Source organism: Vicugna pacos, chromosome 14 (assembly GCF_048564905.1).
Source record: "Vicugna pacos chromosome 14, VicPac4, whole genome shotgun sequence".
In the NCBI taxonomy this organism is placed as follows: domain Eukaryota; kingdom Metazoa; phylum Chordata; class Mammalia; order Artiodactyla; family Camelidae; genus Vicugna; species Vicugna pacos.
In genome coordinates, this window is record NC_133000.1 from 1,241,852 (window position 1) to 1,385,330 (window position 143,479).

The 143,479-nt window shown below is 47.2% G+C and overlaps 2 protein-coding genes across 3 annotated transcripts; one reads left to right on the forward strand and one right to left on the reverse strand.

Moving 5' to 3' along the window:
• Positions 1-441: 441 nt before the first annotated feature.
• MICU2 (mitochondrial calcium uptake 2) lies at positions 442-70,223 on the reverse strand. Its single transcript, XM_072975994.1, has 12 exons — positions 69,959-70,223; positions 49,759-49,903; positions 33,027-33,058; positions 32,854-32,929; positions 21,164-21,211; positions 19,829-19,911; positions 11,375-11,440; positions 10,170-10,267; positions 6,794-6,965; positions 2,816-2,924; positions 2,200-2,357; positions 442-721 (listed from the first exon to the last, which is right to left on the reverse strand). Exons 1-12 carry the CDS (start codon positions 70,163-70,165, stop codon positions 617-619), a joined length of 1,299 nt encoding a protein of 432 aa, XP_072832095.1. The 5' UTR covers positions 70,166-70,223; the 3' UTR covers positions 442-616.
• A 35,347-nt stretch (positions 70,224-105,570) lies between these two features.
• FGF9 (fibroblast growth factor 9) lies at positions 105,571-133,217 on the forward strand. Of its 2 annotated transcripts, XM_006216238.4 has the most exons (3): positions 105,571-106,139; positions 114,049-114,152; positions 130,037-133,217. In XM_006216238.4, exons 1-3 carry the CDS (start codon positions 105,863-105,865, stop codon positions 130,280-130,282), a joined length of 627 nt encoding a protein of 208 aa, XP_006216300.1. In that variant the 5' UTR covers positions 105,571-105,862; the 3' UTR covers positions 130,283-133,217. The 2 variants fall into 2 exon arrangements, 1 of the variants encoding a protein (XP_006216300.1); XR_012079814.1 differs by lacking the exons at positions 105,571-106,139; positions 114,049-114,152 and adding an exon at positions 125,334-125,433 and having other exon boundaries at positions 130,037-130,127.
• Positions 133,218-143,479: the final 10,262 nt, after the last annotated feature.

Genomic DNA, 143,479 nt, shown 5'->3' on the forward strand with positions numbered 1-143,479 from the left:
GTCAATGAATGAGAGAATTTCGTTAAAAATAGTTTTGAAACAGCACATGTAAAAATGCAAAACGTACCTCTGTAATTTTTTATCTTTATAGTTGGTTCTGTCTCTAGATAGAATCCTGAAATTTACATATTATTTTTTAAGACAACTAACGCACAGCTCCCTGAAATACAACACACGAGAATTCATGAAATGTAAGGTGCAGATGAGAAAACCTGAAGTGTTTGAAGCAAACGGGTCCTTACAGGACCTCCAGGGCGTGCAGGCTGGGTCCTGGCCTCGTGTGTCAGGGACGTTTCTGGTGGATACTTGTGGACTCTCCCAGAAAACACTCGGTGCTGAGAAATCAGTGAGTACTAGGTGTTCCATCTTATCAAAGTCAAAGTGTTATTTCAACCCCACGCTTCTGACAGAATCCAATTATTTGTCTTCGTAAAAGAACACTTCTTTTTACTAAGCTCTTTAATGAACTCTAAGAAACTACTGAATCAGAAGCAAGGACAAGGCATATTTATATCACAAAGGAAAAGAGTGAGGACTTTAGACCATAAACATCCAGGACTTGGAAAAAATCCCCAATTCTGACTCTCGGAGCAAAGCAATTCCCACGTTATCTTGTCTATAAAGGGCCTCTGCCAGCTTGTTTCCAGACTTCTTTTACTCCTTTGATGCTTTCTTTTTTCACACACTTCCAGTATTCTTGAACACTTAGTTGCTGTGGTACCTGTGAACCAAAAGTAAGAATTAAAAGGTCACTGTCTGCAAAGTTAAGCACGGTTCACATGCACTTTGCTGCTGTGTGTTCCCCCCGTGACTCTGAAGGTACCTGAGGTGGATTACGGGGTAAAGCTGATCACAACACAAGCTGTAAAGTAAGCGTGAAAGGTAAGAAGAGAACGTGAGGTAAGAACACCCTCCGGCTAACTATGGAACGGAGAGTCCTCCCTAAGGAGACGGCAGAGACCCTGGGGGGTCTCTTTCATACATTAGTTTAAAAATGTGATTATTTTATACTGTTTTCCTTTTATAATGTTTTATAACATTTCTGGTGTTTGTGAACTTAGCTATGTGGAGTGAAAACTGCAAGCCTTAAACCCTGATTTCACCTTGGCTAAAATTCAAAAGACACTGTAGGTAACCACACACTTGATGAGAAGTCTGAAGCTGCAGCACTACAACTCAGACAAGTGGGCGCGGCCACGGCCCCGCCGGTTAAGCGGCAAGCACGGGCCAGGCAGCACGTGGCCCCTGCGCTGCGGGCCCGCCGGGCGGGGGCGCAGGCCTACTGCAGGGGCACTCGTGACCCTCTCCTGCCACCGGCGGGCAGCTCTCCTGTTTAACACATTTTTTGAGAAATGGCAAAGAGGCTGCTGAGGACACTAAGTTGTTATCTGGGAAGGTTGGCTGAATTTCCAGAAATGTGATGCCTAACGATGAATAACCGCAAGGCTGTAAAACGCGTTTGCTAGTGGAAAGTGTATTTGTTCATTTTTCGTAAGTGGTGTTTGCTGCAGGAAGATGAACCTGCTCCTCTAGGTTGTAATAAACAACTCTGTTTCATGACCCCTCCACCTTCTTTCTCTGGTTCTCCTTTCCGCCGTCCCGGCTGATCACCTACTTACGCGGCAGATAGTCCTCCTGGACCACCGTCTTCAACCTGCACTCTGCGTCCCTGTGTGTTTCTAGCAGATTCTAATCTAAACAAAATTCTGAGTTTGACTTGTCCCATAGTCACAGACCACCATGCGAGTCTGAGTGAATGATGACACCAGCCAACATTTACTCACATGTGTCAGCCACCAAGTATTATTTCACACTTAATTCTCATAATAACTCTCTGGCAGGTTCCACCACTGTCCTCATTATGCAGACGAGGAATCCGAGGCTCAGAAGAATCAAGCGGCTCTGCCAGACCTGGCAGTTAGTGAGTGACACAGCTGGGGCCCGGACCTAGGTGTCCACGTACGGAGCCCAGAGAAAAATTCTAGGCTATGATTTCTCAACAGTAGTTTCTGGTTAGATTCATACGTTTGAAAAAAAAAGCAAAGAATGGTGGACCCATCTGTGGGAGATATTTCAGTGTTGTAATTAGAGCTTGTAATCTCCTTAGAAAATGATGAGAACCCCACTGAGGACTATACATTTCCTCAAACTCTGTTCACTTAATGACATAAAAGCATGTAATTATTCAAAGTCTGTTACCCATAAGCCTCGATGCATCCTGTTTTTTAACACCCCAAGAAACTCTTCGTGACTGAGACATTCATCACCATCCAAATCGAAGATCTTGAAGACGGTGTCCAAAATATTGTTTGAGAGCTCCTGGCCCGTGGCTACCTTCACAGCTCTCTTAAACTCCGCTACAGAGAGAAAATGCAAAAGCTCATCAATCAAGTAAAATAGTCTAAGTCTAAATTCTCATTATTTGAGAAGCAAAAACATCTATATATTTATTATTTGGGAAGTAAAACCAAAACAAAAATACTCATCAAGAACATGTTCAAATAATAAATTTGGCTGAGAAATGTCATGGAAGTAAACGCAAGATAAGCAGGTTATTCTAATCTCATCGATGTTTTGAACGCAGATATTTAAATATTTCCTTCTGCTTCTCAGCAGAAAAATTAGAAAGTAAAAGCAGGTAAGGTGACTGTTGAAACGTGAGTGCTGCTGCCGAACACGGAGAATCAGCACACTGAACTGACTGACTGGCCGATCACTCGTCTTGCTCGTAAGTGGTCCCTGACTGGTGTAACTACTTAAAGAAGAGAGCGACACTGCCTACAGATGACGACACCGAATGACTCGCACGACTTACTCAGCCGGACAGGGCGATGAGCTAAGCTGAACATCTGCATGGCGATGGCGAAGTCCTCCAGGTGGGTCGCAAAGTGACAGAAGGACTTGAACTCATCCAAGCTAATGCTCTAATGAAATATCAAAGTGACTTTTTATTACAATTTTGTAAATATGATAATCTTAAAGATATAATGTGAGTCCTCTTTTCTATCAAGTCTACGAACTTGTATCTTTCTAAGCATGCCTGTCAGAAATTCTGAGATGCAGAGTAAGAACAGAACTACAGATTTCAGAGCAGAGGAGGGGCCCCAGGGGGGCACCCAGCGGGGCCGCTGAGTCTGGCTGCACGCTGTGCCAGCGGGGCCGCCCGGAGCCAGGAGTGCAGGGTGCCAGGAGGTGGGCCTGTGCTGTGGACTCACCTCCGTCTCCTCAGAGGCCCCATGCTGAAGCCTTGACCACCCCATTCCCCACCCTTCCCCCACCGGCCGTGTGGCTGTATTTGGAGGCGGGGCCTGTGCAGAGGTAGTTGTGGCTAGAAGACGCCCTGGGGTGGGCCCCGATCTGACAGGACAGGTCCTGGTGACAGGAGGAGGAGCCACTGGAGCGCTGTCACCTGCGTGTGCACAGAGAGAAATGGCCGTGTGGGGAGCCAGCTGCTGGCCAGCCGGGCAGACCTCACTGGAAACTAAGCACGCTGGTACCTGGACCTTGGCCTCCAGGCTCCAGAACTGAGAACACACACTTGCTGTTTAAGCCTGGAGCAGCCTGAGGCAGCTACCACGTCCTGCTGGGGGCCGGCTCCTCCTTTCTGCTCAGTTTCACCCAGGGACACAGCCCCGAGTCAGGGTGCCGGGTCCAGGGCTGGCCGGGCCTGCTGGGCTGCAGCGCGGCCTTGCCCTCTGCGTGGGCGGCAGCCCTCCCAGTATCAAGCGTGTTGCCTACGGTCTGCTGAATGGGACGATCAGGACTTAAACCTTGGTCCATCTGATTTGTTTTAAACTGAAGTATATTTAAAACCTATGCACTTAAAAACAAAACAAACAAAATGTTTTTTTAAAAATTTTTTGAAAATCTTTTAGCTAGTTTTCCATTAAAAAAGTAACAGTATAAAAATTCTTATTCTGAAAGTAAATTCTTCCTGGCCTGAAAAAAAGTTTCTCCTTGCAGAGACCTTCAGGACCACGCCCTCTGCACATGTGGTGTCTTATTTAAGTTTCAGTGTTTGTGAGTTTATCAAATTTTATTTTTTACAACTTAACTTTTTGAAGAGTATGTACACATGGTAAATAAAAACCCCAACAACACAACGAATGAAAAATGAGAAGAGCTCTTCCCTCTTTGAGCCCCGCGTCCTTCCGGATCCTTCCAGAAACGTTCTATGCCTATGAAACGCACACCCCCGACCCGCACAGCGGGAGCGTCCTCGCCACACACTTCTACACCCGGCTTCATGCTCACCACACAAACAAGAGTGGCTGTTTCTCAGCATCATGACCTCAAAGCAGCCACTAGGTGGAAAGTTGCTGATTTTTTTGCTTTACTGTTGGTGAGAAGTGGTACGTCGTCAGTGTTGGCCTCCGTATGGTTTTACCCGTAACACAGTTAACCACTTCTCACTTGCATGTTTATCGGTCATTTGTGGACTCCCCTGTGTCCTCCGCCCAGACGTCTGATGGGCGCCAGGGCCCTGCAGCTGGGAGACAGCGCACCACGTGTTCTGCACGTCTTCCAGACCAGGGCTGCCTCCTCTCTGCTCCGGACGGTCCCTCCCAGGACGTCGGCACAGTCAGCAGCCTGGAACGAGACGTGGCTCCCTCAGGGCAGAGGACAGCTTCGCCCGCTGCCGGTCATGGAAGACCCAGGCTCCCTGGCTGTAGCGCAGACCCACCGCGTGGGCCTCGGCGGACGGGGACAAACCTGAGGCCTGTGCTGCCACTGACCCAGGAATGACAGGCTTCTCTGGCTCTGACCCAGCCGATGCCCGTGAGGAGGTGCAGTGGTACACACATCTTGCAAGTACATGAAGTCCAGACGCTGGGTAATTAGCACATTGATTTTTAAGACCCCATTATACATTAAATAGGGTAGAAAGACCCTTCAACTCCTGATTTTTTAATATCTCACTATAAATGAAAGAAATTGGCTTATTAAACGTGAGGCCAGTATTTCCCCTCATTTTGTTAATTTTTCCTTTTTTCTTTGACTTTGAGTAGTTTGTGGGGGATGAGGGAGGCAACAGACTTTTAAATTTTAGGTAGTAATTTAACCACTTCACTGGAGTCTCTGGGTTTTGCTTAGCACGCATGCTAGGACACCGCTCCAGTGTTTGTACGTCCTCAGTGTCGTTCTCCTCCTAACTTTGACCCGCGCAGAATGCACCTGAGGCCTGAGAGGGACAGAGGTCCACGTCCACGTCCCCCTCCGATGGCCAGTGAGCTGTCCCAGTGCCATTTCCTCCTGGTTCTTCTCTCACCCAGCTCATCGCAATCTGAGTTTATACACAGCAAGTTTCCCAGTGTAACTGTATCTCTTTCCGACTTGATAGTCTGTTCAACTGATTTGTTGGTCAGATTCACTGTTGGTAACACTTTGGTTCCAATATTTGGTGACACATCTTACTATCTCAGCATTTTCTTTTTTTAAAGACTTAATTTTTTTAGAGCAGTTTAGGTTCACAGCAAAAGTATGGGGACGGGGCAGGAATTTCCAGGCACCCCTGCCCCTCCGAAGTTTCACAGACTCCAGTGGCTTGTCTGGCCCGCTCCTGAGAACCCCAGAGCACTTGCAGTGAAGCTCTGGTTCCCTCCTGACTCCCGCACGTCCCCTCCTCCACGTAGTCAGGTGTGTCATGCTGTCTGTCTGGCCAGCAGCCACGTGACACGTCCGGGTTCAAACGCTCACTGCTGGACGGTGACATAGTCCTTGCTTTCCTGCGCAGCCTTGGAGGGTGGCGTTTCTTCCAGACGGTGGGGCTCTGAGGGGCAGAGCCTCAGAGTCCGGTCCCCCACGGGCCACAAGGGAAACAGCGTGACTGAGAAGGCGACCTCCCCTCTGTCAGCCACAGGGTTTCAGACCTGATGTGTGAGGGCAGAGAACCTGTGCTGTTCAGACTCATTTAACACTACATTTGCAGACTAACTTAGGGGACAACTGCTGTGTTTGTAATGCTAAGACTTTCCACTCAGTAACGGGAAGTCTCTGTAATTAGGTAAGTTTTCTTTTACATCCATCAAGGCTTTAAAGAGTTTTCTATGTATTTCTTGTTAAATTTATTTCTAATTGTTATATATCTCTACTGAAATGACATTTTTCTTATATTTTATTATCTTTTTTTTCCACTACAGAGATAGCTTTAAAAATTATATAAAAACATACGCCCATTTCAAAAAAAATTTTGGAACAATAAAGTAAAAATCACTTGAAATCTTAGCACTGTACACTAACTGTTATTACAGCTTAGCAGTCATCACTTCCGCAGTACCTGTGTACACACACACGCACACACCTGCACACACATGTGCTGTTACACTTTCTGGCCTGTCGTCTGCACAGCTGCTCCCAAGAGAGCAGCACTGTGACACGCACTGTGCTGAACGCAACTTCTGATGGCTTTTCAGTTTGATTCTCCTGGGTTCTCCTGTAATCACATCACATGCAAAGACAACGGCCGCCGCTCACACTTCTAACTCTTCTATCCTGTGGATCTGCACCGGCCAGGTAAGCTTCCCAGACATGAGAAGGTGGTGGGCGATGGTGCACCCCCCCTGCACTGGGTGCACGGCTGCGGCCACTACACGGGGTCTGTCCTAGGCAGCACTTCCTTCGTAAGAAAACAGTACGTGAAGAACATTCCTCAATTCAATCTTACACTCAAATAACAGAGAGCAGCTTAGTTTTGATTAATCTTAGTTTTGATTAATAATAAAGTTATTTAATTTTATAAATACATTAGCGTTATTTTATCTGCATCATGAGCATAATAAAAAGGGATACCAACCTCTCCTGCTGACAACTTCTCTCGCACATTTTTCCAATAAACGTCTTTATTTTCAGTGTTAGTGAAGAAAAGGAGCCACTCTGCAAAGTCTTCTTTTCTCATGAAACTCAAACCTTTAGAAAATTGCAGGAACTCCATTTCTTGGACCTCGGTTTGTAAGTTTTCCATAAATCTAGACATTAAAATATGAGATGGATGTAAGCAGCTCATGGCTTCATGTGCTGGACCTAGGCTGTGGCCCTGGGGGTGAGTGCTCTGACCCGGCGGCCCGCACCCAACCTGGCTGTGCAAGTTACGCTTGGCAACTTGCACCCTGATAAACTTCAAGACTTAGAAACCTGTAAGATGCTGCTCTGGTACATCCAGAGAAAACAAGACTATACAGAAAATAAATTTTTTTCAAATACAGAAAAAACATCACTAGTCGAGAAACTCAAATTTCAGTTAGAATACTGCTTTTAGAACATTAATGATAACTAATGGCTCCTAACAGTTTCCAGATACCAAAGTTGATCAGTGTAACCAATGGCCTTACATCAAAAGCTTAGATTTACCTAAAAATGCTTATAATCTTTTGGACCGTAACGTATGTCTGTATGACTCAATATTATTTTTTTAAACAAAAACAACATGGTGCTTTGATCAAACTGTCATCTACAGCTTCCTGGGAAAGGTGCAAGTTGAAGGGATATCAGATTAAAATATGCTTCCTTTGAATGAGAACCCAGAAATGCCGTACTTCACTTATTTATAACCTAAATCATGTGAGAAGAATCATTATCTGCATGAGTTTCACTCTGTGGCAGATCCTCCGCTCACTTTCCCACATGTCCAGGGGGCCGCACCACCGGTCATGCCACAACTTAACAGAAACGCACACGGGGGACCAACAGGAGTGTTCTCGTTCAGCTGGAGAAACACTGCTGCTGTTAAAAATTGACTTGCTTTAGATTCTGATCACCGCACAGAAGCTAAAAGCAAGAAGAGGGAGTTTGACTTTAGGCGTCTATCTATGTGGGAGGTAAGAGTCTGTTACCCGCAGCCTTTTCTGAATGTACTGGATACACAGATTTATTTATCAGTGTTGTGTATCTTTCTGGGTCAGAGCAGGATTTCATTTAAAATTTGAAGCATTTCAAGTTTGGACTGATCCACAACAGCTCTGACTGACATGCTTTGTCCTTTGTTTCGCTGTTCCGTGTGCTGCGCTGGCAGTCAGTGCCGCCTTGCAAGGACGTTAAAGGGGGGCTTTGCTTGCAGATGAGGGCACAGTGACTAGAGGAGCAGAAAATACAGAGTAAAGGCATTACTAACTTGTTCCTTTCCTTCTTCTTTGCGCTCCATCTGAGGTTGAAATATTACCAACTTACTTGCTGTTAAACTATACAGCTACTCTCAACTAATTAGACTACTTTTGAGAAATACTACATATGCTTAATGATAATAACCTTGCCTAAGCCTAAAACTACATCTCGTTATGATGTCAGAGTCTGGAACATGCTACTGGACATAAACACTGAACTGAAGAACTTATAGTAGAGCCACCCTCTGGCCCGCCCTGACCCCCTCGGGGACAGAGCAGGGGCACCTGTCACCGGTTCTCGCTCCTTCCTACTGCAGCACGAGTCCCAGCAAAGCCTCCCTGAACTCCTTGTCTGGCCTCATGTCAGTTCCTGCTGACCAAGGAGTCCGAGGACCCAGGTGGGAACGTTTGTCTCCTTCAGTGCCTTTCCTAGAGACTTACAAGCTGTAGCTTATAAAACAATGTCCTTTATCAGAGAAGCTGTAAGAAGGAGGCTGAGACAAAGGATGGAAGAGAAAAGGCAAACAACTCTTTATGAGGAAGGGTTACCATCACACTCCCATAAAAACAAATTAAAAGCTGCAAATAGCATACTGAATGCTTATTGTGGAATTTCGATGATTAATTTGGCCAGTATGATGGTGAAAAAAATTATACAGGGAAACTATTTTTGTTACTTTATGACGTATGCACAATTTTAAAGATATACTATGATCATCACAGTCTAACCCAGTATACCTGTAATTTTAACTTCAGGGGCACTCTGCTCTATTCAAGAGACAAGCTCCTGAAAAACTGCATTTAAAGCAGTCTCTATTAACTGGATCTTTTTTTTTTAGTTGCATGATGGCATGACAGATTTCGCAGGGCCTATTATTTACAGAAAGTCCTATTAAAAAAATTTTAAGTAAGAATTCTAGATGAAACTATTCTGTTTAAGGAAAATTAAAGTTAGAAGCAACTTTAAACAGTCACTAAAGCCCTACGATCTTATCTCCTATGTCTTGGAAACTCTCCCACTTGGAAATCCTTTTTGCCACAACGCTAGCCCATCTCTTGCCTGCAATCCCAGTGGTCCCCTCCCTCACAAAGTCCTCCCTTTACCGCTACCCATCATCCGGAGAGAGTGATGGGCACGTCTGAGCAGGTACCCTCCACGGGTCTCCGTTCAGGGCCTCCCCTCGCAGGGTTAACTGAAGCTGGATCTTCCGGTGAGCGAACCCTCCCCTAGGTGGGCACACCCTTCCCTGGCCCCTCTCCCCCCTCCATGCTTATTTACAGCTCTGGAGGCCCGAGGTCCTTTGCCAGCCACAGGTCCTCACACCTGTGTCTCTTCTCAAGCTGCTCTCTTTCCTCAGGTGGCCTCGCTGCTGCTCATCCGCCTGAGGAGGCAGGAGGGCACCGCATCTCACACCCTGCAAGTGCCAGGCCCATTTCACAGGTAAAGCAGTCAGCTCAGGGTGGGTGAACACGCTGTTGGTGTAACGCTGACAGCCACCCGCGATACATACTAACACATCCACACACACCCTTCCCAGGCTGTGAAGGCACCGCTGAGTAGTCCCAGAGAAACGCCGTGGACCCCTGTGCCGGAGGCCCGGAGGCCCGGAGACCGCACGGCCGAGCGGAGCTGCCCGGCTGAGCCCCCGGGGCCGGGGCCGGGGCAGGGGCAGCCAACCAGCGGCAGCGGCCACCGCGTGCGCCTGCGCAGACCGGAAGGGCGACCCTGCCCCCATCGGGGAACCACCCAGGTGACCCAAAGACTCATGGCAATAGGAAACGGTCACTGTTTGACGTTAAGTTGGGCAGGTTTGCTTTAAATTAAGAACCAACTGTTATAGTACGTTACTAAATATAATTATTATAGTCTATACATGAATATTATTTTTCGTAATAAGTTAATTTTGTTTAGCATAGTAACTTTAATTTACATTTCGCAGGTTTTTCTCTCAGACGAATTCCGTATAATATGTGGCTTTACGCTCTGCAGTTCTGGGGCACGAATGTATTCAGTTGTTTCTTCACCTCTTACCTATAAAATTTCCCTAAATGAATATAAATATTTGCACTTACTTACGAAATTCTTTATAATGCAGTTTTTTTTCCCCTTTTTTCCCAAAGAAACGTAGCTGAAGGGTTGTGTTAATCTCAGGTTCTTTCACTGTTGGTTCCTACAAAAAAAGGGTATAATAATTTTAGGTAATCATAACCAAGGACAAAAATGGACACGGCAGCCTAGAACTCCTAGGACAATACCCACAAAAGATTCTTGTAACAGCAGCAGCAAACAACATTCTATTACTCTGCACAGCACCGTTCTCTACGGACTTCGCTCGAGCAGGAGAAAAACACCGAGGGCTAACACACCGGAATCGCTCCGGGGGGACTTCAGCTATGGGCACAACTGGAGTGGGCCAGAGAGAGAGCTCAGAATAGTGAAACTAGTTATCTCAAAATGTGACCTCCTAGCATTTTCTAATGAAGCAGGACGGAGAGAATCAAAGCAGGAAAGTCTTGGACCTTCTGCTGAATGTTGGAAATTTGAAAAATGCTAGCTTTTCCTAATGATAAAGTTAACAGGTGAGGATTCTATTCAAGGTAATGAGTGATGCAGATCCACAGACCCTTCCTCCTTCCAGTCTCCCAGAAAATAAACAAAAATAGTAACACAGAACCACTAAAAAGATTATCAGCAGCAACTAAACAACAAAAGGGTTTAAACCATATAGTTTGAGGGAGAAACGCTGGATTCAGGTGCTGGTCCAGCCTGCCTCCCAGACACAGCGGCAGGCAGTGTGCCTGTCACCTGACAGAACCCAAGAAAACCTTGAATCTAAGGCAGCTGGGACAAGCCGTGGGGAAAAGCAGGCTACTTGGCAGCGTGTGGAGCTCAGGCAGAGGGGGGCCCCTAGAATCTTCTGGGCACTGTTCAGTGGAGGATAAGCAGGAACCCAGAGGTGGGGTGCACCACGGAGGGCGGGGAGGGCAAGGTCAGGCCCATCAGCGGGGGCGCAGGAAGAGGGGCAGAGTTTGCACATGAAGTCTGTCTGGAGAAACACATGGGAGTTGGTGACGGGAGGAAAATTCTGCCTACATACATCCTTCTGGGAGCCTCTTGAGGTCGGATCACGTGAATGTAGCAATTCTACTCAAATATTTAGAAAAGTCAAGTTACTGATGATTTTCTGGACTATCTGGGAATACTTATTTGAACAAACAGAATAGAGAAGCTACTGTAAATAGCATCTGTTTGGAAACGTTCGGCTTATTGCACATACCTGGCATTCTGTTTCACTAGTTACTGCTGTCTTCAGGTCATCCTGTTTACTTATGATCTTCTGCAGCTAAAAAGAGTGCAAACATGAATTCAGCTGTGTGTCTACCGGAATTCTCAAAACAACCTAAAAAACAGATGCTAAGTTTTTATTACAAAATATATACCAGTAATTTGTTAAATATTAAATTAAATATTAAATTTTTTATTATAACTCCTGATACCAGTTTTTTTCTTAGATCATATAAGAATTAAAGGAGAATGATATACAAGTATTAACATTGTTATTACTATGATTTGGATCACTTTTTCTCCTAAGAAAGCTGGCTTACTTAATGTATATATATACTAAAGGCATCACTATGTAAAAACTTCATGATTATCCTCATTTTTCAAGAGGATTTTTATTCATAATTAATTTTTCTGATTGTTTATGGCCATACGGCAAGTGTATAGCTCTTAAAAAGCTATTCATATCATATAAACAGCCTTCCCTTTTCTCTTTATGCATTTATAAAGCTTCGAGATAATTTATAGGCCTACGTTTCTGCCAGTTAAAAAACTGTCAACGGTACCTCAGGACTGAGCACGCTGAAAACCCACCTACCGTTCAGTGTCATCTGTGCCAGTCCTCACATGGAAAGCAAATTAAAAAAAGGTTTAAAAAAAATTAAATGTAGACAAAATCTCCACCCGTTTTTTTCTAGATGACTTCTTTGTTAATAGTTTGAGAAGGGCTGCCTCAAATGTTGCTGCTTCTGCTACATTTGTTGTAGGCTTAAGGCTCGTCTCTAGCTCTCTAAAGCCCTCAGACTTTTCAACACTCGACCCTCCCCCCCAATTTTAGGGAATAAAGTTAAAAAGCTTTTATTTGTTTTATCCTTTATCTAAGTTGACAATCAGTATACTGCCATGTTCAACACCCAAACATTTCTTACTTTGCTTAAAACTGCTCCTCTTAAAATTTTTATTAGGGATAATTTCAAACACAGCAGAGAGAACCCTGTAATAAACTACCCCCAGCACATGACTCGGGTGCAGCCTTACCCATGTTCCACCACTCGTGGTCCCTAGTCACCCACCCCCGCTCCCGACTCGTCATTAATATTCACAGCTCTTTCGGGAAGACTCGCGTGCATTGCAATACACAAATCTGGGCCGTTCAGTTTTCATTAGTTTAGAGATTCAAATAAATGGCACTAAGTAGTCTGTGTCTGCCATCATCTCCTGTAACTCGGCACAGTGGCTCTGTGATTTATCTGTGTTGTCTGCTATCAGGACACGTTCCCATTTATTGCTGAGCTGGACCCGTTTGAATAAATACACAGCTGTTTATCCATTCATCTGTTGACAGATGTTCGCGTTACTGCCTCCAGTTTTCGCCTACTGTGACTTAAGCTGCCATAAACATTTTCTTTTTCCCCCAGCTTTACTGAGGTATACTTAACACACAAACTTGCACACAGTAATGTACACATCTCGGTGAGTCTGAACCTCTGCACACCCCCTAACACACCACCACCATCAAGGCAGCAGACACAGCTCTCACCTCTGCTGTGGTTTTGGTGACTCAGCATGAGATTCTGCCTCTTGATGCACATTCACGTGCATGACACCGTGTTGCTAAGCGTGTGCACTGTTTGTGCAGCGCAGCTCCCACAAACTTCCCTGTGCAGCCTCTGTTGTCTTTGACATGCTTTAACATTTCTCTTGGGTAAATTCCCAGGAGGGAACAGTTAGGTCTGTTTGACTTTGTAAGAAACTGCCAAACCTTTTTCCAAAGTGAATTCTGGTTCCTTCACAGCCTCACCATGTGGTCTTATCAGTCTTTTAATTTCAGCCATTCTGTTGGAAGAACAGTACTTCTCTGTGGTTTTAACGTGCATTTCCCTGATAACTCACTTTTTCAAGTGCTGTCTCCTATTCACACATTTTCTCTTCTGATGTGTCTGTTGTACTCTTCTATCTAGATTTTAATTTTTTTTAACTACTAAGTTGTATGGATCTACTATATATTCTGGACACAAGTCCTTTGTCAATTACCTGCTTGGAAAATATTTTCTCTTATCCTACAGTTTGCCTATTCATTTTCTTAATATACAGAAGCCATTAATTTTGATTATCATTGTTTTTCCCTTAATGGTCACTGCTTTCAGTGCCCTAAGTAACTGACTTACTGATCCTGAAGATACTCTCTTATATTTTTTCCCAGAAGCTTCATGGTTTTAGTTTTTATGTTTAGACATAAGATACATCTCAAATACACTTCTGTATGTGGTCTGAGGCAAGGGTTATGGCTAGCTTTTTCATGTACATAATATCCTGTCCTTTGTTCTAGTGTTATTTGTTGAAAAGACTTTCCTTTCCTCATTAACTGATTTGGAGGCTTTACTGAGAATTGTGACCACATATGTGTGGACTCTGCTCCCCTCCACTGATCTACCTGTCCATCCTTAGGGCAACGTCACAGTGTCACCATTACTGCAGGTCTGCAGAATCTTAAAGTTAGGTAGTGTCAGAGTATCCAGATTTATTCCTGCTTTTCAGGATTGATCTGGGTGGTTCAGATCCTTTGCTTTTAAATATACTTTTTAAAATCAGCTCATTAATTTCTATTAAAAAAAAAGCCGGCTGGGTATCTGCTTGGGGAAATTGAATCTTTAGACCAATTTGGGAAGCAGTGACATCTTAACACTACCAAATCTTCAATCCATTAACATGGTGTATTTCTCCATTTATTGAGGTTTCCTTGAATTTCTACCAGCAATGTCTGGAGTTTCTGGTGTATGTTTTTTGTTAAATTTATTTCTACTTCTTTTATATCATTTGGCACCGTCTAAAAAGAACTGATTGTAACTTCATTTTCCAAATATCTGCTACCATTATATGGAAACACAATGGATTTTTCTATACTGACCTCCCACCCGGAGACCTTGCTAAACTCACTTACACATCTTTGATTTGGCTGATCTGGTTGTCAGTTCCTTAGTCCTGTTGTCTGTGGTAAAGTCAGATTTACTTCTTCCTTTCTCATCTTTCCCCCCTTTCCCCCCTTGTATTGCTTTTATCTCTAGAATCTCCAGCAAAATGTCAAACAGAAGGGGTAAGAAGACGTCCTTTGCCTGGTTCCTGACCTCAAGGGGAAAGCGGCCAGCACTTCATCTTGTGGCAGGATGTATCTTCAAATTTTCTGTGCGCACCTTTCACCAGACTGCAGTTCCCTCCTATTCCTACCTGCTAACTTTTGTCACAAAAGTGCTTATTTTGTTAAATGCTTTGTGTGCATGAACTGATATGATCGTGTTGGTTTCTCTTTTGTTCTGTTAACACGATGGACTGCACTGACTGAGTTTCAACTATTAAGCGAATTTTGTACTCTGTGGATAAATCTCACTTGGTTGTGATGCGTTATTTTATACAGCGCTTGACGAGCTTTGCTCCATCTGGTTAAGCACTTTCATATCTCTGTTCATGAGGAAAGGTGGTCTATAGTCCACTTTTCCTGTTAGGTCTTTGCCAAATTTTAGCCATCAGGGACGTGCTGGTCTCATCACATGAGGGAACTGTTCCCTTGTCCTGCGTTTTCTGAAAGAGTTTGTGCAAACTGGGCATTTCTGCATCCCTGTGTGCTTGACAGGTTTCACCAGTGAAACCATCTGAGCCTGTACATTTCTTTATGGGAAAGTTTTTGATAACAAATCCAATTCCTTTGATAAAGGGCCATTCAGATTTCTATCCCATCTCTTGTTAGCTTCGATAAGTTTTGTTTCTTAAGGCACCTGTCCGTTCATCTGACTTATCAAATCCCAGGCACACAGGAACCAGTCCCCACAGTGTTCCGCTTCTGTCCCTCCAATGCCTGTAGGATGTGTGGTGAGCGCTCCTCTTCATTGCTAATACTGGGCATTTGGATCTCTTTTGTTGTTGTTTGTTTTTCTTAGGTCAAGTACTAAAGATCAGTCAAATTTATCAAATAGATAACTTTAAACATAGGAACAGATGTTATTCATAAAATGATACACATTTTTATAGAAAATTCAAAAGTTATCTTTTATTATAAGACAATATGGTTATTGTCTATAGTTATAATCTTCACGTAGTCATTGCAAATAGTTACAAAACGAAACAAAACAAAAAAGCAAACAGAATTGGCTCACTGAAGCCAGAGCTCTTTCAGGAGGCTTATCCCAGTATCATGTGGAACCTAGAACAAGGGTCAGTCCTGAAGTCTGACCATGTGGGTTTAGTGCCAGATGGAGCTGTCCTGCCAGAGTCTTGGCTAAGGCGTTCTGGCCTGGACTCAGGGAGCGGTTACGGCAGGTTCGGCTGCACTGTGAAGATCGCAGTGCTGTGTATCTTGTTTTATAGTAACAGCTCCATTTGAAAGGCCATGAACACTTTGTGTCCGGGTATCCTCTCAGGCCAGAAGGCCTCTCTGGCCTACTACGGTGCTTTCTGAGACGGCTGCAAGTGACGCTGAGTCACCACGGCACTGCGCTAAGCGCCCCCCCAGGACCACGTGCGGTCTCCGTGCTGGGAGCACAGCAGTCGCGGGCAGAGGGCGGCACGGGGTGCTTTCGCTGAACTTACATTCCAGTGGGGTGTAGGCAACGCGCAAGTGGGCAAAGCAGTCAGGTAATTCCAGAATTTTCAGTCTTGTGCTACGACTGGAATGAAAAGGCAATGAAGTGGTAGCCGAGAGTCAGGCTTACTCTGGGGAGCTGTCTTTGAGGACGTGGCATTTGGGCTGAGAGCGGAATAATTAAAAGCTTCCAAGGGGGTGGGGAAAGGGCATTCTAGGCAGAGGTGGGAGCGAAGTGTCTGGCAGAAACGGCTGCTTTGCTAGAGAACCAAGGCCAGGTGAAGACAGAGGCAGCAGGAGGGCTCCCGACGTCTAACAGCCAAACTGAGCAGCTCCACACTGATCGGTATTTTGGTTTCAGGCTGAAAACGGAGACAAGTATTTGGGGCCGGTTTACCTCGTCTTTGCTTCCAGAATGGATCGTGATTAAGCTCTGGAATAAGAACGCTGTTCCAGAACCAAGAAGGATAAATTCTCCGGAAGGCCTTCACAGTTAACAGCAACTCTAGCAGGCACATTTAGTTTCCCTTTCCTTTTTTGCTGGGGGGAGGTGACTAGGTTTATTCACTTATTCTTAGAGGAGGCACCAGGGACGGAACCCAGGACCTCATGCGTGCTAAGCATGCACTCTGCCGCTGGAGCTGCAGCCCCCCTTAGCAGGTATACTTAGTATAGTAAGATTATCACACCGCTGCGTTCAGACACAGTCCTTCCCACCAGTATGAAAGACCTGTGAAATCAAGGGACCACCTAAGGAGAAATTTATACTAGTAAACAGACCTGTCATCAGTCTCTTGTTCGAAGAAATTACACTGAAACTCTGGCTCTTATCCCGAATAAGCAGATGTACCTTCTATCGCGGTAAAGACGAAACGGACTGACTGTCACTGGCTTTGACCGCTGCAGGCAGCCTGCGGCCTGCTGACAGAGGAGAGTTTACACGGAGCGCTGCCACTGTACTTGTTCTTGGGATGACGAAGTGAGCAATAAATACACTTACCACGCAGCGCGCAGACCTGATGTTAACAAAACCGGAATGCACCACACAGCACAAAAGAAACAAACTAAGGCAATTTATATTCTAGTACATTTTCCTAAGACTTCATATGAATAGATTTCTTCGTTACTTTTGCATTTGCTGTTCAAGTCACTCTGCTATACCTCTGTTTTGGGTATTAAAGTAATTCTCGTAATTTTCTAGCACTTACGACAGGAAGAGCAACAAATAAAATTTACTGGGGAAACAGTCAGATAAGCTGAAAAAACTCACAAATCCCTGCCCCTTAAACATGCTTCTCTGACCTGAAAAGGACTGTTTGGCTATTTCAGTAAAACTTCACATAGAAGAGGATACACACTTAGGTTTCCAAATATGACAACCATGGAAATGAAATAATTATTCAAGTAATTAATGTAAATGCTTTTTCTCCTCTAAGCTGTTATTTTTAATTGACATAGTGTATCATGCTCCACGGGTTATCAAGTTTAGTGTTTCATTTCTAAGATCAGCACAAAGAACCTTTTACAGGCTTAGGAGGTTGACCAGGAAAAACTGTGGTATTCAGAAAGCATTCTTCAAATTCAGCGTGTTGAATGATTACGCAGAAAAAGTATCTGAAACACTCCTGAAGCAGGTGTGTGCCACGTCCCGGGTGGAGGCTGCCCCGCAGGGAAGGAAACCCTGCAGGACGTGGCTCCCTGGGCCCCTGAGAGGAGACCTGGGGAAGAAGGGGGCTGACATTTGCTCACAATGACTTTCTAATGAAACACTTTTTTGGGGGTCCAAATCCATCTCTCTTCTATATAACATATTCTGAATACGTGGAACATTCCAAATGTTCTTTCAGCAGTTAAACGGTAGTCTTCTCTACAGCTTTTAGTACATTTAACTTCTCCCACTTTGAGAAAATGAATTTTATAAGATTATCACCTGTTTTCTGAATAGTACAGTGAAACCTCATGTACCTAGAGGCTGATTTCAGACAACTTCAATCCTCTGGAATCCTCCAGCCTTTTTACTTAAGCTGCAAACGCAGGAGTAAGAAAAATCTTTTCCAGCATCTGAGACAACTGTCATAAGGAGTATGCAACAAAGTACATCTAAAAATTCCTCAGTGTCTTTAGCCCTGTATACTCTAGAGCAGTGCTGACCAGCAGGAGTGTATCGGCCTGCGTGATTTAGAATGTTTTAGTAGGCACGTTAGAACCAGGAAAAAGGCAAGTATACAGCGCAGTGATCAGCACCTACTAACTACTTAGAAAAACCACTGATGGATTAATGAGCACACACACAGATGACTAATTTAGGACCGAAAAGAGCCTTTGAGACACGAAACAAATGGAACCCTCTCCCACTGCGGGTGGGAATGTAAAACGGTACCCAGAAAACAGAACCGGCAGCTTCTTAATTTATACTTAGCGTATGACCTGGCAACCCCACTCCTAAGTATTCAGTCAAAGAAAACACGCGTTCACCCGAAGACCTGTGTATGAATATTCACAGCAGCCCCAGCCTGGAAACAACCAGCATGCTCATCCACAAGGGACTGGGGAGATGAACGACGTCCACACAACAGAGCCCACCCCCCACCAAGCGGCGAGGACGGGCGGACCACTGACGCCGTGGCAGCGCGGACGGGCCCGAGTGAGGCAAGCAGAGTGCACACTTTCTGATTCCATTTACGTGAGACTCGAGGAAAGGAGCACGTCGATGCTCGAAAAAAGCAGAGGGCTGGTGGTTGCCTGGGGCCAGGAGGGGTGAGGAACGGACTTAAAGGCCCAAGAGGGCTTTCTGGAGCGCGGGAAATGTTTCAGATCTTGACTGGGAGGTATGGACATAGTGCATAAATTTGTCAAAACTCATCCCTCTGCACACTGTGGACAGGTGCAGTTTATTGTATATAACATAACCTCACAGTTAAACCCCTCTAGACCATGACTTCACAAATTTAAGTACTGAAATATTTGGTTTTATACATAAGAAACCACCTCAAATATTAAGAAAACATGATGTAGCAAAAAGAAGGCTGCAAAATAGAGAACACGTTTATGAACAGTGGGCTCCTACAAAAAGCAGGTTACAAACATTTAAGAAGTTCACACAGTATCTGGAGGAGGGTGCAGAGCCGCGAACCTCAGCGCAGGGCGAGCCGAGGTGAGGGAAGGGGCAGGTGTGTGGCTGCACAGTGGTGGGCGCAGCTCTCAGTGTCTCAGTCCGAAGGCAGCAGAAGCCACCCAGTGTGGCCAGTGCCGGAAGCTGTTCAGCTACTTAAAAAGTCTGTTAAACTGAGGAATCATTTTAAAGAAGAAAGACACCTGCACAACGAACATTTTAATTAACTTACATAAGTAACATCCGTTTCAGAACCAAGGCCTTTTCTTTGGAGTGAAGCCACTGATTGAAATTACTTGTTACTTTTCTTGACTAAGTATATAAAAGATAATTTATTATCTGCAGTTCTCAGTTTCATTTTCATTAAAGTGCAGCAAAAATGTAAAGAAACAGGCAAAATTATATCTCAAAATTATGACTTTATCACATCTTCAATACAAAAATCAATATATTTTATAATCCTTTCTTATTTCTTCAAAAGCCGGTGTGTATTTTACATTACAGATCATCATATGATGTATTCCATTAGAAATACAGGCATACCTCGTATTATTGTGCCTTGCAGATTTTGTGTTTTTTACAAATTGAAGGTTTGGGGCAACCCTGCATTGGTAGAGGATGGTTAGCATTTTTAGCAATGAAGTATTTTTAAATGAAGGCATGCATATTAGGACAGGACGCTATTGCACACTTAATGGACTACAGTACAGTGTAAACACAACAGGTGCTTAACAATGCACCAAAATTAACTAGAATCTACTTACCTTAAAAAATTCCTTTTTCTCAACCATCTCATCACCATCTGCATCCAGCATTTTAAATGCAACATGAAACCCAGTATGGGGTTCTGCAAGCAAGTGAAAAATGAATAATTATGGCAATGTTGGTGAAAGGCCATTTATTTGCAGATATACAGATCTTCAAACTTGAAATGAGCCACCAGAAACAACGTAAGTGCCTAAGACAGAGAAAAAGCTGTACCTGCTTAGGACACCAGCTTGCAGAGGCTGACCTGCCTCCATGGCGTGCTGCTCCCCCGCCGTGCTCTGCTCGTCAGAGCACACGTAGTTCAACCACTTACTTTATTTCTGTAGCTATACTCGGCGCTTTCCTGTATTCTTACAGTACCTTGGCTATTTTCATTTGATTATCCTTTATTTCCCTTTCTCAAGAGTAAGGCTTTAAAAAAATTACTCGGAAGTGATTCTGGACTTACAGGGACGCTGTGAGGTCAGCACAGCGTGCTCTCACCGGCCCCCCACCCAGCTGCCGCTACCGTCAACATCTTCTGGAACCTCGTGCCTTTATCAAAACTAGGAACTTAACACTACAGCATTTTACACTAAACTACGGCCTTTATTTGGGCTTCGTGTTTTTTCTACTCTAGGATCAGACACAAGAAAACATGCTGGATTTAGTTGTGATGTCTCCTCAGTCTCCTCCAAGCTGGGGAAGTTTCTTAATCTCTCCTTGGTATTCTTGGCTTTGACAGTCTGAAGAGGGCTGGTCAGGAATTTTGTAGGATGTCAGATGAGGCTTTTTAAAAAATTGTTTTTGGGGGGAGGGAGGTAATTAGGTTTTTAAAAAAATTTATTATTTTTTTAATGGAGGCACTGGGGATTAAACCCAGGACCATGTGCATGCTGAGCATGCCCTCTACCACTAAGCTCCCCCCTGCCCACCTCGGACGAGGCATTTAAAAAAAAATTATTTATTATTTTATTTTGGGGGAGAGGAAATTGGCCTTTTTATTAATTAATTTTTTAATGGAGGCATTGGGGACTGAACCCCGGACCTCGTGCATGCTAGGCGGGTACTCTCCCGCTGAGCTATACCCCCCAGATGAGGCATTTTTAATATCCCTAAGTGAAGGCTAGGTCTGATTCTTCTGCTCAAAGAGCCTTCAGTCAGGAGACAAAGTTACAGGAGCAGGGAGCAAAGGAGGCCGAGAGCCCAGGGATGATCCGATCCAAGCGTCATCTTGCAGGGACAGACGCCAAGGCGCCGGCAACACCCGCAGTGACAGAGACGCAAGTCCTGAACCTCCGCGCCCCGCCGGGTGGGAACAGTCAGGGTCACTGAGGGACTGAGGTACTCACTGGTGAGGACTGTAAGCAGGAACAGATACTCAGTGTACGAAACGAGCCCTGAAAGAGAGAGAGCACACACAGTGAAAACAAGTTTCAGGCGGTTTAGACGTGATCACACACATACACATACTGTATGGAACCTGCACCCAAGTAAAAACACATTTTACTTTAAATGACCTCTCTTTGGTACTACGGAGAACCGTCATAAGAGAGTCTAGTACGAATGCTTAAAAAAAAAAGACTGATCAGGTCACTGTCGCTAGCAGGAAGGGGAACGGACGTTGGCCAGCAAACAAAGGCGTCCACGAGGGGCTTCACTTGCACGGCATTCTGCGTTATCTCTACACAAAGTTCACTATTCGTAACATCTCAACTGAAGCAAACTTACAAATTCAGTAGAATGACAGAGATCTGGATATGCGAAAGGTCAAACTACATTATCAAAATGAAGTCATTCGATCTTCACAGCAGTGACCTGACTGGCCTTTGAGAAGCCATCCCTCCCCACTCCTGTCTGGGTGGGACGACTCGTCTTCACCTCTGGAGGGAGATGCTGACTGGCCAGGCGGCAGCTACGCTCCTGCAGGGCTGAGCCCTGCCCAGCCAGATGCGGGGACTGGGGGCACCGCTGCGAGAATGCTGGGCCACTCGCTCCACTCCCCCAAAGCTTTGATGATGCAAGAACGTCCCACTTAGGACAGCGAGGCCAGACGAGTGCCTGGACCTTCCAGAGGGCTGGTCTCCAACGGCAGGCCAGAAAGAGGCTGTTTGAACCTTGGATGAAGCTGGGCTGAAGCTGGATCTATGTCTGCCCACTAAATAAACTTCCTCTTCTGCTCCAGTAAGCAGTGTCAGGTTTCCCGTGCTTGCAATGCAAAGAATCACCATAAACATTTGAGAACTAGCCGTCTGAATGTCTTCTTTGCAGAAATGTCTACTCCAGTCCTTTGCTCATTTTTAACTGTTTTTTTTTTGGTTGTTATTGGATTGTAGCAGTTCTTTATATATTCTGGATATTAGCCCCCTACGTGGGGTTTGCAAATATTTTCTTCCATCCTGTGGGCTGCCTTTTCACTCTTGATAGTGTACTTTGAGTCGCAAAGCTTTAAAATTTTTCTGTTGCCCCCCGTGTCTTAAATCTCTTTTACTCTATAGGTTCTCCCTGGTCTTTTTCCCCCTCTCAATTTCAACTTAATTGTTAAAAGAAGCCTGGTCATTTGTCCTGTAAAGTTTCTGAGAGTCCAGGAGATTTTGCTAAGTGCATCCGTGGTGTCATTTCACTCATTCCTCTAACATCTACATTTTCTGCAAACTGGTACTTGGATCTAGAGCTGTGCTCAGATTCACGTTTGGTTTGTGGCAAGAATTCTTAACAGATGGCGCTGTATACTTTCACCAGGAAGCCCAAATGCAAATGCTTACAGGAAATGCTAAATACCACCGAGACATGCTGACAGGAAGATTTACAAGACTTAAAAAAACAGTGAAGTCATTTCCAGAGTTTAGGTGATCAGAGACGTCTCAGAAGAAATAATTCTAGAAATGGTCTTCGAATGATGGGAGAAAATTTTACTTAAGCAGGTGTAGTATTAGTGGGAAAACCACATATATAAGGTTGATAAAGCTGAATATGAACATTAAAAAGCAACTGTTCGTCTGGAATACTGTCCATGTGGAAGAATCAATGGGAAGGGAAGCCACTCCGGGGGTTCAGAGACAGGGAAGACAGGCTGCAGGCGGTGGCGGCAGGGGTCTGCCTCACCCTTCTGTGAAGGAGGACCACCCCTGCCGGCTCCCGGTCAACACGGCCGAGACTCAGAAAGCAGCGCAGAGCAAGGCAGGCAGGGCCGCCCTCGAGGTAATTCCATGTTTCAGCTACAGCGCCTTCATGTATATATTTTAAATGTTCCTAATGACTTACAGTTTTTGCATCATCAACTTTTCTGTTGTTTTTATTCTGGAGCAGGTGTACTTCCCTTTAATAAGAAAGTCTACAGTAAGTCTTCAGATATTTTTTCTTAAAAACATTCAGTGTTTATACGAAGGGAGAATAAATTAAATGTGTTCTGCCATACTTCAGAGCTGAGAGAAACGTTCTAATGTTAGCTGAAGGATCAAAGGATTTCATCCCTTGGTGGCCTCAAAAGAGTGAATAGATTTTTTTTCTAGTTTTCAAAGGAATACAGCAACGTGAAAAAACGGTCAATCTGCCAAGCTGAACTGGGCTTGGTGCCAAAAGGAGACCTCACTGTCCTCTTCTCGAGACATAGGTGCTTGTCCCGTGCATAGGGGAACTTTTTGAAAAAGAAAATCCCATAGTCTTTCTTTGAAATACTGACTTAAATAAAATGCTTGAATAAACACAGTTGAGACAGTATAAAAGCAGCACCTTACACTCTCAAGACAGATTACAGACAATACAGCTCTCCAACAGCATTCTGCCCATCTGCCTCTGAAATGCTTTTAAAGAAAACTGACACTTCAGAATATTTATAGGAGAGACAGTTTAATACATATTTGTTACACTGAATTGTAAAATGAATGCTGTGAAATGGCAATGTTTCAAAACTGCACTTCAAATGGGGAAGTAGTTCAAATAATTTGTATTTAAAAACTGAGTAAAGAATTCTTAAGGGCCACTAGAAGAGATGATCAAATTCTGTTAGTTACTATGCTTCCCTGAAATATTTTAAATTTGGAACCAATGAAAAATATGACTTGCTATGGAATGCAATTTTGAGAACTCTGTTTCCCAAACAGAAATGACTACAGCTATCATAGGAACATACTTATATCTTATGACATATCTTAATTTGTATTTGGTAAATCCTTGAGGACAGTATCACGTTGAAAATTCTGCTCAGTTTGTAAACAACACATAATAATCGTAACAGACAATTCACTTTTCTTTACAGCAATGCAAAGGGGCGAGCTGTCTTCTTATTTCAAGCGTCCGCCACCTTTGCTTGTTATGACAGAGTGTGCACTTGGGCAGCTCTTTCATGTGGCAGAGCAGAATAAGTTGCTCCAAGTATAGCTAAATGTTATTCTTTTCTTCAAGTGACTTTAATTATATCAACAAAGGAGTATATCTGAAAAAAAGTGTATCTGTTGAATCTTTCCTATAAAATATTCACAGTAGTGTTTTTTCTTTAAGTGGAATGTATAGTTCAACTCATGTATTTCAGAGAAAAACTAAAAAAATAACTGTTCAAGTCCTTTCTCGAGACTTTCTTGTTCTGTTTCTAAGTTCTCTAGAGGCAGGGAGAAAAGGGAATAAATTCAGTAAGTATTTAGGAGTCGAAATTAGATTTATGTCTGACTGCGTGTGAAGGATGGGAGGGGCAAAGAAAGAAAGGGTTCAAAGATGTTTCTGGGTTTCGACGAGCTGGGTGAAAAATCCTACTATGAAATAAGATCAAAAACCAACATTTGGGGGACGATGGTCTGGGATATGATGAATTCGAGATAACTGAGAACCACGTGCAGGTGCCTGGCAGCCACGTTGTACACAGGAGGCTCGGGAGAGTGGCCTGGGCAGCTAGGAGGGATCTGAGTCACCAGCACACACGGACGCTACAACCAAAGGGAGCGAGGAGAAGGCCAGTGCGTGAAGGAGGACCCCAGGGAGCCCAGCGCCTGCAGGGCAGGAGGAGGGAGCAGCACAAAGAAACCCGGGATAGCGTGGCTGCAGAGACCCCGAGAGAGTGTGCGGCACGTAAGTCTGCCCGTTGAGGTCCTGTGCTGACCTGTCTTCAGGCACTGAGCCAGAGACTCGCATACACGTCCTCCTCTAACTGGGGAAACAGATGGCCTCTATTTCACAGGTAACACAGGCTTCAGAGAATTCTGTTAGTTACTCCAGGAGACACAGGAACTGTGAAGCCTCCCCTACCTCAGGGACACTCTTCTCCCAGCGACAGTGCGGTCAAGCGGCCGTCCCAGTGGACAAGAGGCCCAGGGCCAGATCCTGGCTGGAGCAGAGTGACAGCAGGGACGGGACAGCCGGGGTGAGGGAGCTGGCGCCGCAGGAATGCGTGGAACCAGCCGTCCTCACCGCCTTGCCTCGCTACTTCTGATTCCGCACGGACACGCGGCTCCTGCCCGTCAGCGGCTTACTTTTCTCGTCCTGCTGCGCCACGTGGACGGCAGGAAGCCGGGTGTCCCTGTCCCCCCGCAGCTGCCAGCGCCCGCGTTCTGATCCTCCCCGACTCTGAAATGAGCGCTGTCATGTTACCTCGCCCTGCAGCCCCTCCCTCCTCCCTTCCAGTTCCGCGTAAAGCCCCCTAGTCTTCCTTTTTCCTCCTTCTCTGAATATCTTCACAGACTGCGCCTGAAGGAAAAAAACCCAAACTTTCTGCTCTGGACTTCCATATTCTGTTTATCTTTTGAATAGTCCATCACTAAGGGCCTTCTCCCTAATCATCTAGAAATACTGACTTTTTATTCTTTCAGAAGTCTTGGAAATGCAGGGGAGGATATAGCTCAAGTGGCAGAGCACATGCTTAGCATACATAAGGTCCTGGGTTCAATCTCCGGTGCCTCCTCTAAAAATAAATAAATAAGTAAACCTCCCTCCCTCCTCTCCCCCTCCCCTGTCGAAAAAAAAAATCCTGGAAATGAATGATGCCCCTGTTCACTCCGAGAACAGAGTCCTCTAGCTGCATAAAGGGCAGGGGACCGGCATTCCTCAGCAAGAGCAGTGTGTGGCTAGGCTGACAAGCTTATCTCCCTGATGTTAGAAAGGCAGGCGTACAGAGCCAGGGCCAGAGCCGCAGAGATACGTATGTGTACCTGGAATTTAACGGGGACAAGTAACAAAGAAGTTACTAATAATCTTTCCTAGAATCCTCTGAAAACAGTTCTCCGTTTTATCGCCCTTACGGTACAGAAGCGGCGGAGCTGGTAAAGATACACAGACGCACACCCCTTCTTCCAGAGACAGAACCGTGGCTTCCAGATGTGACCACGTGCAGCAGAACCTTTGAACTGGACACCACCAGCGACAACCCTCCCCACGCCTACCCTGCCAACACGGAAAACTGCTTCACAAGCTTCGTGGCCGCAAGTGGAGGCTGGATGATAGAACACCGGTCCCTGTGTCGAGAGAAGAAAGAAAATCTGGAGCTGTCCCCGCACCCCCTGCTCAAAGAGGCACAACTGTAATGGAGCAGTCTGGGAAACTGGAGTACCTTCTCGCCTGCCCTTTGAGTCGCCCTGCTTCTCTCAAGGCCCCTGCTCCCCGGGCTTGTGGGAGCTACCACCGCTGGCCGCCTTCGTCACACCAGGAAAACGGACGTCTGCTCCCTGCTTGCAGACACCTCCACTCTCACTGCACACCTCAGGCCTCGAGACACTGCCCTGCATTTGCCAGGTGGCCTCTCACTTTCTTCAAAATTTGTTAAGCCTTGCTTTAAACCTCATTCTCTCCTGTGAGGCACAGAATTTCTCATTGCTCTTTTAGGCCTGACTAGCCTGTTCCATCTTTCAAACTCATCCTATTAGAACTGACCTCACTGTTTGATTTCCCCAGTTTACATGATGCTGGCTGAATTTCATCAAAGGTGACAGAGAAGAAACAACTAGGATGGCAAGGAAAACACTGGGAGGAACTATGGGGTCACGGCTGCCACGAGAAACACCACTGGGGTCACACAGGCTGGACTGGGACCTAGACGGAGTAGTGTCCACAGAGGACGGGCCAGGCTGAAGCTGGCTGAAGAATGAGTGGAAGACCAAGAAGTGGACACGACACAAAACAAAGGGTTTGGCTGTGAAAAGGGGTCAGAAAAGTAGGAGCCGGCTGGCAGGAGATGTGGGGTCAGAGAAAGAATCTTTTTCCTTAAAAATGGGAGAACATTTACTGAGTTTACGTAAGACAGGGATGAGGCAGTGGAGAAAGACGGTGACGTGGGAGGGAGCAGCACGGCAGCAGGGGCCTGGAGAAGACGCTGCGGAGCTGGAGCAGGCGGGCTGGACGTGGGCGCCGCAGAGCCCTTTTTTCCTTTACGTAAAGAGAAAACTGCCTGAAAGTTTGTTAAATTCTTTGCTGCACAGGATATACTTCACTATAAATGTTACCAATTTTGATAATTATCTTCATGATTCTGAGCACAGACTACATGGTATTAAGATACAATCTTGTAATCAATAGTAGGGAAGTGCAGTTTGAAAAATTGTTTTCTGTTCAGTTCTGCCATGATTAGACTTATTTACTTCAATTAAGTGGCAGCATTTTATAGGTAATGTAGTTTGAAATAAGTGTACACCATATAACGTGGTATTACACTGAGTAACTTCAATTACATAATATCTAGTTCAGGAAAAGGAAGAGCATTCTATATAATTTCTATATAATAGTTGCAAATCATAAAGTATCAAGCTGATAACATTTTTGGTCACTAGGAGGCAGAAATTTCATTTTTACCTTAGAAATAGTTGACATCAAAAGAAAAATGTTTTAATGAAAAAGAAGTAACAATTACACGATAATCTCATGGTTTTATTTGGACAGTGGTAACGGTTGATACAGTCTTTCTAAAACTTACAAAAGCATCACCGCTAAGCGGATTTCACTGCTGAGAAAGTAACACCAACTAGTCCTAACTTGGAAGAGGATCAATAAAAATTACTTACAAGTTTTAATGGGAAAATATTTTTATTTGTTTTCTTTGGGGGGAGTAGGTAATTAGGTTTATTTACTTATTTATTTTTAATGGAGGCACTGGGGATTGAACCCAGGACCCTGTGCACGCTAGGCACGCGCTCTACCACTGAGCTATACCCTCCCCTTAACTGGAAAATATTTTGAAAAACGTGCAGTCTTCCTACTTTCAATAGAGAAAGGCTAACTAAAGTTACATAACAAAAATGATCAGGGGCTCAGAGAAACGGACGAGGATGACTGTCACTAGCGATACTAGTCAGTCACTTTTAGACAAGCGCCTGCTCTGTGCTGGAGAGCGTTTTAGGCAACACGCTACCGGCAGCTAGAGATACAGAAATGACCGCACACGTTCTTCCTCTCGGAGGATTTGTGGCTGAATTAGAAGATGCGAGAGACGGTGCAGTGTAGCAGAACTAAAAAGATGAGAAAGAACAAGGCCTGTGTCCCAGGGTCTCAGCTCGCTCTCCCGGGGTGGGGGAGCCGGGACAGGCAGTGGCGGAGGGTGTCCCAGAGGGCTGTGCAGGCGCAGGCAGCACTCAAGGCCCCGCTCCCAGCTCCCAGCTCCCAGCTCGGGGGAGGGTACTACCGGCCAGGAGGCTGCGGGAGGATGTCTTTGCAGAAGCGAGGCAAGTGTCTGAGGTCTTTGCAAATGGTCCCTCTTGTAAGTACCACAGATTAAGCTCTTCTCCCAGATACTGCCTCCTTAAAATGGTTTAAACTTTCTCTTTTCAGCATTCATTTTATGAATTTGCCTTTAAAGTAATATTTAAAAGACTTTCTAAATTATATTTATTTCATTACTATATTAATATATAAATATAACACATGTGAATATATTTATTAGTGGTGTAAATATTAATATATTTATTACATATACCCGTGTTAGTGCTTTACACCAACGCTGAATTAACCCACTGCTGCTTCTAATATTTTGCCATTAGGTCAGAATTATTATAGACTCTCCCTGCCTTCCTTACTTTAGGGGGAAAAATCAACGATGAAACAATGGAGTTATATCCACGGACACTACCCAAGTTTTCACAACTGTAAACAGAGTATCTTTCTTAAAACCCCAAAATGCTTTCAGAAAAGCATTTGTAAGGAAAGGACATCTCAAAGCCACGCTTCAATTTAAGTATCACCATTTGGGATTTAAATATTACACATAAAATCCACTTTTAAGTGCCGAGTTAATGACCATTTCCTAAAATCTTTAATTATGATTTAGAAGGTATTATTCATTTTAATTTAGAAGTTCCCTAATGAGAGGCCAAGGTCCAGTTAATATGAAACCCTATGAAAACACAGACCAATGATAATATTACCAATTATAAGCGTACAATGTGCCAGACACACAGTAACAAGCAAGCGGACTAGCTCGCCCGAGGTCACCAGCTACCTGCCAGAGCTGGGGAGCCAAACCAGGCTTAAAGCTATGCTCCTGACATGGTCTTTGGGGCTGGTACCAGATACCATGAATGTTAAAAACATCTTACTTATTAAGCCCTTGGCCATCGTCATGCAGGGATCACTAGCTTGTTTTAAAGGTGACGAAAGTGAGGAAGGCCAGTGCCTCCTCAGGTCATAAACCAGGAAAACTGTGAATGTATGTCTGTTGGCCCCAAACACACTCTCTTCTTCATACGCACAGACCACCTCCCTGTAATCCCCACTTGAACAGTTAAGAAGTTTTTTAACCTCTTAAAAGTAGACAGGTTTGGTGCTGACCAAGGAGGCCGGCGAGGGCGGGTGGGACGGTGTGAAGACAGGCAGCTCAGCACGAGGAACTAGCATCGCAGAACGGACTCGAGGGCTGCGAGTCCACCGGACTCCGACCCCTGGCGAGTGGGCAGGACTTGACGCTTCTCCCCCATAAGCAGCTGGTCAGTGCCAACTCCACGGAGCTCAGACGCCAAAGCTCTTTCACTGTCTTCCTCCTATTTTGCTTTCCTTTTCTATGGAGTGTTATGTGATATAAATATTCTCATTTTGAAGCTAATGTTCACATACAAAGGTTAAAAAAAAGTAATGTGATTTGAGAATGCTGTAAATCTCTCAAGGAGAAGTGTAACAACTCTTCTCTATTCAACAGCAGGGAGTGAGCTAGGAAACCGCCTCTGCTGTTAATCCTCCAGCTCCTCCCATAGCCAACAGGAAGCAACATTATCTGCCATTAGTTTATCACAACTGTGGGCGAATACTTTTCGATACTTGTCACAGACTGGTCCTTACATAAAAAGGACCCATGGAGGTCCTTCGCCTATTTGTATGAGCATTTTCAAACGACACCTCCTAAGTGACATTTGGCTCAAATAGGTATGAGAGTAAAGCTAAAAACACTTATGAATTGCATTCACCAACTGCATCTAGCCTCGGGCAGGCGACCTGACCTCCTGGTGCCTCGGGTAATTCGTCTATAAACAGGGTACGAGATAACGGCACCTCCCGCGTAGGACTCCTGCGAGCAGGAAAGGTGTCAGCGTGCGCACAGGGCCCCCAGGGCGAGGGCCTGAGTGCACAGCGGGCTCTGGAAGCGGCCTGGCGCAGCCCCCGCACCCACTGAGGGCTCTTCCTCGGCTCCGCCCTGCTCGCCGCCCTCCCTTAAAGTGAGGTGCTCCGTCCAGGGCCCCTGGTGTCCCCGCTCTACACAGGCTTCCCAAGCCGCTCAGGGAGGACAGCGTCATAAAATCCGAACCCGGCACGTCCTCCACCGGGCACGGCCCCTCCCGACCCCACAGGCACGGCCTCCTTCCCGCGCCCCGGAGCCTCCGTGACCCACACAGTCATCACTGAGCTGCTCAGGCCAGAGTGCTGGGCCTCATCCCGGACCCCTTTCCCCTCCCTCACACGCAGTCTAACCCAGCCCGTCCATTCTGTCACCAAGACGCCAGTCAAGTTCACACCCTGCTCTCTGTCCCACGACCCCTGCTCTGGCACATCCCCCGCTGGGGCTGCAAAACCTCCCACTGCCTCGGGTCAATCACCCCCTCAGCCACTCCCCGCCCTCCCCCAGAGGGGTCTTCTCATCGGATCTGCCACTTTCCTACAACTCTCTGACGGCAGCCTACTGCTCTCAGACGAGGTCAAGGTCCTGCAAAGTCACGCAGATTTAGGTTCTGCTCACCTCTCTGGCCCAAGTCCAAACACCCTTGGCAGCCCCTCCGCACATCTGTGTTCTCACACCTGCACGCTGGCCTCCGCACCATCTGTCCCGACCCTGCCGGCCTCCACGCCTCTGCCCCGACCCCACTCCTCCACTGCGCTCAGCCCAGCCCCCCCGGAGGGTGTGGCGCCCTCCGGCCCTCCGACGGGGGTGACCCCTGTCTCCCACTGCAGTGCTAACTCCAGACCTTCACTCTTCCAACCTCCGGACAAACCTGCTACTCTGAGGCGAATGCCACCGAGCCAGCCCGCCTCCTGCTTCCTCTGTGGTTGGTCCTCGACCACGCCGCCCGCGCTGTAGCTTTCAGTCCCAAAGACCGGCCCCTGCTTCACTGTCTTTCTCTCACCTCAACATCATCGTCCCAGGCGATCTCAGCACACAGGACGACACTGTCCCTTAGCCCTGTGGTCACACACATGACATCAGTGCTCCAGCCATCTAATCCACAGCCACACCCTGAACCGGAAAGCACCTGGAGCTGCTTCACCTGCGACCTCATCAGGGCAGATGTCCTGCTCTCAACCTCACAGGGTCTCCCGCTCACTCGTGGGTTCACAGCTCACCTGCTCCCAGCCCCCCTCTCCCTCCTTCCCGCTTTCTTCTTTCACCTCTCTTCCTATTTTACTTTCTTTTCTATGATCTTGCTTAGACACCAAGGCTCATTACTTAAAACTTCTTACACTTTAAAGTAGAAATGTTGCTCTCAACATTAACTCCCACAGCCGTTCTTCCACCCGTGTGTCCTGCAGAACCCTAACCCCATACAGCCGAACGGCATTCCTGTTCCCGCTAGAGGCCGTGGGGAACCACTGCACAGCTGCACCGACGGGCTGACGGCTCTTTCGTGACCTACACTGTCTTCTGGCCCCTCAAGGCTTCCCAGAAACCTTCCCGTGTTCCCCTGTCAGCTCTTGTTACTGACCACAGAAGCTGCCCCAGGCCTTCTCCTTCTCCACCCTCCTACTTTGTAAAGAAAATCAAAGTGACCCTCCGAACCCGCCTCAGCTTACCACTAACTCCGCCAGCATGGGCACTGGACACCCACATGCTCATCCTTCCCCACGGGTACCAGGCAAGTGCTCTCCACCTGAGGACGCGCCCTCCACCTGTGCTCCGGGGACAGCCCTCTCTCGCACGTTTCCCGGAACTCTGTCCTGCTCTCTGGTGTTTCCACCTCTCCCTCCCAGAGCGAGGGACAGCCCAAGCCCCTTCTCCACCATAAACCAATGTCCCCGGCCTTCTGCCCTGCCCCCGAGACTGCCCTCTAGGCCCTCGTGGTCCCCCTCCCCCGCCCCGCGGCATCTCCTGCTGTCCCCGCTCCCTCCCACGTTCTGCAGTTTGGCTTCAGAACCCGCCCCTCACTACGCCTGCCCTTGCCCACACGTCTAAAGCTCTGCTGCTCACCTAATGCGCGTGTCTCAGTTGGCTGACGCGACCCCTGGTTTCCTTGGCAGCTCCCTCCCTCCCCGGGGCCCCTTGGACGCTGGGGCCCGCTCCCCTCTCCTCTGCTGGGACTCTCAAGGGCACCCCTTCTGCCCTGCTCCCGCAGGTGCTGGTGCTCCTGTGCACTGTGTCTGAGGCTTTCTCGTCTTACCTTAGATGCCCCACCTTGCTCCTTGTCTTCAGGCTTTAATTAAAATCAGTGTTTAAATAATTTATCTGTAATTGTTCAAAGGGTTTGAGAAGGGTACTTGCAACGTAGTGAGCATTTTATTATGCTTTAAAACACCTCGTAAGCAACACAGCATCACAACATTCTCTGTGTAGACTCTCCAACACGCAGTTGCAAACCTCATAACCTAATTCCTTAATAGTAATATTTTGGTTAAAGAAAACACAAGCAGAAATTTAACATGAAATCAAAATTACCTTTATCGCCAAGGTCTCTGAAAAACGTTGACCCACAACCAGCTCTTCTGATTCCCGCCAGGACGTCCTCGATGTCCTTTGAATACACATATTAACACCTTTCAATTTAACTTATGGAAGCTTGTTTTCTACCTTAAAAAGAAGGAAAGAAAAGCAGACCCCTCATCGCTTACCTTATCTGTCAGCTTCTTGACTGAAGTTTTACCTGCAGCAAAGGAGGAACATCACTCAGCACCCAGCACTGGTAAAACTCAACGCCCAGCAAGAAAGAAAATCACTTAAAAGACGAAGAGGGCAAACAACTAGATATTTATGAGAAATAGAAGTTTGGCAAATTTAGCTAATATCTGTAAACGAAAGTTATGAGCCAGAGAATTCTAAGTCCACTCCACACCCCCCCCAAAGACCCACACACACCCCCACCCCCCCCCCACACACACACAGACCCCCCCCACACACGGTAGTCGATCTACAGCCTATTTTCAGTTCCACAACTCCCTTCCAGACATATGAAGCCTTAGAATCACCTTTGACTCATCTCAGCTAAGATAAACAAATTTGCACCAAACATAATTTCTTCCTTCACATGATTATTAAAATCTGTCTCTTTCTGATTTCACTGATTAAAAGAAATGCACATTCAAGCTTTAGAAAGCTACCTTTTTAGAACTCCGAGAAGTCCTTGAGCTTTCAGCTCTCCAGTCAGATTTAAAAGGCTAGCCAGCAGGCCTGTTCATTCTAAAGTCATGTTGCTTCTAAGAGTTTCCCTCTGGGTAACGGAGGTTAAAGTTCTGTCAGGCTTCCGGACATCTTCTTTACGCTGATGTTTCCTTTCATCTACTGTAATTCTAAAACAATCACCTGCTTCTTTTGCTGAGACTTATTCTGAAGATAGCCTCAGGCCATTTTACACATTCAGAACAACACTGGAAAATACTTTGTTTATTTTGTTTCTTAGGTAAGCCATGTGCATCACAAACTTCCCTTCTTGCTTTCAAAATTATCTTATCCATAAAGTTCCTTCAGTATAATTACATGTTCTAAGAAAATTCAGGTGACAAGTTAAAAAAAAAAGGATACTTTAAAATGTGCGTTTTTCGCAGTTTGGGGTGCTTAAACTTGGCCTATAGACCTACGAGGGACAAATTCTATTATTTATTGTAAATACATCCCCAAGATTTTATTTTTGCATTATTAATCAAACATTAGTTGTGAATATGACTGTATAATTTTTAGAAGCATCTATGACATGTTTATAACCTTCAGAGTTGCTATTTTGGGATAATTATTCGTCACTGATAAACCATTACGTGCTATGCAATGACAAGTGACCCCAGATTCTAATGTCAGGAGCTATTACAACATGAGATCATCAAACAGATAAAAGCTACTGTTTAATTTACAAATCTAAGTGTCTGTGTGAATGTGTGTATAGGAATATGTAGTAATAGAATGCTGATAAACTTCAGAAGGCTGTATTTTACCTATCTTTGCATTTCCTATCAACTTGAAAAATTAACCGATCATGATTCACATGCGTTATATTGCTTTTCTTGAAGTTATGTCACAAATTATACATTACCAAACATGCTTTTATTTTTAGACAATCAGGGCTAGTCTCATCGGTTTCCTACAGAGAGACTAACCCTTACACGCAGCTGAGACACACTCTAGGAAGTAGTAACTGACGACCCCACAGGAACATCTTGTGGTCAATACGGACAATTTTTCAGAAATAAGATTTTTTAAGGGGTCTTATATCTGCTTCAGAGCTAGATCTGGTCTTTCAAAAATCTTTGGGCTTAAAAAAACCCTTCTACTTGAAACTGAGTGAGGAAGAGATGCAGGAGAAGTCTGGATGCCAAACAGCTAAGCCAATAAAATTCAATACCATGTGAACGAAAGGCAACAATAAAGTCACCAACTGGCAATGTGACACAGAACCCCGTAGGAACCAACCTGAAACCTACTGAGGCCGACTCCATGTGTGTGGTGATGAGTACTGAAACGCTCATTCAATGAATAACTGAGTAAAAGATCAGAAGATCCCAGAACGTCCTCTCATTCAGACCCCTGCGGCTTCGTGGCTCGGAGAGTACAGTCCCCACTTCACAAGCAAGCAAGGCCCTGTGACGGCAACAGGCACCGGTCACGGTGCGGCGCTGGAGGATTTCTTTTCTCTCGCAGATCTTTCAAAATCTGGTGAAAAGCAGGCATCAGACGCCCTGTGCTCCATCAGAGCAGCAGCGGATCCTGCGGACCGCAGTCAGCCCTGGGAGCGCCGAGCACGACGGTCACAGAGGCAGTCGGCTGCTCCTGATAGTAACTCGGAACGCTAATAACACTGCTTACTTCACGCTGACTCCAGGTTCTGCTTGGTACTTGTGTGTGCATGTGGTCATCAAAGATGGAGAAACCATGTGCTTAGTGAGCCTGTCTGGCGAAAGGCTTTCAAAATGGAATCGATAATTAGAAAATGATAAAAAGTTGTATCTTTGCTGATAAAAAGTTTGCGGGACATTCTCTGACTAAAACTCATTTTTAGGTTAAAAAGAAGGATGAGGCAGAGCGACTAGGAGAACACAGTCTCTCTCACTTCCTTCCTCCCGTGTCCACAGACTTCTCCCCGAGGAGGAGAATGCTCGGGGCTGTCTCGGAGCCTCTCCCCAGGCGGGCCTGTTCACACCCTTCGTCTGCGGGCTGCTCCATGAGGGGACCAGAGCATCAGCCCAGAGTCCAGTCTGCTCTGCCGCCGGAGGAGCACGACCCTGTCCACCTGACCACAGCGACGACACAAGGACACACTGAACAGATGTAGATATATGGGTGTGTTTTTTGGCAGTCTTCCCCCTACTTTTTAAAAATTGAGGTACAGTTGATGTACAATGTAGTATTAGTCTCGGGTGTACAAGGTGGTGCTGAATAACTTCTACAGATTATGCTCCATTCGGTTACTGTAAAACATGGGCTGTGTTCCCTGTGCTGTACAACGCGTCCCTGTAGCTGATTTATTTCATACGCAGTCGTTTGGGCCTCCTCCCCTCCTCCTCCTTCTCTCTCCCCACAGGTAACCACTAGTTTGCTTTCTGTATCCGTGAGGCTGTTCCTTTTTGGTTTTATTCATTCGTTTATTTTTTAGATTCCACATGTAGATGGTAACATACAGTACTTGTCTTTCTGTCTTCACTTACACTTCACTAAGCATAACTCCCTCTGGGTCCGACCATATTATTACAAATGGCAACATTTCTTTTCTTTGGCTGAGTAGTATCCCACCGTGTGTGGGCATATAAACCACATCTTCCTTATTCCTTCATCTGCTGATGGACATTTAGGCCGCTAAACAATGTTGCTATGAATGCTGCGGTGCATGTATCTTTTCAAATTAGTGTTTTTATTTTCTTTGTATAAATACTCAGGAATGGAACTGCTGGCTCAAGTGGTAGTTCCATTTTTATTTTTTTGGAGTACTCCATACTGTTTCCCAGCGTCTGCATCAATCTACATCCCCACCAACGATGTATGAGGGTTCCTTTTTCTCCACATCCTCACCACCATCTGCTATCCGTGTTCTTTTTGATGACAGCCATGCTGCCGGGCGGGAGGCGACAACCCACTGTGACTCTGGTCTGCGTTTCTCTGACCCTCAGCGAGGCTGCGCGTCTTTTCACGCACCTCTGGCCGTCTGTGTGCGTCTTCTCTGGAAACACGTCTACTCAGGTCTCCTGCCCACTTTTTCACTGGGTTGCTTGTTTTCTTGATACTGAGTTGCATGAGCTGCTTATATATTTTGGACATTAACCGTTAGCAGTCATATCATTTGCAAATAGTTTCACAAACATAAAAACCTAATTTTCATTTATATTTATGCTCTCATATAAAAAATAACAGAATGGGGGAAAAACTAACAGCAAAAAAGGCAGATCCAGAGTTGAGGCTATAGCGCTTTGTTGTGTGAGCATGAGGATGGAGACACACTGTGGCTCTTCTTGGCAGGGAAGGTATAAATTTTCAAGCACTTTGAAGGAATTTTGGCTCAGGAGTAGAATGTTTTAAAAGGTCTCCACCTATTCTGGAGATTCCACTGTGTGCTTTTCACTGTTTACAGAGGATTCTGAAGTAAAAATCGGGAACAGGCACATCTTGTTACAGGCAAACAGCCATTTTAATACTTAAAATAAGTAAAACTGCATTAATACTTATAAAGCGTTGTTCCAGGTCAAATAAATCTTTGCCTGTAGCCCAAATAAAGTTACTGGATAATCATAATTACACAAACATTGCTAATGGTATCTAATTCAATTTCATTTTGCTGGAGGCAAATGGACTTTCAACACATAAAAATTAACAGTGGAGACATTTATATCATTTCATATCTTTTGCATGAACACATGGAACAACTTGGCATCAATATTAGAATTAGCATAAAAGCTGATTATTCCAGTACTTGCTTGAATTCAGTCACAGCTCTTCTGGAAATCAAGGCAGAAAACAGCACATGAGCAGAGCAACGAAGCTCCCGAATGTCACTAATGAAACTGGTGACTGCAGGAAAAAAGGGTAAATTCCATGATGCTATTTTCCCTCAACAAAGCATATGGCTGCTTTATTTCTGCTGTAATATTTAATAGTGAGAGCAAGAGACAGCCTCTGGTATTTCCCCTAGAGAAACACAAATGCGATCCCCTAAAATGTCTAGAACTGGCCTCCTTGTCAGCTTTGCTAAGTAGGGTCTTGAAATACGTTCACATCATTTCTGAATAGAAAAAAAAGTGACTTTCTTTTTTGTGACCTTAAGCATTGTGAAATATTAAGAACAATCTACATAAACTATTTATTTCCAGTTTAAAAACTGATATAAAGGGGGACAGACAGGAGCTAGGAAACTAAACACTGGGAAGAGGTGGGGCAGGGAAGCTCCTCCAGGTAGAGCCGGGTTAAGCTGGGGCCCGCGGACCACACGCAGCGCGACGCAGCAGAGGCCGCGAGCACACAGTCAGATGACGGGTTTCGTACAGAGGCGCCGCGCCCTGTGACCCTGACAACTCACCTGCTAGTTCCAGCAGCTCTGTTACCTTGGATGCTTTGGGGTCTTCTACCAGATAATCACGTCTCTGAACAAAGATGACCCTGCTTTCCTTTTTAACTCTGCAGGTGTCATTTTGTTTCCTTGCCTTTCACACAGGCCGGTGCTTCCGGCACCTTGTGGACCGCGCGTGGCGAGAGCGGACAGTCCCGCCTGCCTCCCGATGTCAGAGGCACGACCTCGCACCTTTTACTGCTAAGACGACGCAGCAAATGACTGTAGGTCCGTGCGGCCTTTGAGCATCCAGCCTCAAAAGCGCCTGCTGTCACATGGGTGCGCCCGCCTCAGCTGAGGGGAGCGGACACGCTCGGCCTCTTGGTGGGGAGAGAGGAAGGCCTGGAAGGGCGCCCGGGGCCAGAAACGCTGCTGCAGCCGCCTTCGGAACCGTCCCCTGCCAGCGCACCTCAGCTGACGGACCCCTTGTGTAGAACACGCTCCCTTTTGTCTTCACTTAAGGAAATTCACCATCTTAACCAAGCAAAGCGAGTCACAGGAATTTTTTGGTTTCCCAGGGCATATAAAACTTATTTTTATACCATACTGTAACTGATGCAGTGTGCAACAGCATTATGTCTAAAAATGTACATACTTTAATTAAAAATACTTCACTGCTAAAAATGCTAACCTTCATCTGACAATGCAGGGTTGCAACAAACTGTCCATGTGCAGAAAGCACAGTGTCTGTGCAGCGCAGTGAAATGAGGTCTGTCTGTACTTCAGTTCAAAAATAGCTGGAGACTATCCCACTGTGTGAATATACTGTATTTGGTTGATCCACTCACCACTGGCAGACATTTCTCTGGCCATTATGAATAGTGTTGCTATGAACATCCATGCGCACGCTTTTGCGGGGACTGTGTTTTCGCTTCTCTTGGCTTTACACCTAGGAGTGGAGCTGCTGGGTCACACGGTAATTCTTTGTTCATCATTTTGAGGAACTACCAGTGTTCTCCACAGTATTTGTACCATTTTACATTCCCACCAGAAATGTATGAGGGTTCCGATTTCAGCACATCCACACCAGCATTTTGAATGTTTGTCAAAGACTGGTATTTAAACATAAGAAATCTGAAGCATTAACTTGAAAATATAGGAAATTCTGAACAACCTGAAATCACAATGGATGATTTCAGGCAGGGTCTTGTCTCTGAGGTTCCCCCACCCGGAAGGCATAGCAAAGAATCCATTTCAAACACAACCAATAAACTGGCACTAAGCACTGGCTGTACAGTCAGCTTCAAAAGTGTAAAACAGAGTAAGACGCTTATTTAAAATGTAAGTTTTATCAGAGCGGGGATGTAACTGAGCCTAAGCCTTGTTCTCTCTTTTGGAAGAAAACCTATAGCAGCGACTCCATAAAGCTCTTGGTCACATGGTGTCAGCTAGAAAGCAAAGACGCAAATGCTTTAGGAAAATCATCCCCAAGCTTTTCACTGAAAAAGAGAGAGGTTGGTGCAAAGACTTCTTTAGGCAAGCAATCTTCTCACCTTTGGAACAGCCGAGCACCCCAGCCCCCGGCCCTTCCCTCTGCTCCAACAGCTACTGCTCACAGAAGTCTAGGTTCCAAAAGACAAAGGGGATGACATCGGAAAGCAATTCTGAAAGAGTGACAAAGTGACAAACCATGCACCACAGGGAGCGCAGGAGGTCCGGGGGGTCGAGAGCCTGGGAGGAACGGAATGCCAGAGAGCGGAGGCTCACGAGGTCAAGAACAGGTGCGCCGAGTGAGAGGGGACAGGAAAGGTGGGGAGACAGGCTGCTACCAGAGCGTGGGACGCTGCACTGGTGACGGGCTTGGGAGGTGAGCGGTGAGAATGAAGGTCACTACAGCTGAGAACTAAGGAGCTGTAAGGCTAACGCAATTTAGTAAAAACTAGCACCAAAACTTGGAAATCAATGGAAAAGAACTTAAATGAGGGACATTGGTGTTTCGGCTAGATAACCTAATTCTCAAAGGAGTGCATTTTTGAGGTTTTTGGCGTGTGCAGTAGGAGCCCAAGGACGACCCCGCTCTCCTCCAAACCTGGCAGATAACAAAGGCGAACAGGCAGCCAGCACGCTGGAAAGAGGCCTGGGGACATGGCTTAAGCAAGCCCCATCGATTACTATTAATAAAGTACATTATCTGCAGAAGTCCAGAAAGATAAATACCAGGCAGAAGTGAGTTTAGGAGCTAATAAATCTCAGACTGTTTTCTCTCTTTCTGTTTATACGTGAAGATCACGGGTCACTGCGCTGGCTCTGTCTTCCCCCGTTTTGCTGTTCATCATGATCCGCAGGAATGCAACCAACATTCTTCTTCCTCCTGCCCGCGATGACAAGTGGAGGTGAAGCACATCATATGCATAAAGGACTATTATTCAGCCTTCAGAATTACTCAAGTCTTGATTTCGCTAAATGCTTTCTGATAGAGTTTAATTGCATTCCAATGAATAACACAGTGGAAACATTATAAGAACCTAAATTGGTCGACTCAAGAGCTGCATAAAAACAACAATGAAGCAGAGAAAAAGCCATGTAAACTCTGAACTTCATTAGGACAGCTTGGGCCTATGGCTACAACAAGGCAGAGCGAAGCAAAACTTAGATTCGACTGAAAGAACATAAAATGGGGGAAATTCTTTGATGACGCTGAGCACAAGAGTGAATAGCTGATGTCACACGAGGAAGAAAATACACATGTCCAATGAGAGAAAGTCAGAGGAGTGAATCACTGAGTTAGGTAAAGAGAAAACAGTCACTAACACACATTATTTATAAGTATATGAGACATTAGTATTTTGAGACTGCTGAGTTTTTACAACCTCCACTTGCAACCCTAAAATGAAAAAATTAGAGTACATTTCACTGTAGGACACAGCACAGACATTTCTGATATCAAGAACTGTTTGGCTATGAAGTCTTTCTAAAAAATGCTTTCATTACCCTTTGTTTTCCTTCATAACATCCTCCTCTCCGTTTTGCACCTTTTAGAATGAAGGTTTAGGAAAAGCAATCTATACCTGCCATTTGCATTTCTTTCTAATTCTCTCTTTACCTGCCCACCACTCTCTTGACACTGATCTGCCAAAGGTCCTAATGACCCATGCTAACGACCAAATCCACATTCTCTCCCCAGTTACCACCCTATTGGACCTTTCTGGACACCTACATGACTGACCAAACACTTCCTGACTCCCACAATACTGCTCTCTCACCCTCGGTCAATGGTCTTATTTTATTTTAAAAATCTCTGTAATGGGTTCTTCCTGTTTCACTCACCTTGAAAATGCAGATTTCTTTAAGAAGTATTTTTACTTTTTCTTTTTTGTACAAATAATAAATGTTTCAGATGAGTTAGAAAACCATCAGAACCAAAGGGAAATATAAAAGCCATGACTTCCAAAAGAGTGAATTACTAACAATTTGGCCAATATCCTTGCAGATTTATTTTATTTATACACATATATTATCAGGGGAAGAGAGAGGATCTCACCCTCTGCATAATTTTTTAAAACTTGCCTAACTGACAGAACTGAAGGGAAAAAGACCCAGTTCTACAGGAACAGACTTCAATACTCCATTTTCAACAAAGGACAGAACCGCCACACAGAGGATCAGGAAGGAACTAGAGAGCGTGAGCAACACTGCAAATCAGTGAGACCAGCAAACACGCAGAACTCTTCACCCGAGAACAGCAGGATGCACATTCTTCTCAAGTGTACATGGAACATTCTGGGACAGACTATGTGACAGTTAAAAAACAAAAACAACCCCCCCCAAACGAAACCCCAAACCTTAATAAAATTAAACACCGAAATCATACAAAATATTTTTTCTGCTATTAGTGGGATGAAACTATAAACGAACAGAAGGAAAACTATAATATTTACAAACATGTGGACACTAAATAACATACTCTTAAATAACCAACAGACCAAAGAAGAAATCACAAAGGAAATTAGAAAACACTTTGAGAAGAAAAGAAATGAAATCCCACAATACTGAAGCTTATGGTGCATAGTAGAAGCACCACCAACAGGGAAACTTACTGCTGCGTAAGTGCACATTGAAAAAGAAGAAAGATCGCAAATCAGCAGCTTGACTGTACACACTGGAGAGGCAGCGGAAGGGCCGACTGCAGTGAAAGCGAGCATACGGGAGAGACAGCAAAGACTGGAGTCGAGATAAACAAGAGAGGGAGGAATAACAACAGAGAAAATCAGTGAAATCAAAAGTTGGTTCTTGGAAAAGATCAACAAAATTGGAAAACTTACCTAGTTTGACTGTAAAAAGGAGAGAGGCCTTAAGTTAAATTACTAAAATCATTAATGAATATGGGGACATTACGAGTGATCCTGCAGAAATAAGAAGGATCCTGAGAGAATACTACGCACCATGTATGCCAACAAGTTGGATAACCTACCTAAAACAGACAAAGAAGTGGGAACCAGCAAACGAATTCAAGAAGAAATGGAAAGTGTGAAAAGACCCAAACAAGAATGGAGGTGAACTGGTAATCAGAACCTTCCCAGCACTTCTGCACAGCAAAGGAAACCATAAGTAAAACAACACAACAACCTACAGAATGGGAGGAAATTTTTGCAAACGATGAAACCAACAAAGGCTTGATCTCCAAAATATATAAGCAGCTCATGACATAATAAGAAAAAAACAAACAACCCAATCCAAAATTGGGCAGAAGACCTAAACAAGCAATTCTCCAAGGAAGAAATACAAATGGCCAATAGGCACATGAAAAATGCACAATATCACTAATTATCAGAGAAATGCAAATCAAAACTACAATGAGGCATCACCTCACACCAGCCAGAACGGCCATCATTCAAAAGTCCACAAATGACAAATGCTGGAGAGGATGTGGAGAAAAGGGGACCCTCCTATACTGCTGATGGGAATGCAGTTTGGTGCAGCCACTGTGCAAAACAGTATGGAGATTCCTCAAAAGACTAGGAATAGACTTATTTATAACCCAGGAATCCCGCTCCTGGCCATATATCCAGAAGGAACCCTACTTCAGGATGACACCTGCACCCCAATGTTCATAGCAGCACAATTTACAATAGCCAAGACATGGAAATAGCCTAAATGTCCATCGGCAGATGACTGGATAGAGAAGATGTGGTATGTTTATACAATGGAATACCATTCAGCCATAAAAACTGACAATATAATGCCATTTGCAGCAACATGGATGTTCCTGGAGAATGTCATTCTAAGTGAAGTAAGCCAGAAAGAGAAAGAAAAACACCATATGAGATTGCTCATATGTGGAATCTAAAAAAAAAAAAAAAAGAACATAAATACAAAACAGAAACAGACTCATAGACATAGAATATAAACTTGTGGTTGCCAAGAGGGTGGGGGGTGGGAAGGGACAGACTGGGATTTCAAACTGTAGAATAGATAAACAAGATTATATTGTATAGCACAGGGAAATATATACAAAATCTTATAGTAGCTCACAGCAAAAAAAAAAAAAGTGATAATGAATAAATGTATGTTCATGTATGACTGAAAAATTGTGCTCTACACTGGAATTTGACACAACATTGTAAAATGACTATAACTCAATAAAAAAAAATGTTTAAAAAAAAAACACTTCCCAACAAAGACAAGCCCAGGACCAAAGGCCTCACTAGTGAGTTCTAGCAAACATTAAAGAATTAACACTGATCCTCCTCAAACTCTTCCAAAAATTGAAGAGGAGGTAAATGTGTGAACTCACTCTAAGAGACCCTCATTACTCTGATACCAAAGCTACACATAAATATTGTAAGAAAAGAAAACTACTATAGGCCACTATCTTATTAATATTGGTGAAAAAATTCTCAAAAAACAAAAACAAAAACAAAACCTAGCCAACAGAATTCAATCGCCCACTAAAAACATACATCATGACTAAATGGGATTTATCACTGGAATGCAAGGGTGGCTCAAGATATGGAAATTAATCATTGCAATATACCACATGAACAGAAGGAAAGAAAAAACCCACATGATCATCTAAATGGATGCAGAAGAAGCATCAGACAAAATCTAACACCTTTCATGGTAAAAACACCCAATAAACTAGGAATAGAAGAGATCTTAACATTATAAAGGGTGATAAATATATTTATATACATGTAATTATTTTAAAGATCAGTTAAAAAGGAAAAATACACGCCTTTATATAACCCTTTAAAGTTATGTAATTACCTTTACCAGTGTTCTCTGTGTGAATTCCATTTACTGTCTGGAGTCATTTGTTTTCCTTGAAAAGCTTCCTTTTGTGTTCCTTGTAAGACAGGTCTACTAGCAACAAATTATCTTAGTTTTTGTTTATCTGGGGAAGTCTGTTTCACCTTCATTTCTGAAAGATAGCTTTACTGAATATAAAATTCTTGGCTGACAGGCTTTCTTTCTGAGCAGCTTAAGAATGTTATCCCACTGCCTCCTGGCCGTCACTGTTCCTGCTGAGTCAGCTGTTATCTTATCATAAGCTCTGTAGTAGGTGACAAGTCATCTTTTTCTCTCTCTCTCTTTTATTTTGCTGCTTTTAAGATTTTCACCTTCTCCTTGAGTGTCAGTATTTTTATTAGGACATGTCTGTTAGTGGATCTCTTTGTGTTTAGCTTACTTGGAGTTTGCTCATCTTCGTGGATGTATAAGTTAGTGTTTTTCAATACATTTGGGACATTTTCAGATATTATTTCTACAAATATTTTTCTGTTCCCTTGTCTCCTCACCTTCTAATATTCCCATTATGCATATATTGATGTGTACTTACTGGTGTCCCACATTTTTCTGAGACTTCACATTTTTCTTCATTCTTTTTCTTCTGTTCTTTAGACTGAATAATCTCTATCAGTCTGTCTTTACATTCACTAATGTTTTCTTCTGCCAGTTCAAATCTACTGCTGGGCCCCTCTAGTGAAATTTTCATTCCAGTTATTGTAACCTTCAATTTCAGAGTTTCTATTTGGTTGTTTTAAAATAATTTCTACGTCTTAGTTGATATTCTTTATTTGATGTGACACTGTCGTCACACTTTCTTTTAGTTCTTTAATCATGGTTTACTTTAGTTCTTTGAATATATTTATAATTGCTATTTTGAAGTCTTTTTCTGATTCTGATATCTGGTTGCAATCACAAGCAGTTTCTGTTGACTATTTTTGTCCAGTGGGGTCATACTTTCCTGTTTCTTCGCATGTTTCATTGTTTTTGGAAACTGAACATTGTAGATAATATAAGAAGCAACTCTGGGTACTTGTACCCTCCTCACCACAGGGCTTGCTATTTGCTTTTTTATTTGTTCAGTGTCTGGCTAAATTGTTTTACTTAAGACTATTACCCCTGCTCCTGATGTTAAGCCTCAGATGCTGCTTCCCAGGGCGGAGCAGCTTTGGGTACGCCCACAGTCACTGGGGTGACGACAGTTTTGGCAGCTCTCCTGGTCTCTTTCCCTTATGATACCAAGGTGTTAAGCTCGAACTGGCAGTTGACTGCTTTCTTGTTTTCAAGAATGCCCTAGGACATAAATTGCTCTAGATAAAAATACAACCAAACCTGGGTTCCTTGAAGGAACAGTTCTCACGGTAAGTGTTTGGTATTTGTTATGACCGCAGGAGGGCGCCTCCCAGCTGTCTTTCCAGTTCTCGTGGGCAAACTAGCCCGAGTACAGTTTCCTTCACTGAATCTCTCAGTATCCTCCCAGTTACCTTGCACCACAACCTCCGCCTGCTCTTCAGAGCGCCCTTAGGCTTGAATGTTCGAGTGCACGCTCTGTTGAAAACAAGCCAGTTCCTCTGGGAAGAGATTAGGAGCCACTTGTTTTACCACGTGACTCTTCCCCCAGGCAGAGTCTCAGAGCCAGGGCGCTAGAGCTGCGAGCAGGGCTCTGGGTGACACCCTCGCTCTAGGTGAGGGTCAGTGCTCTCAAGTCTACTTGGCTTGCCTCACTCAGTGTAACCACTACCTTAATAGCTGAGAGAAATTAGGGCCCCAGTACTCTCAGAGGTACAGAGCTCAAGGCAGAGCCTCCATTCTACAGGTGAGGGCAGAGGGGAAGAAGGCAGCCCCCACCTCCCCGCTGCACGCATCCAGAACTTGGCCTCAGCACAAGCAGCTGGGAGCAGGATGAGAAGCACTGGGGTCCTGTTCCTCCGAGGAAGAAAGTCTTCTGACTGGCAGCTGTGGGGAGGGGACTCCTGCGTCCCTGGCTGCGTCCCTGGAATGGAGCTTCTGCCTCACTGAGCTGGGAAGGGGAAAGAGGGATCGGGCTTTGTCCAAATACCACAGAATTAATAAAAATTATCCAATTTTAGCAGATTTTCTTGAATAGGTGTTTCTTTAAAGTGAAAGAAAATTATTTTCTTTTCTCTTCATCTAATCCATTTTTAATTCTCTTACTTTCATGTAGATCTGACTTTTTGACCTAAATTATTTTCCTTCTCTCAGAAGAACTTCACATTTCTTGTAAAGCTGGTCTACTGGTAACAAATTTCCTCAGTTTTTCTTTGTCTGAGAAATTCATTATTTCTCCTTCACTTCTGAAGGACAGTTTCACCGGATACAGAATTCTAGGTGGTGGCTTTTTCTTTCAAAATTTAAAGTATTTTGCTCTACTCTCTTCTTGCTCACATGACTTCTGAAGAGAAATATAATGTAATTCTTCTTCTTGTTTCTTGATAGGTTAAGGTTTTTCTTGTCCCCTCTAGCTTCTTTCAAGATTTTTCTCTTTGTCTTTGATTTTTCTCTGGTTTGAATATAATACACTAAGGTGTAGATTTTTTTTTGTATTCATCCTGCTTGGTATTCTGTGAGATTCCTGAATCTATGGTTTGGTGTTTGTTAATAATTTTAGAAAATTCTCAGCTGTTAATACTTCAAATATTTCTTCTGTTCTTTCTTCACCTTCTGGTATCGCCATTATTTGCGTATTACAGTTTTTGAATTATCTTATAGCTTTAAAATACTCTGTTTTATTCTAGTCTTTTTTCTTTTTGCTTTTCAGTTTGGGAAGCTTCCATTGACAAATCTTCAAAATAACTATTTCCTCTGCCCAGAGCATTACTCTGATGAGACCATCAAAGACATTCTTCATTTCTGTTACAGTGTTTTTTATTTCTAACATTTCCTTTTGATTTTAAGAGTCTCTCTGCCTCTGCTTACATTACCCGGCTACTGTTATGTGCTGTGGACGTTTTCCACTAGAGTCCTTAGTATATTACTTATGGTTATTTAAAATTCCTTGTCTGATTATTCTAAAATCTCTGCTGTATTTGACTCCAATCTGGAGTTTGCTTTGTCTCTTCAGGCTGTGCTTTCTGCCTTTTAGCATGACATTTGATTTCAGTGTTGAGAGCAGGCATGATGCACTGGGTAAATGTGCATGAAATGAACAGCCTTCAGGGTGAGGCTCTGTGTCCACCCGGCCGGCAACAGGCTGTGTTCAGGTCTGCTGTAGCTGCAGGGGTCAGAGGCCAACGTCTCCTCTGCTGTCCTGGTTTTGTTGCCTCTGCTGTGCTTTTGTTTCCGTAGAGACTCCTTAAGCAGGGCCTGGGAGGCGCGGTTCTCTCAGCTTTCCCCCTGTTACACGGGAGCCCTACTGCCGACGTGGGGCGAGGTGTGGGGGGAGTGAGCGCATTCCGTGATCCTGTGATTCGGTCTCAGTCTGCCAGTGAGCTGTGTCCCTAGGCTGCCATCTTCACACGTGCTTTTGGTTTTTTGTTTTTGTTTTTCCCCTTTGAGTGAGGCAGGAAGGCTAGAGGGGGCTGGAGCTGGGTAGACTCTGGTAAAAACAGCTTCCTTCCCGCGCAGGCCTTAACAGTGAAGGAGAGCAGAAAGCTCTGGGATTTAAGAACGGCTACTTTCCTTCTCCCCTGAGGGGACGCAGGAGAGGACTCTGCTCAGATTTTCACTGCGAGAACCTGGGGGGGCCCCTCATGGCTGGACTTTCACACATTCTTCTCTCTCAAGGGAGTCCATGCTCAGATTCCAGCACCTGGCCAACTACTCATTAGCTATTCCTACCAGAGGTGAGCTGCACGGGCGGTTTCTGGGTGGCCTCCTCCTGGGTACACTCTGCGTCTCGGTATCTGCTGTCTCCAGTTCCCAGTTCTGTGTGCCCTGTGGTCTCAATTCTCTTGCAGATCCAAGAAGAGCTGCTGATGTTCAATCTTTCAGCTTCTCTTTTGCTGAGACAGGAGTGATGATGTCCAAGCTTTACATGCTAAAGAGGCTAAACTACTTTTTAAAAGAAAATTTTTTTGTATCTCTCCAATTATCGACTTACACTAATTTGCTAGGAGTAAACTTACTGCACAGAACAGGGAAACAAACTGAAGGTTTTTCATATATACTGCCACACTTCCTTCCAAAGAAGAGTGAAAATTAGCAAGAGGAGACCGCACTGAGATGGAGCCGGCAGGCCAGAAGGGGGAGCCCGTGTGCACACGTGACCCCACCTCAATCCCAGCAGGGAGACACACCTGCATCTGCAGCAGGAAGCGACTCGTTCTACTGCCGGCAGGAGGAAGAAACATTTTCTCCTACTTGGCAACAGCTCAAGCAATGAAAAGCTACTACACTTCAAGCTCCCAGTTTCCTCCAGCAGGCTTTTTGTTTATAACAGCCCCTTCAACTTCACCTTCTCTTCCATAAGAGTTTTCCCTCCTTTGCTTGACTGGACTTGCACGTGGTTTGGTTACTGATGCATGTTGCAAATAGCAGTTCTTTGCTCCTCCCAAAAAAACCATTTTGCTAATAAAATAAGTGGCTGCTTTACTGTTTTAGATTAACAGAAGCTGTACCAAAATAATCTAAGCGTATTTTCACCACCTTATTTTCCTTCTCATAAGCCTTCATTGATCCCTCTTTGGTTCAAGATGAAGTCCACTCATCTACACCAAAAACACATTTCTCTGGTGGCTGCACAGGGTCACTGAAATCCTCTGCACAACCTGGCCCTTACTCGTTTTTCAGTTTGATCTCTCACCACCCTCCAACGCCATCCTTTGGTTCTAATGACTGGCGAACTAAAAGTCCCTGGGACATGCCATGATCACTCCTTTTGTTTTTGTTCATCATCCCTCAGTATTAGTAATGCCTTCCTAAACCTTTTCAGTCTTCTTCAATTCAGTCTGTTCTCACAGCTCACCCTGGCCTGGCCCATTTCACCCATCCCATAGGTAGCTATCCACAGGGCAACACCTTCAGCACACTCGGAAAGATGTCAGGAAGCCAAGAACTTTCCACAGAGCAGGTCTGCAGAGGATGGGGCATATCTACTCTCTGCAAAGTGAAAGGGACTAGTTTAGATAAATAAAACTAAGAGTCTCTGACAATTTGGGATAATTGAGAGTTGAGTTTATGAACTAAAATTATGTAATTACAGCTTTTGGAGTTTTGCTTCTATTTTTTCCAGCTTTTTTTTTTTAAAGAGTGGAATCATGACTCCTCCATTATATGATCCTCCTAATTTAAAACCTCAATACCCCTCAAAATAATATCTTGGATCAATTAGTTATTTTATTAATAACTTATTTAGTGACATTTAAAAACTTACCTATTTTCCCCTCTCTTTAGAAAAACAACAAAGCAGTATAGAAAATATACAAAGCAACTATTTCTTACATAAATGCATCAACAGATAAGTAAATAAAACTTTAACTAGTGTTGTAAAGGATGAAAAATCTAAATAATTAAGTAAACGCATGACACAAAGAATGATGATAATTAAAACGAAGGAAAGCTGTTACCAATTATGAAAAGAGGTTTTTCAGTCCTAACATTTGATTTCCTTAACTTAAAAAAAAAACAGAAAAAAAACTTACGTTCGATGTGCTCAAACATGACCGAAAAGAGGAAGTCTCGTGGTGTCATGTAACACTCTCCTTCATGCTCCAGGGACGCAAACTGCAGGAAGCGCTGTTTACGAAGGGACGACTTCCCCATCGTCTCTCCATAGTCAACATTTTTCTAGAAGAAAAAGAAATTGCAATTTAAGATCGTTTTCTCAGTATTATTCCCCAACTTAGCTACTTCTAGAGTAATCTTTAAAGAGTAATTTTAGTGTTTAGGTCTAACGACCTCCAAACTTTTAAATCGTTTCTGGAACAAATATTTACTGACGGCCTGTTCTGAGTGTGAAGGCACTGAGGATGCACAGTGAACGGGGCTGATCGGAGGGAACTCGCACTCCCCAGCAGGAGCACGATGATTAACGAATACATGCATAGAACAATGTAAGACAGCAAGAAGTGCCACGAAGAGCTATAGAGCAGGATAAGAAAGTGGTGAGAAGTAACGGTTTAGATAGAACAGACAAGGAAAGCCTCTCCAAAGAGGCGACCTTTATGGAGACTAAGCGAGGGCCACCTCGCGGGCCCTGGGGCTCTCTGGAGGAGGAGCACCCTCAGCAAGGGGTAAGGTGTGGCAGGAGATCAGACCAGAGGGCGAGGAAGGCAACAGATCATGTAAGGCTGTGCTTTCGCAAAGATAAAATATTCCCTGCCCGAAAAACAGCTCTGCTGTTGGAAATCTACGAATATCATGGGTGGAAAGTGCAGAAGAACAAGAATGGGTAAAACACTGTCAGTGTCAGCACCTGTGTCCCGGGCAGCGGGACACAGGTTGGACCCCAGTGCTGACAGAGACAGTACTGAAATCTTTATTGCTGACCTTTCACTGAGCGCTTACTTTACACACTGCACCCATCAGGTGCTTTCCAGGGAGTACTTAGTTCATCCTCACACTAACTGAACGGCAGACACACAGCAGACAGGAAAGCTGTGCAGTAAGCTGTGTCCGACTCGAAGCGTTTCCCTCTTAGCTACCACGCCATCCTCGTCCCCGGGGTTGAGCGCTGTGTCCGAGGCAGACTGGAGGAAGATGACATGCCAGTTAACACAGACACCAAGGTCAAAACAGTAATCCTGACACAGGAGGTAGCACTCTCACTCTGGACTGCTCTCCTTAGGGCAATGCTCCAACTTGGACCACAACACTCGCCCTGGACACATCACTTCCTTCTCACGCAGACAGGCAAGTGTTCTTCAGTGAATGCTGACCAAGACCGAAATGGGGGAAAACATGAATTTTAGTTGTTTAAACCTCCCCAAATTCAAAGCCGTCAACAGCTCCTTTATAGAGGACCTCAGTATCTAACTAGTACTAATTTTCTCTCACCAGGTTGACAGCTGGTTTTCTCGAGCAGCGAGTTTTGTACCCCTTTCGTGTTCCGTGCAGAGCCTACCTGAGTACTGGACAGACCCGAACACTCACTAACACTGCAATGACTGTGTCACTACCATCTCTAGAACTTGCCTATTCATGTCTTTCCTTCTCTTTCCCCTTAAATTACTATTATAAAAATAACTCAAGGGGCCTGTTTTAATTATATGAATCCATACTCTTATCCTAGTAATCAGAAAATTGATTTTCATTAGTATTTTCTGAATATACCATACACGAGGCCGATACACTATCATCTGCTGTATTACCAAGTTGGTAAGTGCGTATCTGTAGGAAAACCCTGGTAAACAAGACGAACACTAAGTCCTCCTGGAACGGACTGGTACTTGTTTTGGTGGTGAATTTACAGGAAGTGTACAGATGGGACAGGGAAGGGGAGGCAGTAAGAGTCTTCCCAGTGGGAAGCACTGGCAAAGCCAGATACGAGACAGGAAGGACAAGACAGTGTCCTGAAGAACTAAGGAAGCTGAACACGAACATACACATTGTTAGTTTAGAGAGTGTTTGTATTGACTATACTAATGTTACTATATAGTCTATTAAGATATTTTAAAAAGTAAATACTCTACATAGAAATACAGTATATGTATTTCCAAATCTTTAAACAACTGTTGGCTCTTTTATACTAACATCTAAGTTGTTCATGACTAGTTAAAAAAGTACCTTTTACCAACAACTTAATTCTTTTTATACGAACAAATTCTCCTTTCCAAACTTCAGCCAACTAAAAGGGACCGGTTCCTCCTCCTCCTCCTCCTCCTCCTCCTCCTCCTCCAACGGTCTCATGACAAGCTGGCTCGCTGCTGCACATCCCTCTTGGTTTTCCCGTCCTCTGCCCCATGGCAGTCTGACTCTTCCTTGGTCCCAACCTATGGTGAAAATGACCCGGAAGTAAAAACGCAAAGCTCCCACTCTCTCATGACAAGACATGAAAACTATTCTTAAAGAAATCCTGTTTTTACTTCTGGGAGATTTAGACCCTAAAAATTCCTCTGTCTCATGGTAACCATATTTTATATGCCTGTATGTGTCTATAACTTGCACAAGTCTTTCTGCAGAGTCTTGAGAGGGGTCAATTATTCTGAAAGGCACCATCTTAACATGCTGATCACCACGTCATCCAAATCCAGGTGACGGCTGTGTTGCCAGAGGGGCACGTGATCCACAGTAGGCCATCACCGTGTGACTGGGCTGCTTCTCATCTCTTCCAATTTTGGTTAAATATCCTCTCCAGGATGCACAAGAAAAAGTAGAGAAGGTGAAACTGAAGCCCCCTTTCCTGGGTTGATCTCATGCCATGATTCAGCACTGACTCTTCATCAATGCATCAATCCAATAAAGTTGGTTTTTCAGTTTCAAAATGCCAGCATATGAAACTATTACATTTTAAAGGCCGAAGTCAAGTATACAAATGGCAGAAGGGAGATTCAACAGCCTCACAGTGAGATGGGAGAGAAACATTAAACAGACCTGGCCACACCAGTCTGGATCAATCAGCGTTACCACAACCAGTAAACGGGCTCTAGGTCTATTTACGCTGGTATCGGCCTTCAGGCACGGGGGCACTGCTAATTATGCAGGGAATGTTCTGTCAAAAGCATAGGAGAATATGTAATGTAGTTTAACTGTTTTTAATGTAAATCTTGCATAAAAAAGATGTTGGATTGCTCACGAGGGTAATTTTAGTTGTCTGCAAGATTCACTTACACAGCACAACTCACACTCCACTGATGCTGTGTAAATTCAGCATCACTCCCTAATTTACTACACACACCCAAAGTGTTCTGTAGAAGGTGTGCTACGTAGCCATGCCAGGGCTATGTCCACGTCGACTGAAAATGACGAGAGCTGGGAGTGAAAGCAGAATGTCTTCAAGAAAAATACACGTAGACAGAGTTTGGGCTTGTCATGAATACTATTACATGTCAAATAAACCATAGGATGCCAGTCTTTTCATCTTTCCAACACTGTTAACACAGATGTTTAAAAGAACCTTCCACTAGTGTATTCTTAGTCATTATATAGCGAAACGTCACCTACAGGAAAAGCATCTATACCAACCACTCAGGACGCTGCACACAGCTTGCGGGGTTTCAGGATGTCAAGGGATGTGACTGTTGTCTCCCGGGGCTAAATCAATCCCTTTCAAAGATAAAAGGTGTCGTAAGGCAAACCATAATTGTAAGCAATTTATTTAGGGTATAAATTTCAGTATAAACGTTTCTATTCATGTCTAAAAACCTCTTTGGCTCCAAGGACTGTTTCAAGGCTACGGTGAGAATCTCAGCACTGAAGGGAGCCGGAACCTCCAGGTTTCATGTATATTTTATATGTGTGTATATATACACATATACATATACACATACATACATATACACATATCACATACACGCATATACACACATATGCATACACACATATATACACATATATAAATATAAAAAATGTATTTACTTTATTTTTATATATCGCTACAAAACCCAAGTATACCTTTTTTCCTTTGACTTTTGGTTTTTACTCTCAGTCTATGTAATAATCCATTTGGAAATAAAATCTGGGACGGTCCTTTCTCCATGCTAAGAAAAAAGGTATGACGTAAATTCCTGAGACTTCACTCTTAGTAAAATCAAAGGGTCATTAAAAAAAATCACCACCACAAACTAATGAGAAAGCACTGAGTACATTTTCTTAAAGCCTCCCGCCCATAATCTGACAGAGACCAGAACCGAAAGCAGAAAGTAAGCCCAGCCATGCTGAAGCCAGCTCTGAACCTCCACTTCTTACTTGTAGAAAGACACAGATCATCTGGATCCAAGTGTAAGACAGCAACGAGGAAAGAAAACGACGAGGAGGTCCTGGAAGACTTTGCAGATGAGGGAGCTGCGTCTGGCAGTGGGCGTGGCACCCTGCCCGTGAGCAGCACCGCTCCCAGGGGATCTCCTACGGCGGTCCCGCGCACGCATGGCAGCGGAGCGCACCAGGGACGGGAGTCCTCCAGGTGCGCAGGTACCTAGACACCAGGGGCTGCGCGGTCGTGCCCCGCTGTGGCTCCTGCCCCTCACTGGCCGCCACAGGCCCCGCGCTCGCCTCTCCTCCCGCATGCTGCCAGGGGAAGGACCAGCACCAGCAAGTCAGCGTGCGCTTGAGCAGAGGGAAATACTGACCACACTGACCGAAAACCTAGCAACTCTGTACCAGGGCATCTCTCTAGGGAGGCAGGCACCCCAAATAGGGGAAGAGTGAACCCAAAGGCCATCGCCGCGGGTGGGAAAAACCCCAAATGGGCAGAGGCGGAACGCCGGAGCAGATCTCGGACAGAGACACGCTCCCGACCCCAGAGCCGGCCGGCTCCCGCTCCAGTCCCTCGGGCAGCGGAACCACTGATACAGGGATACACTGTTAACGCCCTGCTCTCCAGCTGCTGAGGACAGGGGGCTCCGTCCAAGACAGAAAGGGGTCAAGGTTATATATTCACACCGTTCTTGGCAAATAACATATCTGGCTAGAACATCTCTTTAAAACCTGATGGGCCTGTACAGATTCTGTGGAAAAATGAAGCAACAGGAAACAACAATGAAAACCAAATACTGAAAGAAAGCAGAAAAACAACCACAGAAAACACAATGCGATGGGCTTTAACACGTCGGAGAGCAAAGGCAAGACGCAGGACGACAAACAGGTGAAGGGCAGCCGGCAGAGCTACGCAGAGGACGGGAGACGAACACCAACAAAAGCACAAACCTCACGAAGCAGCGAAGACCGGAGTCAACGCTGCAGAAACATACAAATTCGTGAGAGGGGAAAAACCACACAGAGGAGCACAGAGAAGAGTGTTTAGGGAGAAGGACATGCACAGTGAAACCTGCTGAGTGCCAGGAGGGGGAAGAGCAAGCCCAGAGGGGGAGCGCCACTGAAACCCGGAGACCGACCGCCCTGCTCGGCCGCCGTGGCCCTGGGCGAGGCGGCTCTCAGGTCTGAGCAGTCCTAGAGGGCCTCTGGGGAGACTGACCAGCTTTAGTTCTTTCAGGAAACCTAAATAAAGGAGATGTTACAAAATAAATAAGGTTAAATGATGCCCTAACTGCTGGATCCACCCTCTTAAAAGCTGTTCTCAGAGACATTAATGTAAGAAAGTGCGGCACTGAAGGATTAGGCATGATTTACTTCTAAGATTATTTAAAGACACATCACCTCTGCATGTTCCATGAGGAAATCAAAGCAGTGTAAGGGGGGCAGCTTGGCCAAGCTATTCGACTTGAAAGGCTGGAGAGAATTTTCTGCCCTCCTTGACCCCACCTCATTTGCTGAGGCTCAGGAGAGCTATTCCAGCAGGAAGGGCGAAGCGGTTCCAATCCTGCCCTTCATCTGAATGGGATTTCAGAAGCTACTTCAAGCCGACACTGCTGGCTGACGCACCACACACACAAACATCAGGGGCAGCCCCTTGGAGGAGGAGGAGGACCAGGGTGACAGAGGGCACGTGGTCCCGGAGATCAGAAGGGCCGCGGAGGTCTGCTGTCCTAAACCACCCCCACCACCGGCTGGGCCGAGCTCAGTCTTGGTGGGTGGAACGCGGTGGGGGTGGGCTGAGTTCTGCCTCCCAGCCGGAGTGCTTCTCAACCCCTGGAGCTCTGACTGCAGGGAAGGAGGGCAGAGGAGTGCTGGGGCTGGGGCTGCACTCGGCACGTGAGACCCGTGCACATGGTTCTGATTACACGTAAAATACTCCATGGCTTCCAAGGATTACTCGTAATGCAGTAAAAAATGTGACAAAGGAATTAAGAGCAATGAGTGATGTGAACTGGATAAAAGAGATCTTGGAAAGCTGATGACTTCTGTTAAAACATTTCACTAGTTTATTGCCTTTGAACAACAGGTGCTTCACCATCCTGTCTCTACTTTTTATCCACGAAGTGACAAATTGGAAAAAGTTCTCTGCTCTTTGTTGAACATTCTTTGGTCTCTACATTTCTCAGGAATAAAGTGGGAAAGAAAAGGTCCTCTACAACGTGTCCAATATGTCCAACGTACACACATCCCATTAGGCAAAATGCAGCAAGACCTATGCATTTGGGGTCTTTATTTTGGAATTTGTAACAATCTGGATAAAATGTAATTGTTTTGTTGTCTTTGAACTTTCTGTGGTGTAATTAAAGAACAGGTTTTCTTTCTGAAAGAAAACTTTATAACTGGAAATTTTCAGTCATTAGAATGTTTCCATTTTGTTTGGAATCATGGAGATTTTACTGTACATGAAACAAAATGCTACCCGACTAAATTAGAAACGTTCCTGCCTATGCTGTGCCTCATGCTGAACTGTACAAAGTGACAGAGGGTTATTGAGGAGACAAAAGCCATCCCCAGGAAACCTGGGAGCTCTGGAACCATTCCTGTGGCTTCTGAAGATCGTCTGATCCGGTGATGGCCTGGTCCAGACTTCCTTCCAGAGACTGGATTTTCTCAGAGAAGTCAAGTGGCATATGTTTACATATATTAATTTAAAAAAATACCATAGTGCCACAGCCATCTGTTTGAAGAAGAGCGGCCACTGAGCGGGACGCTGAGGAGTCAAGAAAGGAGTGTCTTCTCTCCCGGTAACTGCTTCCCTGTCCTGATGCGACCGCTGAGCAGAACACTCGTTTCCCCTTCCCCCATAATCACCGCTCACGAGGTAAATTACAACTACATACATTTTTGCTTATGCTCTAAACAAGAAGTGTAAACTAGGTTTCACATGATTAAGAAAAAAGACTAGAGCCTTAACCGAGATCTCAACACCTTCCTGAAGCTTCGTCAGCATCACTCACCGCACTCACAACTGAGCAGTGCTTTTCTTGAGAAACGACTGAGTTGCTTTAGCTCATTTCCCTACACAGAGGTAACCACAGCTGAGACTGCTTCCCCCACCATTCAGCATCAACTCACTGAATAACCACGGCGTGTCTCCTGCAACCACGCGCCGCACACAGATGGACTGACACCCAGACAGGCGCTCTTGTGCTGGGGGGGCCGGTAACAGAGGTGGGACGTGCCAAGCAGAAGCAGGAAGAGGAGCACCCGGAATTCAGCAAACGAGAAGGCCCCACGATGACAAATTTCTACCTCTGATAGTTATGTCTCCAATGTTATTTATCAACCCTGACATTCTCACTTCTTTCCTTTTAGAATGAGAGGTACACACACACCCTGGTGTTCACAGCAGCACTCTTCACAACAGCCAGGACACGGGAGCAACCCAGTGTCCATCGACAGCGGGCTGGATAAAGAAGCTGTGCTTTACACATACAGCGGAACACCACTCAGACATACAAAGAATGAAATAATGCCATCTGCAGCAACGTGGATGGACCTGGAGATTGTCATTCCAAGTGAAGCAAGCCAGGCAGAGGAAGACAAATATTATCTGGTATCACTTATACGTGGAATCTAAAAAATGATACAAGCCAACTCGTTTACAAAACAGAAACAGACTCACAGACACAGAAAACAAACTTACGGTTACCAAAGGAGAAGGGGGGGATAAATTGGGAGTTCGGAATGAACAGATACACACTGCAATGTATAAAACAGATGAACAACAAGGATTTACTCTATAGCAGGACGAACTAAAAAGAGAGAGGGAGAGAGGGAGAGAGGGAGGAGGAGGAGAAGAGAGACGCACCAGACTGGTATTTTTCATTCTTATATAATTAAATTTAAACAGAAAACTACCAACAGGTCTGGTATCAGTAACTTTATCTGGACCGTGCTGTTTTTTGGGCAGCTGAGAGGTACAGCGAGCACAACAGGGAACCTTTTGTGATATAAGCTATGATCTAATTGCAGGAACCTTATACACCCATGCAAAAAGGTCTCCTCAGAATGGAGAACTTCTAGAAAGCCTGGGGAAAGGCTGCTATCAAAGGGCTGGGTCAGGAACAGAGGCTCCGCCAGGGTTAGCCACACTTAGGACACGGTATCCGACCTCGCACACAGGATGGAGCGTGGAGGGGATGGGTTAGGGGCTCCCTCAGGCCAGCCTCCCTCCTGTCCCTTCTGGGGAACAGCTGCGGGCCAGAGCTGTATTTTACAGCGTGGGCTTCCATTCTAGAAAGGAGCGGACTCATCCACACAGTATTCTGCACTGCTCCCCCCAGCCCCCACCTTCTGTGTGACCCACTCTGGCTTCCCTGCCCCCTGCTCCCAGCAAGACTGTCCCTCACTTACAGGAAGACCCTGGTGAGGACGGCTTTTCAAAGCTTGTGGCTGAACAAGAGGGCAGTCTGCCTCTTGGCCACCAGGCCCCGTCAGTCCCACAGAGTTTGGACAAAGACTGGAATTAGTTAAAAGAAAAAACCAAACAGCAACATGCTATTTGCATGCAAACAGAAATTTTATCCAAAACAAAAATAGAACAAAGTTTCTGAAAACTTTCAGGTAAATGAGAAAATAATGAAAGCTTGAACGAAGGGGCAGCTTTGCAATTTCTTATTAAAAACAAAAATTACATTTCTATTTTAAAATTCCATTGATACTATTATTTTTATGAATTGGTCTTTGTAGAAAACAAATACTGTACTAATTTAATAAAACGTCAGCCATAGTGTTGGTCACGGCTGACGCGCCTTTCCTGGAAATGACAGGTCTGTGGTGCGTCTGGGCTCCAGTCTTCACCTGGCTGCCCTTGAAGAGCTTTGATACACCTTTCCTGTGCATCTTTCCTGAAGACAGATCGAATAGCCACTTGCTGCTTTGGACTGGAATGAAGAAACCTCACAAAGCATGTAACACAGTTAGTTGCTTCTTGGCTCCTTTTTCACTTGGCTAACTTGTTTGTTAAGGTTTCTGGTAGTCTCCGCCTCTGAGTGCCCCCCGGGCACCCACTTCGGGTTAGGTGTCCTCTGGTGTAAGCATACAGAACTCAGCAGATGCTTCTCAAAGCCCTGACGACTCTGCGCTGGAACTGCTGCCCCTACGATGACTTCCTCAAGGACAGAATGTATCTTTTCTCTGTATCCCAGTGCCTAACACATGGTTAATATTGGTAATAGTTAAAAAAAGTGTATCAGGAATGAATGAATCTTTGAGAATGGGAACCAATTCCAAACTCAAACTGTAATATTAAAGATAACAATTTAAAAACAGATCTGTCTTTGAACCAATATGCAAAGGGTTTTGTGCATATTAAACCTTATTCATGACTTATTAAAATATCTTTGGATAGCCAGGTACGCGCTCTGCCATGCACGACTGCGCCTGTGTATGCTGCCCACGAAGAGAAATAAAGGCCTGTCTCCTTTGACTACAGCCACAAATTACTGCACGCTGCTCACCACTTCAGATTAGAGAAGTCCCCCTAAGAAGAGCAGAGGTAAAGCCACGACAGGTGGTGGCAGCGCTAACTGTACCCAAGGCATTGGGCCGTACTGCTTGCCCGCTGCAGAAGTCATGGAATCTCAGACACTCTGAAACTGGGCTGCACCAGCTGCTGCTCACTTCCCGTCTGGAAATCTGAAAGATCTGATCAGTTTCAGGCCTTATACCATGTTTGGTTTAGGCTGTAATGGATTTTTTTCAGCTTCAGTTTGGAGTTCCCTGACATAACGTAACACAGTATGTCTAAGACAAAGTTTTAATTAAATGTCCTTATAGGAAATGAACAGGGGATGAGCTGAACATTTTACCAAGTGTCAGCAAAACAGGTCAAGTGACTGCTTTAACAAAAAAGGCCCTGCGATGCATGCCGTTCATATTTCTGTTCATGTTTATAAATTAAATCACTAGTAAATAAAATAATACATAGACTTCATGATACAAAAAAGTCATGCACAGATACAATGATCTATTTTGGCAAATTAATTCATCGCTTAAGCAAAGCTCTGCTTTGTATCTGTGAAGTAACAACATATAACAGAGTATTTAAGACCTGGCAAGGATTTGCCAAAGTCTCGCTTTTTGCTTTACCTGATACTTTGGACATATTTCTTGATGAGATATTCATGCTCTCATTTTGTAATTTCTGGAGAGTCTGTAACAGTGAAGATTTAAAAAGACTTCACAATAGAATTTCTGTATAATGACTGAAAAGCTGAACAGACTGTTTTTGTTTGTTTGCTTTAAGGTAGCTCCAAGCACAACTAAAGTACTCAACTGCTAAATAAATAAGCTGAAGAGACCTTCCCCTTTACCACTTCCACTCCACTCCTCCACCACCGTCTTCGCCTTTGTAAGAGCAGCTGGCGTCAGATGAGGATACCTGAGTGTCTACATGTCAGCCTTCAAGCAATGGGAAGAGGATAAAGCTGTGCCCGTGACTCACATACTAAGTCAGCAGGACGCCAGCAGGACGCCAGCATATGCCCAGGCAACAGTGAGGCCTGCACCCAACAGGCTAGCTCCCTCCGTGCCTACCCTTACAGTATGAGTGTGACAACTTAGACACTACGCATTTTCACTGGTTTTGCTTCTCACAGAAGATTCTGAAATTCTCTGGGGTCAAGATAAAGATTTTTCTTTTAACATGCACCCGGTTAGTTTATTTGGTGGCTAACTTACTCCTGTCTTCTTTATAGTCAAGAGAATAATCCTAGTAAAATCTTGGGAAGAGAGCAGGGAAAAGAAGGAACAGATTTTTTTCTGGGCTAAAATAGAGCCTGAAGTTCCACAATGATTCAGGCAACTCAAATCTCCAAACCTGAATTGCTAGTGGAATCCCAAAGAGTCACTCTGAATACTTAAAGACTTGGATGAACTTTGTCACTTTGTTTAGTGTAAAATTAGTTTCCAAATACTTATGGCTATTGCTCAGATACTCTTTTAACTTAAAATAAAAGACTTCATATATGTTATATTATTATCACTATTACAAATATTAGCATGAAATCATAGGTACGCTCTGAGGACTTGAATACCCGCCTGGCTTGCGTGCTGGGGATAAGGAGAACAGGCCTCAGAGGCGCTCGCGGACCATGGATCGCGGAGTCGTACGGGAGAGGGTCACGGTAACGGGGGCACCTGCACATTCATAAAGCTGGAGCGGGACAGGCTAGTACACTGGGGCTCGTGGAAGGCACACTGGGCTAGGAAAGGGCACGGACAGTCAGAACAGAAGTGAAGCAGGGGTAAAAGGAAGAGTAAATATCATAAAGCAAAAGTAAATATTGTAAACTGTCTGATTTGGGGGTAGGTGTCAGCCAAAAGCTAAGAGCAACGCAGTGACGGGATCAAAACAGTGAACGTGAAACGATTTTAGGTGTAACACTCGAAATGTTTCATAATGTAAAGAAGAATGAATATTAAGAACCTTGAAGGGACATGGAATGTAACCTAAAAGTTCAGAGCAGAAGCTCTTAACCCCACATCACACAGGCTTGCATCCTGGTGTTCAAAGATTAAGAATAAATGACAAAGATGAATCAGCAAACTTGAGTGACAATACAGCAAAATACAGTAATAAAAAAAGGTCCAACTGTAAGTACTGTTCATATTAGAACAGGATATACAGTTAATTAACTTTAAATAACTGAGATGAATATGAGACAATCCATTTTTAACATATGGCTGCAGAGGTCTCTTGCTTTTTTTTTTTTTTTGCTCCCCACACCCCGCAGAGTTTTTTAAAAAAATCTTTCTTTTCTTTTCCCTTCCCTTCCTTTTCTTCTCTCTCTCTCTCTTTTTGTGGCAGTAGGAAGAGATAATTAGGCTTCTTTATTTATTTAAATGGCAGTACTGGGGGCCGTGCACTTCACTGCTGATCTACACCCTCCGCCCCACCCCTCAAAATTAAAAAGAAAAAAAAAAGTTTTCTCAATAGGAGGAAGCATAAAATGAGAAAATTATTAATTCCAAGCCCTTTAAAAATGTCTTACATTTTCTACCAGCTAAAGCAGATTAATTAAGATAAAAAATACACAACTCTATGTAGCCGGAGTAAAGAAAGTACTAGAGGACATCACTGCTGTGTAAAAAATCTGAAGAGAAGCTTGGGCTTCATAAAATCTTACATGTATATCTGCACAGTTCTGGTCCTTGTATCACTGGACCCTTTCACTGCCGCTGGCTAGAGCCACGCCGGCCGCCTCCCCAAACCAGGCGCTGCTCCGCACGGGGAAGCAGTGGGCACACGAGGCCCGAGACCCACGGCTGTCCCCAGGGACACACTGAGGCGGAAGGCGGGTGAGAGCAGACCGCGGGGCAGGAAGACAGCGCGGGCCCCACAGGCAGACAGCCCGCCTCGGCTGCACGGACCCTCTGTGGAGCCTCTCTTGACTTCAGAGCCATCAGCTGTGTTTCTGTTTCTATGACGTGAAAGAACAATCATTGTTAATACCTTCGTCTTGCCTTGCAAAGTTTTAAACGCATTTTAATAAAAACCTTCCCACTCAAGATACAGCAACCAAAACTTTAACAGTGACTAGTCTTTTCAAGTCATGGTAGAGGAAAGAAGGTTTTTACATGTTTTTGTCTTTTTTCCTAAATTTTTTATAATATATACATATTTTAATAAGAAAAGAAGTCACCATAAGTAATCTTTCAGAATTAAGACACAGCCAACCACTGGGACTCCCTTCCTGATGTACTCAAGAAATTTCAATAACCATTTTACTTATTATTTTATGAATAGCATTTCTTTAGTGTTTCAAGAAGCAATGTTTTCAAGACTGCAATTTAAGATGGATTTAATTACTGCCCAACGGCAGTACTAATAAAATACCAAGTCCTAATTTAAACACAAAACAGTTGCAGTATTAAATAAATTAAGTCAAGCTTTAATTACAAATAAAACATGGTTAGTATTAGCTTTTAAAAAGAAAAGTGTGCCTCTAGCTCCCAGGAGAAGACTGACGGTCCTCTACATATGGCGACAGTTTCCTGGGTAAGTCGCGATGTCCCCTTATAATGACTCTTCCCGCGCTCCACACCCAAGTATTCTACTCGGTGAGTCTGAGGGCGAGAACCACCAGAGGAGAGAAGCCTTTCACAGCACATGTCAGCGCAAGCAGGACCGCAGTCAGAGGAGCCGAGCCGTTCGGACGTGCTCAGTGTTCGCTGCTCTTCCTTTGCAGCCACAGCTCTAAGCACCCGCGGAAGCCATGCGCGCAGAGCTGTGCATGCCGCCTGTGCAGGCTCCTGGCCTGCCTGCTGGCCTGCACGACTGCAGGTGCTCCAGAACTCCCCAGGGCTGTGGGTCTGAACAGAGGCAGAAGCCCTACTAGGGATCTGCTTCTAAACTGAGCTGCTCTTAATAGGTCAATTATGACTAAATTAAAATTGAAAAAGATTTTGTCTTTAGAACACTTAATAGTGTGATTTAATCTCTTGGTATTGATACACTGCACAGACTCAAAGACATAGAAACCAACCCATTTATAATTTGTTAAATGAATAATCTTCTCATTGTGTATACCAGCAAATGAGGAAAATGACTTGGCTCTCCCAAACAGCAGATACACTAAGCCAATCATATTTTGCTTTGGAGTATCTAGAACAATTTGTAAAAAAACATTGTACTTCCTATTTAAGGTTGGTTTCATCTAATTTTAAAAATGGTCTGCATTTCCAGGGCACATCAGCTCAGTGATGAGGACTGAGGAAGGAGACGCCTGAACTGCAGTGTGTAATAGGAAATGCTCAAGCTATAGAGTTGCTGGCACATAACACACACATCATACCACACACACGTGGACGAATGGGAGGTTTTATAAGGCCGCATGTCTTAATGAGCAGTAATCACAGCTTTTATTCCACATGCCACACACGCATGGGACTTTCACAGACCTCAAAGAAAATCTTCTCTATAGACCAAGCTGTGCTTGACGATGGGACTCATTAAGTATCATTTCTATACTGAAGCTATTTACTTATCTGAAATTTATTTATCTGTTTTATGGAGAGCAGGTTATTAAGAGACTATATTTGCTATGGTTTACTTTACAAAATATTTACCACTTTTTAAACTGTAACTTTTGAACTCATATACTGCCACTATTGGTGGCTTAGGATATGTTTATGCACTTTATAATTCATAAAATTCCAAAATTCACAGTAATAAAAGCATTAGTCTGAGTACATTATCTACCAGAACATATGCTTTATAGAGTAAGAGGAAATGGTCATTTTTAACTTGGGTTCAGCTAAATAAATAAAATTGCAAAAGGACAGATTAAAAAATGCTTCTACTTTTATATTAAAATTTGTTTTTCTTCCTTTCTTGGCTCCCCACCCCTACCCGCTGGAAAGCACCTCCACAGATTTACGGTAGAGTATATAAATGCTGTCCCATCACACAGGGAAGAAGTAAGACAGCCTCTCATTCATGCAGGACAAATAGCTATGCCAAAAGCACAAATTACATCTAATTACAGGGTACAACTTTGTCATCTTTCTTTTCATAATCTGGCCATTTACACACTTTGATTCTTGACTTCCATTTGGCTTTATTAACATCAAAGCTTTGTCATCACTTATCTGTTCCTACAGACATTTTCACCTGAGGCAATAAAGTATAAAAACTTCTTTGCATTCTTGCTTTACTGTTGCAAGAAAGCTTTAGCCTTCAATAGGCTTACAGTGTTTCACAGTTATTAAACTTCTGTATGTTGCTATCAAGTTCATTGCCCTTGGCATTCCAATATTAAATGTACTGTCATTAAACCTAATACACTGCACACAAGCACACTCCACTCCAAGCAGACTGCACTATATTCTAGCTTTATGCTTGCTAATGTCCTAGTCATGTCCTTTCCCCTCTTTCTCAAAAATAATGACCACAAATATAGTCAGACAAATTGAAATGAAAGAAAGCGATGCCAGTTTAATTTTACAAATTGTTTAGGGCTCTTAGGGCAAATTAAAACAGCTCCGTCTCCTTAATCACATTATTTGAGCTTTTAAAACATTCACTGATGTGCAACAGAAAAGGAGTTCTACATCTAAGGACACTTGCAAAACCACTTTCCAAGTTACCACATTTCTGTCTTGACTACTTAGACATGATCCACATTCCTTGCTTTTATTTATTTAAAATTTGTGACCATTAGTTTTAGTCCGATTGTACTCACAAAAGGTAAAATGAGTTCAAAATGCGAAATAATATCAAAGAAAAAACTATCTTTGGTGTTCTCTTGCTACTTTAGAATTTTAATAATTTTTAAATTTAATGCCATGATGCAATATATACTCATAGTAAACTCGTAATACCAAAGCTTCTTGAAAATAATTTGTTAGGTAATTTTTTTTAGCTATATTGGAAAGTCTCACCAAAAGCAAGCTACGACAAGCCTGTGGCACTGGGCCCACATTCATCCTAACTGCTGCCAGGGATAAAGCTCTCATTGCGGGTGAGCCCATCTCCCTGCCTCCCTGGGTGTTCGCGCCAGCAGCAGTCATGACCACCCCTCTGATCTGCCCACGTATCCCTGAGTCCACCCCCCAATTTCCCAGAGCGGCTCACCGTCAGCTTCTCCTGTCGCAGCCATGCCCTCTGCTCTCCCTCCTGTAGGGATGGAGGAGAAGAACCTGCCAGTCTCCAAGCCTGACTTTTCTACCAGGGGTCTGACTCCAGGTAACTTCCTTCCTCAGGGACTTCAACCTCTAGCTACCCCGCCAGAGCTGTACCACTTTTTGCCTCCTTATTACATCATTCCACCAGCAAACAGACGCCCTCTATTGTCCCAAATCTTAAAGCAACATCTGTCCTTGGTCTCGTGTCCCTTGATCAGTCTTTTAATGCCCTTTACAACAGCACTTCTAGACAGAAGCATCTATTCACTTTCTTTGCTTCCATACTTCAGTCTCTCCTCAACATATTCCCGTTAAATTTGCCCTCAGTATTTCACTGAAATGCCTCTTATCAAGGTCACCAACAACTCTCCTGTTGCCACACCCAACACTCAGTTGTCTATCCTCACCCTCTCAGTAGCAACAGACTTCAGTGATTTACAGATTCGATGCAATCCCTATCAAATTCCAACAGCGTTCTTTATGGAAATAGAAAAAAAATCCTAAAATTCATATGCAACCACCAAAGACCCTGAAAAGTCAAAGCAATCTTGAGTAAGAAGAACAAACCTGGAAGCAGACATTTCCTGATTTCAAAATCAGAGGGGAGGGAACAGCTCAGTGGTAGAGTGTGTGCTTAGCATGCACAAGGTCCTGGCTTCAATCCCTAGTACTTCCCTAAAATAAATAAATAAATTTAATTCATTATATCTAATTACCTCCCCACCAAAACCAACATCTATTACAAAGCTACAGTAATACAACCAGAAGTAGAAGGTACCAAAGAGTATGGTCCTGGCATAAAAACAGATATACAGAACAATGGAACAGAAAAAAGAGCCCAGAAGTGAATTCATGCACTGTCAACGGATCTTCGATAAGGGTGCCAAGAATATGCAATGGGAAAAGGATAATCTCTGTAAAAAAACGGTGGACAGCCACACGCAGAAGAATGAACTGGTCCTGTATCTCACACCTTGTACAAAATTAACTCAAAATGGGTTAAAGACTTTAATGTAAGAACTGAAACAGTGAAACTATGAGATAAAAATATAGGGAAAGCTTCTGGACATTGGGCTGGGCAATGGTTTTTTGGACATGACCCCAAAAGCACAGGTAACAAAAGCAAAAAATTATCAAGTGGGACTACATCAAACTAAAAAGCTTCTGCACAACAAAAGAAACAGTCAACAGAGTGAAAGATGACCTGCAGAATGGGAGAAAATATTTACAAACCATACATCTGATAAGGGGTTAATATCCAAAATATATAGAGAACTCAAACATCTCGATGGCAAAACAACAAAACAAAAAACCCCAAAAACAAAAACCCTGATTAAAAAATGGGCAAAGGACCTGATCAACATTTTTGAAAAGAAGACATACAAAAGACCAACAGATACATGAAACAGTGCTCAGCACCACTAATCAGCAGGGAAATGCAAATCAAAGCCACAGTGAGATATCACCTCCCACCTGTTGGAATGGCTCGCTTCAAAAAGACAAGAGATAAGTGCTGGAGAGGATATGGGGAAAAGGGAGCCTCCAGCAATTCTGGGAATGTAACTTGGTGCAGTCACTATGGAGAACAGTATGGAGATTCTTCAAAAATTAAAAATGGAACCACCATATGATCCAGCAATCCTGCTTTTGGATGTGTATCTAAAGGAAGTGAAATCACTTTCTCTAAGAGATACCTGCACTCCCATGTTCACTGCAGCATTATCCTCAACAGCCAAAGTGTGGAAACAACCTAGGTTTCCATCAACAAATGAATGGCTAAAGAGGATGTCGATACAAACCCACAACCGCATGATGGAACACTATTCAGCCTTGAAAAAGGAAACCTTGCCATTTGAAACAACATGGATGAACCTGGAGGACATCATGCTGAGTGAAGCGAGCCAGATACAGAAAGACAGATACCACATAAAGTCAGTCATTTATGAAACCTACATGGTGGAACTCACAGAAGAACAGAGTAGAGTGGTGGATGCCAGACATTTGGGGAGATGGAGAGATGCTGATTAAAGGGTAGGAGGTTTCAGTGACACAGGATGAGTAAGTCCTGGAGATCGAGTGTTACAGCATGATGACTACGGTTAACTACACTACACTGTATGCCTGAAACTCATTAATTGCCTACCTTCACAATTGAAGATGTTCAGTTACAGGTCAATGAACACAAAAATGTAATCTTTTTCTATTGAAGTTCACAGACTCCCTGAATTCTACGCTTGAATTCTTGGGGGACCACGAAGGTTAAGAACCCCTACAATGGCTCCCTGTCATCCTCAAGATGAAATTCCCATCATATGACTTCAGGGGCATGTCAGGATCAGATTCCCCGCCATCACCTACCCCTGGTTTGACCCTCCTCTTCTGCAGCTCACACTCTGAGGCGCTGAACTCCTGCCTTCAGACCCCTGCGACACTCTTCACCCGCCTCAGGACACCAAGGCTGTGTGAGGTGCGCTTCCAGCCCCTACCAGTGCACCCAGCACTCACCACCCGGTATTAAAACTGCCCTCCTCCCAGACCTGGAAGCACCTGCACTAGGTCCTGAGTCCTCACCTCTTGCATACTGGCTGGCAGAGGCAGCACTTTGGTAATTGTGCAAAGAAAGGAAAGAAAGAAGGGGAATTCCAAATTACTTGCTATTTCATGACCTTGAATTCTACCCTTAACTCCTGATTGACCCTCACAAATGCGAGCTTTGGTCACAATGGGAACCCGAAAAGTGTTCAATTTCCTTCTAGGGAAATGTTATCAGAATCAACGAAGTAGAGAGTTTTCAAATCATAGGCGCCTCAATTCCTGCCATATTCAGCCACTGCTGCTGAGAGGAAGGTGAGGTCATCTTCAAGTCCACTGTAGTGGCAAAAGGATGAAAATCACCGTTTTAAATTGGTCCAACAGCAGGCCAAGCAAATGCTGTGTCAACAGACCTTGAAAAACACTGACAATAAAATGGTTTGTGTATTACTTTAGCTTGGCTGGAAGTACCAAAGGCTGGAGAGGAGGGAGGAGCTGGGAGAATTCAGAATACTACGCCATGTCAAGCCTGCAGTGCGCTGTCAGGGATTCAAAACACAAGCAGGCTAGGGCGGGCCACAGAAACAGTGAGACAGATGAACAGAAACCAGTATCTACAGATTGCTGAGGGGGTAAAGCCGAAGCCACGTTCTGGGCATACGGAGTGAATTACTTTGATTGTGCCTGAGTAGTGATTATGCCCGAGTTTGACCATGGAGGGCTCTGAATGACAAAATTTAAAGACGTGGATTTCATCCCAGGAGAATGAGGCACTAACGGTTTCTGAGGGAGATTATGTGATTAAAGTGATACTCTTGGGGAGATTAACTAAGGGTCCTAAACAAGATGAACTAAGGAGTTGAGAACAGAGGCAAGCAAACCAAAAATGAACAATAAATTGAATGCTTGACACAAGATTAACAAAAAATGCTATGAAACACTATTAGGTAGACCCTCCTATCTGTGATTAGAAATGGATGAGGACAAGGGAGAGTTATTGTACGTATTAACTCTGTGGCATCTTAATGCTGTGAAAAAACACTATCTGTCAATACTTAATTTTAATCCACAAGGCCTGCTTTTCTCTCTTTTATTGTATTTGTTGAGTTTTTCAGAACTCAAGGCATTTAGAAAGGTATAATTTAAGTGGAACAAACAAAAAGAATAAAATACAGCTTTTAATTTTCAAAAAATTCACACACTTACTAAAATTAAAATGTCCACAAAATATTTCAAAAGTAGCACTCTTTTTCAAATTTTCAAGTATTTTACCTGGCAATTTTATATTTAAACAGGGAACATAACCTTCACCTTCAAACATGGAGGTTTTAGAAGAAACATCTTTTGCTTAGTACTTGAGTGCGGTGAAGCATTCAGGTTTACGACATGCGATAATGCTCCTTACAGTTGATCAGGGAACCTGGCAATTATCAACCGGTCAGTTTTTACGGCTGACATTTTTATTCTTAGAAGGTCACCTATTAGGACAACTTGAGCAGGCCGCGCAGAGAAGGGGCGGTCCCGCCGCAGTGGTGGGCGGGCGGGAACCTGGACCCCCCGCGGATCCGAGCGCCCCTCCCGGACCCGGGGCCGAGGGAGGGGCAGGGAGCGCACAGGGCACGCCCACACCGTCACCGGCGGGTCGGCGTCGCCCGGCTGTGGGGGGCGGCTCCAGACCCCGCTCCTCACCCGCCCCCTCCGCCCCGCCCACAGGCGTCCGACAACCGAGGGGCGCGGCGGGGCTGCCGGACCGGGCCCGTCCCGTACCTGGCCTACGACGGTGAGGCTGCCCTGGGGCGCCGCCACATTCACGCGGCCGTGGTATCGCAGCGCTCCTGCTCCCGCCAGGGCCACGCCGGCCACTGCCGCCGCCACGGGCCCGGGCCCTGGCAAGGCCCGCCGGCCGGCAGACAACCCGCGCCTCAGCCTTCCGCTCCAGGCCGCCAGCCGCGCGCCGCCCGCCGCCGCCGCCATCTTTGCGGAAGCGCCCCGCCGCCGCACCCGCGCCGTTTCCCACGGCGGTCCGAGAATTCGCGCGCCTGCGGTGTCGCGAGACCCGGGCGGTTTCCGCCCCCGACTCCTCCCTCCCCTCCTCGCCCCGCCCCGAGCCGAGCCTGCTCGCCGTGCCGCGGGCGGGAGTGGGGCGGGGCCTCGGGGGAGGGCGTTGGTCGCGCCGAGGCCGGAGCCCGCTTCCCGGTGGGCGTGATCGCAGCAGCGCGACCCTGGCCCGTGCTGGGCGCGGGCGAGACGCCCTGCGGCCCTGAGAACGGGGTCTGCTGAGAATCCCGCGGGCCTGCTGGGTTCGGAATTTTTACCTGGGGTCGCAAAGCTGCGTTACCTGTCCGCGCTTTCTTACCGGCCGCCCAGAGTAACGTCAGCTCGCCCAGCCTCGGTAAACACCTTCGTTAAAAAAAGCTGTTCCGAGTTGTCTTGCTTCAGCACCTAAGCAAACTTTTTTTAAGTGTCGTTTTTGATTGTGGTGAAATGTACACAACACTATTTTTTGACGACTTTTTAGTGCACAGGTCAGTGGCAGTAAGTACGTTCACTTTGTTGTGCAGCCGTCACCACCGTCCGTCTTCAGAACTTCTTTCATCTTGCAAAACTGACAAACTTAAAAAAAAAGAGTGCCTTCCTCATCTGCCTTTTCATCCTTCCTGTCCTTAATAGTCTTGTCTGCTGCTTGGCTCTTGCTAAATCAAACCCTACCCAGCCATCTAACTGATGAAGTAGTTTTCAGTGATCCCCCAAAGCCACTCTTCACCCCAGGCAGTCTCTGTTTGTTGAGTGTGGGGTGTAAACTCTGCTCCAATAAAGTGGTGGGGCTCTCATCCCACCTGGCACCGATCAGATGCAGCAGCCCACCTACCCCGTGTCCCTTCCATTGGGACCCAGGTATTTTCCCTGGGGCAGGCTTGGAGAGATACGTCCGTACTGAAATGACTGCACATAAGGAATGACTTAGCTGAGGCAAGTGACTTGCCCTTGTGTTGCAGTCTCTGATCCTCCATTCCTTGGTCTTTCCTTTTCAGAGTAAATTTAATTGTTAAACTTCGTTCAGCCTCTGAAGTGTCCCTAGGCCATCAGAAGTTTTACTTGGTCAGGCAGTAACTGACAGCCAACGACAGAGGTGCCAGGAGTCCTCATCATGTAACCACAGCCATCTTGAAGTCAGGCAAAACAAACAAGAAACCAAAAACAGAACAAGTGCCACACGCAATCTAATTTGAGCACTTAATTCCTTGAATCCTCTTGTCATGATCAGCCCCAGCCCTCGCTCCCTTTTCCATAGCCAGCTTGTCTTAGTGGATCTGCAGTTGGAGCTTCCCCTCTCCTTGGCTGCTGGAAGCCCTTTCACTGTGCCTCCCCAGCGGGAAGCGGATGGCTCATGGTGCACAGCTGTGTGTGCCAGACCACAGTGTTTGAATCCTGGCTCTACCAGGATGATCACTGTGATTTCGGGCAAATTACTTACATTCTCTGAGCCTCAATTTTCTCAACTGTAAACAAGCCTCTCACGCTTGGAGGTTGGGGGACTTCATAGAACGTTCTTCAGGCAGTGTCCAGCCGTAAGATGTCGGTTTGCCTTCTTGGAGATTTGGCTTACTCCTGCCTTCGGAGCTCAGGTGAGCTTTCCTGAAGGTCTGTGAGTCCATGATGACTGGCCTAACCTGAGAGTTTCATACTCCTTCCCTGGCTTGACCCCGTCAGTCTCTGGTCTGTTTTTCCACTTCCACTAACTCTGGTGGCTCTTGGCTTATGTCTTAATTTTCTGGATTATTGACATCTCGTTTATTACTGTCCCCTGGTGATTACAGGATTTTTAGGGTCTGTTTGGACATCCTGGATGTCCTATCTTGAAGCTTATTCTTGGTTTCCAGAAACCACAGCTATAAAACACAGTTGTGTAGTTGTGTAAATACACGCTGCCTCATTCACAGTTCACAGTACACAGTTAATGAAAGCTGACATCTGTCACATAGTCACAGCCCCAAGCCCCAAATAGATGCATGTTCCTATTAGAGCATTTGGCATGTCTGAAGAACACTGTATTTCTCCCACAGTTTGACATCCTCGTGGGCGAGGATATCTTATTTTTCTGTTTATTCAGCACGCAACACAGTGCTCAGCACATATTAGACATTCAGTGAAAGAAATGTGAATAAGTGAGTAATTACATGGCACAAATGAAGCTGTAGCCAATTTCCATTCTTTAGGCAGCAAACCTACAGAAATATACTGTTCCTTTTGTGAAATTTATTTTCCAAGACAAAAACCTTCATTTTTAATCATTTTCTTTTGCTGAAAATCTTTAAACCTACTTGAAAAGCTGTGCCTTGTATTTTGCATGTGTGTGTGTGTGTGTGATGTGCTCAGACCTCTAGAACTCCAAGATCTAATGCACTCAAACTTTTCTTTTGCAGAGGAACCAAATTCTTATAATAGAGCCATCTTTGGCCGGCTAACTGTTCTCAGTATGAAGCCTTCTCTGGCAGCTGCTGACACGTGTCTGAGCACATTGACTGTATTGGTCTTTTTAGGCTCCGGCTTCGTTTGTTTCTTCCTCACCAGCTGTAGAGAAAGTCCTTGGTGGGGACGTGTTTTCAACCATGTGGTTTATAAACCAAGCCCCCAGTAAGAAGCTGCTTCTAAAGCTGTGAGGTTTATGCCGCTTTAAACGGTAGCTGGAGGAAAACAGACTATACACACCGATAGCTTCAAAACATCACTCTTAATGCACTTACTCTGTGCTTCTTTTCTGTAGGAGGGACACAAGTTATATGGTGGAAAAACTGCTCTCAGGGGGTGTTACTTCCACTGGAGAGACCAAGTCTGGATTTCAAAACCATGCAAGGGGCCGTGTAACTGTTGTATTGAGCAGAGGAGGGAGAGTGTGGTGGACCAGGGCAGTGAGGAAGCCCTTGAGGGAAGGGAGGAGACTGGATCTGGAACTTGGAAAGTGAGAAAGGTTTGGGTAGGTAGACTTCTCCACACCTGGGGGAACACTGGGCTGAGAGCCTGGGGGAGAGCAAGGCCCAGTGGGTGTTTCCATGGCTTGGAGAAGAAGGGTGGGTGTAGGGCTGACCTTGAGTGGCTTGGGGGCCACAAGGAGTCATGCAGTAATTTCTACCAATATATAGACCAGTTGTCAGCTCTCATGGCCCTCGACACGCTGTCTTTGGGCTTTTCACGCCTCCTTCCGGGCACCGCCCCCCACCCTGTGCCTGACCCCCCTGCGCCCAGACCCCCTCTGCCCTGTGGTGGTCTCCTGCCTGTCCAGTTTTCCCCTGGCTTTTCTCATCCGCCAGCCCATGGGTTTCTCTCATTTATCTTCTTTCCACCCTACAACCAGACTTTGATTTTCTGTAGGTGGCTGGTCTTGAATGAAGGAGCTCAGCCAGCTTTTCTTGCTGAAGGCTTTTACTCTCTGTGTTTCCGTTTTAGAAGGTTTAACGCAAATGCATCTTTAACCCTAGCGTGTGTGGGGGATATAAACACATTGCTCTCCTGATTCTGAAAGATGTTCACTGTTGTCTGTAATCACAACACTCGTGATTGCAGAATCACGAGTGTTGAGATGGATTATCTTAAGTGGAGGAGAAAAAGATATGGAGGGTCTCCCAAGATAAATTAAAGAGCTTGGACTCGGTCCTAGAGTAACAGAGTAAACAGCATGTGAATGGATGTTAGAAAGAACCATTGCTTGGAATAGAAAGAGGTTCATCTATATTTATGGTGGATAATTGTGGAGCAGGGGGTATGAATCATCCTCAGAGGCCCGAGATGAGTCAAAGGAATTGCTAATGATGTCCTTTTTGTGCAATTTGGGGCCCTGGGTAAAAATATCTGGGTATGGTGATTGATATCAGCATGTGCAGAAATAGGTCAAGATTAAATCGCACTGACAGTGAAAAAGTGGTGCCCACAGTTGCATTTTTAACGTCTTTCAGATCCTCCCCTGCGTCTCTTTCCCTCCCCGGCACCCGGTCCACGCTCCCCTCACTGCTTGCTTTGATGCCCGCCGTCCTCTTAATACGGACTGTAGCTGCTGCCCTTTCTCCTCTGAATTGTCCCACAGATCTGTGTCAGATCCATCTTCCTCAGACATTCCTTTCACCAGACTTCCATTAGCCGTGCAATTTCACCTTCCTCAGCCTCCTTCTCTTTGCCAGAAAGCGAGGAGATTGCTTTCAGTTTATTTTTCCAGTTTTAAAATTCTCACCCTCTGCCACTCCAAAGTGGCTTTTTTTTTTCATTTGGCGAATTATGCTGAGTGTGAAATATGTGCCAAGCAGACGCCACGTCTCAGAGCTGCAAAGACGTATCAGACACAGCGCCCTGCACGGTGCCCCTTCACGGGCAGGGGTCTCCACATGCTGGGTTGTGCCCCTGAGCTTAGAACTTGTAAAAGTGTGTTGCCCCCATTTGTGTATGTTTATTTAGTTCTTAAACCTACACATTTACAGCTAATTGTTAAAAATCAGATAATAAAAATTTAAATGGTGAGTAAAAGGTGAAAAGAAAATTTTAATTTTATTAAGGGTGCAACGAATGTTTTGCTCTGTCTAAAAATGTTAATATTATTTAGTGAGATCCATGTGGCTAAGTTGGCTTTGTTAATTTAGAAAATTTAAGTTTTATGAGCTCGAGATGCAAAGGTCTGGCATTCTGTTCAGTTAATTTAGACATTAGTGTTTAATGACTGTCATAGCTCAAAAAGTTCTCTGAGAAATATATATGAGTTTAAATGGAAGGAGTGAGTGAATTATTAGCTAAAGGAATGAAACCCTGATCCTTATGTCTTTCTAAGCTTTTATTATGAAAAACTCAAAATACATACGGAATTAGAGAGAGCAGAATCACGAACCGCGCAGAAGAGCCAGCACAGGTGGAGGGAGGGCGTTGCTTCTGGGCTTCTTGGCGGAGGGGTGAGCGCCAAGGCCAGTCTTCAAGACAGCCACTGGGTGGGGCGGCAGGTCTGAACCTGGCCACCAGGCTCACGTGGCCTGATTTGCTCTTACTCTTTGCAGGTCCTTTGGCCCCCTGGGGAAACTGAGATGTTCTGCTGGCCGGCAGGGCCGCTGGGGTGGGCTGGGAGGGTCACTTCCTTCAGCAGGAGGGCTAAGCGGGAGCCTTGTCCTGGGCAGGTGAGCTGAGGCCCCAGGAAGCCGAGGGTGTGGGCCCTGAGCCCTGACGCGGGAGGCCCGGCGCTGCCACGTTTGATGCAGATCGTTGGGGTGATGGTGACGACGGCTGCTTCCCGCTCAGGGCAGACTCGGCGTCAGCAGCTTCTTGGTAGCTCTCCCAATTACGTTTAATAAATACTTATTGGTTGATTGATTAATAAAGATGTTAATATATGTGTTGATTTAAAAATGTTAAATTTAAGGTGGAATTAGATGGGATACATGGACAGAAGTTAGGACAAAGGATGTTATAATACTAAACAGTTAACACTGAAACCGTAGGCACATTTACATGGTGCACATGTCTTTTGTGTACACGCTTTTCTGTATTTCAGTTCAAATGATCTCAGATCTATTGCAATCTTTATTTATTTATTGCTACCAATTCTTTTTATTATAGTGTAGTCAGTTTAGAATGTGTCAGTTTCTGGTGCGCAGCGTCATGTTTCAGTCATACATATACATACCTGTATTCATTGTATTGCAATCTTTTTGAAAGAAATATTTCACTTCTCACTCAAAGTAAATATTGAGAATCATAACAACTTACTTTTTAGGCTGATATGTAGTGTTTACAAAATTCATTATATGTTTTTTATGAAGTAGAAGGAGAAAAGTAGGAAGATAGCACACAGGACATTTTTGTTTAAAAAGAGGATGGCAGTGATGAGTTACACGGCACAGCGAGTGAAGGTGACATCTGACCACAGCCGCATCTACCTGTCCATGGCAGGTGGGACGGCAGGTGCGCACAGGCCCACCCGGCGCGGCAGGAGGTGCTGCAGACGCCGCCTTCATGCTCTGGGCGGCTGTGACGTCCCCTGGGGTAGGCTCCAAAAAATCACCAAGGCTCAGGGTCCCTGTTAACTCTAACTGCTCAAAGAGCTCTCTGTAGCGTCAGAAAGATGCACCGTGTTCGAAAGCCTCGTTTTTATAGGTGAATTGCCAGAAAAAAAAAAAATGACTATGTAGTGTGTGTGTGCGTGTGTGTGTGTGTGTGTGTGTGTGTAACATTTGCTTATTCGCGAACAAGTATTTGCCTGAACTTGTCTGTGTAAAGCATGTTTTTGTATATGTTAATGTAATGTGCCCAGAGCGTGTAAAATTCAGGAATAAGCGGTTACTTATCCACATATAATACAGTATATAAAGCACTGAATTGTATTGTATAGATCAGAAGCATTCTTGGGGAAAAAAAAAAAAGTGGTACCCTTTGTAAAATTTCACAGAGCTTGTGTCTTTGTGGTGCCTTACCGAAGTTCTAAATCCTTTTCCTAGCATGTGTGAGAGTCTTCAAAAATACTTTCCTCAGAGATCAGAATTCTAAATTTCAGATTGGGTTAAATACATTTTCTAATTCATCCTGCAGCTGTTGGAGGTATAATGGAGTAAAATGAGAATTGCTTTTTAGGGCGTATTTCTCAACAGAGCAGTTTTGAAAATGAAACCAAATCTTCATGCTCCACCTGACATTGGAATTTAAAGTTATTTTTACAAGCTCCAGTGCAGTCACTATGTGAAACATTAAAAAAAAAGGTATTAGAACACAGCAAGTCAACAGTTAAAACAATTTTCTCCCGACAGCTTGTTCAGTAAATAAAAACCAGCAATACAAATTATAACTTGCTATCACCTTTAATGTTTTTTTTTGTATTTGTGATTTAACCAAATAACACATTTTCTTGTGTAAAATGTTTCCTCCCTTTTAATTATAGCCGGATTTGCTGTCTCGACAGGTAGAGCTTTTGTGAACTTGAAAGTACGTTTGGTTTAAGGAGAGGATGTGGGTACAAACCTTTCAAGGAAAATCACATTTTCTCTGAAATGCAGGGTGGTGTCTAAATATAGCCCTCACTCCCTAGAGCATTGAGGGACTGGAAAATTTTCAGGTGTCCCTGTTGGGGACAGATCTGCTCTTGATTTTACAAAGTAGTGACTATATGAAGTCACTGAAGCTGGACTGAAAAAAAAAAGGCTTCTAATTCATGGAAAAGCCCAGGACAGAAAGAGGTGGCACAGAGCGGAGGCAGGAGGGCCCGGTCCAGCCTCCTGCTTGTCTCTGACCTGGAAGGCCTGTGACCCCGGGCACCGCCCTGCCACAGGCACCGCGTTTTGTCCTATGCTGCGTCCTCCTTGCGCGTCCCGGCCACCCCCGACTGCCAGCTAATCCAGGCGAGGTGTCTGTGAGCAGCTCCTTTCAGAGAGGGAGGCCTTGCTGACCCGAATCTCCGCGAATCTGAGGACTCAGGCTCAAACTACAGTTTAAGGATAGAAGGATTTAGGTTCTTTTGCGGCAAAGGCTGTTAAACACCCACCCCGTGGCCATTCCGGAAGCCTTACGAAAGGAGAGAATTTCTCCTGCGTCTGAGACGGCTCTTGACAGTAATCTGGGAGACGGCGAAGATGCTTGGCGCGAAAGACGAAGTTCTGGGCGACCCTGCTGTGCGGAGACGCACAGTTCTCACGACAGGCTTTTCCTTCTTCTTGAGTAAAGGCAGATTTATTTAGAGAGATACATACTGTGTAGAGCGTAGGCTGTTTCAGAAGGTGAGAGCAAGGCCACGAGGTGTGGGGGTTGGGAGCTCAGGTTAAAGCAGAAGTAGGTACACACCCCACAGACAGCTGTGGGTGGCTCTGAAGGGGAGGGAGCCGGAGAGGCTGCGGGCCAGCTTCAAGCCTGCAAGTGGGAGGGCCATTCCACTTGCCCTGGGGGACGGGCCGGGATTCCCAGGAACTGGCCCACTCTTTGACCTTCCGTGGCCAGCCCTGGAGCTGTCATGGCCTGTGGGCATGCCCCTCATCATGCTGATGTATTGCAAAGGGCGGATAAGGAAGCTCAGGGTCTTCTAGAAATCAGACCTCCGTCATCCTAGTCCTCAAGGCCTACTGGGAATTGACTCTTCTGCCGTTTTGGTGTTAATTGCTGTCATTCCCTGAATGGCTGTGCTCTGCCCCCTTCCCTCCTGTCTCATTCCCCTCTCAGAGATTTTACTGCCATAATCTTTGGGGGTGCAGAGGGGCAACGGTCTACCTTCTGAAACTACTTCTGGGCTGAGTAGGGGCGTTGACCCTGCCTGTCAGGGAGTAAAAAAATCTCTGAATGCCTAATCTAGGGGCCCAGGGGCAGGGCAGCGTTCTGTTCTTGTGTCAGAGGGCAGTCTGGGCCAGAACCCTTGCATAGCCAGCATCTGACGTGGGACTGCTGTCACCTGGAAGACACAAGCTTTACCAAGAGGTTCAAGGGAAAAAGTTGGAGGAGGAAGAGTAGGATTATGACTGTTAACTGTAAACGAGACCGAATGTCTTTGTGTGCAGGTTTTTCTGTGCCACATGTCATCGACATGAAGACGGGCACTCAGACAGGGGCCGAATTTTCCCTGCGTTGCACTTGTCTTTGGGCCTTAGGCTTTTTCAATACAAAACATTATTTGAGGTCTGATGGTTACTCTTTTGTGAAATTCTGAAGAGCCCCTGGGGCCTGGTTTGGGAGCAAAGAGTAGAAAACCTTGGTTTTATACGTTCAGATGAATAGTAACGAAGAAACAAGAACAGAATGACTGAAACCTAAGGGGATGAATGGCTTGGCCAAAGTGATGTCACAAGGTACAGCAGCATCAAGACTAGAAAATGCAGGCTTCCTCGGCTCAGTCGAGCCCTCTTCCCACAACAATATACGGCTTCTCAGATTTATTCCATTTGCTTATGGATTTATGCATTTATTTTAGGCGATGCAAGTTTTTATTGGCAGGGGATAAAGTAGAGGTCCTGGGACGAGGGAGCTGCTGGAAGCAGGCAGCTGAGCTCAACGCCCCTTCCCCCACCCTAGCACCAGAAGGACAGAAGACTATGAAAACCCAGTTATCTTTGCTCCTTCGGTTACCCACTATTTCTGGAAAGCTATTTCAACCGTTTTCGTCGGTTCCAGTCTTGGTTAGAGAACAGTTGAAGATTGCTGTAGCCGTGGAGGACGCCTGGTTAAAATTCCAGTGCAACCATTCATCCGCCCGTGCTCCCCTGAGCAGGTAGCTTTTAGAAACTTATGGCTCCTCTGTTACAGAGGAACCTACTTCTCAAATTTAAATTACGATTAATTAGTCAATTGATGAGCTTTCTACAAGTAACTTAAATATCCTCTCAGACTTAATACCAGCCTACTACTATCCTTCTAACAAGCACAATATTTACTGGATTCAGTGTGGACCATTCTGAATAGCTTGGATCAGTGCTTTTCCACTGTAATGTGCAAACAAATGACCAGGCGGAAGGGTGCGGGGGTAGGTGAGTCTAGTTAAAATGCAAGTTGAGTTCTGCAGGAACGAGGCGGAGCTTGCATTTCTAACAGGCTCCCAAGAGATTCTGGGGCGGCCTGACTAGCAAGGTTTATTTATTTAGTTTTTATTTTTTACCAGAGGCACTGGGGATTGAACCCAGGACCCCGAGCATGCTAAGCATGTGCTCTACCACTGAGCCATCCCCTTCCCACTGTGACTAGACTGAGGCCAGAGGACCCTACCCACCCAGGAAGGGTTCCTGCCTTTAGAAAGCTCACACTTAGGGCAGAAGATGAGAGAGAGAGATGAGCAGAAGCAAGACAACAAATAAATATACCTTGAATTCATCTGATTTTTACAAAAATGTGCACTCTGTCTTTCTGAATGCTAGACTTTTCCCAGTTCAATGAACGCCCCTCCTAGGCAGCTCCTTTTTCACTTCTTTGTAGAGGGTCTAGAAAAATCACTCTGCACTTAGTAGCTGTTAAGAAATGCGAACTCCCTGTCATCATAGGTCACTGGAAACACCAGACAAATTCCAGGAGGAACAGGATCATTCAGTCTTGTGATAAAATTCCTTTCAGTGATGGACTGTCTGCAAGGCTGGGTGGTGGGTTTCTTGGCAACTTCATAATTCCCCTCAAATGGCCACTCGGCAGGCAGAGCGGGGGCAGGCCCCCTCTTTGCTGCCTGGGGACGGAGTGCACGTGGACGGGTGGCTGCGGACTATGTCCTGCTGGCCCAGGGCTCGAGGCTGAGGAAGCAGGACGTGAAAGCAATGGAAAAACGGGTTTTCTCAGAACTAGCCTGGAGCTCTGCTGCCCCAGCAGGAGGCCCTCCCCCCTCTGCGGCTGTCTGATCTAATCAGCATTCAGTGGCCTCTTTAAATTCAGTCCTGCAGGTGTGCTGGCCACCAGTCACCGCGCGGCTGGTCCCTGCCGCCCTGGGCCCCGGCGCAGAATCACGGAAGGTTCTGTCGGACACGGGGCACAAAAGGAACGAGAGCTTGACTTGAGGGGTAGCTGGCAGTCACTGCAGGAATATTTAGCCCAAGACTGCTTGAGGATGGCGCGTAGGCTGGGGAGCGGGTTGAGGGACTGGGGCAGCTGTGCTAGGAGTAGGGGCGGGGAGGAAGGCTAAAATGAAGTGCTCCATCAGAGCCAGTTGTTGTGACTGTTCACGTCTTCCCTGAGCCGCGGGCACGACTGCGGACCCCCCTCAGGAGGCGTCCCGTCTGCGCCTGTGTTCGCCGACCTGCTGTTCGCTGCGGGCGCCGCCGGGCCGTAGGCCTGTGCGCTGCACTGCTGGGCTCAGCTTGTGAGAGCTCCTAGCGCTGGTGCTGGAGGAGCGGGACCAGCAGGCCGGCTTCGTGTCTTAGGACATTTTCTGGTGAATCTGTGGTCATTCAGTCACTCACTCATTCGACAAGTGTTTACTAAACACGTACCAGGTGCCAGGCATCTATTAATTCTTTGTTCTTCTCTTCTTCCACGTCAGCTTTTCTTCTGGTTAAGATTTTAAACACAAACACGATGGAATTGCCCAGCCAGAACCTAACGTTACAAAATATTTTCTAAGCAGAGCAAACCACGTTGCTTAGCAATTTGCGGCAACAGATTAAGTTTGATCTGAGGAGGAGAGAACTTTGAACGCTTCCTCCTCTGGTCTGAGAGCCCTCTGAATTCTCAGCATCTGTGGTGCCTGTCTCGAGTTTTTAGGGGCCACCATAACAAACTACCACAACTTATGGGGTGGGGTGTGCTTAACACCCAGAAACCTGTTTTCTCACAGCCTGGAGGTCAGAAGTCTGAAGTCAAGGCGTCTGCAGGGCGTGCTCCCTCTGAGGGCTCCCGGGAAGCACCTTTGTGCGTCTCCCCACCTTGTGGTGGGCGCTGGTCGTCCTTGGCGGCCTCAGTCTTGCTGCCGCATCCTCCAGCCTCTGCCTCCACCATCACATGCTGTCCTCCACCTGTGCGTGTCTGTGTGTCTGTTCCCTAATCCCCTCTCTTCTCTCACGAAGGCGCCAGTCACTGGGGTAGGGGCCATTCAGTCCACTGTGACCTCATCTTAACTTGACTACTTGTGCAAGGACTGTTTCCAAAGAAGGTCACATTCACCAGTACCAGGGGCTGGGACGGGAGCATCTCTGGAAGACACCATTCACCCACAACTGTCGTTTACATCTGGACACACTTACATATCCGTGCAGGCCACTGATTTCAGCCCCAACAAAAGCAGCAACGAAGCAGGCTGTGGGGGGAGGCTGAGGTCCCACAAGAGAAGAAATAACATTGCTCTGACCCTTGGTCCTTCCAGCTTCTCCAGGGAGCAGATGGGATGAGCCGTGAGAAAGATCAAAGACAGTGGGGACAGCAGGGCAGCGTGGTGGGCACACTGGACACTGGGCAGACTGTAAATCACTTCTGGCCTTTTCATCCCCTCCTGCCACTCCTCCCTCTGCCCGCCCCTTCCGCCCCTCCCTCCCCCTTGCATTCACCCTGTCGTCTCCTTTCTTTGAGCCCAAGAGCAAAAAAGAAATGTGTTATGTGACAGAGATCTTCTGGCGGTCACTTGAATGCTCCCCAACAGGTCATAAGTGCTTTATGGAATTTCATCTTTTACAAAGAAAACAACCTAAAGCCAGCATTCTGAGGCCAAAGCATAGGGCAGGGTGTACAAATTTCCTTCCTCTGGATGCCAACTGAGGTTTGGTGGAACCAACTTAAATTAACTTTAAAGTTAATATTTTAGCCCCTTGTGAACAATGCAGGTGCTCAGGACACTTCAGCGCTGATCGTTCCTCCCAGATCACATGTTATGTCCACCTAACATTTCGTCTTGTCCTTTTCTTTACAAACCAGACATTGTTGATTCAGAAAAGAAGTATTTACTTAGAGTTTCCTGCACTTTAAACAAGTGACTTGCCCACCGTTTCTTCCTGCATCTCGGTCCCTCCTCCTCGGACCATCTCCCTTTCCTCTGAGTGCACGACCCTGACCCCCTGGTGTGGTTTACTCCCAGGAGCCCTCAGTTTTAAATGGATCAGAACGGTATTTCGAACTTTCCTCTCGAGGTTTGATGTTTCTGGGCTGGCAGCTTCTTACTCTTCACCCGGTGAAGCCGTCCTGCTCCCGTTCCTGCTCCTGAGGTGTCTGCCTCGGCCCGCGGGGGCTCCTGGCGGCCCTTTCTGCTCTGAAGACAGTCTCGTTATCTGTGGCCGCCAGCAGTTTGCCGAAATGCGTGTAGCTGGGGATTCCCGTTTTTTTTGTATTCAATACAGGTTGTGCTTCCACTATCCACGAGCCACGTCTTTCTTTAGTTCTGGGAACTTCTCTGTCGCTCTCTTCTCCGCTACTGTCTCTTCTCCGCGCAGCTGCTTCCCCCCCGGGCTTTCACGGCTCCTCCTGCAGCTGCCAGTGCTGCTTCCAGGCCTCCGCCTGCCTGTTCCTCTCTGCTGCCTCCGAGCAGCTTTCTCAATCAGTCTTCCAGTTCACTGATTTTCTCTTCAACTACGTTTTCCGTTGTTTAATCCACTGAATTTTAAACATTCCACCAATTATTATTTCTTTATTAATTTTTAAAATTGTGGTAAAATGCACTTCATAGAACATTTACCATCTTAACCATTTTTACGTGTACAGTACAGTGGTATTAAATACAGTCACACTGCTTTGCCTCCATCTCCAGCATCCAGGCAGAGCAATGTACATAAACATAAAGGAAGATATTGGAGAAAACACAGGTCAAACAGGATGGAGAAAGGTACATTATTTCTGGAAAAAATTAGAAGGCACACTGCGGTCATTCGCACAGCTCTTTTGAGGCAAGTGAATACTCCTGATTCCTCTGTGGTAAGTACTGATAATGGTGCTCGGTGAGATGATCATTTCTAGAAAGTTTAGGATGTGTAACATTAGTGGAATTCATTCTTCTTAATTCTTGTTAGAATTGTTAACTTTGTTACTTTCTTTTTAACATGGGGTTATAGTATGCAATTATATATGTAATGTATATATTGTGTGTGTGTGTGTGTGTGTGTGTATATATATATATATATATATATATATATGTCTCTAAGCTCTAAAATAACCTGAATCAAGTAGCATAATAAATCATGTCAAGATTAATGATGTTAACTGATATATTTTACCCTAAGCTCCAGTAAGATTTATTAGGGTCTGTGCATCTGAGTCTAAAGTGAATTACAGAGTTTTGAATAATTGCTCTGCATGCGCTGGAAGACACAATCTAAGTGGGAAAGAAGTCTGTGACGTCACAACACTATTAAGAACACAAGTATAGAATTACGACTGTTGAGATCTATTTTCAGTGGATCAAAATTATATGTTGCATGAGAATGTGAAACTCAGAGAAGCTTACTGAGTCTCTAGTTTCTCCGTGTGAGCAGCTGCCAAGGGCTAATGGTTATAATTAGCATTATTATTGTTAATAATAATAATTAATAGTGAAGTCTCTCTTAAAATGTGATGCTTTTAAAAATAATATTGGAGATGACAAAGTGCATGTAATTTTTCCCTCAATAAAGTTTAAGGTTGTAAAACTGGACAATAATTACTGTTTCCTATAAAACACATTGTGTTTTAACTGCGATTATTTCCTGTAGTCAAGAGATTCAAAGAAAATACTTTTGGAAAACACATCAAACTCTTTGGGAAAAAAGGTGCTCTCCGAATAGAGGAAAAGGTGTTGTGATTATAATGTTGGTGCTAACGACGAGGGTGAAGGCCCCACGCGTCCATTGTTTTGTGATGGTAGGACTGTTTGAATTCTGTGGAAGTTAACTTCATTTTTGAGTGACTAACTGACCAGAAAATTTTAAAAAGCTGGGTTTTCACGATAAATTTTGTTATGGAATCCTGCAAATTTCTTATATGCTGACTAACAAAAAGGAAGTTTTCTTAGAACTTACGCCTGGTTAGTAATGGCCACCGTAAGTGACCCCACATGGCTGGCTCTGAGGGATGCTCTGGGCCTGAGGCCCTCGGCCCCTCCAGCAGCCAGAGCAGTAAGTCTCCGCACGTGGTGCAGAGGGACCGAGGCCCCGAGCTTAGAGGCGTTGCCCGGATGCACTACGGATTTGCCGCTCTTCTCATTTAAAAAATTTTAATTAATTAATTACTCGCCGTACAGTCAGTTTCTGATCCTGTGTTGCTGCTCTTTTTAGAGATAACCCTCCCCCGGCTGATGGCCCTTCCCTGGGCTCGTGGTTGACTTGTGCGCGCAATAGAGGAGACAAAGTATTCGGTAAACAAAACTAGAGTCAAGAAAAGTAAAGGGTGAAGTTTGAAATTTCTTGTTCAGTTGTGAAATAAATTCTACAGTTTTCGATGTGGGAGAAACCTTTGAAATGATTCACTGACTCTAATTTTACAAAGGAAGTAAGATGAACCCAGAGACTAGAGGCTTTTGTGCTGTCTTTGGAAAGGTAACCCAGGCCTAGTGACTCTTAGTGAAGGGTTTTCCTCTAGATAAAGATTCGACTTTTTTTAAATACCACCCTGTCACTCGGCTTCAGTACTTTTGCATCCTACGTCTAGACGGGCAAAACCGGAGTCTGCCGCGTGAGGTTAACGGCGTCTTGCTCACTTCACACCAGCGTCATGGAGCCGCGCTTACCCTCAGCTTTTCCCTCCCCGTCTGAATTGGTGGATTCTTGTGCGACATGCACCTGGCTTCTCTAAATGGCTGGCGACCAGAAGGATGTGTCTGCTGCTTTTGACTGACGATATAGAACAGTGACCTCAAACGAGTGTTCTTCAAGCACCTGAAAATGCCTTCAGAACACATTCTGCCCCTTGGGGGCCCTGTGGGAAGGCAGAGGGAGGTCACTTGCTAGCTTGTGGTCGCCAACCTGCTGGCACAGGTCACACTGCTTTGGGGGGGGTCTGTGCCTCGCACGTCCAGGTCAGTCTGTTCAGCAGTGACCTGGCTATTCTGGGCTGTGTTGTAGGCAGCGTCTCAGGGTGCCCAGTCGGACACTGTCCGGGGCAGCCCATCACTCACGCAGCCTGGGAAATGGCTCATCTCAGATCCCAGGGCCATTACGGGGCATGGACCAGTCATTTCCAGTGGTTTCAGGGCTGTGGGCAGCGGGAAGACCACCAGCTCTGACAGCAGAGGACGAGGTACTCAGGAGGTGCCGCCTCAACACAGCACTGCACGGGGGGCGCCGTGCGTCACTGGTGATGATTCACTTCAGATGCAGAAGCTCCGTCCGCTAGACCGGAAGACTCTGTTTCTGAGGGGCCAGGCAGCTTGGTCGAGGTTGCTGGCTTCTGCGGGCAGACCTGGGATTTGATGGCGTCACTGGCGGTTCCAGCCTGTCTACACTCGGACCCTCACTGCTCTGCGCCCCTGACTCCCGTGCTGGCGGCCGCCGCATGGGTGAGGCTGGAGGAGGGATAGGAGGAGGCTGGAGGAGGGAGAGGCCCAGTGTGTCTCCCTGTCTCGCTGCTGCGGCTCCTGCGGCCACCAAGGGCCCAGGTTTGTTCAGGGATCGCTGCGAAGCCCCAGATGGCCTCACGTGGCACTCTGTCACCTCCCAACACCTCCCCTCCAAGTTCACTTGTCTCTGGAGATGACTTTTTCAAGCAACAATCTCTGAGTTAAGCCCCAGAGCTGCCACTGACTGCCTGACCGCTGTTCTCCAGATTCGAGTTAAACTTTCGCCTCCTTCCTCCTAGGATAGTTTGAGGCTCAAGTGAGGTCCTGTTCGGGGAGGCCCTGCAGTGAAGAGACGTGTCGTTGTTCTGTGTTTCTGTCGCTGAAATGTGTAACACACCCAGCTCGGGCCCCCGGGTGGATGTTCCAATTTCTGTTGTCCTGGGGGTGGTCTGGGCACTAGGGCTTCGAGTCTTCAGGTGGTTCTGATGATGAGACTCAGTCAGGTCTCCAAGTGTGGTCCTGGGCCCGAGAGCATCACCTGGAAACTCGTTAGAGGTGCCGGTTCCTGGGCCCCACCCCGACCCGGGCCCTTGAGCTGGGCTGGACAGCGGGCCCCGGCAGCTCTGCTGCCCTCTGAAGGGGACGGCAGGGGAGGTGGGCCTCGGCCTGGAGGGCCCTCCTCGCGTCTCTGCTCCCCTGTGGCTGGAGATGGGGCACTCCCCCCAAGTCCTGACCACTGACCTTTGTGTAGCCGTCTCTGCCGGGGCCCTCTGGCTGCTGCTCCTAGAAGGCCAGGTTTGGACATCGAAATGGGGGTGAGTTGTACAACACCCGGTTATTAAGGGCAGAGTGTGTGCCGGAAAGCCAGCAAGGCCTTGGGGCCGTGGTCTGAGGAGAGACCACGGCAGCTGGGGGCTAGGAGAAAGCTGTGGCCTTGGCAAGACTGAGTCACATCAGGTTTTCCCTTCCACACGATGAAGGTGTGTGAGCGTACAGGGCTTGACAAATGAAGGCCCCGTTTCGTCGGACGAGCAGTAAGGCCAAGACAGCTTCAGGGTGTCCCGGAAGGGCAGGCCCAAGGTGAGGCCGGCGGGGCCTCTCCCACCACAGGGGGCCTGGCGAGCACAGCCCTGCGTCTGCTAAGCAGGGTCCCTGATGACACCGCACACGAACCTCTGATGTCCTGCCCAGCAGGGCCAGTGTTCATCTGAGCAGTAATTAGAAAGGTGAACATCTTTAAAAATGGACCTGTTACTTATGATCCAGCAATCCCACTCCTGGCCCTATATCCAGACAAAACTAATTTGAAAAGATACACGCACCCTAATGTTCACAGCAGCACTATTTACAACAGCCAAGACATGGAAGCAACCTCAATGCCCATGGACAGACGACTGGACAAAGAAGATGTGGTATGTTTATACAATGGAATACCACTCAGCCATAAAAAAGAATGAAATAATGCCATTTGCAGCAACATGGATGGACCTAGAGGTGACCATACTAAGTGAAGTAAGTCAGGCAGAGACAAACACCATATGATATCACTTATGTGTGGAATCTAAAAAAAAATGACAAAAATGGACTTACTTACAAAACAGAAACAGACTCACAGACATAACCAAACTTATGGTTACGAGCGGGGAAGGAAGGGGGAAGGAAAAATTAGGAGTTTGGGATTAGCAGAGACACACTACTGTGTGTAAAATAGGTAAACAACAAGGTCCTACGGCACAGCACAGGGAACTGTGTTCAATACCTTGTAATAACCTATAATGAAAAAGAACATGAAAAGGATATAAATATATGTGTAGCTGAATCACTATGCTGTGCACCAGAAATTAACACAACATTGTAAATCGACTCTACTTTAATTACAAAAAGAAAAAGGACCTGTGGTTTGGGTCCTGGTCTGATGCGGACAAGCCACCCTGAGGTGGCAGTGCCAGTTGTGTCCACGAGAGGGCGCCTCTATTCTTCGGTTTTATTTCCCACACCGGCACAGGGTGAACAGAACAGCGACTTAGGTCTTGCTGTTTGCAGAGCTGATTTCGAGTCATTTTCGACAGTTCTATTACATTCCAAACAGTTGTCGTTTTTCTCGTGTGCCCTGGCGTGTTCGGTTAGGACACCCAGACACGTGGCCTCTCCTAACACAGCTCTGCTCTGCTCTTTGGATTATCCACAAACATCTCCTCATCAGTGCCTGTGGACCAGGTCTGTCTCCAGAATACGCTGCTGCCTGCTTGAGAGAATATTCACGTAACAGAGAGAACAAGCTGATCCATTTAAGACAGGAAAAGACTGAAGGACACACTTTCTTACGATTTGACGGTTACCGCTCGCAGACATTGCCCCTAGTCAGTTTAGATGCGAGTCACACGACACTTTTCCAGCTGGTGCCCAGGAACAAGGACGGGGCTGCGGGTGAGGACACAGGTGGCAAACACAAGGTCCTTGAAGTGGCCAGAGAGCTGCACATCAGAAGCGTGGCTTCAAACGCAGTGGGAAATTGTGATGCAGGGCACGAGGAAGCAGGAGTTAATTTCAACGACACTGGACTTAAGTGCACGATGGTGCCTGAGGCTGGGGCCTCCGCCCATTGGTCCAACAGGAGGTACCTGGGTGAAGGCGCTACTTCTAGAGCAGACTCACGCAGTTTTCTGCTTTCCTGGGAAGTGTTTCCTCCCGTCCCTCTTGGCTTCCCTGCCCCGCCTCTTCTCCCAAGTTAACGTGATGTGGGGAGGTAGTTCAGGTCAGGTTTTGTTCCGACAGTTTTCTGCAAAGAGGAGAGACGTTAAAGCCTTGGAGACAATGGTCTTGCTCACCTTGCCCTGGAGCTGGCACGCGGGAAGCCCTCTGCCCTGCTCTGCCGGCCGGAGCGTCCGCCACCAGCCCTGCGTGTGGACCAGGGCTGCCTTGACAGGAGCGCGGCCCCGCGGCCCCGGGCTGCCTGCACCCCGCCCGCCTGTGCAGGGCTGGGGTCTGGCCTGGGCCCTGTGGATGCAACGGTGGGATCACAAGTGAGAGAGAGGTTGTGGCCGCGGGCTGCGCGCTCTGTCATTATCTGGGGGTAATTGGAGCTGAGAGGGTAGGACCTCTAATGAGCTGCTTCTCTCCCTAATGGACCCGGGCCTGGGAATTAGCGCGCCTCCCGCTGTTCCACTCGAGTGAACCGTGGCCGCCTGGCCGCCAGCGGGTCCCCCCAGGAAGTTTCAGGCAACGGCCTGATGGCCGCCCCGCTAATGGCACCAATTACAGGACAGCCTGTGCAGTGAGGCCGTGTGCGCCAGTTAGAGACTAACCTCACTGAGCGACAGCCGGCCTGGACGGGGTCCGGGCGGGGACCAGTGCCCCCCGAGACGGCCCAGACAGCCAGGTGGACAGCAGCCTGTCGGTGCCCCTGTGCAGGACAGAGCCAGGGCTGTGAGCCCACCTCCTGCAAAGGCACCTCGGTCTCAGCGAGCGCGGAGCCGTGTGCAAGGCAGACCCTGCGCCCTCCCCCAGCCTCTGCCCTCATGTTTACCTGCCAGGTTTGTAAGGAGAAGTGGAGAGACCAGGAGGGGGCTCCCTGGGGCGGGGGCAGGGGCCGCTTCCCTCTGAGTGTGAGCTGGCCGGTGCTACTTCAGCGACTGGCGACTGGCCCAGTTCAGCATCACAGGCTGACTGACACCGCCAGGGGACCCAAGGGGGCTCCGGGGCCTGGCAGTGAGGCCACCACGCTTTCAGGTCCGCTGGCTGTCAGGGGGCCGGCCCCGCCCAGGTCACCTGGACTCAGGGAAGCAGGGAGGCAGGTCCCTCCGGTACAGGGTCAGCTCCCAAAAGCCTCCTAAACGTTGCATCCTGGGCGCCCGACTTGCCCTTCGCGGTCCCTCCCTGGGAGGAGCCACCTCAGTGTTCCTCACGCTGTTTCTCTAAGTGGTTTCCTTAACTTCCCCTGACTGAACCTCATGCCTTGATCAATTTGCCGTAACGAGGTCACATACAGTAATTCCTCCATGTAGAAAGACAGGAGTTGCATGAATTGCAAACTACTTCTAAGTGTAAAAACGATTTAAGAACAAAAAATTAGGACAATACTATTTACTGGGTGGATTTGAAGATACACTCGTCTTTTTCATCACAGTAATGTCATGTGCATAACTCAAGTCCAGACCCCTTTCTTTTGGAATACGAGACGTGAAAACTCTGAATTTGTTTTGGATCTTTCTTCTGAATTTGCATGTGTGACAGCAATTGTGTTGACCGATCACGTTAGAAAAGTGAGGAGGGGAAGGAAAAACCTGTCTGGGGTGCTCAGCTTTAAGGGGAGTCCTTGCCGTCCTCGCAGGGCTGTTTGCTTCTGCCATAGCGTGCGGACACAGAGCTGCTCGTCAACGCCATCTCACTGGAAGCCGATTCCTCCTTCTGTGGAAGCGAGGAGCCAGTGCTGAACTCAGCTCACACGTGACCGCTTTAACTTACACTATTTGTGCGTGAAAGCGATTCCAGCTGCAGAAAAGGGAGGTGACCTTTTAAACAGCTGGCCTTCGGTGCGCTTGGGGACAGAGGCTGGCCAAGCTGGGCCCTGGAACGTCCCTTCTCGGCCGTGGCTGAGTCATGTCGCGGGCTTTTGGCTCTGGAGGAGGGGAGGGCACAACGGGAAACAGCAGCCTTTACCTGGCTTAGAAGAAGACCTTTCTGTTGGCTGACTTTACCCTTTTCATCGCAGAATTTAGACAGAATGAGCCGTTCACAAAGCGCCTGTTCCTGGGTGGATGTACAAGCAGTGGTTTTCCACGTGTTACACATTTGTGCATTTTAAAGCGCTTTGCCTAAGAGTTGATAAACTGCTTGTGAAGTAACGGTTGTTGGAGACCCTCTAAAATTCCCCAAGGACCTAATTGCTTGTTGTTTTCTCAAACAGAAAAGAGGGTTCACCTGAGAGGGCCGCAATTTCCTGCAGTGATTTCTAAATCAGAAGTGGATTTAGGATATCAAGTCACTTTTGTGGGTGTGACCTTTGGGTTAAGCAGCAGATTCCTCACTTTGAAAACTCAAACACACGCGTTCCTTTGGAGAAAGAGAGGAAGAATCTCCACGAGCCGGGTACGCGCCTCGTCCCACACTGACTCAGTAGAGCGGAGGTAAGCCGAGTGGTGCTGATGTGCGGCGCTGGTCAGGGGCAGGGCTCGGGCCACAGAAAACCCACAGCTCGTGAGCAGCACGCAGACCACCAGCAGCCGTCAGGCTGAGGAAACAAGATGCCAGTTACGGGGGAAACAACCAGCCAGCAGTTTCTGCACATCCGTCAGGAGGTATGAATAACGGAGGGCCTGCATTTTTAAATTTGGCACATTTTTGCTGCTCAATAAATGTATCATCATCATCGTCATCACAGTTTTATTAGACACTGTGCATTTATGAGGGAGCTTGTGGTCCCCCTGGGCCTCTGCCCAGGTCTGATGGAGACTTCATGGCTGCTCAGATTAGTCTTGCAGGGTTTTTTCTCCTGTCTGCAGAATCTAAGGAAACACACAAACGTTCCTACAGTAAAGGGGAGGAGGGAGGGGCTCCTCTTTTGTCTGAAGGTCAGCCTGCCCCCGCTTTTCCAAGTCAAGACATCCTTCCAGAAGTCACTGTGTTCAATGCCAAAAGCTGGGCAGGAGATTATCACTCACAATGGAAGAGAAAATGTTAGCATTAGCCTTTGTTCAAAATTGATGTCTGACCCAGGGTCAGCGTTCGTTGACCTATAATGCCAGGTGGTCTGCTTAGTGACCACAGCGGCGGGGCAGGGGCTTGGCACCAAAACGTCGCCGTTGTTTTTAAAAATCAGAAATAAAACCTGGTCAGAGGCAAAGTTAGTGCTGTCACTTCGAGGCTAATGCATATAAAGTATGCTGAGTGGATGAGGAAGGTTTTGCAAAGTAGCCACAGGTGTTATTTGATAGAACTTGAAAACTTCTTTCGTATTTGAGTGGGTGGCTGTCAATGTTATCTAACAGTTGTGTTAGGAGAGGGGAATTTAATTTTTTGGCATCAAACCCACTTGTCACGTGTAATCAGACCTGGAAGGTAGCAGGTGCCCTTCGTGGAGCACCTGAGCTGGGACTCAGACTGACGTGCTGGGGAAACTGGACAGGGAGCCAGCTGTGCAGACCTGCCCCGGTGGGGAGGGGCGCATGTCCTACTGAATAGCAAGTGCACAAAAAATCCGAAACAGAGAGGAGGTCGGAAGGTGAGGGCAGTGAGAGTGAAATGGGGGAGCCAGTGCTCTCCAGCTTGGAAATGAGGCTTACAGATGGATGGTCCTCAGATTATGAAGCATCGTCGGCAGGAGGCACAGTGGCCGTCTCCGCGGAGGACAGGACAGAAGGGACGAGTCAACTGCTAGGGGAAAAAACCTGCACCTGAAGACGTGGAGAAACGGCGGTGCAAAGTGGGGCGTCCAACAGTGAGACCCACCCTGATGTCGTCCCGGAAGCAGCTGTAATGTGTTTAAACTAAAAAAACTCCGAATCGCCTTAGAGAGAGAAGCTCCGACCCCGAACAGGCCGCAGCTCTGCACGTTTGCGAGCAGGTGCGCCTTGTGTCTGATGTGCAGACGGAGTGTGGCCTTCACGGAAGGAACTTCCTCCTCCACATGAGGTGGCGAGGGACGTGCCACGCACGCACGCCAGGTGTGCTGCCCACAGCCCCGCCCCCAGGCAGGTGCGTCGTGTGCATGCCTGTGCTTGTTTACTTGTTTACTTCTTGCGAGATGTACCAGCAGCACGTCCCACAGGGCAGCTGTTCGGGTGACTCCGTCTCTTGAGGGGTAGGCAGGTCCGAAGCGCGGCTGGGTTAGTCGGGCGGGCACAGTTAGTGAAGGTTTACCCGGGGTGCGGGCAGGGCCTGGGGAGGCCGTGACACCTCCTCTCTGGTGTCTGCCACCAGGTTGGCACCTGACACGGCATTATGGTGAGTTCCCTGAGGGCAGGGACCACATCTCCTGCGGCCTGAGTTCCCAGCATGTAGCACAGCGCTGCGCACCTGAGCAGGAGCTAAGTAAGAATTTCTCCGATTGAAAAAAAAACCCCTCTGTTTTAGACGTGGAAAAATGTAGTTGTGAAAACACTGTTTCTGAAATTATAGGCTTATTCTTTCGAATTGTAATTTGCATGTCCAATACCCTTTTTCGCTTTTTGCTTTGGGCACATCTGAATAAAGCAAGTCAAAAGTTTAAGCAAAACTCTAGATCAGCATTCTCACCAGAAGAGGGGTGGGAAACTCCCAGCGGTCTGAGATGAGTCCCAAGCAACCACATTTTTATGCACCTCCCCCCAAGTCCCATGCATTGCGGGACCCAGACCTACACTCGGGTTTCCTTGGGCGGTAACAGCTCTCCGCAAAGCACAAGTCAGTCTCTTCTGTGTCACAAGCAACATGGGAATAGTGAAACAGCATTTCGCCGTCACAGGTTGGTGCTTTTCCCATGCTTTTTAGAGGTCAGCATCAAATCCTAGTCTGATATTTAGATGCTTATTATTTTAAAGTGTCAGAGATCTAGGCTCCATCAATAATTCAAGATAAATTGAAATCACTATCTTATTTTTCTTTATCACTCTTAGGGGGTATTTGGATGAGATCAGCACAAAGTTTCCTTCCAATTACGTGATTCCATTTTATAGCTCTGATAAGGAGTACCTGTGTGCACTAAGCAGATTAAATTTCTAGGCCTGGATGGGCTGTATCTCAAGGGATGATAAGCATTCCCTGTATAATGGGAGAGCCTGGGCAACGGATGGTATTTAAGAAATTTTCCATGATACTGAGCAATCTTCTACCACCCTACAAAATAATGGTTTATCTATATCAGCATGTGGCTGAATTAGTCTATTTAACTGATTCCCTATTACTGAACATTAAGTTATTTCTAATTTTTCTTCCCTTTTTTGGTGTCATTTTTTTCCCCTAGTGGGTGTGATGGTTAATTTTATTTGCCAGGAATTTGGTCAAATGTTATTCTGGGTGCTTCTGTTAGAGCACTTTTGGATGAAGTTGACATTTTTATCAGTGGACTGAATAAAGCAGATTGTCCTCCAATGTAGGGTGGGCCGCATCCAATCAGTAGAAGGTCTGAACAGAACAAAAGGCTAACACCACCCCCCTCCTGTGTAAGAGAGAATTTTTCCTTCCTGATGGCTTTCAAAGTAGCCGCTCCTACTCATGAGCCACTCCTTACAATGAATCTTTCTCTCTCTCTCTTTCCCGCCGAGTGGCCTTAAGTAAACTCAGACACAGGAGAAAATAGAGGAGGAGCGGGTAGGTGCTTGTGAGGGTCGGTTTGGTGTGTCCACCTGGAGAGACTGCGGCCCCGGTCACCCAGGCAGGCAGTTCTGCAGGCTTGTTCTGAGCTCTTCTGTAGGTGCTGTTGCCACCGAGATCAGATGACTTCAAGTAGGCGAGATCATCCCAGATAACCTGATCCACTCAATTTCACCTTAGACGCAGAAATGAGCTTTCCCCGAGGCAAAGAATTGTCTCTTGTTCCTGAGCGTCCGGCCGGCAGGCCTGCCTTCGGGTTCTGAATGTGCAGAGCCTGCCCACAGTCAACCCCCTCCTCCCCCCACCCCATTTCCCTGTGAGCCTAATGAACAAACTGATTCACAACAGGAGAACTGCCACCATTGTTACTGTCAAGGGACAGAATGAGGACAGGACCCTACCTCATTTATTTTGTTTCCCTCTGGACTCTGGCACACGGCTCTTCGTAAAAGAGGAGCTGAATGAAATTATTATTAGCAATTACGCCAACAGCTCTGGAGTATGTAAAACAACATTTTGAACGTCTCTGCTGGGAGGGAGGTAATTTTTATGGAAAAAGGCATCATTTGGCATTCAAAATTCAAAAACAACATTCTTCGTTATGTAAGTTACATGAAGCACACCATTGAGAGTCTGTGAATTAGAGCGCAAACACACTGTAAGTTCACGACGGTAACGACAGCGCCTGCGTCCGGGTGTCCTCCAGGCTCCCCAGGAGCCCCCAGCCCACGCAAGTGCTGTGTTAGTAGTGGTGAGCATGCTGCCGTGGGAAAGGTTCTTTGCTTTGTTTGTTTTGGTTTAGCTTTCTGCTTTTCTCTTTGTTATTACTTTGTCTTTATGAATATCATTTTGTTTTTATTTTTTCTTTGTTGAAAATAGCTTTACTGTTCAGGTAAAATTAATTTATGCTCATTAACAAGATGTACTTTGATTGAGCCCCTTTAGGAAACAGGCATTTTAAAAAGTGCATATATTATCACTTTATTTTATTATTATTGTATTTCATGGAGGACTGGGGACTGAACCCAGGACCTTGTGCTTGCTAAGCATGCACTCTGCCACGGAGCTCCACCCTCCCCCAGTACCAGGCAGTTTACGTGGTCTCTTTCTTTACCCTCAGAACAAGTGCGTGGCAAATATTATTGTTATTCTTATTGTACAGATGAAGAAAATGGTCTAAGGATGGTTAAAGAGCTTGTCCAGTGTGCCAGGTAGAAGGGCTTCTGAAGAATATGCTCTTTCAGCTTTGCTATACTGTCTTGTTTTGCTTGTTTTATCTTTTCTTCTGTGGATAAAGGGGTTTATGAATTGGGGAGGGGGTGTTCCTTGCCATCTTGTTCCATGGAAAAGAACACATCACCGACTCAGGACCTGGCTCCGCAGCATATCATTGGGTGTAAGGGGTTTTCCACAGCTCAGCAAAGAGAAGCCTGCCATTTTCTTTTTTTTAGGTGCATGAACATTGATGTTTTACTTCAGTTTATGTTTTCAGATTAAGTTCACACTCCAATACTTTTTAATGAGGAAAAAGCCATCGTTTTTAGATTCTGGGATGGTCACTGGTAACTGTCCTATTTGAAATCCACGTCATCAGACACACACTTGAAACTGACAGAAGCAGGGCTCCAGGGTCATCCAGCCCCAGCAGACAGATGGGGAGTCAGACAGCTGAGTGTGGACGGATGGGGAGTCAGACAGCTGAGTGTGGATGGACGGGAGTCAGACAGGGGAGTATGGATGGATGGACGGGAGTCAGACAGCTGAGCAGGGAAGTGAGGTTCAGCTTTCCTTAAAGAGACGCTCAACGATTAAGGATGGGCACCGTCAGTGAATCTCCTGGTGTTTTTCACATGAGAATTGATTCAAAATATAGCATTTTCTCCATATTTGGGTCTACTTAGAAATACTAAGGACTTTTAGTCATCCTTTCCCTGTGTGTTCAACATATTGAAGTAAACAGTGCCGTCCTAAAGTGAACAATTCTAAATATGGTTGATCGATTAACACATGTATGTGATCAGATTACAACGCCACGGAGAAGGAAGGTCGCCGCTGTTGGTGTTAAAGCGCGATGTCACCTCCTTTGCCCCCCTGCTGCTCCTGGATATTGGACATGAGAATGCCCTGCCGGTGTGACCTGTCTACAGCACGTAGTCCGCTGGGCGTGGCCATGTGTTTCTCCTTTTGTCTGATGATTCTTGAGTAGATGCTCACACACTGCTTGACCTTAACTGCGTCCTCTGGGTCTGGCCAGTTCAGGGAAGAGACTCACTCTCCTCTCCCCTCTGATTTTGCTGTTGTTGTTTGGGTTTAATTGAGCTGGTGCCAGGGAAGAGGTTTTGGGTGGAGGGACTTCCTGGATCTCCCTCAGAGGCTACCCTGGAAGTGCTGCTGGCCACCATGCCGAAGACCAGCTCCGCCCAACAGCGGTCACTGTGCTCCGGGGGAAGGGCTTTGTTGAGCTGCCAAAGTTATCTGCAAGAAGATGTTAGAGATGCTGCACTTCCCACTTTCTGGAAAGGCCAGCTTGGTAAAGCTACCTAGACAGAAGTAAGGATGAGCACATCCCCCCGGTTCTGTAATTCCGAGAAGCCAGCCTAGTTACCCAGAGGCGAGTTTACATACCAGCATAGGTCTTAGACTCAGTGTGCCAGGAGGCTCCCGTAGGGTACAGTGTTACTGCCTTATAGACCCTTAGACAAATTTGGAATGTTACCTTTGATTTTGTGTTTTCTCCAGTCAGTAACCCAGTGGGAAATGCTGTCTGAGGCGATTGCTCCATGAGTGCTGTGAAGACACCTTTAAGAAGATCCAAGAAGGTGATGCCTGATGATGTGAACCCTCAACCTGAAGCCGTCTGCATTCATGCAATCTTGTAGGTGAAGGCTGACAACTTGTTGAAGGTGATGTTTCTTAGCCTGGGGGATAATCTCTCATTTATTTTTATGACCTTAAGTTAGAGTCAGTGTAGACAGTGTAGGTCTCAGAAGAACTTGGACAAGCCCCTCTGGCCTTTGACACGGAGGGCTGTGCCCCGGGGGTAGGACTTCAGTGATTTCCTGCTGAGACAGGTGCCCCAGCTTACCTGTGTCACAGACCTGGGAAAAGGGTCAACTGAGGCAGTAGACATGTAAGACCTTTGTAAACTAGAAGATGCTATGAAATGTAAGGTAGAAGCCTTGAGATAATAATTTTGTCATTTTCAAAAATAAGAGGTGACACCACTACTTTTGGATAACTGGTTCAGGTGGGCTGGTAGTCCCACTGGAACAACTAGGAAAAACTGCAGAAATTCCAAAAACGGTATTTTAAAGGCACAGAACACTGTGGAAGAAATAAGTACTGGGACTAAAATTACAGAGAGGGGAAACCTGTTCAAGGTAAGTGGGGATTGTCAGCTGTTTTCGGCCCTGGACACAGGTTGAGGGTCAGACGTGGTTCAGGCAGAGGGTCCTTGTGAAGTAAAGAGAAACCAGCAAAGCTTTAACCCACATGGGGCTAGTGAGACAAATTGGAAATCTGAGGGGCTTCAAACTCAGAAGCTTTGTGGGGCCGGGAGGCCGGAACCTCTGAGGGTAGAGACAGGTTTTCCATAATCCTTCTGGGCTGAGGAAACTGATGCCCACCAGCCTCTCCTCCCGAAGCACAGGAGGGCTACACCAAGGAGCGGGGAGAACCACGGGTCCAGGGACTTACTAAAACTGCAGCCCGGCCCCAACCCAACTCAGCTCCTGGTTGGATTCAGGTGATCAGCCCTTCACCCGGTCTCTCTAAAAGAATGGAATTCCAGCTCATCAGGAGCCCCCATGTTTAAATACATAGTATCTCGTGTACAATCAGCAATATCTGGATGTGCAAAGAAGCAAGAAAATATAAATGATGACAAAGAGACAAAAAACAGACAGCAGAAGCAGATCACATGATATAAGTTGGAATTAATAGATAAGAACTTTAAGATAATGGTCAAGAATATACATAGGAGGATGGAAAAAGCAGATGAAAATATGGAAAATTTCACCAGATATCAGGGAAAAAAGTTTTCTTTCAACACTTTAAATTTTTCATTCCATGGTTTCTGCATGGTTTCTGAAGAGATGCTCAATGTAATTCCTACCCTTGTTCCTCTGTAGGTAAGATTTTTTTCCTCCTGGCCCTTTTCAAGATTTTCCCTTTGTCTTTGATTGTTTAACCTGTAGACATGGGGTATGAATTGTTGAATACGGTAGACAGTGTAGATTTATTTGCATTTATCCTACTTAGTATCTTTGAGCTTCTTAGATCTGTGGCTTAGAGTCTGTCATCAATTATGGAAATTTCTCTCCTTTCTTCTCCGATCTTCCCATTATGTGTATGTCACACCTTTTGTAATTATCCCACAGTTGTTGGATATTATGTTTGTTTGTTTGTTTCTTTCTTTCTCTCTAATCTTCACATTTCAGCTTGAGAAATTTCTATTGACATATGTTCAAATTCATGGGTTCTTTCCTTGGTTATGTCCAGTCTACTGATGAGCCTATCAAAGGCATTCTTTGTTTTGTTACGGAGTTTTTGATTTCTAGCATTTCCATTAGATTCTTTGCTTTTGTCTTCATCTCTCTGCTTACATTACCCATCTATTCTTGCATGCTGTCCACTTTTTCCAATTGGTCCTTAGCATATTAATCACAGTTAATTCAAATTCCTGGTGTGATAATTCCACAGTCTCTACCATATGTGGATCTGAGTCTGGTTCTGATGTTTGCTTTGCCTCTTCATACTGTATGTGTGGTTGTTTTTTTAATCTTTTAGTACGCCTCATAATTTTTTGTTTGAAGCTAGTTGTGATGTGTTGGGTAAAAATTACTGAGGGAGATAGTCCTTCAGTGTTGTTACTGAGTCTAGGCTTGTACTGCTTAATACAGGACAGGCCAATAAATTGAGAGACCAGTTGTTGGGGCAAGGGATAGTGACTTTATTTGGAGGCCAGCAGACTGAGAAGATGGTAGAGTAGTGACTCAAAGAATCATCTTGCCTGGGTTAGAATTCAGGCTTCTTTTATACTACAAGGGGAGGGAGTAAAGCCAAACATTTCCTGCTTCTAATCAGTCTCCAGAGGGGATGTGTAAATTTCTTCTTTCTGCCATCATTCACAGGTGGGCCTGGTCAGGAGGTTTCCTGTGAGCTGAACAAAGGTATTTTAGCTTAATGCTCATTACCTGGGAGGCAGGATTGGTTGCCAGAGATTGGCCATTGCACGTAATTTTAGCTTATAGGCAACATCCCTTTAGTGATTAACCTGTAGAAAAACCAATAGAATATAAAGGTTAAAGTGAAAAAAAAAAACCAAAACAAAACGGATCCAATATGGAGTCAGGTTTGTTCTTCCCTATTACAACGTGAGGGTTTATATTTATCTGGCTAGGAGCTAGGGTGTGTTTTACTGTTTGTGTAGCTATGGTGTCAGGGGCTAAAATTTCTTCTGGTGTCCTCGTTTTTGTCTTCCCTGTTGTCTTTGGGTTTCCCTGGAGACTCCTTAAATAGGGTCTGAGTCTTGCAGTTCTTTTAGCTCTAATCCCTGTTATTATACAGAAGCCCTGTGGATGTGGTGGGGAGGGGTGGGGGCAGGGGAGATATTCTATCACCCTATGACTAGGTCTCAGTCTTTTATTGAGCCTGAGTTGGATGTCTCCCTTCCCCCACACTGAAGGCTAGAGGAGGCTGGAGTTGGATGTTTCCCTCCCCACAGTTTGCTTAGATGCTGGTAAAACACTTTCGCTTGAAGGCAGGCTTCGTTCAGGAGAACAGAGAACTCTGGGCATGTTTCAGAACAGTTACTTTCCCCATCTTCCTGAAGGAAGCAAGAGGGGACTTTTCCCAGGTCTCCTGAGTGGGAACCTGGCAGGGCTCCTGGAGGTAAATCTCAGGACAGTGTGGGGGCCCTTCTAGGACTGGGGGTCTTCTGAGCTTTTGACTCTCAAGCTTGTCCACCCTGAGCCCCCAGCAATTCATCAATTATGGTTGAAGTGTTCCCCCTGATACTGGTTCCAGCTGTGGGCTTTTGTTCCAGTAAGCTGTGATTCTCTGTATATCTGTCTGTCTGCCTGTCTCTCCAGGTTCCAGAGCAGCAGTTTGCCCCATGACCTCAGCTGTTTGATAACTCTAAGAGTTGCCGACTTTCAGTTTGTTCAACTTTTTTTCTTTTGGGAGAAGAGGAGACTTCCAAGCTCTGTGTGTCAGACTGGAAACCAGAGGTCATATTTTTCTTATTGATTTGTAGGAGCTCTTTATATATTAGAGAAATCAGTCCTTTATCTTGATATGAGATGCCCATTTTTTTTCTATTTTGTCATTTTGAATTTGTGTTTTTCCCCATGTAGTTAAACAAATGTTTTATTTGTGCTTGAATTTATTATTCTCTTTTAGACGTTTCAATTCTGTGACACAATTAGTAAGGCCTTCACAACTCAGATTATAAAGGAATTCTTCCATTATTTCTTCTAGTACTTTTTATGGTTTTATCTTTTATATTTAAATATTTGCTCCATTTAGAGTGTGAATAATAGATACTAATTTTCCCCAGTTGTCTATTCAGTTGTTTCAAAACTACTCAATAGTTCATTTCCCCCCACTATCATGTATTAAATTCCAATATGTATTTGGCTCTATTTCTGTAATTTCTATTCTGTGTTATTGCTTTATCTCTTTATTCATATGCTAAAATGAAGCAGTCAGAGGATAATACTGCTCTGTTTTAATTAGTGTAGCTTTAAAATATTTAAAATATTGTATGGTTAATTACCCTCTTATTTTTCTTGTCAACTTCAAACATTTTTTGTTAATTTATATTAACTGTATTAACATTAGCACCAGTGCTTCTAGTTAAAAAAAAAACAACTTGGTGTTTTTATTGTGATGATGTTAAGTTTTTAGATTAATTTAGGAATGATTGCATATTGAGGAAATGGAGTTTTCCTGCCCCACATTGTGTGGCTTTCCAGTTGTTCACGTTTTCTCTTGTGTCCCTGCGGAGCTTTAAACACGTATCTCCATGTAGATTGTGCACATTTTTGTTAATTTTATGCCTAGGAAGCTTATCTTCCTTTTCCTGTTTTAAGTGTGGTCTTTGTTCCTTCATTATGTCTTTTAACTGGTTTGTTATACACGTATATAAGCTATTTATTTCTACACATTTATTTTATGGAAACATGCTATTTCTCAATATTTATTTTATGGAAACATTGTAACAGAGGGCAGCTGGGGCTCTGCATGATTGGGGTCTGAGGTCTATGGACTTGGCCCCAGCACTTATGAGCACCATGACACTAGGAATGTTACTAACCTTTATAAGCTAGTTTCCTCTGGTATAACATAGGGTAATAATGATACCTACCTCATAAGGTAGTTTTGAGGATTAAGAAAATAAAGCACAAAAGCACACAGTAGAGTGTGTCCAGAGCCCAGTGAGTCATTGATGAAGAAGGGTGGCTTCGGCAGTTCTGTGCTCTTCCCATTGAAGCTAAGTCTAGTAGGTGGGGTCAGACTGGGAACAGACTTCAACCTCCCAGACCCCTCCCCTCCACCTCCCTCCTTAGTTCCCACACAAAAGCCCACCAAAAGACTGCAGGGTTGTTGGGTGGAGAGAAGTGGGAAATGGAGGTGGAAGGACTGAGCCCTAGCTCCCTGATTGCTCCAGGAAAGGAGTGAAAGGGCTCTGGGTTGGTATGCATTTGTGGGGGGTGGGTTCAAAGAGGAGATACATGCTGATGAACTAAGCAGAGGAGGTGGTCAGAGCACTTTTTCCAAATGATCACCTTAGATTTGGAGAGATTTGATAGCTTCCAGGCTCTTTTTACATACACGCGTCCCAAACAGATCTTTGCAGCAGCTCAGCAGGGCTACGAGGGAAGACTCGAAATAGAAATTGCAGGGAGGGATGAGGGTGGGGGAAGCCAGGTCCAGATTTGCTGACCCCCCTACACCTAGGCTGCATTCCTCCCCGTATCTCTCTTCACTTCCCTTGTCAATTTATTCCTATTTGGGTCTAAGTACTGAATTATCAGCAGGAAAGACAGATGACAAACTGGAAGAAGGGAAAACCAGAGGGATTAAATATTGGGAAGAGATAGCCTAAGAGAGCTTTGTGGTTCAAATCAGTAATAGTATTTGCTGACTACGCCCCGGGAAGATGAAAACCACGGACCAATATTAGGAATAGTGTCATAATAGCTACTCTGTCTTAAGTGTCTATTGTGTGCTGCCTGTTTCACGTGCATTTTTTGTTTTATTCCTAACGTCAGTCTTCCAAGGCAGGTGTTATTAAGCCAGTTACACCACGTGTCTCCAGAAAGCAAGGCCTCAGTCTTCTTGGAGCTCAGTATCTATACACTAATGGAAGAATATTTGTGCAACGAACGTAGGCAAGGGCCTGGGCGGAGGAGCGCACGGCCATGGCGGGGCTGGGAGAGACCTTGAGAGGTCAGCCCTGGGCAGCGCGGTGAGTTCCCAAGAAACGTGATGTGACCAGTGAGAGGAAGGGCGCTGTGTCTATTACTCGAAGAGGAAAACTCGACCAAACAGAAGCAGGGAGAGACACCTGATGGGCGAACTGAAGGGGCGAGGGAGTAGCACAAGCTTCCTGCGACTGGACTTAGGGCCGCAGAGGAAGCGTGGGCTGAAGCAACTGCAGCGGAAAAGAGCCGCCCCAGGAGACTGCTTCCAGCTGGGAAAGTGCTCCATCAGCTCCCCAGCCCGCCCTCCCACTGCTGCATCGCTTTTAAAGTGACAGTCACGGGGCTGCGGGATTCGGAAGCGGAAATGGTCTTCGCTCATTGGCTGACAGTCTAAATTCAGACCGAAAGAATGTGGTTGGAGACAGCTGGTGGAAACTGTCCCTGTCCTGTCTTCAGTGGGCATGTCCACGTGCAGCTCGTCTTCCCTTACAGAGCGCCTCCCTCGCTCCATCTCACCCTCTGTCTGCCGGCCTGTCTTTCTTCATTAGGGTTTATAAAAAAGTAACCGACTCGGCGCTTTGTACCCAAGTGGTCCAGGAACGCCCCTGCTTAGCCCAGCGCCGCTGGCTGCCTCCGTGATGAATGCGAGCTACTCGGGTGGTTTATGAGATGTGACACTTCCTCCCCAGCTTCTTGTATCTGCCACTGAGCAGTTAAGGTTAAAGCCCACCGTCGACGTGACTGCTGTAAATACCACGAGGCAGGGCCCTGGAGCTTCATAAACACGTAAGCAAGACGCACGGAGTTAGCCCCGGACGCCCAGTGACCCGGGACTGCGGCAAAGGGGTGTGGGAATGGAGACAGGGAGGACACCGCGCCCCTCTGCTTCCGCCCGGCCGGCGGAGCACGCCTTCCAGCTCGGGGGGCAGGGGCAGGTCGCTCCAGGTGGCCGGCACCTCCGGCGCCCGAGAAATCTGCAAATTCATTGCTCCCTCTCATCTTCCGGCTAAAGCCGTCCGTCCCGAGTAGGGCCAGCCCCGTCCTTGGCCGCCAGCCTTTAGCTGACCGCCGAGGAGGGTCCGACTTCTCCCCATAAAAAGGCTCCAGTTCCCTTTCCCAGCGCAGGGGTCTCGCTCGGCTTTCGACTTCGCCTCTCACTTGCACGTCCCGCGGTCTAGAGCGGTGCTCAGTCTCGGCAACTTTCTTCATCTCGCCCCGAGAGTCGGGCCGTTTCTAAGACAATGTGAACAAAGAGGCGCTGGGGGGAGCGGGGCGCGCGGGCGGGCTGGGGGCGAGCGTGGGGGCGCCGCGCTCCAGCCGGCCCCGCGGGGATCCGGCGCAGAGCGCGCCCTCAGCTCCCGGGCAGCTCGGGCGGCTCGGGCGGCTGGTTTCTTTGTCCTGGCCTCGGGCTGGGCGCGAAGGCCGCCGGCCGCGAATGGAACTGCGACCCCGGCTCGGGGCTCAGGCTTCCACGTGCGCCCCGCGGGCAGAGAAGGAAGCAGCGACTGAGGTCGCAGAAGACCCCCGCCCGGCTCCCTGGGTTCGGCGGCGGCTTCGGGCCGCGAGGGACACGGGAATCTTGCCTTTCGCGTCCCCGAGGGCGGGCCCGGCTCGCCCTCGGAGCGTGGTGTGGGGTAGGGGGAGCCCGGTGCGCGCACTCCTGCACTCGGACTCTCCGCAGACGCGCGCGAGGCGAGCTCGGGGACCCAGGCGGTGCTCTGGCGCCCCCCAGCCGGCCGCACCGCGGGGCGGTAGCTAAACGCAGCGCCGGCCCGAGATGCCCAGAAAGCTCCGAACCAGACCGAGAGCGCGGCCACATCTGCTGGCGCACACCTCCATCTCACCTGCGGTACAGTCTGCGCCTGTGTGTCTGGAGGAGGAATGGGAGAGGAACTGCAGTGTCCGTTCAAGCTCATTAAATCAACCCCCTTCCCTCCAACTCTTAGCTAAGTTTTATTTCATAACGCAAAGCATCAGAGTCCAAGTGAAAACTAGTCTCCCACTTTCAGTCTGCACCTTCACCTACGCATCGAGCAAGGGTTCGGTTCCCAGCTTCGATTCCGCAGGAGAGCCGCAGTCCCCAGAGGCCCGGGGCTCCAGCCTCCCGCTCCCTTTGTGAGGCCCAGGCTCCTGGCGCCCCCGGTCCCGCGCTCGGGCACGCGGCGCAGGGCCTGCCGCAGCGCGGCGGGCGCGGCGGGCGCTAGGACCGCGGGGAGCGCGGGCGGCGCGGCGCTACCTTAAACCCAGCCCAATGCCGCTGCCTGCGCCACTCTGCGCGCCGCGGGGCTGCGCAGGAGGAGCGCTCGCCGGCCACCTCGCCCCGCGCCCGCGGCGACACCTGTTCGCGGCCGCCGGCGGCACGCGGGTCCCGCCGCGGCGCCCCTCGCTCCCGCCGCCGCCCGCCGCCCGCTCTAAGCCAATGGACGCCTGCCGAGGCCCTGGAGAATTCTGGATACCAGCTTTGGACGCCTAAAGTTTTTCCCTCTTTTTGTTTTATTATCATTATTCTCATTTTTTGGAGGGGGGCCGGGGGGCAGATTAGTCGCCGCCACCAACGTGAGATCTTTTTTCTCCTTGAAGGATTCCTGCTGATGTCTGCAGAGTCGGTTAGAGTAAAAACGGCGCATGCCTTCCTGGAGTCAGGATCCGTAAATTCTGACGTAGCCCGTGCATCTCAAAAATCCCTATAATAACGCCTAGGCATTTAAGTTGCTATGGTCATTCTGATCTCGAACCAAATGGAGAAACTACGGATTTTTTTTCCTTATTACGGTCGGATGGGATGAAGACCTTCCTGCCTGCCGAGAGCTGGGGACCTGTCTGTAGAGATACATAGATATGTTTATCAGTATGTCAGTGTGTGAGTATAAAGTGGTGGTTTCTTAGACTATCCGTGGTTTGACCTTGAACCTGTGCCAGTGAAACAGCAGAGTACTTTTATTTATGCATTTAATGGATTGAAGAAAAGGACCTTGTTTCTCTCTCTGCAGCTGCAGTAAGGGAGGGGAGTTGGATATACCTCGCCTAGTATCTCCTGGGTTGGCACCAGCATTATTGTTTATCGCTGTGCTCCGAAAGCCGAATCTTCTGATGGCTCCCCTCGGTGAAGTTGGGAACTATTTCGGTGTGCAGGATGCGGTACCGTTTGGGAATGTGCCCGTGTTGCCGGTGGACAGCCCGGTTTTGTTAAGTGACCACCTGGGTCAGTCCGAAGCAGGGGGGCTTCCCAGGGGACCCGCAGTCACGGACTTGGATCATTTAAAGGGGATTCTCAGGCGGAGGCAGCTGTACTGCAGGACTGGATTCCACTTAGAAATCTTTCCCAATGGTACTATCCAGGGAACCAGGAAAGACCACAGCCGATTTGGTAGGTATACCGTTAACCCTTTAGTGTCCGTGCCGGCATGTTTGGATTGTAATTACTTACAAGGTGGTGGCGGGGGTGGTGTGGTGCGGGAAGGGGTCTCTCTCTCTCTCTGTGTCTTGTCTGTGTCTGTCTCTGTCTTGCTAGCTAAAAAAAAAAAAAAAAAAAAAAAAAAGCCTCCGGAATTGCAGCTCTGCCGCTGGCACTGATGCGAATCTACATTGAAAGGCTTTTTTTTTTTTAAGGGAGGTTACGATTTATAAATATAAAACAAGCCCCTAGTTCTTTCGCACCAGATACACGGGAAGATCAGGTTTAGGAAGTTTCTTTTGAATGGACTGATTCCACGAGTTTAAAGCTTTCATCATTAACTGAGAACTTAAAAATGCGTTTTCGCAAAGGCAGTGGTTATCATATGTGCCCAATGAAGTTCTGGCCCCTTCCTTTTCCCCTCGAGTGAGTATACTGCTTGAACTGTAAACTAAGCATATCGCTCATCCCCACCGTGAGGGTCTGGAACCCTTTAGGCAAAGGTTGCTGATGTTCTGTTGGGAAGAGGACTGAAGCCGTATTTTAGACTTCCGAGCTCGGGAAGGGGCAGAGACACGGGGGGGGGGGGATGACTCGGGAAGGGGCAGGGCGCTCACCAGGGGCGTAAGTCCTTCCAGCCATCAAGTTATTCCCTGGCCCTGTAATTTCCATAGTGTGCAGCCCCGTGTGGGTGTCCTGGGTGGCCCTGGTGTGAGTGTGTGCGCTCGTGCAAAAGCGGCGAGCTACTTTTAAAGGGCATTCCGAGGATTTCATTTCCCGAGGAGGGTACCTGTGACTCAGCATTGAAGGCTGCAGACCCGAGGGCTGGTGACTGTCCCCTCAAATGCCAGCACACGTGTGCCTGCTGGGCCACCCTGAGCCCAAAAGCATGGAGTCAGCGAGCACAGTTTGGGGGTGGGGGCGACTCGGGTTTTCCCCTTACTTGCAAAAAAAAAAAAAAAAGCCAGTGTGGGCAACCAGGCTGTTGGTAGGAGTTAACTTACGAGTGAACCCACCTGACAACACTTAAACTAGGTCGTAAAAGCAAAGTCCTGTGGTGATTTCTCTTCCTCATGCTTTAACGCCAGACGTTGAACACGATCTAAACTATCTGTGTAGGTTCTTGGGCTGGAGACGATGTCGGAGGTGAGGAGGATTCGGGCCTGAGATGGGGCTGGTCCCGGATGCACGAGCTCCGGGATTTTTTGCCCGAACGGAACCTGCTAGCGTGAATGGCTCTGGCAGCCTCTCCTCCCCGCTTTACAGTTTTCAGTTACAGAAATTTAACTCCCGGAGGAGTGGAGGCAGCTCTGGCCGCTGCACAGCGAAGACGAAACTTTGCTCAAGTGCTTTCTCCCGGGCTGCGGCCGAGCCGAGCGCTGCGCTCCAGAACCTCGGGCGGCCGGGGCGGGCGGCGTGGGCGGCCGGGTGCGCCGCGCCCAGCCGGGTCCCCCGCGCGCCGGCCGGCAGGTGCCACTCGGCTGCCCGGGCCCCGCGGCGCACTCGGCGGCCGCCGGCCAGCTCCGCGCGGTCCTAGACGCGCTCGGGTTCGCAGCTTGCCCCCGCCCCGCTCGCCCTCCGCTGCGGGGACTGCCGTGTCCCAGGCGCCCGGCCGGCTGGCGCGCTCCGGCCGCGTTTGGGGGTCAGGCTCTTTTTGCCCACGCTCCGTCTCTTCGCGCGCGCTGCGTGTGAGTGCGGGTCCGGCAGGCTGGGCCGCCGCCCGGGCAGCGGGGTCGCGCGCGGGGTGGGAGCTGCCGGAGGCGCGCGCGGCGGGGGAGTTGGCGGTGGGGCCGAAGCCCCTGAGCCCCGTCCTGTCTCGGACCCCTCTCCCTCCTTCGAAGCTCACAGCCGGGTCTCGGGAGCGGTGGGCTCGCGGCGCCGGAGGTGGGTCGGGCCAGCCGGCAGGGCCAGAGCCGCGGGGAAGGGAGGGGGACAAAGGGCGGCGCAGGCGGCGGGGGCCGCGTGCCATTGTTACCGCTCCCGAGCGGAGCCCGCCACCCCTCTCTGCGCCCTGCGAGGCCGGCCTCCCGGCCCGGGGAGCCCTCGGTGGGCGCCCGAGTGCGGCCGGCAGCCTCGTGTGCGGAGCAGCCGAGCCCGGTCCTCGCGAGCGCCGGAGACCCGCGCAGCAAGATAGGGAGGCCCCGGGAGGCTCCGGTTGGGGTCCTCCAACCCCCACCCCACCCCACTCTCCACCCCGACTGTGGGCTTTTTTTTTTTTTTTTTAACGCAGTCACCTTTCGGGTAGGACGTTTGCTACAGGCAACCGAGTCATCAGGAATCCGGTGACTCTGCCGCGGGAACAGCGAGGAACTAGGGTGGATGGAGGGAACTGGGGGCCGGTGGGGGCGCAGGAGAGAGGCGTGCTCTGGGGTCAGCCGACAAGGACGCTGACACAGAGGCTGAACAGAGACCATAAAACAAAAACCCGGCCTCGGCACCCCCCACCCCCAATCCCGGAGGTGACACGTCCTCTCCTTGTCCGCCTGGCGCAGTCGGCGGGCTGGTAGGGGCAGTGCTGGGTGGGAGGCCGGGCAGCGGAAGCCCTGGTCCGGGTTGGGGTCGGGGGGGCCCATCCGGAGCTCGGGGGTCGGCCAGGAGAGGGCAGCGGGGGAGGGGCGCGCCCGGCGCTTGCCGCGCCCTCACCGGGGTTTGGATGCGGCTGAGTGGGTGGTGTGCGCAGTGGGGGCGGGGAAGGAGGGAGAGGCAGGAGGCTTATTTCAGTCTTCCATCCGGTGGCAGGGAGAAGCGCCCCCGGGGTGACAGCAGTGCTGCGGTCTCCCGCTGCGGCAGGTCCCAATATTAGCAACCTCTGCAGCGCTGCGCGGCCGAGCCTCCCACCCTCGCTCCCAGCCCCGCCCGGAGGCTCCTGGAGGCTGCGGGCGGGCGCTAGGACCCGGCGCGGGGCGGGCGCGGGGCTGCGGCCATCACACCTGGCGCTCCCGCCCCGCCCCCGCCCCGCCCCCGCCAGCCTCACCTTGGGCCCTCCCCCTCCCTGCCTGCGCCCCCTCCTCACCCGCCGCGCTCTGGGGACGCTGTGACCCCCACTTTCTCTTCCGAGTCTCTGGAAAAAGGGTAGCCGTGGGTAGGAGGCGAGGTGGATTTGCACCTCGATTAAAATAGAAGGTGCATTTTCTACCTGAAATGGAGTTGAGGAAGGAAACGTGCTGGAGAGTCTGCCACCCCCTGCAGCCGCAGGTGACTGCACCGCTGCTAGCGTGGCGGTGACACTGCAGCGGCAGTGCGGGCGTGGGGGCGGGGTGCGGCTCACCGCTGTCCCAGCAGGAGCTGCGCGGCGACAACTTAGGTGGGACAGAGAGGGCGCCCTTTGTTTCCCTTTGGGGCGCTGGTGGGGGGTGAGGCTGGCGGAGGGGTGGGAGGGAAGCTAGGACTGTCTCTGGCTGACGGGCCCAGGGAGCCAGACCTTAGCTTCCTAATTCTTTCTTTAAAGCACTTGCTAGACGGAGAAAGTGAGCCGAAAATCAGTTGAGCAAATGGTAACGGGCAAGAATCATAACCGGGGAGCGCGGGGCCTGGTCCGCTACTTCACTCGGCGCGAGGCGGCCCCTGCGGGCTGACCCTGGTCTGGCGGGAAGATGGCTGCTTCCCGCGGCGGGGCCTTCTGGCCTGATGGAAGGCCGCCCCGGCCGGACCGGGCGCTCGCGCCCGCCGGGGCTGCCCTCGGAGAGTCAGGTGGAGTTGTACTGGAGGGAGAGCGGTGTTAAACAGTACGGTAGACAAAAGGGGGTTAAAAATCTTATTTCCGGGGCTTTGCACTTGAAATGATTGTGTTCTGTGTATCTGGCTCTTCAACATCTCACCAAGGGGAAGAGCCTGTTTAAGGAGCTCTTTTCAGGATTGGTCCAGATCTCAAAAATCAGCGGGGTCATGACTCCTATTCCGTTCGCCATTTCCCACAGAAACTCTGGGGTTTGCTTCAGCTCCTGCAGACTCGTCCTTGCTGGGATTCGGGCTCCGAGATGATTGGTTTGGCAGCCCTGGTGCGGGGCTCTCTGGGTTGAGCTCTGTAGGGAGGGGGTTAGTCTACTTCCGAAAGCCTTGTGTCCTGCCTCGCTCCAGCCTGCACGCGCGCTTGTCCTTGAAAAACGCGGCTCTGCTGAGTGTGCGGGCTTTCAGGCTGAGGGTTGTTTACCGTGGGCCAGAGCTGAGCGGCTTCTGCCCACCCGCCCTTCCCAGCCGGCCTCGAGGCGAGGCCCGATACAGAGGGGCTCTGGGGGGCTGGGCCTGCTTTGGGTTAATGGGCCATGTGGACAGAGCCCTGGGCGCTAATACCTGGTGAGTCTGGAGCGAGGATGACGGCCTATTTTGGTCATTTTCCTGAAGTGGTCCCAGGAACTGACCTGGCGTCTTGTGGCCCGCAGATGACCTTGGACCCCATCAGACCCCATCAGACCCCCTGGGGCGCAGTGAGTGCATCCTCGCTGGAGCTGGTGCTGCTGTGCAAGGGAGTAGCTGAGTGCCACTGGCCACTGATCGCACGCTTCCCCGATCCCTCTGGCTCTGCCGGCTGCTGTGCCCTTCTGAACTGAGGGTGCCCAGGCGTGTCTGGTGCACCCAGGTACACCGGGCACAGCCCCCATCCCGCCCTTTCTTCCTTCTTCCTCTCCTGTGGCTCATGGCACAGTTAACTGTTTCTGCACAGAAGACCTCTCCTGGGCTCTTACCAAGCCAGTGCCCCTCGGTCCTGCACGCTCAGGTGAACAGCCAGCATGGGCCTGGCCGTCCTCTGCTCAGTGCAGCTGGAAGCATTTGCTTGGCACCAGCTCAGGCCCAGAGAGAGGTCAGGGGACCTGACTGAGCTTACAGAGTTCATTGTGGACAGGATGGGCCAGGAATGATAAGGATTCCAGTCTGGTGGGGTGCAGTCTGGTGGCCAGGTCTCTCCAGCCACGCAACTTTGGTGCTCCAGTGGGGAGATGGCAGTGGCTCAGAATTTGAAGTTCTCCTTGCCCTCGGTCGTGAGGCGACCTCAGGAGAGCTGGGGCTGTTCTTTGGAGGGCTTTGCTTCTCAAGGAGCTGCGCGATCCGGTCAGTGCTTTGAGCTGGTGAACTCTTTTCCACCTGGTGTCCCTAAACAGGCAGTTCCTTCTCACGTGGAGAGCCCCTTGGAGCCTCGTCTCTGCTGTTAATACTTCCAGGCAGCCGCTCTGACTGCCCTCCCCAAGCCTGCGTGCGCTGCCCCTGGGCACTTGACCGTGCCTGGAACGCCTGCCCTGACTGCCCTCTCCCCGTTGTTACTGTGTCTGCGTGCTGACGTGGCCTCCCTCCCACTAGCTGGTAAGCGCTTTGAGGGCGTGGGCTAGCTCATATCCCTCTTCACATGCTCCACAGATGGCCTGGCGCTTGGCTTACGGTAGTCACTCAATAGTTTGTTGATTGAATGAGTCAGTGCATATTAATTACAGCTCTCTGGTTGATGCCAGGAAGAGGAAACAAGACAGATATCTTAATACTTTCATTTCCAAAATGTCTAATCATAATTTCAGAACTCAAGTCCTTTAACAAAAAAGCTCTGTGCACATAAACAGTGTGCTAATAGTCTGCATGCACAGACCTTCCCAGGCTCTGTCTGAGGAGGGCATGTTCCCTCAGGTCACCTGTTCTTCGCTTCCTCTGCGGCGTCTAGTCCTGAGCATGGGGTCCGTGGAGTCTCCTCTCCGGCACATCTTCCAGTCACTGGAAAGGGCCTAACTCTGTGAAGATGGTGCAGAAATCACGGATGGGTGAGGAGTGGTAACACGCGCGTCATCGTACGGGTCTAGGCTCTGGAGTCTGATTGCTTGGTGGCAAGTTATTTAGCATCCTCGAAGCTTGGTGTCCCCACGTGTCAGCTGGAGGTGAGCCTCTTGGAATGCCCAGAGTTGTTCCGAAGGTTGAGTGAGAGTCTGTCTCACTGGGCGCAGCCTGGATGCTCCAGGACTCCAGCTGTTCCAATGGTCCTTGTGGTTGCTACACCCCCGACGTCCTGCGGGCCAGCCGGCCAGGTGGTTTTGTGAGGTCACACACTTACTCCTCGTTGGGCCTGATGGGACGTTGGTTAATATTCGGTATTAGTCCCTCAGTGCTGCCTCACGTTTAGGGAAAACAGATTATCAGATGCTCTCTTAGAAGGTGCCAGTATCTTTTAGTTTTATGACTTCCCTTTTATTGACATGGTGTATTACATGGATCAGATGCAAAGGGGCAAAATGTTTTCATTTTACAATGAAAATCAGACATGAATGAATTCCTTGCACTGTTTCAGGATAATGATGATCTGAGCAGAGGCGTGTTCGCACGTTCACACGCATGCAGCTGCTACAGTAGTAGAACGCCACTGTTTAAAGCATTTTTAATCATAAGAGTTAGACGTGGTATATTGAAATAAAATGGTGCGTCAGGAAGGGAGAGCATCTCACAGGAACTGACTCTCGTGGGAACAGTGCCTTATTGTCTTCCTTTTGCTGTGTGAGGTGGGGCTGCCTGGAAGGAACTAGCTTATTTCAGATGTATCTGCCACTAGCGACTCACAGGTCATTGGATCCAAAACATAATTTGTAATTTCTCTTTATATTTTTCCATACACTGTTCCACACTCTGTTAAATACTTTCGCAGGTCCAGAGAGATATTCTGCAAACTGTAAACACAAAATATTTGTTGCCTTTTGGGCTTATAAAAGACTCAGGACTACCCATTTGTAAGCACTCTCTTTGTGCCTCACCTTGGAGCACTCGCTTTATTAGATTTATGTGCTTTATGCCTTCTTTTGACTGCAGCACAGTCTGATTTGCGAGAGTTGCAAAATTAGTTGTTTAAAAAATCCATGTAAGTGCTTTTTTATTAGTCACATGAGACTGACTGTAGCACAATGTTGTCCTTAGTTTTTTTCTAAACTCTTAAATGTAAGTAAATTTTTTAATATTTGGAGATATTTTGAAAGCAGCTCAATATTTGGTATGTGTTGATGCAAGGTCTACACAGAGTGTAGCGCTGTGTGAGGAAACAGAAAATGACTGAGCGCGAGGGGTGTGAGCGGCGTCCCCGGTAAACCGTTGGGTAGTCGTGTTAAAGCAACAGAGCAGTCGTAGAAATTGACGCTGCTGTGGTGTGACCATAAAATTCTGGATTTATGCTCAGCTTAGGTATTGTTATTCTTGGTGAGGTAAGCAAGGCAGGAAAGGAAATAAGGAAAGATCATCCTGTTGCCTTGATTCTGGGGCACAGCATTCCATGCCTGCTTGGAATCAGGAGCATTTGTGGAACTGGCGTGTTTTTCAGACTGTTGTGTTATCTCGATTGCTTAGCTGTCTCTCTGAGGCTTGGGTAAGTACAGCAGAAATACTTTGTTGAAGCAGAAATATTTGGGATGTGTGTGGACTTCTCAGTTTTCCGGATGGAGCTCCGCGCAGTTAGGCAGGAGAGAGCTGGATGATTTCGGCGGATGTCAGACAGGTCATTGGTAGCACCCCTACTCTTATTTTGAGAGTCAGGACCCTTCACTGAATAGAATTCTTTCCCCCTCAATCCATGCCCACATCCAGATACCCAGGTTCACATTTTTAAAGTGGAGTAAGTTTTTGCTTGCATTGCGCTCTTTCAGGTTAATTGGAATTCGGACATTGGTTTAGCTGACCTACCCTTTCTTCGTGTCTCTGTGTCAGGACTAGCTTTGTTTATTCTTAAAGTGTTTTGTGTATTACGTGTCGTGTCACTCAGTGTTTTGTACCATTACTACGAGGCAGGGCCTGGTCGAACACCCCACTCCTTTGGCAGCACTTCCTGCGCGAGCCAAGCGAGCGGACATCCTCTCAGACGCCCCCCAGGTGCTGAGGCGGGGAGACGCTCCTGCTCTGACCTGCCTCCCCTCTGCTCTTGGTCTCGCAGGCATCCTGGAGTTCATCAGCATAGCGGTGGGCCTGGTCAGCATTCGAGGCGTGGACAGTGGACTCTACCTCGGCATGAACGAGAAGGGGGAGCTGTACGGATCAGTAAGTACCGCGGGGCCGCGGCCGTCTCCCTGGGGCGGCACCTTCTCTAGATTATAAATTGCTGGAAATGAAACCGTGTTGGGAAGGCGAGTGTGAGTTTCCACTTTTGGGGGAAACCATTTCATTTTTACTGTTTGATGATCAGCCCTGGACCGTCACTCGACCAACTTTCTAAGAAGATGCTTTATTTCTCTGCCAAACCATTTTCATTATCAAGTAAATAAAAAATTCACAGCTGTGAAAAATCCCATCTTCTTGCATTGAATGGGAGTTATTTTTGAAATGAATTGAAATTACCTTTTCCCAAGCTTTGCCAAGCATTGTGATTAAAACTAGAAATAGACCACGCAGTGAGCATAAACCTTTTCTCTGAGCCACAGGAGATTTTCATTACATAGAGAGAGACGGGAGATGGAAATTATTGTCAGAGATTCTTGTGTGTGAATAAGAGTATAAAAATGTAATCATTGTTTGCAAGTATTATGAGTTTCTCTTTTTCCTTGTCCCCTGGGTTAGAAGCTCCTGGGGGAGGCGGGGTGGGGGCACTGATTGTAGCCTGCCAGGTCCGGGCCCTGTTCTGGGGGCTGGGGGACAGCAAGGATGTGACAGAGCCCCCCATCTGCTTTGAGAGGAGGGGGTCGACTGGACATTTTTGTATCTTTACTCAACAGTTTCTAAAACACAGGGCATGGTGCGTGGTAGGAACTTGATACGTTTTTGCTAAAGGTATGAGTATGAATAATAGGTCATCAGTCACCATATCTAACTTGAGTTTTTAACAAAAGATTTGTAGTGAAATCACTCTTTAGTTTTCATTTCCATTATTGGTGGTCAAGTGGGAATTTTATCCATGCGTCCAACATGAGAACTTTGGTTAGAATCTACAAAAAGTTGACAATTACAAGAAGCTTGGACTGGGAGAAGTTCTGGAGTCATCTGTTGTCAGAAGCGAAGGGCACTGTCACCGTAGAAGCCGGAGACATTTTTTCTAGACACACTCTTTTCCTATCCATGTACCGGCAAACACGTAAGTGTGCGTGCGCGCGGGCTGGAAGTCACAGCGACCTTTCACTCAGGACTCTGGGGGCTGAGTGGTGGCCTGTGTTGTCTGGATGTAGCTCTCACCATTTTTGGTCACACAAGGATGGTTTTCCTGCCTTGGTGAAATCTGAATGTACATTGGTTGATTTTGTTAGATATTTGTATTCTTAAAAAATGCTTCCTTGCGAGAATACATTATTTTATAATATGTTTTTAAGCATAGGGTGGAGTTTAGCTTTTTACAGAGTTCTTGGTTTAGATGAAGTTGTCTCCTTCCTAAACGATCTCTGTCGACACTTTCGAGAGTGAAGGGACAAAGTATCAGGAGCTTGTAGGTTTTAAACCATGGCATGATGCCCTCCTCGTCAGCCCTCACCTGCTTCCTCGCCTCTCGGGGTGCAGCATGTCGCGCCATGAGCCCAGGAGAGCGCTGGCCGTGCTCGGGCGCAGCCTGCCCTTTGGTGGGTGGAAGGGCTGTGGTTCTGCACAGTGGGCTTCAGATGTTTTTGAATATGGATCTCAGCACTGCCTGCTAAATTATTTGAAAATTGTACATATGAAATGTGGTTCGTGTATGCTGTTATTTTAGGAAACACATATTAAAGGTTTGTAAAGGAAGTGAGGAGTGAGTTGTCACAGACAGAGGCCCTCGCGCCGGAGGAAAGATGGGACACTTGGTGTCTGGCAGGGCCTCAGCCCGGTGCTCGGGCTCAATGGTCGGCTGAGCCTGGACCCCGTCGGGTGCCTCCCAGGGATGCTGGCCCCTTCGTCTCCCTGCCTCCTCCTCGGCGGCCCCCACTGGGGGCAGGGCCAGGGCTGAGGGGTCCCTGACTAGACCAGGTGAGGCCCAGTCCTGCCTGGGGTGGTGGCCGTGTGGCTGGCGAAGCCGGTCTGGGTGTGTTTCTGGGAGGCCCAGCTGTGTGCTCACGTTTATCGTGCATCCCAGCTGCGAGCGAGGAGGTGGGGCTCGGCCCTGAGGAGCCCAGCTACGGCAGGACAGGCTCTTGGTCCTCTGGGCCCAAGAAACGCATCGGTCCCTTCTCGCCTGAAGGGTCTCCTCAGCTTGGTAGCTGTGGTTGGAAAGTTACCAGGAGTGTTTTCCATCTGTCATTGCCTTTGTGGAGAAAGGTCTTAAGTGGCTTCTCTGCCCCCAGCGTCTCCCGTCTCCAGCCTCCGGCCGCACTGCCAGGAGGCCCCCCGACCCAGACGCGAGCCAGAATCTCTTCAGGCACTGCTTCTGAAGGCCCCGCCTGCCCTTGTCTTGGTCCAGCGCTTTCCCCAGACCGCGTGGCCTGGATCTGCTTTGCTGGAATCAGCTCTTGTCCTCCTTGTCTGATGCGTGCACGTGGTCAGGGGGCCCCTCTGGCCGTCCACCCCTCCCTCCTAGACTGGAGGGGACAGCCTTCCTTAAGATTCCGTGAGAGCTGCGCTTCTCAGGCAAGACCCTCACCCCACCCCTGACTTGAACCCCAGTTTCCGGTTAGTGTTGCTGGTGATTTCCGTGGGCCCCAGTGAAGCTGTTCGCATTTCCATCACACGCGCGTCCCCGCAGACTCGCGGCGTGGTCGGCTGTGTGTTCCCTGATGTGTCGAAGGGCGCAGCTGGCAGGCTTCTTTGTGGTGTTGCCCACATGTGGCGAGGGCCGTGCACATGCTGGCTGTTTGGTGAGCCCTCGTGGGGCTGCCGTGACCCTGACATGGTGCTGATGCACGTGCTTCATCAGGCCCCAGGCGTGCCCTGGCCATGGCTCACGTGCGTGGTCGTGTGTCCTTAGGGCTCTGCTGGAGGGAGGAAGCCCTCTCTGCCGTTGCGTGCTGGCTTGGACTGGGACGTGTCCTCCTGGGTGGGTAGGGGGCGGGTCCCGCCTGGGGGTGTGGCTGGGGCTGGACAGGAAGATTGTGTGGCAGGCCTGGCAGGTGAGGGCGGGTACCAGCATCAGGAGACAGGTTGATCCTTCTGTCCTTCTGTCCCTGCCTCCTCCTTCCCACCTGTGAAGCGAGAGCTGGACGAGGTGTCCGGACCATCCTGTCCTACTCTGCATCTCCGGAACCTGTGGTTTGGATTTTCCCAGCTGCACTCTCGAGTCCTGTCTTCCTGGCCCATGATGCTCTCTGTGTGCCCAGGTGTCCGTGACAGGGTCTCTGTGCCTCCCCTGCTTGGAGCCGCCGGCCTGGGTGGCCCCGGTCTGGGCCTCGTGCAGGTGCGGGGTTGCTGGGGCTGAGACCTGGCTCTCTGGGCCCAGCAGTCACACTTCCCGCAGGCTCGGGGTTGTCGTGCCTGGTGTGGCCGGACGCCAGGTGAGGTGGAGAGAAGGGCAGAAAGACACAGGCAGCGGCTCTGGTGTTAAATACACTGGAACCCATAGCCAGAAGAGCTCCCGGTGTGAAGCTCAGAAAAGTGGAGAAGGTTTGCGTCTAAACACTGGGGAACCTTGAAAAGACGGATCTCACTGGGAAAGAAGGTAAGCAGAGATTTGGGGAGGTCACCGCCACTTTTATAAAGCAAACGAGCATGTCCGTGTAGCCAGAGCTGATGTAAAATGCATTCGGGATTATTCGTCTTCCATCTGTGTAGTTCGTTTCCAGTTTACAGTAGGCTTAGCTGTAAGATGTCGGAGGTGGGTGGGGTAATATTTCTTCAAAAAATGTGTAGAATTCCGATATCCCAGCAGATTGTGGAAACAGGAAAAACCGTACGGCTGATGTGGATCATGAGAGGGTTTAAGGAAAACTCAGATGATTCTAACCCCGGGGTGGAGACTGGTTATTGTGCTTCTGTTAATTCATCTGTGCAGCTGGTCATTAATTTGCTTATTCATTCACTAGCATTTCTCTCAAATGTGCCTAGAATTGTGCTGAGTGCAAAACAATGCAACTAATCTCTCAAAATCTTATGGGAAAAATGTACTTATGAATGAATAATTCAGTGTGCGATGCACTATATTAGAGGAGTCACAGGTGTCTTGGGCGTCCAGAAGCGTGTTTAAATAACTGCCTGGGGAAATGGGGCGGCGGCACGTAACTGGGTCTTGAGGGATGCGTAGGAGTCTCAGGAAAGGGAGGGCAGACGGGGAAGGGCCACATGAGCTTTTGAGCGCAGAGATGAGAATACCCTGCCTGGGTGAAGCTTAGAGAGGCCGTTAGGTCTCACACGCACGCGCACGTGCACACGCACACACACGCACACACATGCACACGCACGAGTGTGTACTGGGCAGAGGACCACAGTGTGAGAGCATTAGTTTACACTTGTCACTTTTGTTCTTATCAGAGAGACTGGAAGTAAGGCTCAGTTGCTTTGAGGGTCTTAATCTAAATTATCTGAGTATTATCAAGACACTTCCGAGTGTTAAGAGTAATTGACTGTAATAAATATCTCTTTAAAAAAGAATGCCACAAAGAATTAATCTCTTTCAGGAAGCCTGCATTTAGTGAGAGACATTTGGCCTTTTCATTAACAAAGTTCAGTGCAGTCACTAAAATTGTAATGACAGAGGAAGGTCAGCGTGGGGCCTGTAAGCAAGGTGACAAGGCCGGCACACGGACTTCTGCCTTGTGTCCCTCTCAGCACTTGCTTTATTCTGTCCAGAGTTTTCATTCCTGTTGGTCTTTCCCACTGGATTAAGGGGTGAGTCTCTGTCTTACAGCCTTTCTGGTCCCCGGGGCCCCTGGCACGCGTCACGTGCAGTGGGCGCAGGGGGTCTGTGGGAGGGTCACGCGTCAGTGGCGCTGCCTGGGGTGCAGCTGCCGCCCTGGGCGTGCTGTGCTCCCGCGGGCGTCACCTCATCTGGCTGTCAGGGCTGAAGGGAGGGGTGGGCTGCCTTCTCCAGGCCTGGTGCTCGTGGGTGGCAGAGCGCGGACGCGGACCCACGCTCAGGGCCCAGCCACCATCCTGACCGATGCTGGTCACACAGGCGTGGGCCTCTGGTTTGCTGCTTATGTTTCCGGAGGCACAACTGGTCCTGAGTTGTGTGAGTCCCTGTCGTCAGTAGCCAGGGTGTGATGGCTTTGGACTGAGTTTCCAGCGCACAGAAACCTAAACAAGCCGGATATGCTAGATGGGGCAGTGGTGTCTCTGGCGTGGGGGACCCTCGGGGTGCTTCTGTGGTGTGGGGCGGAGGTGGGGGGCTGCTCCCGAATGAAGGAGGTATCCGCTGCATGAGAGGCCAAGGGCAGTGTCCCTGACACTTGGGACCCCATTTCACTTGCACTGTTTTCATTATGTTACCTGAACATGTATAAACGTAGACCCCTTACTCCTCTGTGGCAACTGCAACTCACACCATATTTATATGAAAGCTCACACTGGACGGTGAGACCAGTAGCATCCGAAGTGGCTCAGCTGACCTGATGTGATGGAGGAAATCACCCGCCTGGGCCAGTTTTGTCTGAGCTCCGCACATCTGTTCCTCGGGGCACCTGGGGGAGGGCAGCCTCCCCCCAGGTCTTCTGTGTCATCTGGCCTTCACTAACCTTCCAAGTGTGTCTCCTGCTCTTCCCGTCAGCCCTGGTGGCAAAAGTCGCACCACTTAGCACAGAAGGTGACGCTAAACACAGGGACACTCTTGGGTGCTCATCTGGAGGGTCTAGAATGGCCTGAAAATGACCCCTTTACTTTTTCATGAAGTGAAGAGGCAGCAAAACGCTCTCTCAGGAAGCTGCTGCCCCAGGTGGGTCCTTGTCTTCTGGGATCTGCGGAGCCAGTTTGAGGAGGCATGTCCTGTGCATGGAGCCTGCAAACAGTGTGATTCCTGCAAAGGAGATGAAAAGGGTCATTTGTTCAGTGATCTGCTTGATGGCGGGTGTGCTGTGGAAGTGGGTGGTTTTAAACGGACCCTCTGGGCTGCAGAGCTCTGCCTTCCATGGCATGTGTACGTGATCCTTTCAAAGGATCAGGTAGTGATTCTTTGGTGGGAGGAGGGCAGGACCTTGGAAGAGCATCTCCCGTATTAGCCGATTTAGTTGAGAGCACCCTTGCTTTAGAGGTGAGGAGAGTGAGTTCGGTGGCTTAGTGACTTGCTGAAGGTCACATGGATAATACGTGACAAGTTACAGTTTGAACGTAGGCAAATTAGTAAACCTTGTCTGGTATGTATGCATAAAAGTGGCCACCCGTTTTTGTGACTAAAAAATACATTTTTTAACCAGAAATAACAATGTATTTGAGCAGGATTCTAGCTTCACAGATAGGACTTTGCAACAGTTTTTCTTTCTAGTTTTTGTTTCCTTAGAATCTAGATTCCTGGTCGTTCATTAATGGAAAGTTGTCTTGTAAAAAACATGTATCCACTTATTATTTATTTAATTTTGGTTCAGTTTATGTTGTTGAGCAGGGCAGCTGCCTTTACTGATGGGCGGAGGTGTGTGTGAAACCGTGTGCCAGTGGTGGCAGGAGCCACGGGACCCTGGTCTGGAGGGTTCACGGGCTTTGGGAGGGTCCAGTTCTCATCACCACTGCCTGGTGGACGCGTCTGGGAGGAGAAGTGGGAGGGGTGGTTCCGGGCACCAGGGGATGGGCCTGGGGTGGTCCTTCTCAGGCTCCAGAGTCCCAGAGCAGAACCTTCCTCTGGTCCGTGCTCCGTGTCCTCTTTTCAGAGTGGATGGTGGGTGGCAGACCCGGGGCCTGTGTCTTAGGCGGTTTTGATGCAGAGCTTCCTGCTCTGTGTAAGTGCTCCTAGACTTGATGCTGTCGGATGGCCCGCCATCCCTGCCAACACTGGGACCCCCGCCCCACACACTCACCTGTGACTGTACCCTCTGCCGACACATGCTCTGAATGTAGCAGGTGCTGGAAGTGCGGCGAGCCGCCGCGCTTCGCAGGCGCTGTGTCTGCAGGTTTGTCCACTTGCTAGGATGTGTGTGTGACCCTGCGATCATGTTACTCCCCCTGTCCCTGCACGGGGAGGAGCCGCATCTCGGGAGGGCAGTTCCTGGCTGAGGCCCCGCGCTGCCCCTGACTTCAGCTCACACCCAACAGGTGTACCTTTCTGGGGTCTGTTCCATGCCATGTTTCCTACGTTTTTGTGCTTTTTTGGGTTTTGGGTGATTTTGCTGATTAAGATGCCCCCCGGGGCCCAGTGCTGTGTGTCTGAGACACGTGCCTCAGACGAGCCTCGGTCAGGCCTGAGTCACAGAACGGCTGATGCCCCACGTGTGCTGTGAGTGAGTTGACAGGATTAACTTCAGCAGAATCACACGTAAAACAAAACTGCATGTGGATTGTTTGACCAAAACGTTGTGACCAGAGGCTGGCAGGAGCTTAGCCTCCTGTCCCCTGAGTTCAGTGCCCCTGGTCCAGGGTCCGGCGACTGCAGAACTTACACCTGCAGGTGGCACTTCCTCCTGGGGGTGACCTTGGGGCCGGTTCAGGAAGAGCTGGCATCTTGAGGGGTGGGTCAGATATGCAAACCAAGAATGATGCTTTGGTGTGATGGAGGTTGTAACAGTCGTTTACAGAAGGGTGGAGGGGGGCTGAATTCTCGGGGTGGGGAAGACGCTGGGATGCTTCACAGGGGAGGAGGAGGAAGGTAAGCAGGTGCTCCCGGGAGAGGAGAAGCTGGTGGGAAAGAGGCTTCCGGGCTGCGGGGTTTGGAGCCGTGGCTGCTGGAGGTACCCTGACTCTGTTATCCCCGCTCCCCCGTCCTGTCTCTGCGTCTCCCAGCTGCTTGGAGGGTCCCCCACTGTCATTATCACTTGCTGCTCGGGGGACGGTGCGCTGTGTGTCCTGGCCCGGCAGGTGCCCTTGAGCCTCACAGAGAGCCCCCCTCCTTCCCGGGGCAGCCTCACTGCAGCCTGGCTTCCTCGCCACTCCCACCTCCCCTGCCAGGACTGACTTGTCTGTGTGTCTGTCTGCTGACCTGGGGGGCCTTGGCAGCATCCTCCAAGGCAGCTGAGAAGCGTGTGCACCTTCCCCCAACCCCGAGGCTCCCCCAGGGCTCCAGGGTCATGGCGTGAAGTGGGAGGCGCGCAGGAGCCCTGTGGATGCGTCAGGCCTCAGCGGGCCCCCGGCCCCTGCCCGCCCTCGCTGCTGTGATTTCCGCCGAGATCTCCACTGCAGTTTGCTTCTCCGTGGCGCGGAAGCGCCCAGGGCTCAGTCCGGAGCTCTGAGACCGGGCTGCCGAGGCCACGCCAAGGGCGCCCTCCCCCGGGCGGGGGGGCGGCGCTGACCGTGGGCACACAACAGCCCCCCCACCACTGTTTTCCGCGCGAATCGCTGCGTCTCAGGTAGTTGTCTTTGGGTTGGCTTGTCCTCTTTCTCTCCCGGTCTTTTGAGTTGATTTCCCGTTGGCTGTGTTTTGACGGGAGGTCAGGCCTGGACTTGTACCCTGAAAAGTTTGAACTTGGACCCTGGCAGAGCCACGAGGGCCAGAGGGGCCAGTGCCTAGAGTGCCCTTCTTCAAGGACGAGGGTGACTGTGGTGGACCTGCCGTTCAGCTCAACCTGGATTCTCCCTACTGCACGGAGATGCATGGAAGTGGTGTTTCTTGCAAGTTTGAAATCTGAAATTAAGATTTAGGACGTAGTCTCGGAAAGTAAACATTTTCCTTCAGAGCAAACCATGGCACCCGTTGACTTCGACTTTAACATGTTAACTGTAAAGCTTCGTTTGTTAAGGTTAATTTTATATACCTTATCCTCAAATGCAGCATGTTTTTTATCTACCTAATTAAATTAAAATTGGATTTCCTTTATTAAGGATGTAATTTACTTTGTGATGGTGATGATGGTTTTTAATGCTTTAATGCTAGTGAACTCACTGGGCTGTGGCGGCACCCAGAATTGGTTTTTCAGGGGGAGGCAAGGTTTGAAGAAGGCCCGTGTTGGTGGAGGTGCGGGTTCCCTGGGAACAGGATGACTCACTGGCGGTATTGGCTCTGACTGGTCCTGGAAGGAGGTGGTGGGCTCCGGTGGGAGGGGCCCTGGGAGAATGGATGGTCCCCGAGGCAGGTGCGGCAGCACCGGTCACCGTCCACCTGCCTGGGGCCCTTTCTCCATCTCAGGTGGGGCTGGGAGGAGGGGTCTGGGCAAGGGAGTGCAGCCGGAGCTGGAGTCGGGTCCTGAGGGACCGGAGGGCACTGGGGATGGCTGCATCCCCTGGGGGTTTCACGTGTGGTTTCTCGGGGAGTCTAGGGGCTGGGGGGTCTGAGAGACTCAGGGTCCTGGGCCCTCTCTGCGGTGCGCCCTTTTCTCTGCCCCCTGCCCACATCCGACTTCCCCCTCGGCCCTGGGCGCCACGTGACCGTGAGAACTTTTTCTTTTCCTGCGGGATTTTGGTTCTTCTCCCAAGTAAGCTCCCTGTGGGCAGGTCCTGACGTGGGCTTCATTGGTCCAGCGAATGATGTGCATTTTAAGTGGTCCCTGAATCACCTGCTTCTCTTGTCAGATAATAGTTGGTCGCTGAGCTGGATTCACTGAGGCCGCAGCGCCAGGGATTGGCGACCTCAACGCCAGGAAGTGGTGGCGAGACCCCTCCAGGAGGGGCCGTCCTGAGGGTCTCCCCCGGGGGAAGGAGGGGCCCCTGGCGCCCAAGAAGGCTCCTCTCCCCTGTCCTTCTTTCTTCCCTGAAACAGCAGGCAAGCTTGGATTTCTGGAAGCTCCCTTAGCTCTGCGTCTCTGCAGGGGCGGCCGGTGCGCCTTCCAGAGACACTGCTGTTTCTTCCTCCATTTGCTGCTCCATGTGGCCTTCCAGAGTCTTCGTGGGTAGTTCTGTCCACATTCGATGTTCCAAGGCCTAATCGTTTGAATCTTAGGCTCAGAGAGAGCCCAGACTTCCCTTAGTCCAAGCCCCTCGCTTTATGGGGCAGGAAACTGAGGCCCAGGAGGGTTAGTCCACCCAGGGGTGTGTGTGTGTCTGGAGGGCCGCCATTCCTTCACCGAAGGAGATGCTGTGGGGCTTTCAGCCTCTCAGAAGCTGCCTCTGGGCTCTCACGTCATCGTGCTTTTTAATCTCTCAGTGTCTCCAATTTTGTTTCTCCAGACCAAGGCCTGGGTTTAACACCCTCTGTGTGTCGGAGGAGATCGTCGGTACGTCCTTCCCTTTCGGCTCTGTCCCCTTGGACGACTGTTGCGGAGACACGGTGGCCGGGCTCTGCGGTGTCCTGAGCAGCAGGGGCATCTCCCTGCTTCCAGCCCTCAGCCCGGCAGCCCCTCGTCCCCGCCCTGTCACCCTGCTTTCGGTTTACACGTAGGGTGGCACTTGGACTGGAGCGTTTTTCCAGCTCTTGCGAATCTTCGACGTGCCTTTTAAGCGGTCCCTGAGCCGCCGGCTTCTCTTGTCGCATAATCGTCTGTGACAAGGAATGTCACGTGTGACTCCTTTTTAACGCGGTGTCCTAGGAGCCTGAAGGAAGCTTCATGACCTTCTCTTGGCAGAAGAGCCGAGTGGCGGCGTCTGCACGTGGGCACAAGCGGCATGTTTCGCGGTGGGCTGTGCTCCCCGGACGCCGGTGCGCGGCGCCGGGCTCGCCAAGCGGACGCCGGGCCCCGGGGCGGCCGCCGCGTGGCCTGGTCTGTCCCGCCGCGCGTGGGGGCGCGAGGCTGGGGGGCGCGGCGTAGACCATGTGGGTGTGAACCTCCGAGCCGCGAGGCCTAAGCGAGCGGCCTGCAGAGGGCGCTGTGCGGGGGTTTCGGTGGGCGGGGGGGGGGGCGGTTCCTCGTCTCCGGTGCGCTTGGTGCCACCCGCTTGCTTCGTTTTGTTGACCTTGACCGGGCGTGGCGGGTTCTGCTGCCCCGCAGCGCCGTGGCCGCCCGATGGCCGGGGCCGTGGGTGCGGAAGCAGGGCGCTGGGGCGCCGGGCTTTTGAAGAGGCTTTGGGAAGTGGGGCTCGGGGGGGGCGCGGAGGGCGGGACGGGCGGGGTGGGAGCTGGGCCTCGGCGGGCCGCGGCCGCCCCCTGCGTGAGGACGCGCCCTGCTGCGGGGGAACGGCCCCCGGCCGCCGCGCAGCCGTCACCCCGGCCCTCGCCGCAGCGCCCGCGGAGACCGCGCCGCCGCGCTGCTCACGAGGAGGAGCGCACGCGTGTGGGCAGCCGGGGGGCGTGAGCGGCGGCGCGGTCACTGAGGCGCCGCCCTCGGGCCGCTTTCCGAGTGGTCGCTGACCTCGGGGCTCGCGGTCGTGAGTTTGCGCGGGTGGCGTAAGCAGCTGTCGGCCTGAGCACGTGCAACCATTCGGACAGTTGCTTGAAGCCACACCGTGTGCGTCTATGTGTAAAAGCAGAAATCACGTTTTAAAGTAGCAGCATGGTGTAAGTCTATGTTTTCAATGAGAACTCTTGAATCTCAGATTTTGAAAACTTCTGATTTCAGTTTCTCAGTGGGTACCAGTATGAACTGGGCATAATCATGTCCATGTGGGTTACACATTTTCCGATTGTCAGATACTTAAAATTAGCGTCTGTATGAGTTTATGTCTTGTAACATTCCTTAAACATTCTCTAGGGCACACCGTAATTTTCACGTTATTATCTCATACTTTGGCTTTAATAGGATTGGTAAAAGTTTTGAAGTTTTAATTTCAGTTTTTCCCACTGTTCAGAATTTGATGATATAAAATGAAAAGAGGTTTCCATAGTTGCTAACATTCACCAGATTTTGTTCCTAAGCATGGGCCTTAGTGGACTTTTGAATTAAATCCACATTCTCCACCCAAGCCTAGTGACATAATCCAACAGTTCAAAGATAGGTATGCCATAAACAGCTATAGTTAAATAATCTAAAAAAAAATTAAAACATGGAAATACAATAAAACAAGAATTGATCACTTTATAGTGGAATACTCTATAAACTGTCTGCATTGGAAACATGTGGTGAGTTTTAAAACATCTGATTTCTATAATTCTAAAGTGTGTAGTTTATTTGAAGGCACAAACTTTTTTTTTCTCCTCTGCATATGTATATAAGAATAGAGGTTAATATTTTTTTTGCTGTTTTGATTTGTATTCATTGACTTATTTTTAATTTAGAGAAATCACTTTGGAGTACAAATACATAACATAAATATATTCACCTCAACTAAATATTTTATCATTAGGTACTGAAGTCTGACCATAAAGAGATTAATGCTGTAAATCTTGCTACTTTTTGTCTAAAACAGAAATCACATGTTACCATAAACTCAAATAATAAGCAGAAATTTTTTAAAACCATATGCGTGGTACAGAAAGGTATCCGGGTCTTTAATTTTTATGGTCATTTAAATTAAAAAAAATTCTTTTTAAGGCAAGCAGGCTCATCTGAGTGGCCTTGTACTGCTTGTGTGATAATTACAGGAGCTGAACTGTACTTGCGGTTTTGCAATGTCATGTCTGCACAGCCTCATCTAACTAGTTAGCCGAATCATCCAGCCCTCCCGTGAGGGAGCTGACTAAACTCTTAACCATCACAGAAACTGCTGTCTGTGGATTACAGTGTTTTGCATGGAACAATTCACTTTGTCTTCTGAGTTGCCTAGAAAGTTACATTGCGTGTGTAGACGATGTTACAGTCGCCTTCTGGGGAAGTGGAGCCGCCTTTGCAGAGCCGTGGAAAGGCTAGTTCGCCTTCTTACCCGACTCACCTTTTTTTTAAGGGATTTTTCGTAAACTGACAGTATCCCCCAAGACACGTAAAGTGAGAATCTACTCTTCAGTATTGGAAATAGATTCGCATGTCAGTCTCAGAACGCAGTGTCCTTCCCGCTGTGGGATTTTGTGCATCCTCTGTTTTCTTTTCACCTCCACCTGTTCCTCCTGCAAAATGACTGGTGTTTATAAGGAACCACTTTTTGAGGTTGGGAAGAAAGGCGCGTGTGGCTTAGAGTGAGTGTGTCACACCTGACTCCAGCCTGGCTGGGAGCCCCGGCCCTTGAGGGGGCTTCAGATACCCCAGCCCAGGGCCTGGGGGAGCCCCGCTGAGTGAGCCCTGGGAGACTGCAGGTGGCCGGGCTCTGAGGCACGGGGGCTCCTGGGGACGCCCTGCTCTGGTGCCCCCGTCACCACAGGACAATACCCTGGAGCATGGACCTGCAGCCGACACTTCACTTCCGGGCCTCGCTGTCCGGCCCGTTTCCCAGGGAAGGTGGCACTGGCTGTTTGCTAAGCTTTGCTCCAGTGTGAGAGGGTCCCAGGCGAACGGTGTCCACACTGAGGTGCTTCCATGTCTGGGCTGTTGTCGACAGTGCTGCTGTGGACACTGGGGTGCACGTGTGTCTTCGAATGGCATTATTTTATTCCTTTTTATGACTCAATAGTATTCCATTATAGATATGTGTGTGTGTGTGTGTGTGTGTGTGTATGTATTATACACCACATCTTCTTTATCCAGTCACTGCCGATGGACATTTAGGCTGTTTGCATGTCTTAGCTGCTGTGAACATTGGGGTGTATGTGTTTTTTCGAATTAGTTTCCTTTGGATATACGCCCAGGAGTGGGATTGCTGGACATTTGGTAAGTCTATTTTTTAGCTTTTTGAGGACTCTCCATGCTGTTGTCCGTAGCAGCTGCTCCAGACCACGTTCCCACCAGCAGCGTGGGAGGGCTTCCTTTCCTCCACAGCCTCTCCAGCCCTTCTCCTTTGTGCACTTTTTAATGAAGGCCGTTCTGACTGGTGTGAGGTGATGCCTCACTGTAGTTCTGACGTTCATTTCTCTGATAACTAGCCATGTTGAGCACTTTGTCGTGTGCCTCTTGGCCCCTTGTAGAGAGAGACTCATAGTAGGAGGAAATAGTGCCTGCAGGCACCGCGGGCGTCCTGGGCCCTGGGTCTCCCACTGCGCACCTGTCGCTCCTGTCTCGGGGCCAGATCCCTGACCTGCTCTGCAGGTGAGGTCACCAAGCAGTGGCCGACCACGAAGCTGGATGCATGGCCTGTGGCCCCAAAGCTGCGTCCTTCCCGGGGTGCAGGCCAGCTGCTCCTGCAGAGACCCAGGGACGCCTCGCCCAGTTTTTAAAATAAAAGGTCTGTCAGGTAATGTGATTTCCTGCTGAGAAAAAGAAAGCTTAATTTGAATCAGTTGCTCATTTACTTCGTGGAACCAAAGGCTCAGTATAGGATTCGGTTTATGGGCCCATTTTACTGAGTGGAAAATAAACGAACATAGATTTGTTTAGAAAATGTACTTGATCACCGCAGACTCAAACCAGGCATTTTAAGCCAGGAATAATCTTGTCTGTGAGGGGAATATTTATTACACAGAGGGGAGTAAAGACTCAAAGAGCTGTTAACACACTATTCTTACTTTGTTTCATTTTAATGGCGATGGGAGAGAAGTCCCGTCCAGCCTGACCTCCCCTGTGGCAGGCGTGGAGGAGCGGAGGGCGGACAGGAGGGGCCTCTCTGCTGTGCCCCGTCCTGCTCCACAGGGAAGAAGAGCTCCCCTCGCCCAGAACGGGGGTCGGGAGCGGTCTGGGTGGGGAGCCCAGGGCCATGCACCCCGTGCTCGCTCTGTCCCTGCAAACCCGGCCTCAGTGGCCACAGTGTCCCCATCATTCTGTCTCGCTGGTGCTTTTTGTTTTTCTTTTTCACTTTCCCCTGTTTCAGCTCACCTGCCAAAGACGGTCCAATGAGATAATATTTTGTTACAGGCCCATGCGGAGCTTTCTGGTGACCCAGAAGAGCCCCGACCGGCGGGGCAGGTCCTGTGCCCCTGGGTGGCGTAAGCCCCCAGGGCACTGAACAGCCAGGGGGGGAGCTGCTCACAGTGCCTTGGTCTCAACACCCCCACCTCCGCTGCCTAGTGTCCACACAGTCGGAGGCGATGGGTTCACCCAGCTGGTGTCTGCGAATCGGTGCCCGGTTGTGTTCCCAGGCATGTGACTACACGTGGATGTGTATTTGCTGGGTTTCGTACTGACGTGAGGGGCCAGGTGGGCAAGAGTAGGGGGCGGTTCCCAGAGGTCATTCTGGTGTTTGCTGCTGAGCACTGCCGTCCAGGCAGGTGTCAGGCTCAAAGCTTTGAGGTCGGGGGAGAGGAGCACTTGTGCTTGGGGAGTGCTGGTGCTTTGGGGCGTGATGTGGACTTCATTACTGCCCTCGAGGCAGGTGCTGCAGGGGCCCTGGGTGCTGGGGGTCGGGGGACCCAGGCTTTCTGAAGGCTCCGGAGGGCAAATACGTTTATGAAAATGTGCCACCCTTCTGCTTCTGAGCTGGGGGCGGGGTCTGCCTGAGGTCAAGGAGGTCGAGGGCTAGCGTGTCTGTCTTCACGTCTTTGTACTCAGGAGACCCCGTCCTGATGGAAAGCACGGCTCTCAAACTGCGGGCCAAGGACTCTGCATCAGGGCTCCCCCAGGACCTGTTAAAATGTGCACTTCCAGACTTTCTGGACCAGAATTTTAAAGGGTTGGGGATTGGAAACCTACATGTAGAAAAAAGCATCCCCAGTGATTCTTCTCACACTGAAGTTTGAAAACCACTCTTCCAGAGTGATAAATAAACTCCATTGCTTCAAAGGGCAGAAAGTTTCTGACATCACTGGGGACGCTGGTCTGCGTGGCGTGGATGAAAACTACGCGCAAGGTGAAGCGGCTCTGAGACTTTCTCTTCGTGAAGGTTCTTCCCCAGAATGGTCACCATCCTAAATGCTGCTGTGAAAATGGGCACAGCTCATGGTGTTACTTGCCTTTGCCTGCTGACTCACTCAGATAATTGGCGTGTGGAAAAGTTTAACTAGAAAAAATTGAGACTCTTCTGTGCTTTAGTCATTATGAAAAAAATTAGAATGTAGTTAAATTGATAGAGTTAAGCAGTTTTTGCAAAACGCATTAAAATGGGCTCAAATCAGTGTTTCCTCACCGATTATGTGATGTAGCAATTGCTTTAAATGCAAAAAGTAGCTAATGCTGCAAAATACCCGCTCTCTCTCTCCCCCCCAGGAGAAGCTAACCCAGGAGTGTGTGTTCAGAGAGCAGTTTGAAGAAAACTGGTACAACACGTACTCCTCGAACCTGTACAGACACGCGGACACAGGACGGCGGTACTACGTCGCCCTCAACAAGGACGGGAGCCCCAGAGAAGGAGCCAGGACTAAGCGGCACCAGAAATTCACACACTTCTTACCCCGGCCCGTGGACCCCGACAAGGTCCCCGAACTGTACAAGGATATCCTGAGCCAAAGCTGACAAAGACAGCTTCTCCGCTCGAGCCCTTAGCAAGTAGCCACTATACAGGTTTCACGCGGTGGGTTCCTCTCGGTTTGCTGTCATCACATCAGCTCCACTGTTGCCAAACTTTGTCGCATGCGTAGTCTGACGGCGGCGTGGTGGGGGTGCTGGTTTTGTCCCCCCACTGGGGACCGCCTGCACCTGCTGGCGGGGATGGAGGGGTGCAGAGGGTGGAGGCCGAGGGGTGAGCGGTTGGGGGGTGAGCGGCAGGACTCGGGAATAGAAGGGAGTGGAGGGGACTCGCCGATGCATGTGGGGTTAGACGTCCTCTGTCCTCGCCAGCACAGCTGCCACACCGACCATCAGGACCTGGCCGCGCGTCTGCAGGGGCGCGGGGGTGCGGTCCTCCTTAAGAGTTGTCCTCGGTTCATTCTCACGGGTGTCATCCCAGTGAACTGACAGAAAAGACCTCTTAGTAAAAAAAAAAAAAGTTAAATTTATTTATAGAAATTCCAAAGGCAACATTTTATTTATTTTATATATTTATTTATTATATAGAGTTTATTTTTAATGAAACATGTACAGGCCAGATAGGCGTTTTGGAAGCTTTGGGCTCTGTAAACATTAAATGGCAGCGTCCACTACGAACCTGTGGTAAATGCACGCAGCAAGCGCTGCGTGCATGGGTTTGAGACATTCAAATGGCCCTCACGTCCGAAAGGCAACAGTCGCTTTTGTGCCCGTGTGATTGTAAACTGACGCATTCGTTCACGACACTGAGTACCCCACTCTCCAGACGGCTTGTTCCGTAGCTTACCCCAGAGGATTAAAGATCAACTGGGTCTCAAACTTTTATTCTGTGTCTGTAATATTTGCTCTCTCCCAAGTGACTCCCTCCATCATTGTAACATCATTGGAAAATAGGAAGTGTAAGGGTTGGCATAGCACCGACTTGTTTACGTCTATCGCGGGTATACCAAAGCTAAACCATAACTATGCTGTTATTCTGTCTGTCTCCGGAATAACAGGACTAACATTGAGCATCACCGATTTAGAATTCTCAGAAAGGAAGAAAGCTTACTTGGCACTGATCTTTTTTTTCAGGGGACAAGAATCAGAGTCAGAGTAACAGGATAATTCATGTAAACTTTTAATTTGTGCACTTGGCTCTCAAATGTGAAATTGGACAAGTACCTTAGGGGTCATCGTGACATCTTTTACGGGAAACTGCGTCCAGTGTGACCTGTCATAACACAGGGTCACAGACCCTTTCAGGTGAAGCTTGCAAATCTCCATCAGTAATGACGATGAGGGAAAGTATGCACTTGTTGACTGTTTTGTTTTTAAAGTAGTCTTCACAAGCGCTCGGTCTTTTTAGAGGGAAGGTTACTACACAGAATATCTTTTACAAGGCTTTTATAACGTTTTATGCTGAAGAGCATAAGAATCCATATTCCTTTAGCAGCAATAATTTTGAAACTTGCCCTTGGGCAAGGGAGACTGTTTCTTACTATATACTAAGGAGAAAAGAGCCAAATTCTTAAAGCAATATTTAAAAAAAAAATTTGTAACAAATTCTCATACCGCATAGAACACTTTCTAGCCGGTTATGTGGGAAATTGAAAGTGACAGTTAAAAATGTGTTGGGATTTATGTAACTAATTTTAAAACTTAATATTCCAACTCTGTTTTGCTCTGATGCACATTCTTTATGAAAAATAAAAGTATGTCACTGGTGAGTTAAAGCTGTTTTGAAGCGGAGGCACATGGCTTACTGTCGTGAGCCCCTGGGGCCCTCCTGGGGTCCAAACTGGAGTGGAAGCAGGGCCCTACTGGTGATGTGCATTAAGGAAGAAGTAGGTCTAACATGTGGAATCGAAAAATACTGTAGGGGGAGGGGACAGAAGCGACGTGAAGTAGTTGATTGATGATAAAGGTCTGAATGTTCTCTTCATTTATTTTCTTGGGTATTTCTTTTCAACTTTCTGAACAGAAAGTGCATTTAATTCCAAGATGTAGTATTCTTATTTATTATTTAACCCTTTGCTGCTGCTAAAATGCACATATTCAGGCTTTAGTTTTTCCAAAAGGCATTTAATTAATATTTGTGGCTGAAAAACATTCAACATCTCACCATAGGGAAAAATCAAGGTTCTAGGATGTCATAGGTACAATATTTAGCACGGAAGACATTGATTTTAGGAGATAGCCAAAAGTAATCGTACAGTAGCATGAGGCGGGAGATAATCAGCCTAAAAGAAAGAAAACAATTTGGGAAGAAGACTAAACTCTTCATGCATTCCTAGAAAATGCTACTTTCACGTCTACTTTTGGAGCTCTTTTGTTTTGGTAACTTTTTTTTTCCTAAAGCAAAACAAAGTGCTATGTGCTTTGGGCAACTGATACAATAAACTGTAATGGTCTGTAAATAAATAAATGCTGACTTATGCAATTTCTGTACAGAAGTGTTCCTGGAGAGTAGACGGCTCAGGGTCTGGGTGCAGGCGGCGTCCTGCTGGGCCACAGAGGGCGTCACCCCGGCTCCCGGCTTTGCATCTGGCTCGTGTAAGGGATCCAAAGCCTGAGTCACTGCGGAACACTGAGGCCAGTTTTCACAAACAGAAGCCCAGCCAGCCAAACCGCTATCTTCCTGGTGCCAAACACTGCACCTCGGGCACAGACTTCACGGGCATGGACTGGCCCACCCCCCCATCTGTCATGCGAATGTCCCCAGGTGGTGTCGAAGGACCTGCCAGGTCACCAGTGGGGCACCCAGCCCGGCCAGGTCCCGTTCCGTAGATAAGTGGGCGGCTTCAGTGGATGGTTTTCATTCTATTTCATCTCGTTAACACTGCAACCTTGTGTTACTTACGTGATAATCTGTAATTGTATGTAAATGCACACAGGATCATGTAATTTGTGTAAATACATAATTACAGACTTTTGAAAACTGGCCTTTTTTACTCGATGTCCATTTTGGAGCTGCTTCAGACTCTGTGCCCACGTGAGCCAATGGGATTTTCGGAACACGACCGCCTGGCTCTGCTAGCTGCTGTGTGTGTGTGTGTCGAGGGGACGAGGTGGTCCGGGGAACGGGGTGGGGGATAGACATCCCGCTGTCTCGTCTCTTCTGTAAGCGTCATCTTCCAGGGTAAAGGTTTACGAGCTCACATCAGGCAGGACGCAGTGTATGCACGTCAGCTGGGAGAATGGGCAGGAGCATGCTGCGGGAGGTCGGATTCTGTTGGCTGCATCATTTGACCTTGAAATGTGCCAAATTTAGATCTACTGTTTGTGGTCACTTGCTCGAAAGAGCCGTGAAGTGGCGGGGGTTGGGGAGAACGCCAGGTGGATTTGAAAGCTGTGTTGGCACCACACCGGGGGGGGTGTGTGTGTGTGAGCGTGTGATACACTCGATGTGACACTTGCATGTGTTCCACCTCCTGCTGCCGCGCCAGCGCACACTCGCCAGGCTGGCGGCCCTCCGGCTCTAAGCTCGGACGGCCGTTGTGCCGGCCACCAGGGAGGCAGGCGCACCATGAGAGAGAGGCCTCTTCGCTGCTCCAGCTGGTGGTAAAAGGGAACGTTCCGGCTCCGGTGGCTCCTTGTTCTCTAGCTCTCTCCCAGCTTGTGTCTTGGAAAACATTTAAAAACAGCTTTAATGGAAAAAAAATTACAGGCACCCCAGATACTCAATAGCCCCTGGCCAGCCGTGCTTGTAACTGGCTCGTGCCTTTTTCCCTCTGTCCCCCCCGAAGGTCCTTCCAGTTACGCCTGTGGTTCTGGTTCTGACTCCCTTGTTATCAGCAGGCTTAGCAGGAACACCTGGCCCTGGGAACCAAGGAGTCAGAAGACAAGGTTCAACGAGGTCAGCGGGGGCTGAAGAGCAGGCTCTGTCCTCCTCGGGTAACTGGTGGCGGGCACAGCTGCCCACGATCCTGGCTCAGCGTGGAGAAACATCTTTGTAAGAACACCTGTGCAGGCTTTTCCCTGACTGTTTTGTGGGATGTCGTAAAGCATTCTGTAAACTCCACCTGGCCGTCACCTCTGGCTTCCGGAGTACCCATGTGTGTGTGGGGCTGGTCCGCGGCAGCTTGGCTGAGATTTCGGCTTCTGACTAAGAAAAGGGGCTTTTCCTAGTCTGTGAAGGTGTTAGAATTACAACGGCCCTTTCACAAGGAAGTGATGCTCCAAACACCTCTCCCCTTGGTGGCTGACAGGTCCTCTCCCCTCCCTCCCTCCATCCCTCCTTCCCTCATTCTGTGGGGTGGAGCTTGAGAGACAGGCATGGTCCTGACGGCACACGGGGAGTTTACCTGACAGGCAGGCGCACTGTGATGGACGCTGGGGTGGGAGGGTGCCGGGCCGTGGGGCGTATGGGTGCCGCTGAGGACGTTTGAGAGCCCGAGGTCGCCCGTCTCAAGCGAGATGCAGAGGAGCAGGAGGTACAGCAGAGAGAGCCCGCCGGCCCTGGCTTTCCAAAGGCGTCAAGAAGGTGCACGGCTCGTGGAGAACGTGGGCTCCTTGGATGGTTGTCTGATGTTTCCTGGGTGCTTGTGAGGGACCTGAGGATGTGGGAAGCGCTGGTGACGTGGAGATGGCGGGGACCAGACTTCAGTCAGGCCAGCCGGGCTGCCCTGCGTCCCCGGGGCCACGCTCAGGACGCTCCTTTCTGACTTCTGGTTGCCGTTCAGAGGAAGGTGACTCTATTTGCTTCTGTTAACTTTACTCACTTTAGTTGTCCCCCTCACATTTACCTCATGTCACAGGCAAAACCCACAACATAATGGCGATGGAAATACAGGATAATAAAAGAGGTGGAAATACGATCTTTAAAAATCTACTTCTTTCTTTCAATAAGTATGTATCAAGCAACTGCTATAGGACACAGGACACTGCTAAGGACATACCAGAGGAAGAAAAGACAGTATTCTGATTTTGTTACTCAAATGCCAGGCTGGGTTCCACGTCAACTACCACACAAACGTGCAGGCCACGATGCCGTGGGACTGGGGTGCCCACGCCGCGAGGCAATTAGGACAGTGCTGACAATTTCCCACGAACTTCACCGTCTTCTATTTACGTGAATTTAGAAGAACCCAGTCAGACACAGCCCCCTTCGAGGCCATTGCTGCAAGTGGGGCAGCGCTGTAGGAGTGTCCTCACATTGGATGATACAGATTTTCTCAGTAGATGAGTCCCTCCTTGGCAGTAGATGAGTTTCTTTTGAAATAGCAACCCCATTTTTCCTCCCTTGGAAAAATCCAAAGGAAAAGGCACTAGAATTCCAAAAATTTGTCAGTTACGTATTTGTGATGTCTTTTAAGGACACCTCCCCTGCCATACAGACGGTGGGCCTGTAACAGCAGCTTTTACACTGCAGGCACGAAGTTACGCATCTTGGTTAGAGGGATGGAACGTCCCGTTCTGTCTTCACAAGAATTAAACCCTGTAGTGAATCAGCTTCTGTTTTTCCTGCAGCTTGCTTTGGTCTCCTCCTCTGGTTATGGGCGCCCCAGCTTCCCGCTGTCTTGGGGCCCTTCCCTCCTTGTGCCACGCTGAAGGAGCAGAGGTGCATATATGCCTGTTACAGAGTAAGCAGAGCTGATGGAATGTGATGGATGGTCTTTAGAATTTCTCCAGAACAGTTTCATGATGCTAAGTTTGGTTTTGGGAATGCGGGTTAATTGAATCAGAGTGGCACTCCAGGCGGGGCATATTGACGAGAAAGGAAACTCACCACGCCGGCCCCTGGAGGCCCACAACCTCAGGGCAGAAATTTCCCTCATGCTGCCGTTCACCCAGTGTCATGCCATCAAGAGACCGATTTGAGTTATGAATGATACTTTGGGAGGTGGGTGCAAAATTTGAAATCAGATTCTTTCTTCCCATGATCACTTCCATGAAGCAATTTTAAATTTTGAATTTTGTGGTGACTCTACTGTCTGTGCTCTTTCTTCCTCCTGGCATATTTCCTTGTCAAGGAGGCTGGATCCCACTCTTATCCCAGTGCATTCATTTGGTTCCAGATGCAAAATGCTTATTTCTTTTAAAATGTAGATTATTAAGTGAAAGAACTTTATTGTATTAACAATGCTTCCTGCTGAAGTATGTGAATTAACCTGCCTGAAAGTACAGTCTAGTCACATCTAGCCCTGTGCCTCATTCTGCACTCCACGTGGTCCTGAGCATGTCCCCAAATGCAGCAGTACCTGGAAATGGCCCAACTGCTCTCAGATGAGCTGTTCTATGTCCTAATTAGCTGGTTGCTATAGACACGTGGGTCATGTTTATTTTTCAAATAGCAGGAGCTCAAATTATAGGAAAACTAAAAATAAAATAGAAAGAATAAATATTGTAGTTTGGATAAGTAAAATTTTTTGTAGTCATGGGTCACATTTAGTGCTTAAAATTTTTTTAAACCTTTAAAACCTGGTCAACTATTGAGTTTTATTCTTAGGTAAATGCATGATTTTTCAACATGTCTATATAATACCCAGTGGATTATTTAAAACCTGCCCAAAATTTAAGTGAAGGGAACTCTTCATTGAAACTCATTAATTTATTCAGCAAGCAATTATTGACATGGACCATATTGCAGGGATTAGGAAAGCAGCACAGAACTGGTAAAATCGGTTTCATATACACTATGAATATAAATGACTCACTTAGCGCGTGCCTACCACTTGTGAGAGCGCCAGGAGTTACCTGCCGTAGCTTTTCTTCTTGTCTCCTTTGTATAAAACACCGCTTCTTTCTGGAGAAGAGGACTGGGATGTGGTTTAATGCAGAATATTATCTCTTTAAAGCAGATACTTTATAATATACTGGACTTACGCCATTGCGAAATCTTCTTTTCACTCCCATTCAACTGGACACTTAAAATTGTTCTCAAAGGTATTCCTTCTTGCTTTGACTTTGAGTTGAAAAATGTCTTGGAAAAACAAAACATGCATAAAGTCAATATGATGTAATTTAGCATTCTTTTGGGTCATGTTTTATAATGATTATTCTATATTTGTAGAACAGTAGTTAAGTTTCCAAATTCCTGGGTGACTGTTTTTATCTTGGAAGCATGTGATGGCTTGTCATGAAGTGGTCTTTTTTGGGAACCACACCCAATGGTTCTGAGCACACTCAAGGAACTGTATTAAGGAGCATGTGAGAAATATGTGAACAATCTATAAATACATTTGACTAATGACTGCTCTCTAGAAAGGGTCTATACTGTGATTAGTACATGAGGACAGGAAAGTTACCTGAGGACAGGGAAAGGACCACCCTGAAGGATGGGAGGTAACGGTCCTGGAGCTTACACAGGGTGAGGAGCAGTGCCTCTTCCTTCCAGCCAGAGTAGTGAACCTCCAGATTCACAGGGCGTTGTGTGGCGTGCACAGAAGGGCCTCAGCTGTGCAGAACAGTTAACCTTAGGCTAAACACTGTTCTAGTTCTACCTAACACATTTGAAAAGAAACGCCAGAAAGGATCAAACTATTTTCAAGTCAACTTCATCCCAGAACAAATCTCAATAAAGTTGATGGGAATAAAAAGTATCCATCACCCACCCAGCAAGATAAACACACAATGTCCGGCATCGAATCAGAAATCATCAGACATGCAAAAAGGCAGGAACACAAAACCCAAAATGAGGATAAACATCATTCAAGTCAGTCTGACTCAGAACTGACCAAGATGTTAGTGTGAGCAGAAAATTACATTGAAACAGTTATTACATGTCATATTTTTTAAAAAAGTTTGAAATATGGAAGATACTGGGAAAAATTCATATTTGACTTCTAGAGTTGAAAAATACAATGTGTGAAATGAAAAATACATTGGATAAGATTAATGGTAGTGTTGACACTGCAAAACAAATGGTGCCTGCATTTGAAATTATAGCAACAGAAACTATCTAAAGTGGAAGAAACAGAGAAAAGAGAATTAAGGAAAACTGAACAGAGCATCAGTGATCTGTGGGAAAACTCCAAGTAGCTTAATGTACATATAACTGGAGTCCCCAGAAGGGAAGAGAGAGAGGCGTCAAAAAAAATTTAAATAAATAATGGCCAGAAAGTTTCTAAAATTTGATAAAAACTATAAACACACAGACCCAAGATGCTCAGTGAACGTAAAACATAAGAAACATGAGGGGAAAAAAAAACCTATGGCAAGGCATATCATAATCAAATTGCTGACAACCAGTGATACGAGAGAATTTTTAAAGCATCCAGTTTGAAAAAAGCCACAGCATATATTTGATACAGAAGAACAAAGTTAAGAATGACATCAGATTTCTTGTCAGAAAAAATATGAATAAGAATACAGTGAAATAATGTCTTTAAAGTACTGAAAAAACAGATCTGTCAAACTGGAATTATATTATAGAAACCAGAAACAATATATTTTAAAAACAAAGGCTAAGTGAAGACTTTTTTGATATACACAAGCTCAAAGACTTCATCATCGGCTGACCCTTACTATAAGAAATGTTAAAATGATTAATATTGTAAATGTTAAAGCCTTAAAATCTTTTAGGCAGAAGCAAAAAGATGCCACATGGAAACAGGAATCTATTCAAAGGAAATGAAGGACACCATAAGTGATAACTGATGAGAAAATACAAGATTTTTTCCTACTTGAGTCACTTTAAAGGGTGATGGACTGATTAAACCAAAACAATATCACTGTGAGATTTATCACATTTGTAAAAATAAAATGTGTGACAGTAGTACAAACCCAGAGGGAGAGACAGGGAAGTACGTATCGTGAGGTTCTTATCCTATCCTCGGAGAGGTGTGCATCGCAGTAAGCTGAAGATGTGTGCTGTCAACGCCACAGCAACCACTAAGGTAATAAACAAGAATTGTAGCAAGATGATAGATTTAAACTTGTCTATACTGAGTCACATTGAAAGTAAATGGTCTAAACATCACAAGATTGGATTTAAAAAGCAAGATGCAACTACATACTACCTCCAGAAATGAACTTTAAATATAAAGGTACAAAAAGATTAAAAGTGAAAGGATGGAAAAATACGCACTGTGCTAGCGTTCTACAGAAAAAGCTAGAGTAGCTAAATTAGTATCAGACAACCTTGATTTCTCAACAACATTTTTGCTAGGGATAAAGAAGGCTGTTCATCAAAGGGTTCATTTCCTCAAAGGGGTCATTTCATCAGAAGAACATAAAAATCCAAACTGTTTGTGTACCTAACAAGCAGAGCTTCAGTATATATGAAGCAGAATGTGATAAAACTACAAAGAGAGATAGCCAAATTCACAATTACAATTTAAAATTTCAAGAACCTTCTTTTGATAATTGATAGAACAAGTAGACAGAAAATCATTAAGAATATAGAATGTTTAAACAACACTTTCAACCACTTTGACCTGGTTGACATTTACAGAACACTCCACTCGGCAATAACAGAATATATATTCTTTTCAAGTGCACAAGGAACATTTACCAAGATATTCTGAACCATTAAATTAATATAGACACTAATTACAAAATTCGTAATTGAATTTGCAATTAAAAACCTTCCCACAGATAAAAGTCTAGACTCAGAGGCATCACTGGTAAATTCTACCAGATGTTTTGGGAAAAAGAAATGTCATTTTATGATAAACCCAGAAAACTGAAGAGAAGGAAATATTAAAAAATTCGCTTTATGAATTAAGCGAGAGAAAGACATTACAGGAAGAGAAAGTGACAGATCAATATTCATCATGAACATGGATATAAAAATTCTAAATATAATTTTAGCAAATTGAGTCCAACTATATTAAAAAAGGACAATATATGATGTTCAAGTGCGATTTGTCCTTGGAATGCAAGATTGACTTGTGAGTTGAAAATTGATCCATGTAATTCGTCTTATTACCAAACAAAAGAAGAAAAGCACATTATCATCTCAATAAATCTAGAAAGAGCATTTGACAAAATTAAAATAATTCCTGACAAAATCCTCAGAAAATTAGTAATAGAAAGAAACTTCCTCAATCTGATAAAAACTGTCTACACAAGAACTACATGAACATCATTCTTAAGAAAGATTGAGTGCTTTACCCCAGAACTGAGGAATGAGACAGGTTATCCATGCCTTCCACTTCTACCCAGCGTTGTCCTGGAGATCTGCGGCAGAAAGGAATAAAGGGCATTCCGATCGGAAATTAAGAAGAGGAACTGCCTTTTTTTTTGCAGTTGATGTGATCATCTATGCAGAGAATTTGATGATATGTACAGAAAAGCTACTAGAAATAAAAAACAGTTTAGCAAGATTGCAGGATGCAAGAGCAATCTACAAAAATCAATTGTATTTCTACATATTCTTAATGAGCAATCAGATGTTGAAATAAACATAACATTTAAATGGATAAAAATATTTAGGGGTAAATATGACAAAAGATATTCAAGATCAATTCACTGCAAACTACAAAACACAGCCTTAGAGAAATGGAAAATTACACCCTGTTTATATATTCTTAAGATGTAAATTCCCTGCGTATTGATCTCTTGATCCAAGGTAATCCCAATTAAAAATTTCAGTTTTTTTTTTTTGGAAATGAGCAAACTGGTTTTAAAATTCATATGGAAATGGAGATTATCTAGAACATCCAGAACGACCCTGACAAGAAACAAAGTCAGAGGACTGACACCACTTGAATTCAAGACTTAGAAATTAAGTAGCTGACCGTGCAATTGGCATAAAGATAGACAAAAAAATAACTGCAGCAGAATAAAAGTCCCCAAATACAGCCACACATCAGAGGACACTCAATCTAAAAAGTATGCTCATTACTTTCTAGCTTGTCTTGAAAAGCATATACTGATAAAGAAAATGTCATAGAGCAGCAGAATCAACTGAAAAAGAGATCTGACATGCTAAATTCATTATTTTTATCTCTATACTTCTGAAAAATAAGACTATTTTTTTAAGAACAGTTTTAGGTTCAGAGATTTCCCACATACCCCCTCCCCCCACCGCCAACCACACGTCATCATAATCACCCGAAGTCCATGATTTCCATTACAGCTCCCTCTTGGTGTTGTAAACACTTGTGGAGTTTGGACAAATGTGTAATGACACGTATCCATCATATGGTACCACACAGAGTATTTTCACTGCTCTAAAAACTTCTAGCCTCCACCCCTCAAACTTTTAGCAACCACTGATCTTTTTACTGTCTCCATGGTTTTGCTTTTTCCAGAATGTCATGCAGTGGGAATTACACAACACGGAGCACTTTCAGGTTGACTTCTTTCACTCAGGACTATCATTCAAGATTTTTCCGAGTCTTTTCATGGCTTGATAGGTCATTTCTTCTTAGCACTGAATAATACTCCACTGCCTGGAAATACCACAGTTTATCCATTCACCCTCTGAAGGACATTTTGGTTGCTTCCCAGTTTTGGCAACTATGAATACAATGGCTATAAACATCCATGTTAAGGTTTTGGGGTGGACATCACTTTTCATCTCTTTTGGGTAAATACCAAGGAGTAAGATTGGTAGATCATATGGCAACGATATGTTTAGTTTTGTCAGAAACTGTCAAACTGTCTTCCCCAGGGGCTGTGCCATTTTACATTCTCACCTTTGATAAATGAGGGTTCCTGTTGTTCCACATCCTCACCAGCATGGACAACAAATTTTTGACAAAGATACAAAGGGAATTCAGTGGAGGAAGAACAGTCTTTCAACAAACGGTATAAACAACTGGATTTCCATATGCAAAAAATTCAGTCCATGCCTTGTACCATATATGGAAATTAATGCAAAATGGATTATAGAGCTAAACATCAAAGCCAAAACTATAAATCTTCTAGAATTAAACACGGGAGAAAATATTTGTGAACTTGGGCAGAGATTTCTCAGAACACAGAAAGAGCACAATCTCTTTCAAAAAGGCATCATTAAGAGGATGAAAAGAAAAGCCACAGACTGACAGAAGAGATTTACAAATTACATCCAGACTTATTTGTCCAGGGACCTATATCCAGAATGTATAAAGAACTCTCAAAAGTCAAGAAAACAGGCAAAATATTTAAACAGACAGTTCACCAAGGAATATGCAAATTGTAAGTAAGTACCTAAAAAGGTATTCAACATCATTGCTCATTAGGGAGATGGAAAATAAACCACAATGAGATGCCTTTACACACGTATTAAAAGGCTAAAATTGTGAAAATGGAACATTCTAAGTGTTGCTGAGGATTTGGAGGAACTGGAACACTCATATGTAGGTGGTAGGGATGTCAACTTGTAAAACCTCTTTGGAAAACATTTTATCGGTTTCTTAAAAAGTTAAACATGCATCAACTATATGGTCAAGCCATTCGTCTCCTATGGATGGACCCAATAGAAATATAAGCATGTGTTCATACAAAGACAGATGCAGCTTTTAAAATAATAGCCAAACACTGAGAAAAACCCAAGTGTAGGCTCCAGGTGACTGAACCTTAGTTCACTTCATCCTGGTACATCTCACAATGGAATACTGCTTAATCATGAGAATGAGTGAGTTACTCAAACATGCTGCCGCCTGGATGAGCCTCAAAATAATTGTGCTGAGCGGAAGAAGCTGGACAAGAAAGAGCACATACTTTACATTTTCATTTGAATAAGATTCTAGAAAATGAAGTCTGATGCAGAGTTACAGGGAGTGGATCAGTGGTTTCCTGGAGACCACAGGGCGGGCAGGGATGAGAGGAGGGGCTGCCACGGGGGTTAGGAGGCGCAGGGGTGATGGATTTGTTCATGATCTTGACTTACCTGGTGTATAAATGTGTCACACTTATCACAGTGTACGCTTCTGTGCAGTTAACTGTATGCCAATTATACCACTGTGACAACATTTTTAAGTACTATGTACAAAATTTTTGACCTGTTTTTATAAAGAGCTGTCAGATAGATGAAATGGGATGGTGGCGACTGTGTGATCCCTGGCGCGTCGGTCACCCCCTTTGCTTTCACCCGCAGACAGGCATCTCTCCATCCGGGAAGAGGTCTCCACATTCACTAACTGGCAGAAAGAGGAGAACTCAGAGGTAGGGAAACAGTATTAAGATATTTGTCCCCGATCACCATTTTCTAAAACTCAGCTCTCTAGAGTCCTCCAATCAATTCTAAACTAAACCTCCAAGCGGGGAGAGCACAGGTTTGCAGGCGCGAGGGGCTTGACTTACGACATGCAGTGGGGGAGATGCGGCAGT

Excerpts from the sequence above, each read along its gene's own strand:
- MICU2 (XM_072975994.1), bottom strand. The coding sequence starts at position 70,165 with ATGGCGGCGGCGGCGGGCGGCGCGCGGCTGGCGGCCTGGAGCGGAAGG. Across the intron at positions 33,059-49,758 it reads CATGTTTGAGCACATCGAAC|GTAAAACTTCAGTCAAGAAG; the intron begins GTAAGTTTTTTT and ends CCTTTGCTGCAG. Across the intron at positions 2,358-2,815 it reads TCATCGCCCTGTCCGGCTGA|CGGAGTTTAAGAGAGCTGTG; the intron begins GTAAGTCGTGCG and ends TTCTCTCTGTAG.
- FGF9 (XM_006216238.4), top strand. The coding sequence starts at position 105,863 with ATGGCTCCCCTCGGTGAAGTTGGGAACTATTTCGGTGTGCAGGATGCG. Across the intron at positions 106,140-114,048 it reads GAAAGACCACAGCCGATTTG|GCATCCTGGAGTTCATCAGC; the intron begins GTAGGTATACCG and ends TTGGTCTCGCAG. Across the intron at positions 114,153-130,036 it reads AGGGGGAGCTGTACGGATCA|GAGAAGCTAACCCAGGAGTG; the intron begins GTAAGTACCGCG and ends TCTCCCCCCCAG.